Source organism: Thunnus thynnus, chromosome 14 (genome assembly GCF_963924715.1).
Source record: "Thunnus thynnus chromosome 14, fThuThy2.1, whole genome shotgun sequence".
Classification (NCBI taxonomy): Eukaryota; Metazoa; Chordata; class Actinopteri; order Scombriformes; family Scombridae; genus Thunnus; species Thunnus thynnus.
Genome location: NC_089530.1, coordinates 13,804,689 through 13,947,498, shown reverse-complemented (window position 1 = coordinate 13,947,498; position 142,810 = coordinate 13,804,689). Strand labels below are relative to the sequence as shown.

At 39.0% G+C, this 142,810-nt stretch overlaps 11 protein-coding genes and 1 long non-coding RNA gene across 15 annotated transcripts; 6 read left to right on the top strand and 6 right to left on the bottom strand.

Moving 5' to 3' along the window:
• Positions 1–6,448: 6,448 nt before the first annotated feature.
• Positions 6,449–13,934, bottom strand: cxcl12a (chemokine (C-X-C motif) ligand 12a (stromal cell-derived factor 1)). Its single transcript, XM_067610009.1, has 4 exons — positions 13,776–13,934; positions 11,895–12,012; positions 10,709–10,792; positions 6,449–8,865 (listed from the first exon to the last, which is right to left on the bottom strand). The coding sequence occupies exons 1-4, from the start codon at positions 13,840–13,842 to the stop codon at positions 8,838–8,840; spliced, it is 297 nt and encodes a 98-aa protein (XP_067466110.1). The 5' UTR covers positions 13,843–13,934; the 3' UTR covers positions 6,449–8,837.
• A 32,841-nt stretch (positions 13,935–46,775) lies between these two features.
• tmem72 (transmembrane protein 72) lies at positions 46,776–53,358 on the top strand. Its single transcript, XM_067610008.1, has 5 exons — positions 46,776–47,134; positions 49,456–49,522; positions 50,319–50,390; positions 50,720–50,859; positions 51,010–53,358. The coding sequence occupies exons 1-5, from the start codon at positions 47,059–47,061 to the stop codon at positions 51,441–51,443; spliced, it is 789 nt and encodes a 262-aa protein (XP_067466109.1). The 5' UTR covers positions 46,776–47,058; the 3' UTR covers positions 51,444–53,358.
• A 406-nt stretch (positions 53,359–53,764) lies between these two features.
• On the top strand, positions 53,765–76,185 carry rassf4a (Ras association domain family member 4a). Of its 3 annotated transcripts, none has more exons than XM_067610006.1 (11): positions 53,765–53,899; positions 61,480–61,548; positions 61,697–61,772; positions 70,069–70,175; positions 71,138–71,217; positions 72,968–73,137; positions 73,544–73,645; positions 73,734–73,785; positions 73,884–74,005; positions 75,112–75,209; positions 75,662–76,180. In XM_067610006.1, exons 2-11 carry the CDS (start codon positions 61,496–61,498, stop codon positions 75,729–75,731), a joined length of 930 nt encoding a protein of 309 aa, XP_067466107.1. In that variant the 5' UTR covers positions 53,765–53,899; positions 61,480–61,495; the 3' UTR covers positions 75,732–76,180. The 3 variants fall into 3 exon arrangements, with proteins under 3 accessions (XP_067466107.1, XP_067466108.1, XP_067466105.1); XM_067610004.1 differs by lacking the exon at positions 53,765–53,899 and adding an exon at positions 57,448–57,688 and having other exon boundaries at positions 75,662–76,181; XM_067610007.1 differs by lacking the exons at positions 53,765–53,899; positions 75,112–75,209 and adding an exon at positions 57,434–57,688 and having other exon boundaries at positions 75,662–76,185.
• LOC137196976 (C-X-C motif chemokine 11-like) lies at positions 59,016–60,755 on the bottom strand. Its single transcript, XM_067610003.1, has 4 exons — positions 60,616–60,755; positions 60,301–60,430; positions 60,124–60,207; positions 59,016–59,589 (listed from the first exon to the last, which is right to left on the bottom strand). The coding sequence occupies exons 1-4, from the start codon at positions 60,680–60,682 to the stop codon at positions 59,463–59,465; spliced, it is 408 nt and encodes a 135-aa protein (XP_067466104.1). The 5' UTR covers positions 60,683–60,755; the 3' UTR covers positions 59,016–59,462.
• On the bottom strand, positions 67,094–67,878 carry LOC137196978 (uncharacterized). Its single transcript, XR_010931339.1, has 2 exons — positions 67,718–67,878; positions 67,094–67,417 (listed from the first exon to the last, which is right to left on the bottom strand). It is a non-coding gene; the product is annotated as an uncharacterized lncRNA (long non-coding RNA).
• Positions 76,186–84,008: 7,823 nt separating the features above from the next.
• On the top strand, positions 84,009–98,521 carry LOC137196973 (NLR family CARD domain-containing protein 3-like). The gene is made up of 11 exons (XM_067610001.1): positions 84,009–84,145; positions 88,021–88,157; positions 88,255–88,404; positions 88,666–88,797; positions 89,349–89,427; positions 89,579–89,807; positions 89,972–91,769; positions 91,888–92,061; positions 94,906–95,058; positions 95,386–95,432; positions 95,585–98,521. Exons 2-11 carry the CDS (start codon positions 88,069–88,071, stop codon positions 96,139–96,141), a joined length of 3,408 nt encoding a protein of 1,135 aa, XP_067466102.1. The 5' UTR covers positions 84,009–84,145; positions 88,021–88,068; the 3' UTR covers positions 96,142–98,521.
• A 1,545-nt stretch (positions 98,522–100,066) lies between these two features.
• On the bottom strand, positions 100,067–107,789 carry paox (polyamine oxidase). The gene is made up of 10 exons (XM_067610002.1): positions 107,553–107,789; positions 105,543–105,719; positions 104,641–104,771; positions 104,311–104,498; positions 103,422–103,603; positions 102,167–102,336; positions 101,617–101,702; positions 101,396–101,508; positions 101,098–101,252; positions 100,067–101,007 (listed from the first exon to the last, which is right to left on the bottom strand). Exons 1-10 carry the CDS (start codon positions 107,704–107,706, stop codon positions 100,855–100,857), a joined length of 1,509 nt encoding a protein of 502 aa, XP_067466103.1. The 5' UTR covers positions 107,707–107,789; the 3' UTR covers positions 100,067–100,854.
• Positions 107,790–110,109: 2,320 nt separating this feature from the next.
• mtg1 (mitochondrial ribosome-associated GTPase 1) lies at positions 110,110–114,490 on the top strand. Its single transcript, XM_067609999.1, has 11 exons — positions 110,110–110,347; positions 110,468–110,534; positions 111,182–111,284; positions 111,574–111,660; positions 111,758–111,814; positions 112,289–112,379; positions 112,488–112,549; positions 112,625–112,721; positions 112,850–112,931; positions 113,037–113,149; positions 114,225–114,490. Exons 1-11 carry the CDS (start codon positions 110,245–110,247, stop codon positions 114,320–114,322), a joined length of 960 nt encoding a protein of 319 aa, XP_067466100.1. The 5' UTR covers positions 110,110–110,244; the 3' UTR covers positions 114,323–114,490.
• A 340-nt stretch (positions 114,491–114,830) lies between these two features.
• On the bottom strand, positions 114,831–117,146 carry sprn (shadow of prion protein). The gene is made up of 2 exons (XM_067610000.1): positions 117,075–117,146; positions 114,831–116,408 (listed from the first exon to the last, which is right to left on the bottom strand). The coding sequence occupies exon 2, from the start codon at positions 116,397–116,399 to the stop codon at positions 115,941–115,943; it is 459 nt and encodes a 152-aa protein (XP_067466101.1). The 5' UTR covers positions 116,400–116,408; positions 117,075–117,146; the 3' UTR covers positions 114,831–115,940.
• A 1,254-nt stretch (positions 117,147–118,400) lies between these two features.
• On the top strand, positions 118,401–123,322 carry echs1 (enoyl CoA hydratase, short chain, 1, mitochondrial). The gene is made up of 8 exons (XM_067609997.1): positions 118,401–118,580; positions 119,931–120,128; positions 120,247–120,374; positions 121,009–121,108; positions 121,225–121,329; positions 122,487–122,606; positions 122,699–122,766; positions 122,861–123,322. The coding sequence occupies exons 1-8, from the start codon at positions 118,490–118,492 to the stop codon at positions 122,924–122,926; spliced, it is 876 nt and encodes a 291-aa protein (XP_067466098.1). The 5' UTR covers positions 118,401–118,489; the 3' UTR covers positions 122,927–123,322.
• Positions 123,323–130,819: 7,497 nt separating this feature from the next.
• Positions 130,820–133,091, top strand: fuom (fucose mutarotase). Of its 2 annotated transcripts, XM_067609993.1 has the most exons (7): positions 130,820–131,031; positions 131,217–131,261; positions 131,781–131,849; positions 131,942–132,012; positions 132,102–132,200; positions 132,310–132,383; positions 132,671–133,091. In XM_067609993.1, exons 2-7 carry the CDS (start codon positions 131,240–131,242, stop codon positions 132,735–132,737), a joined length of 402 nt encoding a protein of 133 aa, XP_067466094.1. In that variant the 5' UTR covers positions 130,820–131,031; positions 131,217–131,239; the 3' UTR covers positions 132,738–133,091. The 2 variants fall into 2 exon arrangements, with proteins under 2 accessions (XP_067466094.1, XP_067466093.1); XM_067609992.1 differs by lacking the exon at positions 130,820–131,031 and having other exon boundaries at positions 131,076–131,261.
• Positions 133,089–134,593, bottom strand: si:ch211-217g15.3 (uncharacterized protein LOC368914 homolog). Its single transcript, XM_067609991.1, has 4 exons — positions 134,445–134,593; positions 134,235–134,298; positions 134,027–134,064; positions 133,089–133,936 (listed from the first exon to the last, which is right to left on the bottom strand). The coding sequence occupies exons 1-4, from the start codon at positions 134,450–134,452 to the stop codon at positions 133,267–133,269; spliced, it is 780 nt and encodes a 259-aa protein (XP_067466092.1). The 5' UTR covers positions 134,453–134,593; the 3' UTR covers positions 133,089–133,266.
• Between the last annotated feature and the right edge of the window lie 8,217 nt (positions 134,594–142,810).

Genomic DNA, 142,810 nt, shown 5'->3' with positions numbered 1-142,810 from the left:
TAAGTTGGCCAGATGGATGGAAACAAATTCATCAGGCAGACTGCAAGGTGGATGGTGTTTAATATTCCTGTGTGCTCATGTCTTCAGCTTCACAGCTTCGCTTTGGGTTTCCCACGAAGATAAGGTACTCAGGACAGGTTCTTAAAGACCAGAGGGAAGTTGGAACTGGGATCTGAGTGATATGAGCTCATGTTTAGTTTGGATGTTGCACTATTGGTCCTTGTGCCAGAGCGCGCTGGCAAGGCCCTAGATATGAATGGAACTGGAAATACTATTCAGGTTTTTCCTTTTTTTAAAGGTCCAGTGTGTACGATTTAGTGGCATCTGGTGGAATGGTCTTTGCAGAAATGGAATATAATATTAATAATAAGTATATTTTAATTAGTGCCCCACATATCTGGAACAAAATCACAGAAAACTGCTGCAGGTCTGCTGCAACTCTCAGTTCTTTTAAATTAAGGCTCAAGACTTTTCTGTTTGCCATTTGCTGTTTTTTAAATCAACTTTGAGGCTTTTGATTAATATCTTACACTGCACTGTAACTTTTACTCTCCTGTTTTATTCTCTTTTAGCATTTTATTTCCAATTTAACAGTTTTTGATTATATATTAAATGTCTTTTTATATCAATTTGTGTTGCTTTTACATTCTGTATTGATACCTTATGTAAAGCACTTTGAATTGCCTTGTTGTTGAAATGTGCTATACAAATAAACTTGCCTTGCCATGAAAATAAGAATTGTTGTGTTTTTGTTACCTTAGAATGTGCCCTTTATATCTTTGTAGGGAGTGGGTCCCCTTCCACTGAGGCCGTTATGTTGCACCGCCATGTTTCTACAGTAACCCAGAACAGATGAACCAAACACTTTCTCTAGAGAGGGCTTTTCATGTTTTTTGCAAGTTTCGTGGCCACCATAGCTGCTACACACTTGTGAGGGGAAGGGAGGTGTATTCCGATGGTTGCAATCTGCAATCTCATCTCTAGATACCACTAAATCTTGGGCAAGCTTGTCCTTTAAACCTTTGGTTATGTTGCACTGACCTAGGCATAGTGTGAAGACTGACTAGACCACTTTTGAATGATACCTCACCTCACCAGACATCATTCAGCTACCTGCTAGTCACTCCAGTTAACAAGGTTTTTGTTGGATGTAGGAGTTCTTATTGATAAAGTGAAAAAGCTTGCACCAAAACAAAAATAATAAAAACGTGTGTTTAAGGATGAGTAGACTGAGAAGTACGCTTTCATTTGAAGAGCGGCAATATGAAACGCCACTATGATACAAAACATGTCAATTTTAAGAAAACTATTACCAGACCATGGACGTGAGAACCAAAAAACTGAACCAGTTGAAGTTGTCATATCAAGCCTCCAGCAGAATAATTGTAAAATCAAACATTTTCAACTATGAATACAGTGAAGAATTCATACCGCAGCAGACTTAAACATGAATATCATCATGTAATGCAGCCTTACTGGACTTTTGATGTGGTGGAAGTTTGATAAGTGGATCTCTAAGACTCGTATTTGAGTACCCCTGGTTTAGAGCAATCTAGACTAGATCTAGATTATCCATCATTGAGTTCTGTCTTTTGGAAAACTTCCTTTCATGCAGCAAATACTTTTCACATTGTTAAATTATTTTACAATATAACGAACATCAATTAAGCTTTGTCAAATTTGACATTAGGTCAAAGAAATATGACTACTTAATGAAATCAAGACAATCCCAAATAGTTGTGGTGTATAAGTTACATCAAAATGCTGTTCAGATGAATTGTGGGTGAAAGTGAAACTGTTTCTTCGCTTTGTTTCTAGGAAATGTAATTGTTTGGGGAAGAACAATGTCGGTAAATGGTATCAGCCATCAGACCTCCCTCTGTCTTGTTAAGGCAGCGTGTTCAGGCACTGAGTCACACTGCAGCCCAACAGATGGGTCTTTATATTGATTGGCCTTATAGTAAAAAAAACACTCTGTGGTCTTGGAGATGAGGCAATACAGTACTATAGTACGTCACTTACATCTCCAGAAAATGGTGTAATTTCTTCTTTTGGTTAGTCACATCCTTCATGGACTCCTTTTTCCCTCTCTTTAGGTGTCACATGACACTCAGAGCTCTATATGGGAAGACATTCAACACACCATTGATGGAGGCACCACAGAAAGATCAACTCATTAGTATGTGGATGATAATCCTGAAAGGAATGGAGACTGAGGGAAACGCAGTGTGTGATATGTGTCTGAAGTTTAAGGTTGGTGGTGTTTGAGCTTCTGTGGGCCCTGCAGATGGAGGCGTCCTACGGCCCCCCAAGTTCTTGACTCCTTTGTGTCTCATCCTATCATCCAGAGTTTGCTGTGTTTCTTCATGGTTTGAAAACAGAATCACACTGAAGGAATTTGGACCATATCGGTGTTATTGTGTTGAGGAAAGGCCCCATGTCCATGTTTTTCTCTCATTCAAACATCTGTGTGAAGATGGATGGTGTTGGGACTCATAACCTTGGTAATATTAGCACATGAAAGGCAGAGAGACTGCAGGAGGCTATTTTAACCGCTCATTGGGGCCCCTCTATTAGCCTCCCATTCATTCTCAAACAGACACACACATGCCACCGTTATTACACACTGCATGTTGGTCACTTTCAACATCCGTTGCAGTAACTAACTCTTCAGAGACATTGGGCTGAGCCATTTTGTCATAATTGTGATTAATGTTCTGGCGGGTCACTGGCAGTGTTAAGGCAATTAACAACATGCAGTGCCCCCCCCTTTGCACAATCAACAAGTCATTTACAAATCATTACTTGGGATTTTTTCAGAGTAAGAGTGTGCGCTCGTGGAAATGTGCTATGGATCATCTGATACGAGCTATAGCTATGACTTTGCTAATGTTTCCCTTGGGAAGCGTGATTTTGGTGCACACGATGCCCCAGGGCTGTGGCCTGGTCTCGGACAGAGGGGGGTAAATAACAACAGTCACAGAAGGGGGAAGTAGGAGGGCAGCTCTGGTTGAGACAGAGCAGGAGCTGTGGACACATGCACACAGCAACCTTCAACAGTATTCTCAGTATTTTTAAAGAGTCTTAAAGGATAGGTTCACATGTTTTCAATAGTCAGTTTGCCATATGAACATTGAAACGAGTTTTGCTTGCTGTAATCCTTCCTCCTGTTCATACTGACCACTAGAAGATCCCCTCCAATATGCTTACAATGTAAGTAATGGGGGACAAAATCCACAGTCATAGTTTTGAGCAATAATATATTATAAAAGTTTATCTGTAGATTATATGAGGCTTCAGAAAATAAAGTGGATATTTTCCACAGTTACAGTCTTTTTAGTAAAAAAATTCCCTCTTTGTGTTTCCTCGAACAGTTTTTCCTTGTTCAGCTGTAGTCAGTCGAAGGATCACATCATAACAAAAAGAGGGATTTGGGCATTAAACTTTGAAACTTGTAACTTGTAACTTTGAAAGATATTGAGTTGATTTGACTAATTTGTACATCTTAAGCCTCATATTGGCTTCAGATAAACTTTTAGATACATTTTTGCACAGAAGGAGGTCCCCCATTACTTACACTAAAAGTGCATCATGAAGAGATCTCTTAATGGCCAGTATGAACAGGAGGAATGATTACAGCAAGAAAAACATGTTTCATTGTTCATTTGGGTACCTGACTGTTGTTTTAGGACAGACTTGAAAAATTGTGAACCTTTAATTGTCTTAGTTGTGCTGCAGGATTCCCGACATATGCATGTGTACCCTGATGTGAAATGCGATAAAAATGGGTGCAAAAAGTCATCCTATCTGATCAAGGAAGAAGATCTCAGACCGCTCTGTATGTAAGATATGCAAATATGTAATCCATGCGTAATCTGGCATGCAAGCATATGTAATCAAGATCATGTCTACAGAGTGTATATTCAATATAAAAAACATTTTTCTCCACCACATTATCAAAGAGGGTTCGTTGATTGACAGGTTATGGAACAATGTGGCTGTGATATATTACTTCACAGTTCCTGTTATTTCGGCTTCTCTCCCAGGCTTGGCTCATAGCATTGTGGATGTTTAATCTTTGATCTTAAGTTATGCCACTTTGCCCTCTTCCTTTCTTGCCTGTCACATATTGTACTATCAGAGTCTAAAGCCGGGTGCCAAAGAATTTAGAAAGGCACGACCCTTCAACCGGAAAACCCTAATATCAATCCCACATGACAGCCAAGCATCTGCCTTGCAGTAGCTGACTCTGTGCTCTGACCTAATTGTAGTGGGGGTGAAAAGTTTTCCTTTAGGGATCAAATGTGAAAGAAAAACTAGTCCATTACTCATATTATTATAGTCTTTAAAAAACTGAAAGTCAATGTCTGTTGGTTCATGAGAAGAACACACACATCATATTTTAAGAATGTTTCACCTTCTTCATGTGTGGTAATAACAGCGATGGACAAGGACGTTTCTATTGTTCAAGGGCATGCAAACCAGAGAGCATTTTCATGGAAGATTAGCGCTGATAATCCTTTACTGGACCACAAAGTACTGAAGAACACCAGATCTGTGTTCTGACATCCTTAGCTGTTCGGGCCTGATTATTGTTGCATCGCAGCATTTTACTCTTCCGCTCAAACCGCAGTGACGAGGGAGTTTCTGCATTTTGACCACCTAATACACACTACAGAGCAATTTTCACAATCCCTTGACATTGCGGTTGGTGACAAACTATATAGGCTTTTAAAATGCTGTGTTCAGCTGCCAGCATGGCTGGAGGTACGCAGCTAACGCAAAGTTAACGACCTCGGAGTAGAGTTGGGAAGTGACATCACACACGCATGCACATACACTGATATACACAAACATTAAAACTGACCCCGGGTTAACTTTACCACCTTGTAGTTTTTATTAAAAACGGGCCTGACCAGGGAGAGCATGTTCACTGGGACCTTCTTGAAGTGGCTTTCTGTGACCCCCTCTTGCACACGTGTACACACACACACACACACAAACACACCCACACTAAGATTTTATATTTTCATGCTCAGCTTTTCATGATGAATAACCACTAAGTGGAGTTTCATTGGCTGCACATCTGGGAGCCCTTACAGCTAAAGATGGAGGGAACATGTATTGTAAGCTAAATGAGCACATATACTCCACTTGCCCCTTGTTTCTGTGTCATTCTTTGCATTTTATATGACAAATCTTTATTCATCTGTCAAGGTGTCAGTTTTGGGTCTGACATTGTGGCTGAACTCAAAACCCCAATAGAGTTTTGGAGGCAATGCTGAATATGAATTTCATATGTCTTCTCCTGTCTTTGTACATTTCTCAGCCTCTGAGCAAACCAGTACAGTACTGACTGTATCGCTCATACCAAGGTGCTGAGTGGGCTGCTGGTTTCACTTTTTTTCAGAAGATTTATTCTGTTTCACAATACTAGAAAACACAGACTTGCAACACAGACTTTATTTGACTCTTAAAGGGAACATATCAAGCTTTTTGTGATTTTCTGTTATTTTCACACTGTTATGATGTCAGATATCTATGTGAAACATGGTCAAATGTCCAAAATTTGAGGTGAATGTATGTAAAAATGCTCCCTGCAAGTCAAAAGCCAGGGCTTCATCATGATCTGAATGTTTTCATTTCCATAGGCTTTGTTGGTAAGGTTGTTCCACATTTTTTGCGTTGCCCACTTACATATCACCGTTAAAGTTATTTTGAGTCAGAGCTGATTAGATCTATGTTCTTGTCTCTCAAGTTTGAATATGTGAAACGATAATGAAAGTCTGTGGTGTGCTTATTTAGGCTTGGTGCCTTCACCTCAAGTATCAACATGGCAGTGGGGAAGATCACGGATGTAATTCTGCCAATAATTCATTTAACCGTGTTGTTCTGTTACACTCTGTTCCACTGGATGTGTAGATGGATCAGTGCTTTAACATGTCTCATTTACTTTGTAACATCTCCCTGACCTCTGCTTTAATGGAGACCTGCATATACAAACCTCTTTATATGTTTATATTACCTGCTTTGTTTCACAGACACAACACATTTTATATGAATGATCCAGCTTTACGAGCAATGTGTGAATTTTTTGTTGGATATTTCTTGCATTTTCTTTTCCACATTTGCCATTTACAGGTAAATGTTATGCACCATAAAATATGAAGTTAAACCTTTTACACCCCTTTTAACTACACCTCAGTCTTCCTGGCACCAGCCACACCACCTGCATAGTTTAACTGGTGGGTGTTTGGCCGAGATCCCAAGAACACAATAAGTTATGAACTATTACAAACAACTGCTTTTCATTAGAGGACATATCAGATTTAAATATGTTCCTGTGCAAACGATATCCCTCTGTTTAAGGAAGCAAAGATCAGTGATAATGTAGCCACATAAGAGAACAGTGTAGAGCAATGATAGACGGCAAATGAGATGTGAGCGATTGGTCTTAAAAAGTTTAATCAAAGTACAAATGTTTAAAAAATGATCCACTTCAGAATACACATGGTTACATTGTAAGATATGAAAATCTGTCCTCTATAAGATTAAACGTCTCATAGGACAAGCTGCCTAATCTTCACATTACTAGAGAGGAAAATACTTGTTGCTACCTGCAGATTCCTGCAGTGATATCTAAGGTTTAACACAATCAGTTCATAAAATGATGTTATCTGTATGTTGCCACTGTAAAATGGGACACCAGGGCTAAATCAATGGCTCTATCTCTCAAAAGAGTTCTGCTGACATGGCTTTCTGAACATCAAAGCTGATCAGTAAACACAGCCCAAAATGGGTTGTGGACTGCCACTCACAGCCCTTTATCTTGGCCTGATGTTTCAATCAGCGGATCACTCTCATCACTACAGCTACTACTGTGCTCCACCTCACATAATGCCCCTACAGGGAAGTTAAAAGTTCATCCCTTTTAGCTCTAATGTTTTCCTAATGGCTGCTTGTTGAGTTAATGGTTAAATAACAATAATAAGCCTTTTATTTTTTCCCTGTGAGTAAAGCTAAACACATGTTCTCACATCAAAGTCTTTAGATTACCCCTCTGACCCGCAGTGCAGTGGTACATAATTGTAAAGCTGTGAAGTCATAGTGTTTGCATGGTCTTAACAGAGTGTGTGCGTGTGGGTATGAGTCAGTATTTATGATTAAAAGTTTTAAAACAAATACAGTGAGTGAAGTCTACATTAACATAGTAACCGTAACAAAATTTCCCTTTTTACTGACCAACTGTATACATGTCTCTCAATAAAATGTTGGCTGTGAGGCTCAGTTGCAAGAGTTGAGTTCCTTCATTTAAATGTTTGGATTTAATATACAAATGCAAAAAAGAGTACAAAAATAAAACATTTATATAATATTAATCTTACACATGACAAGGAGATTTAAATGAATAGATGACATCTCCCAGATTATAACAGTTAAAGGCAGCTACACATTCATCAATCAAAAGGGACAGAATGGAAATGACATGATAAACATAAAAAATAAAGATAAAAGACAGAATTTAATGATCAGACTTAGTGAGTATAGTGGGGTTTTTTTTTGTTAAAACATGAATACATCAGATATAAAGTGCATTACTATCTGCATGACAGTTGTAGGTAGTTACATCTATGTACATCTCTACTTGTTGTCAATAATGGTATTTTTACTTTCTCTACTACTGCTAGAATTACCTCTCAGTCTAGAACAGTATTCTACCTACTGATGTGATCACTGTTATTCACATTACTGTACATCCTTCTTTCTAATGGTTATTCATCAGATTCCAGCTAACATGACTTTGTCTTTCTGACACTGGTTTCGTAAGACGACTTAACTGTGATTGGTGAGTGTCATGATTTGTTCTTAACCATTGAACTGACACAGCTCTATGATTCCAGTAAATTTCTTCTCATTGGTCGCTAAATTAAAACTGTTTGGGATCCAGATGTTCAGATTTTCTCAAAGAATGGAAAAAAAAAAGAAAAAAGCAGCCATGTTTGGTAACAGGGTCGCATAATCACAGCCGCAGAACTGCTCAGGAAATTCTCAAGCTCTTTTGGCATCCTAATTTCCATCACAAAAACATTGTAATTGCCATTTTTACTAGGATCTTGTATGCATCTTATATTCAGTCTGGGGGTAGCTGGCACCCATTGAAATTCCATGGTGCCAATTAACTTGAAATAGAACTTGGCAAACTCTGTGGCTCTGTCCATTCCTCAGTTTTTAAAAGAGACTATACAACATTGTTCATCATTTTGTACAATTTAAAAACAGGGACAGTCAAGATAAGTAGATGCCATGTTAAAGATCAGTTAGAATGAATCCATATTCTCCTGGCTCAGCAGACCGCAGGACTCTGCTACTTGCAAGTGTGATGTTGACTCATAGTATGTGTTGTGGAGAAAACCCTCTTGCTGACCTACATCTCTCCCCCTTTAAACGCTTTGACCCTGGGGTCGATCCTTTTCTTCTAAACGACAGAGAGGCCAGATGTACAAGACAATCTCCAAAAATAGCTATTTAGTGTTGAAGCCCGTTAACAAAAAATATGTACAGTATAGTGAGAAAAACAAACACTCACAGATATAATTGCACTTTGCATTAATAACATCTCTACAAGCGGTGAGAGTGGCGATGGTGGAGGCGGGGCTGGTGCTGGTGCTGGTGGTGATGATAATGGAGCGTTGTAGATTCATTCCATGCAAGAGGCTGCGGCGTGGCAGTCAAGATAAGTGCTTTACAACATGCCAGATGATTTCATATTACATGTAATATATCTGTGATGATGGTCCAAATCCTCAGAAAGGCTCAGAAAGATCTCTGCAGGCATTTCAGTTGCCCCGTTTGGATCTCTTCATCCTGGAAGACAAAATAATGAGTTTTTATAATTAGTAAATAGATAGTAGTGCCCTAACACATCTGGCGCTTAATATTCACTGGATCAATAAGAACCAATTACAAAAGATAACTTTGGCTGAGTGACAGCCAATAGTGACTTTTAATGCCAATTTGTAACTAGTAAACACCATATTGAGAATAATCAGTATTTGTTCAACCATGCCTGGGTGCCAGGGTTTCAAAGAGAAGGTGCCAAAAGTCAAGATATACTCAGTTCCAGCATTCCAAAATAAAAGCAGCTGCTTTATTTTTACAGGGCCAAAGTGTCTTTTTGAAATGTAATCGAAAACTAAATATTGTAGCCCATTAAAGCTGATTTTCAGTTTTAGCCAATTAATCAGCCTGCTTTTGGCCAATCAGTAAGTTGGCCATGTCTAACTCTTGAGTTTTTAGGCAGCTACTTCTGACATGTTGAGTTTTTACATCCAAGAAAAACTTCCTTTTATAAGTCACAGATCTGAAGTGGTAATTTAGAAGAAAATACATTCGCAGCAGTTGCAGAGTGATTTACACTGCACACGCCTTATAAACACTTGAACATGGGTTTAATTACTGACATTGGAATAATAATAATAAATGTTAGCCACATTTCAACTGATACAAAAAGGTAATCATGGCCTTGTTTACCAGACTAAAGAGCAGCATAATGCATGAGTTACAATTGTGTGCATTTCTACACGTTGTAAATAAGTTTGTCCCTCCCTCCCCTTTGACTGTATGTGTAACTGGAAACACATTAGGTCTGATCCATTGTAAATGACCACCGTCTACTCTCTACGTGGGCCCTATTGTTATGCAGAGGTCTTTCACACCTCAACAAGTCAAGGGCTCCTCAATCATCCTTTGAGACAGATAGTCTGACTACAGGACTATGAGCTTATCAGTCAGAGGGTATTGAGTGTGTACATGTCAGAGGCCGGAGCACAGAGGAGACCGCATGGGTGCATTCAAGTTTCTTTGGTAGAAAGACAGGAAATACTTTAAACACCCCAAAACTCATTATGTCTCCACAACACAGCACAGAGTTTGTTTCATCCGACCGTTAAAGGAGTGCTCTGCTCTTGGAAATATATGATTGCATGGGGTTCAGGATTGCAACTTGATCCCTTCCATAAACTTTCTAGTGCCAACTTTTTTAAGAAAAGTGTCTCCTGCTTTAAAGCAGGAAGGAAACAGTTGATATTGGCAGTGACTTTGAGCTCTAAGACAAACTGTAACGTGACTGCAGAATGCAATTTATTGCATTAATGTTACATTCATTTATCAAATAATAGAAATAAACTTAATAAATTTCTCCCTCTTTGCCCCTATATCATGATGAATCTGTAAATTACAGCAAACTCTTGCAATGTGCTGAAGGTCAAAAACTCTGCAAATAGTTCTGCACTTCAGTTGCAGACCTGTGTGGCATCTTGCATTAATTTTAACAATGGTGGATGGGGATGAACCCATGACCGCAGTCTAGTTGGAGCAAATACTGTTAACAAGCTTGTTCATTATCCCGTATCAAACCCACAGATTGTCTGTGAAACTGGAGTCAGTCTCCACTCCCACTCAGTCATGTACCAGCGTGTTTCGAAACTGGGCTCTGATATAATTTGGACAATTAAGAGCTGTCACTTTCACAATGGTCTGTTGATAGATGTTCAAATGCGCATTTGTGTTTTTGCATCCTTACTTTAAATCTCTATCAGGCGGAAGTGATTTCACAGTGCTCCAGATGAGTCATGTTCAAGTCTGACGACTGACGACAGAACTATGTTTTGCAGACGGTACGTAATCCATAATACAGCCAGTGACTTACTTGTTGATGGCGTTCCTCAGGTACTGCTGCAGCCATGGGATCTCTGGGTTCACACACACCTCTTTGCTTGACTTCAGCTTGGCACTGATAGGAAAAAAAAGAAAATAGTTCAGCATATGCCTCGCTTAAAGATGAAAGAGTAAATTATGCAAAGTCAGTGACATCGGGTATCTTGACACGTTGTTATCAAACAGACCGAATTCACACTACCTTGTCAGTTTGACACACAGAGAACTTTTTCACAGGGGTGCATTAGTTTGATAATGACCAATCACTCTTTTCCCCTGCTTGTGATGCTGCTACAGATATGAATGCAGCTAAAGAATATGTGCTTTCAAGAATATTGTTTTCCTTAAGTTTAATATTTCTTGATTGAGCAATCTAATTAATGTGTTGCAAAATTTGAGCACATGGAGGTTGAGGAGTCAATCCCTCAACATGTGGCTGCAGGCTACTTTCTAAATCCAGCATAGCCCTGTGGTTATTTACAGAATGGGTCAAGACTGGATCATATTTCTCCATGGGGGAGCCTCCATTGGCACACGTGTCTTGTTTTTGGATAACTGTAGAAATTGGTGGATTTGTCCATGAATTTATAAGAGCTGTCAATTCTATTTCCACTATGAAAAATTTAATAGTTCCTGAAGTTTTCCTTTCTATTGTGTCCAGCTGTATTGTTCTTGTGTTGCTACACGCTTTCATCTGTAAATGTACTCCAGACAGGCCGTAACGCTGAATGGGATCACGCCGCAAAGGTTGTAAGCACAGAATGAGGAGGAAATGCTGCGTGACAAGCAAATGAGAAGCAAACTCAATTAGAAAACCCATAATTATTGATTTTCCTGTTGAGAGCAAAACTGCATCAAGTTTCCACCTCCCATTCAGGTTCCCTCATACTCAAATAAAGCACTTCCTGTGGACGCATAAGTGGGCCTGCGGTAAAAAATGCACGCACAAGTCCTGCTCTCTGTGGATGTATGTGAGAGCAAGTGACAGAGGGGCGTGTGAGTACACATGCATGCACAAACTCTTTATCTGTCCTGTCACCTCTAAGAGATTGATGGTGAGAAATGTCGTATAAGGAGGAAACCTGTCGGACTTTTTAAGACCAGGGTAGAAAACATGCACTTCTGTGTGTTTGTGTGGGTTCCACCCACTGAAGCCCACATTCATGAACAATACTCACATCACTTGGAAGGGGCAGTTGGGTGTATGGATGAACCTGAGCTCACGGATGATGCCTCTGGGGAGGCCCTTCACTGTTGAGCTACAGTAGCATCTTTCACCCAGACTGATGGGTTTCGCTGAGGAGGAGAGGAACAGATTATCAGTTACACAACATATTACTCACAGCAAAGCAAGTCTCAAGAGAGAAATTACACATAGATAAGATGAAGTTAAATCTTCTCTGGAAATTGACTAAAATGAGATACTTCTGTGATGATGAATTCTGCTGAAGACAAATAAGATTAAACATTATTACAACAATAAAATGAGCTGAAAATGATACAGCAAACAAATAAATTCGGATACATCATCCTTATTGACAGATCAACAAGCTAAAACATGCCACTACTGTCCAGGCATGAAATCAGCCCATGCACTGTACTGTAGTCTGAATTTTCCATCCATACATTATCTCTACCGGTTTATTCTTTGCAGGGTTGCAGGGGGCTGGAGCAAATCCCAATTAACTTAAAATATATTAAAATACATGATCAAGAAGGATGCACGTAATCGAAATCGCAGATCTAAGTGTTTTTTACGGTTTTCCCATATTTGACATGTTTTTTGCATGCCCACAGAGGTAGAAACACTTATATCGGGACTTATAGACCCCAAAACAGTAAGATCTTTCAGTCATAAACAATGTTGTGCTGTGTGGTCCTTAAACTTCATGATTGATGTGCATACTTTCCATAACGACTGTAGCTTTCAGGTTTGTACATGCTGGGAGGTTTACGGTTGATCAATGTGGAAAAATAAACGGGGCCATGTTTTCGTTTTTCTTTTTTTCTGCTTCTTTTTTCAGAAAACCTACATGAAAAAACTCTGGTTTCTGCAAGTCTTGTATAAAATAATGAGATAATTACGCATCTGTTGCGTGGAAGTCCTTTTAGAATAAGTCTAAAATATTAAAGACAAAACATAAAAGATGCAACAGATAAAAAACAAACAAAAAAATGTCTTTTTCCAGTCAGTAACTGTTTTTAAAGCAAAACTGATGGGAGATGGTGAAGGTTATAAAAACAGATGGTGAGAAGTACCGCCATAGATTAAACTCCATGCTAATTATTTTTACACCTGATCTAACGGTATTACCATGATAAAGAGCGCAACACCCTCAAGTTGGGTGACTGATGACGCCAAGTAGACTGGCTGTGGTTTTGTCTTCTAGCTGCCTCATTTGTGCGTAATTAAATGGAAACAAGGAGCAGAACAAATACACAAGTTGATCAGCGAACCGACGAGGAATTTCTTCCTCTCGAAGAAATGCATGTTCAGCCTGTTGGCACTTTACGCACGGCGGAAAGAAAAATCCCCTCCAGGACAAGTTCATACATACATCAAACTAACATTTACGGAATTCAAATAATATTTCAATTAAAACGGAGAGCACTACCTTTAAAGTCAACACTGGCACTTTAATTGTATGTAATTTGAATTTGGCATCTGAATTTACGTAATTGCCAATTATTTGGATAAACTAAGACTGCGCCGTCGCTACGCGTGAAATTGAGATTAACATAAACATAACACAGTAACTGCACAATTCTATCAGGGTTATGTCTATTTAAACACTAAAAGACAACACATGTGGGATGGAAATGCTATTCTGATTCATCCTTCACAACTGATGCATTTTTAGTAATTTTTTTTCTACAAAAACTTAACTACAAATGATCCATCCTGACATGCTTAAATAATGATTAAACTGTCCTTAACAATGTGCAATAAAATAATTTTACAGCGATGCTACTTAAAAGTCTTTGCTAAATAACCCAAAACCTCATTAAAAACAACAAAAACAAAAAACAAAACAAAGGAGCAGGAGATAAGTTCATACCTTGTGATGGAGGCGCATGTGACAACACCGTAAGCGCAGCCACGACTGCCAACAGCTTCACATCCATTTTGCGTTAATGGGATTTGATCCTGCTCAAAGTCCAGAGGAGCTGTGACAGACCGCTACTGAGTGTGTCTCTTAAATTAAGCATTAGTGTCAAGCTAGCTACAGAGAAGGGTTGTACTTCCGGTTCCAGATAGCAAAAAAAGAAAAAAAAAGGCAACAAAGGTCACATGTTCGTTGTAACAATATAATATAACGTGTCAATTATAACTAATCAATTATAACCTGCCATTTACAGGACAAATTATATTTTTGCAACATGCTAGTGAATGGTGCGTTACGCTTTTATTTTGTATGCAAATAAACTTCCGGTATACACTTGGTGATCTCTGATGAGATCCTGACTTGATTCACTGACTTTATCATGATTGTAACCTCACATTTACATTTCAGTACACCGGCACTGTGTGATGACCAGTGAATATCTTTAGTGAAGATAATTTAATTTTATTTATCTATTTATATTTACATTTTAACTTTTTCTTTATTTTATTTAACCTTTATTTAACCAGGAAAAGTCTCATTGAGATTAAAAATCTCTTTTACCTGCAGCAGCACATTTAACAGGGTTGCAGACATAAAAAAAAAAAAAACATGTGCCGATTTACAATGAAAATAAATAATAAATTACAGAAACCTAAAGCATTAAAAATATTTATGAGTATTTGTTGTAAGTCATCGTCATCAGGGATGAAAGAAGGGCATTATGAGTCAGTCAAAACATCTGCAGCCAGATGTTCTTGCTTACAAGTCATTTAGAATTACTAAATGTTGTCTAGCAAGAAAGAAAAAGATGCCCACCAGACTAGATATGCCTTTTCCTCCATTTAACCAGCTCCTGTTAAACTGTTGCTTGTGAAAAGAAACAGGAGACTTTTTTTTGCACATGTGTTTGTTTTCAGTCATGGCTTGTCTTCTTGGGGACTTCATTGGTCCAAATTAATTAAAAACCAAAAGTGTAACTGGAGAGTACTCACATGAGTGTACAATGTTCTGTTACATCAATAATTCCCATAAATAGACAAGAGGGATGAAGAAAAAACACACACACCTCCCAGTTTGTGTTTAGAGAGGAACAACACTCTTCTCAGTTTAAGTGAATCCCTAAACAATTGCCTTTAGACAGGCTGCTGAACACTTCTAGTGAATGTGTGTGTGTGAGTGTGTGCTCATGCTGTTGAGGGTGTCATTAGTGCATTTAACGGGATGCAGATGTGAAGCCAGTTTCCAGACATTTGGCTTTCATCCTCCAGAAGAAACACCCCAGAGTACTTGTATATATGTGCAATGTGTGTGAATATTCCATACAGAGGGATCTGAGATGAAAATATAAATGAGCCTTGTCTTTTGCACTGACTACACGCTGGGTTACTCCTTAATACCTGAAACACTTTAAAGCCAAACGCACACAACTGAACTAAATACAACGTCAACATCTCTTCATACTCGGAAATCCCTGCAGATAGCAAAAGCTTGTATTTATACAGACTGAGGGTATACAGAGGATGTGTTTTGCTGTGTTTTTTTGTGGATCACTGGGCAACATGAACATATGCATAAATGGTTGGTTTTGTATTTTCTATTCTTTATTTTACATTTATTGGAGACATATCCTCTCATCCCCAGCTGTGGGAAAGCAAACCACCTGCTGACAGCACACTTTATCATGAAAATAAGTGAGGAAAAGGGTATTTTGAGGAGAATAATAGTGTTTTATGCTTGTGATCTACTGCATCTAGTTAGTATCAGAAGTAAAATACAAATCTTTCATTATGGAAGTTATACATGAAACATCTGTCTAAGCAGTTGCCCCACATGGTGCAGGGTGTCTGTGTTTTGGCTTTCAGGCAGTCGTTATATATGATGCCATGGAGACAGACAGGAGAACGGAGGGCAGAGTCAGCTGACAGCTGAAAGGACACATATTGACTTATCTCACAGGCTACAAAAGTTAGCTGTGTGTATGTGTGTGTGTGTGTGTGTGAGAGAGAGAGAGAGAGACTATAAGAGAGAGATAGAACAAGCAAAGTGAGAAAGGGTGCAGTGTTAAAGCCAAAGTTTTTGAGTAAGAGTCTCTCAGCTTGGAGTGAAAGGCGGCTTCAGAGTGTTTCAGATCACAATAGCCCACCTGCTCACTGTCGCACTTTACATTCACTTCACTATTCCTTCCCAAAAACCTGTGTGAGCCTTCACAAACAACAAGCACACACACTCCAACACACACACACACACACACACACACGCACACGCACAAACACACACATACTCATTGTGAATAGGGGCTGTCCTGTGATATGTCATGGGAGAGAAGTCTGAACACATCCAAATATTTCAACATTTCTGCAACAATCAGCCAGATTTACTTTCCTCTGCTGAGGTGAATGGATTGTAGTAGAGTGGTTACATAAGCAAGTTTGGCAGCACATCTACTTGCCCAATTGTTTCCTTCTTTCTTGCATTAACAAGTTTCTCGGGACTGCATCTTCTCAAAATAAAACACTCAGTTCTTTTCCCACTGCCAAGAATTGTTTATATAAATGTTTTACCAATAGTGTCTTCTTGAAAACAGAAAGGACAAAAAAAGTGTTGACACATATTTTGGGTTTTTTTTGGGATCAGTTGGGTTGCACACACACTGAATATATACACTACCTGTTACGTTTTACTCACACCTGTGTCCAGTGTATTTGTCTAAGTAGAGTTGCGGTGTAGAGTTCTGCAGCCCATCTGTCCATCTTCTCTGTTATGGGAGGTCTCACTCCAGGGGGTCCAACTCCTCTCCTGCTCTCTGCATAAGTCATTTCTTTACTGTACTCTCAAAGAACATGGGTGAGTGTAAATCACAAGTCAAGTTTCTCTCTGAAGGTCCGCAGGCTTTGCAGGTGTCCTGAAGATTTTTTTTTTATAACTTTGAAAACCTTAAGGACATCTGCCAACTTTAATCCACTCTCCTCCGCTCTTTTTTTCAATTAAATCTGCTTTATTTGCATTAAATGTAAGTACAATTGTGTTACCAAAGCATGTACAGGAAGGAAATAGTGGATAGAGGACAAAGATAAACTATGCAAATGTATAACATTGTATAACAGCTTGTGCACCATATCCTCCGGCACCCTATTTCCTATCTAATATCTTTCTTGTCTAAATATTTAAAAAGCTCACACTACACTATGCTGTTCAATAACAGAAAAACCCCAGTCTAAACAAATCTGAATGCCGATGATGACGAGATGAAAAAACATGAATGTCACATGCCAATAGATTGTTAAACATTCCTTAACTACTATCCACCTCAAAAGAGAGACCATGCGCCCCAGGGGGGAAGGAGTATGGATGGCTGCACGTATTATGGTGGAGTGGCCAGTTTCTACAGATCAGACTTTGGTTTGAGAACATACAGGCAACTGGTCCCAGCGGGGGATCTGCCACCGCTCCATTGAGGCTCTGTGAGGCTGAGGGCCTGCTGGCTAAAGCCCTTTTGTCTGGTTTCCTCTACATCCTCCAGAGAGTCATGAGACCTCCACCTTCACACCGCCATATGGACCACCTCAATGGCCTGTCAACAAAGTCTTTAGCCATAGATGTTGAATCAAAAGAGAAAACAATGCTGCGGATAATAGCTTTATAATCACTGCTAGGTTTCAATTCCAGCAAATACAGCAGCAAAAAAACAATCCTACCACTAAAATTTAAAGGTCACATAATGTGACCCAATGTCCCTATTTTCAAGGAAGAGTCTCCATATTTGGTGCTTCCTCAGATTTCCTTCGACTCTCTCGCTAATTAGTTCTCTCTCTTTCTTTATTTTAAAAATGTCAAGTTTTCTGTTTTGTCCTCTAAAAAGGGTTTGTGAACCACACAAAAGCCTTGTTACAGAACAACATTGTCATCACATAAATACTTTACACAAATGTTTAATTATTGCAAGAAACCACACATGACTCAGGACCCTGTTTGTTGTGTTTGCTGCACACAAAAACTTAAATGTTGGTACTGTGGACAAGATGCTACAACTTAATGTTAGATTAATATCAAACAGCAGAGTGAGTTTTTGCATTCTGATAATCCTTGAGATACAGTAGATAAAAGATGGGTGGTGACTTTACATCCAGCCATAAATTTCCAGTTTTAAACATCAGTTGTGCTAGTTTTTATGGTTTCAGCTGTGATTTTATGTGAGAGTGGGCCACATGAGCCACAGCTGGTGTTGAGCCGGTGGTGATGGGTACAGTAGTGGATCCATTGAGTTTGACACCTGGCGCTGTCCGACCACGGGAACAAAAAGCCTTCAGCTGCTTCTGTGATGTTGCCCAGGAGGAGCCGAGGAGCAGCCCAGAGACACATTAAGGTTCGCGGTAACAGCGCTGAATTGGCTTTTTGAAGTCCAGACTGATGATATACTGTTGTCATGCAGTTATGGTTTTTGTAAATCGAAGGAATGCTATTGCGGTACATCATCCTGACTCTTTCTGAAGAACTCGTCGCTCCTGCTTAATATTGAAGCGGCTTTCTCAATGGGTCAAAGAGATCTCACAACATTTAGAAAAGTTAGAACATTAATTCGGTTCTGGATTTGATTTAATCTGTACACCAGATAGGCTCGGCTCTGTTTCTTTCTTGCAGTTTCTCAATTCTGTAAATGCTGGAAGCAGTGAACCATAAACCTGTATATATATACACGCTTGTCCACGTGGTTGTGTATTGTAACTGTCTATAAACACACTAAATACCAAGACGGCAACGCATATGCAAACACACTTTTTTTTCTCACAAGCAAAAACTCTTGCAGTTTATTTTGTCACTGAAACTGAAAACCACAATACAAAAAATATGCCTCATGCTTTAGTCCCAACCACATGTTTAATCCTTTACAAAGGAACTGACACACAATCCCTCTCTCCATCTATCCCCTTTTTCTTTTTCCTATTCACTTTTAGCCTCTTTGGCTCTTACATTAGTCAAAGCATCTTCACACAGTTGATGTTTTTGGCTATTCCTTAAACCTGATCCATTTGTGTGATTAAAACCGGCATTAAAGACATATGGAGCCTGTTAATATTTCATTATTCATTCAATCTTGTGTGTCAAACAGCACAAGTCGTATCCACTATGTTGATCCTTTCTGTCATCAAGCTGGAGTATGGCAATGTGATGTTTGAGTGCTGAGAGATGCTGAAACAGGTGAGTAGGTGCCAGAAACAGCTGAAACCTTCACTGCTTAAAGGAAATACCTTTTAATGTGAAATTAATCCAGCCTATTTGGATTTGTTTATGAGCCACAAGAAACTTTCTTTCATATTTCAGTGCTTTCTAATTGGCAATATCAAAAATATGCAGTCTAGAGCTAAACCATTAGTTTCGGTTTGTACACGTGATGACTCAAACCAATACTTTCCCATAATTATACAATAATAATAATAATAACAAAAAAAAGTATCTTGGCTCTTATTTCAGGCAAAAGGGACCAGCACTAAATATTAAATAATACAACAATAACAACACATGAAGTGTCCTGTCACATAAAAACAGTCAGCTGCTTAAATTCAGCTGTGTTCGTGTTTTGCCATGACCGTATGAGGCCTTCACCAGTGATCCTCATCCTCAGACTCCCAGAGAGATGTATTTGAATTTTGGAACTCATATCAAAAGCTCATTAAAAGGCGAACAAGAAGATGGAGAAAAATGATCTTGGCTTTAAAAAAAGCAAACAATATTCTATTTATGTGTGCTGAAAATCCAGCCAAACTCGCAGATTGTAAATAATTACCGTAAAAGCCTAACATGGAGCAATCATTGCAGCATCCACTCTCTGGTGCATGCATGAATTTGCTAAGTGCACCGGACATATCATATTTCCTAGACTGATCAATTATCATGGGATCATTGTATAATTGTAAAGAAAGCACTTTCCCCCAATTTAGCCACATCTTCCCCCTTTCCCTTTGCCACCCCCCATTTTAGGACAACCCCCCAGGTCTTTCTATTCTCAGTCCTCCGCTGAGCCGTAACGCCAACAGCTGCTGTCTCTTCACTGCTTCTCCATGCCCAGGTCACTACATAAAACACTTAAAGAGCATTTAAAAGGAGAGTTAAAGCTACAGCTGTCAATCAGAATGATAGAGCGGCTTAACATGACTGTCGCTTTTATGTGCACTCTTTGTAACTCTGTAAGCTGTAATAGTAGGCAGCTACGTATGGCAGGGCACAGGTCTGTAGCTGCAATCACAGGCCTATTAATCAGCGTGAGGAAACAGCACCAGCAGAGCAGTGAAGACAGAATATCTTGTCCTCTTTCACTTGGACAAATACGAGATATTGTTACATGCTATTCATCCTGCATGGCGCCTTTGAAGTAGTTCCCCAGCTGGGAAACAGAGGGTGATTTTTCATGAAGGCATAAATGAACATGAGGGGGATTATGTGTACAGATCCACTCGCGTGTGCCCAGACTCACGATCACACATACATGCATACAAACACACAAACCCACAGTCTAAAAAACAACCATGGATGTATGTAAAAATCTATTTTATGGCAAAAAAAAAATTATATTATGGAAATTGAGTTGTGGAGTTACAGATGTTACCTGATAATTGTGAACACGACGTGCGTTGACATGTTAGTGAATTAGCCTGGAGTTATTTTCCTGTGTTCCTCTGCTGTTCTTAATGGGCCGTGTGATCCTCGAGGCCTTGTGCAGTTTCGCTATCAGCAACATACATACGTCATCGATGTTCTCTGAGGAGCAGAGTGGATGAGAAATGAATGCAGGACATAAAAGGGACGACTGACAGAAGAGGGACAAAACAGGACGCAGAGTCAATGTCAGGCAAGGATGTGATGTTGGAGAGGAGAAGAGGAAAGGAGAGGAGAGGTACAGATGATGTAGAGGAAAGACAAAGTAGCAAGAGGTGAGGGAGAGAAATGAGCAGGCAGCTAAAGGTCTGTTTCCAGAGCTGGCTTTGATTAGTGACTGTAACCAGGCTCTGGTCCTCATTAACTCACCACAGCGTGGAGGTGTAGCAGCCAGAGAGAGAGGGGGCTGAGTCTTTCTGGGAGGTTAGACCATGCAGAGTGAACCAGAACTCCGTCCTGCTCTAAATTCATCCTCCTACATCCTTCATTCCCCCCTCAAATTAAGGTCACCATAATTCAACAACAGCTTCTGATCTTATTGGTGTTTCCACTCTGGGATTCACGGCCCTTTACTGGTGTAAAATATGTGAGTTAGAATAAAGTGATCTTAACTGGGGGGTTAAAAGGCCTCACCTGCTATAAAATGTGTCGGTGTCTTCATCAATGAGGCAAAACTACAGGAACGAAGCCTAAAGAAATATTTATTTTCTCTGTTTGGTATAATTAAATCTTTGTTTTTCCTTAAGTTTTTTTTCCTTCCAACCTCATGAAAACCCACATTGTAGAAAAGTATTGAGTTGGAAACCTTCCCTTTGCCTCAAATTGCATGCACATTTGATGGCGATGACAGAAAATGGCCATAAAATGTTGTTAGACTAAATACGGAAACAGTTTATGTTTTACATGTTATATAGGCTATGCATCAACAAATGTATATTTCTTTTGCTCACCAAAAAGTTATTTACAGACAAAGAAATGTAAATAGTGCCGTTACTCATCATACTAGGCAGAGATCCAAATTGTTTTTATTTGATGCATAAAAGTACTGTCACCACTGGTATTCTCATAAAATTAGGAAAAGTTATCAAGTATTAAGGTGATAAAACAGTTTTAAGTCTATTTTTTGAGCTGTCAACATAAGAAAGACCATAAGGTAACAGGATTGTGCCTTATTATTTTCACCAGGTGAGATCAGGGTTCATTGTAACTTCACTCAATTAATAAAAAAATATCAATCAGTAATAGCTATCTATTATCTAATCAGCAAAGCAAAATGAAAGATAATATCAACACCCTATCAATAGGGTGTTGATATTATCTGGGTAGTTAGCCGTGGTCCATCATAAACACACACACACATACTCGGACACATGCAGGCTAATTATGGGTGTTCTTTGAAGTGGCCACATAAACAACAGCAAGTGCTCTTTTCAGCTTTTCCTATATGTGGTCTGGACATTTGAGCAAGTCTGACCAGTGTTTTCATGTTTTAAGGTCGTAAACCACTACGTCTCTCTCTCTCTCTCTCTCTCTCTCTCTCTCTCACACACACACACACGCACACACGCACACACACACACACAGTATATATACTGTATATATATTCTCAACACACCTGCCTTGATTGACACACCGAGGAGTCTGTGTTCTGCTCGTAAAGGCTGGTGATGCCAAACACTGCAACAGGATGCAACAGAAACCATTAAACTTTCATTGGGAGTTAATTTGTTTCTGTCACAGCAGGAATAGCTACACGATTAAGTGCATACTTTGAGGATCTTACACAGCTTTTGAATGAAAACAGAGAAAAACAGCTCTAAATGGTAGTGAAACGAGATCTGTTCATCCTGAGGACAAAGTGACAGATGAAAAATAGTCAAATTTCTGTTTCTGACTCTCCAAAACCTCAGTGGGCCAGTTACACGGGACTATAATGTCTTTGGTGTTCTGCTCTTTGTTTCGTCAAATTTCATCAAATTTCAGTGATGGACTATTTTTTCAAGGAAGGAATAAACTGGACCAATATAGTGTTTAGCAGCTCATTCACAGTTTACCTCCTCTCCTCTTCTCTCTCTTCTCATCTCCTCTCCTCTACTCATTCATCCTCTCTTCATTGCTCTCCAGCGACAATGACTTCACACCCCCGTCATGTCGTTCTGACCACACAGAATTGAGGGAGGGTAGTGCTCATTGCAACAGGATTCATGAAATTCACATCTGTAAAATGTACATACACTTTGCATACACTGTGTGTGTTGCTGTATTTTCTATGCTGATGAGGACCATATGAGTATGAAACCTATTTTATTTTAATCTAATTCAGAATAATGATTTGGGTTTGGGGTTAAGGTTAAAAATAGTATTAGGTTCAGACCATGTCAGCATTAATGTTAATCTTACTGTTTTGGCTTTTTATCTACACAAGCAGCCAACTCTCTTTTGCTTCAGGGTCTCTGTGAACACTCATCTTTCTGCTTCTGTTGAACGTCAGCTACACATATATGAAGTAGTGATTTGATCAAGTGTGTCAGTGTAGCATTACCAGTGTTACTGTTAGCCTTGAGGTAATGTTTAGTCAATCTATATTTTATATTGTTCAGACAGAAAGAGAGAGACCTTTTAACCAGGCGAAGTATGCATCTGTTTATGTTTGTCACAATGTCCAATTTATTTAGATGTGGTCTTTACCATTTGGTGATGTCTCAACCACAAATGAACTAAAAGTAGAAGAGACATGAGCATTTTCCCCATGCGTTTGAGTGTATATGGCAAACATTTTGAGAACAATCTAAAAATGCCAGTGTGGACAAAAAACTTCAGCACTTTTTAGCATGGTGCTAGGGATGGCAATGGCTGTCTATCGACCACTTTGGGCAAGACTGAAATATTTCAACAACCATTAGATGGATTTCCTGACATTCATGTTTCTAAGATGATGTACCCTAACAACTGTGGTAATCCCCTGACTTTTCCTCCAGCACCATTGAGTTTCACATTTGTAGTTTACCTTTAACACTAATGACACCCCCATCAGCCTCAACTGTACTTTGTGCTTAGTGCTAATTAGCAAATGTAACAATGCTACCATATTAAACTAAGATAGTGAACATGGTGTACTTTATACCATACCATATACCATTGTCCATTGTGAGCATGATAGCATGCTGATGTCAGCATTTAGCTCAAAGCACCGCTGTGTTTTACAGCCTGTAAATATATCCACATTAACAGAGATGTGGCCTGATCAGTCAAACAGTTTAAGAGACAATACAGATGAGGGTTAAAGTTTCCTGTGGGAGGTAAACATAACTCATCGAGGTTCACATTAATCGAAAAGGAAAAATCTGTTTTGTATTTTTAGTTATAGTTAGCTAGAATGTAATAACTTTAATAAGAACAATGTTTACAATAGTTTATATATTCAACATAAACCTTTCTTTGTGTGTATTTGTATCAGTGAGTGTGTGAAGGCATGGAGATTCCCAGAGGCCTTGCCTCTGGACCCTAACAAGACTCTGTTAACCCCAGACTCCCCAGACAAAAGCAGCTTTGTGTCTGAGAGTTGTATGTGCCGTGAAAAGGTTTCGGGAGGTGAATGTGAAATAAGGCTCTCTCTTTTCTTCTTTTGCAACCATGTCTTTCATTTCCTTGCTTTACAAAAGTATGGATGCCATTAACAGGGAATCAAGACTATTCAAGAGGTGTATAATGGTCAAGAAGCTGTGATAATCCACTGTTCAGATGTTGGCCGGCCGTTGAAATTTGAGCTGGCTTTGCTTGGAACTGTATGTAAGTGTTTGTGGGTCTGTATGGCAGCTATTCAGCTACTGTGGCTTTCACTTGAATTACATTAAATAGCAGGCAGAGAATAAAAGTACTGAGACCAATCAGTACAGCAAACCTCTGCATTTCCCTCCTCCTCTCTGTCTCTCAGAAAACTACCTCTCTGTTTTTTGGCTGTAACACTTAATAATAGTCATGCAGGCAACAACCATTTCTGCATTTATTATGTGATGATGCTGAACTAGAGAGAGGGGTATTTTCTGGATTTACATGATTCACACACACTGAGGTAAAAAAAATAGGAGGTGCAGTGCTGCATGGACATCATTCTAATAGGGTTTCTGTGTAAATTTTAACTGGACTGTAATAGTGTGTGCCAGTGATGATGGTTCAGCTTTACTACAAGGAACCCTGCAGTGAACATACACACATTAAATCCTTCTGCTTTCAAGACTTCCTCATCAATCACAGCAGGCCTCCGTAATGCTGCATTCAACTGTTTAGAAGTATAAGAGCAGTATGTGATTTGTTTCACCGGACAAGCTGGCGGTGACACAGGATGTACTTGCATCGTTATCACCTGCAATTGGTGATTCATGAGATTGTAGGTTAGAATTTAGTACCCAGATAAAATCCTCTGTGTTAATCTCCCTCTTTGATGCGTCTCTTCCTTTCCATATTTTACTGTCCCCTGCAAACGGCCTTTTACACTCTCGCCTCTCTTCCTGGTGCTCGTTCTGAATCAGTGTTATCAGGTGAGGTTGGTTAGCAGGTCTGTGTCGCGCTGTGATTTTGATAAGGGATGTCTTGTTCCCAGGACGGAGTAGGGCAGCACCAAGTGACCTTGTATTGGCTACCTGCTGTCAATCTGCCTGACCAAACCTGAAGAATCACGGGGGGCTTCTGGGAAGCGTCTGACCTTTCAGGCACTATCTAGAACCTTATAAAACCTGATAACACCAGATAAATCAGCAAAGAAAGAGAAACAGCTTTCAATTAGTCACATTTTAACATGTATAGTAGCTATAAAATGATTAAAAGGAGATTAAATGAACTGATTTGGCAATGTGGATCAGGGCTGACTCTGTGACCCTCTTTGTGGGGCGTAATGAGAGGATACAAGGGAACCAGGCCCGCTGCATGACTGAACAGTTTATTGGCTACACTGTTTGTTGTGGATTCTTAGTAAAACAGAGCAACAGACCTCGCTCTAACAGGACAATTAAGGGATCTCTGTTGTTTGCTGAAGTCTGTGAAGATTATGTGTCTTAACTAGAGATCAGACTGGATTTGAAACTGTTTCAGGAGTAAAAATCACAATGTGAAAATGTATTTTTGTCAATGATGCACCAAAAAAAAGGGTCATCCAGTCTTCTTCAGAGATAAAAAAGTTCAGATATCTTTGCATTCAAAATCTCTGAGACGTAAAAGCTTCATTATCATATCTACATATATCTCTCTCATCTCACTCCAAAATAAGCAACATTTTTTTATTCTGATTATATATGAAGGCAAGACAGCTACCTCTGGAAAAGATTATAGAGCTTCCTTTTGACTGGTTCCATGTCTGTGGTTAAGGCTCTGCTTGGCAGTTTCTATTGTCCTGATATATTAGGTGTCCCCCCTACATATTTTATTTCTAAGGTCTGAACTCTCTGCATTGGCTGGTCTGTCGTCGTCTGCTGCAGGGCTCTTGTATGAAATGAAAGTTATACTCCCTGTGGGTAAATCGTTCATATTTTCGCAGCTGGCCCGGGCATGCGTGGAAAGACTTAGAAGTATTTGGACAACTAAACAATTTTAATTTGAAACCTATTAACATTCTGCTTCGGTTCGGGTTGAGGAAGATATTTTCAACGCTTAACAAGCACACAAGAACAGCATTTGTTTCCTGTTGCCTTACGTTTTCATCCGTGAAATCACAACCACCATGCGGGACCCTACCGCATGGTCTTCAAGAAGAAATGTGGGGTGAAAAACAGTGATCGAACTCCAGTTTGTTCTCTTGTGTTGAAAGAGTTGCCCACATGTCAAGCTATGAACAGTTAAGTGTCTGAGACAGTATTGTTTTTTGCTATATTATGTTATTTTTGCAGAGGTAATTATTTTTTTCCTTTAATTGAATCTGTCTGGGGCTTAATGGACTGATCCTGATGGATTAGGCTGGTTTCCTGTCCACCCCCACCCCGCCCACCCTAAACACATACACTAGTAAGCACTCTACTCAAGCAGTTATGACTTGCAAAGACAGCCCGAGGCCATTTTATCCAGCCATAATCTAATGTGGCCTTCAGGACAAACACTAACAAATGCAGCTTTCACACACGTGCAGCAGTTTGAGGCGACTGTGAACACACTCAGGTCTCAGTCTGAGGAGAACAACCATAGCTCAGAGTGTGATGGTGGCCCAAAGGTAAAGTTTGGTTCCCTAATGTATGATTTATGGGGAGCTTTCTGCAAGAAACATAGGAGTCTCCTCATGTAACTATATACTGCCCGTGTTAGTTTATAGCAAACACTCATGTCACCTTGATCCTTCGTGTTGTGTCCTTTTTGTTGAGTTAGCATTTCCGGAAATGAACGTAGCAGCAAGTGTTAGTCTCTTTAAATGTCTTGGGCTAGTAAAATAGCTTCACTCAGATAATCACTGTTATTCATTTATACATTAGATTTTTTTTGCATATACACTCATACACTGTTTAGAAATAAAATGTCTATCAAGCTGACATCTAAAACAAATGCAATACTGCACAAATACAAAAATAGTTTTAATAAATGAAAGAAAGCTACAACTTTAGGTTTTTAATTGAGGAACCAGTGGAGGATTTACTGTCTCTTTAATTTACTTGAAATTCATGATGCCTCTATTATAGAACATTTGATGTGTTTTAATGAATTATATTATCAGTTAGACAGTCAGTAATTGATTAATTACTATCACTTTACTACTATTATTTACTTGTCTTACAGCATATTCCTGTGTTGTGTCTTCTTGCTCAGCCTACAGTATTTATCCATACTGAATGGATAAATACTGCACTGTGCGTCTCAGTGAGAGATGTTCACTGTGGGTTTATCTGTCTGGCATTTGTTTAGACTGTGGTCAGACTTGTTTCAAGGGGTCCTCGGGGGAAAACATGTCAAGCACAGACTCAATTTGTGAAGTAAATCTGCTCTTTTTCACCTAAAAGAGAATTATTTTCCTCTCTGTGTGTTTGGTCTTTGTCAAGTGTGGATGATGGTCTACGTCAGAGGTTCTCAAACTTTTTTGGGCCAGCGCCCACCTATCCATTATCCAGGTCCCTTACCACTCCCCATCAATTAAAATGTAGGCTAATTGTCTCCCCTGAATATTAATGTTGACTATTATTTTGTTTTAGATCATTAAGAAAACATGTCATTGGATGCCAAATAAAAGATCTGATTTAACTGCACAGTTTGAATATCATTATCATCAGTTTCCCATGCAGGGAGCAAAGAAGCCATGTGAATAAAAATTATATTTCTGAGTGTTAAACAAATGCAACAGTTAGAAATTTGACATTCAAACTTTAATTAGGTCACAGTATTGATCGCAAACAGCAGCCAATCAGAAAGCACTAGTTTGGTGCCAAACAAGAAGTAATCTTATTAATTGTTCCAACTGAAAACAAGAGCAGCCTACAAAGGAAAAAGTCTGAGGCTACTGGGGCCATTTTGCTGATATGATATGATTGTTGTTGTTTTATGATGCTATCCAGTTGATTAAATAATTGGACCTTCACCAGTGAAATAAAATAACCAGTTTAAGGGCCCACAGGGGTTTTGGTCAGGGGTTTGGGGTCCTCCCCCAAGAAAATATGATGTTATTGGACTAAAAAACTATGTATTTTCACATAATTTTGGACTATTATCATTACAACATGTGGTAACATTTTATAATAGAGCCCGCGTTTTACGGTGTAACTTCCTCGTATGAATCCGTACACATAAAATACTTTCCGGTTCTTACTGTTACTTAAATGTAGGTTTATCATGTAACTTCCCGGAACTTATGGTGTAATTTTCTCGCATGAATCAGTACATTACATGTGTATATGTGTACTAAAATCAAATGTTTTTGCTCGTGGCAGTTATGACAATCATTTTTTTATGCATGTGTGTTTGACAGACAAGCTTCACCCACACTCAAGAGATTTATTATGCTTATGTCTTCTACTTCACTGTATGAATTTCAATAGAACAAGTCGAGAAATGGGTCTATACTTTTGAAAATTAGCTCCTAGCAGCCATGTTGGTCCAGCACTGCAGCAGTTCATAACAGGCAAACTTACCTCTCCAGTGCACAGCTATGAAAGGCTTGTATTGAGATCCGAGGATGAAAAAATAACAATACAGTAATGTAATAATATACTTAGTATATCTTTAATTACACAATAATAAGGTACGCAGGAAGTTATGAAAAATGATTTTATTCTTTAATTACACATAAACCACAACATATGTGCTGTTCTCCCAGTCTTACTCTGTAAATTCAGATACTTACCCTATAAGTACATGGTAACAACAGGCTGGATTATTTTATTTTATTATTTTAAATATAAGTATTTTATATGTACGGATTCATACGAGGAAGTTACACCATAAGTTCCGGGAAATTACATGGTGAGTGATGGGAAGTTACACTGTAAAACGCGGGCTGTATTATAAAGTGTTACCACACGTTGTAATGTTAATAGTCCAAAATTATGTGAAAATGCATAGTTTTTTAGTCCAATAACATCATATTTTTATGGGGGAGGATCCCCAAACCCCTGACCAAAACCCCTGTGGACCCTTGAACTGGTTATTTTATTTCACTGCTGAAGGTCCAATTATTTAATCAACTGGATAGCATCATAAAACAAATATCAGCTGTCAAGCTGTAGCTACTAGCCAGCTGTAGGGACGGCTATATTTATCTTGTCCACAAAGAATTTATTTGTCCCATTTTGCACATATCACAGAGACACAACAGACTGCATTAATGCCATCTAGTCACTTTTTATCTCCATGTTGGAATAAACGGCACACATCAGACTTTATGATTCACTGATAAAGATTTATACTGTTTATTAATATTGGACTTTTGCTCCAGATTAATCATTCCAAAGCTCATGAATGGAGTCATATTGCTTTGCTGGTTTACTCGGGGTGAGCGCCTCAGAGCCAAAGGTTCATGCTCTAGAGGCTCTGGTGTCTGCACCAGTAGAGTCAGGGACATTCAGGTATTTTATCTGCTGACACTTTAGCCTGAGTTTGTTTAGCCAATTTCTGCCACACAGTGATGATCCAAAGTGGAAAGTCCTCTGTTTGACCCTCATAGACCACCTTGGCTGTGATCATCCCCAAAACCGGAACACGTGGTGATTTTTCCCTTTGCATCAGTAGCAATTCTTAGTTCCCTGTGGCCTCACGTTGTGAACGCTTGCTGCCTCAACGTTTTCACTCTCCATCCCTCTCAACTGACATGTGTCTCTGTCGGCCGTCTTCGTGTTGAGAACAATCTCAAAAGCTTTGGCAAAAGTGAGATCATTTTCAGAGAGTAGCCTCGTCTGAGAGGCTTTGTTTCTTATTCCACTGACAAACCTTTCTTGTAGTGATGAGTCTATGTTTGCACCAAACTCACAATTAGCTGCACATTGCTTCAGCTCAGCTACATACTGTTAGCCCACTGACTGGTTAGCCTAGTGGTTACACTAATTAAAACAGAACCTTTCTGCTACCAATAAACCTTTGGTTTGAAATGTTCCTTGTGAATGGCCACTATTTTGTCAAATGTTTTGTCTTTTGGCTTACTAGGCTGCACTAAATTTCTCAAGAGTCCATAGGTAGCTGCGCCCATTACACTTAGCAACGTGGCTACTTGCTTCTCTACAGCTATGTCGTTAGCTTGGAAGAACTGTTCCAGCCGTTCGATGTACGCTGACTACTGCTCATTTTCTGGCTTGAACTCATCAATTCCTCCAAACTCACTAGTACCAACACCTAGTGGAAAATATTATTTTAATAATCGTCACCAGTTTCTGTTCTGTGATGTATTAACAAGGTGGATGCAGAGGTAGCATTCATTCACTTTACCAGGCCACTGCAGCCCACTTACAACCGTATTCATAGAGGTCCAAAAATATAAGTGAACATATTAATCGTACAACAATTATGTGATCAACATACCACAGTTTTTATCAGCAAAATCACTATATAAATTCAATAATATCTCACCTTGAAAGAAATAAAAAATGTCAGCAAAATAAATAATAATCCTGTCATTAAGATACTGAGAAAAGTTTAGAAAGTAGACAAACAGAACACAGACATCAGTCAGTATCATCATCCGGTCCTCCTCCTCCCCCCTCTGCTGCTGGTTGAGGGGAGGTGCTGTTTCAGCCAGTAGCTAAATTTACAGGGATTTGCCAAATTTAATACATATTACAAACTAAGCTAAACACAAACACTGACAAATAGAGCAGAGGAGAGGACAGAGAAGCTAGCGTGACCATAAATGACAGCAAAATGTGGTAGAGACTCAGCATAGTTTCCCTGTGTGTCTACACAGGAGGCGTACAGGTACAGTGTTGAGCATAGGTCACGTGTTTTAGGTTGCACGTTTCAAAGCACTCAGAGCCCAATACACAAATTTTACTGTAGTTATGCATGTAAAATGGAGGAAGATAGACTTAAAAAACAGGAAAACCCTGAAGTCTACTGATGAAATTGTGAAAATGTGCATTCGACTGTAAGAACTAAACTGACATTAAAAACAGACACACACAAGAACACTTCAACGCCCCCCTTTCAAAAATGACCAGTTTTGAAATCATTTAGGCTCTCTAATAATGTAGTTCAATATCTGATGGCTTGTCCTTGACTTATCAGTCAAAAGCCGTTACCCTCATGCCAGCTGCAGTTAGTACATGAACTATGACGTACACTCAAGAAAAAATAAACATCTATTCTGGCAGACACACTTTACAACTATTATGAACTCATTTTTGTCCAACAGAAAATGTAAACACTGATACAAAACTATTAACAAGCCCAGCCATCATTTATGATTATGATGACGCAAAACAGTGAACCTATTCAATCATTTCCATTCAAACTCCACATCGTTTGTTTATGTTACACTACAAATAGCAAAACAGGTTTATCGCTTAGTACAAAAAAATTGTGCCTGATGTCGCCATAGGACTTTGTTTTTTTTCCTCCACCTATGACGAATGATGAATATGTTTTCACAGGAGAAACCATGACCTCTGCATCAGTTAGCACAGCTCTGTGTGTGTACGAGGACAGGAGGGGTTACGTGTGTGTCTAGGCGTGTGTACTGGGCCATGTGCTTGTGTGTAGATGTTGAAATAATGCAGTGAAACCTGTCACTTGTTTTGATTTCTTCGCTTTCTTTCCAAGTCTGCCTATGATTAACCATACACTATGTCTATACATTGTGCTTATTGTGACATTTATATTACTCCTTGTATCAGTTTGGTGTGTAAAGCATTATTCCAAATTGAAGTCAGGCCTCCTGTAGTGATACATTGAGGAGTGACAGCGATGAGTCAGGGGGAGGAAGCTTGTGACTGTCAGCAGCAAACCTCCTGCAGTAATCCCACATCACCATCGGATTGCTTGTTCACAAGTTGTGTGCGGTCGCCAGAGGCCGCAGTGTTAAAGGTCAGAGAGTACAGATATATCATAGTGTGACCTCCATCAAATAGAGTGACCATGAAATCTGGACAAGGTGCAGTGTCAAGCATCACTGGCCAGCTAATCGTCAAATTATTCTGAGAGTGTGGTATGTGGAGATTGCTGGTTTTCTCTGAGGTCATGGGAAGTATTTTCATGTCAAGGAAATCTCTGCTGTTTAAAGAGGTAAATAATATGCATGTTACAAACCCAAATATGCATGTTGATTCGATTATGTTGTTGCATGTTTGTAGAATAAAATACCAGCTCATTTTTGTCATGTCCTGAAAAATTATTACTGTATACTGCTGCCAATAACCTCCCACTACCAGCATTTTTTATTACTGCAGAAAATACAGATAATGTAGCCATACAGGATTCAACCTGGAGGTCACGTCTCACTGTACTTATGCAGGCAGCTGAAACGAGCTGTAAGTAGAATTTCAGGCTTTATATACCTGTTGGCCTTCAGGCATGTTTATAGCTCTTGGCTTTTAGTCAGTTTGATGTGTAGTGTGTAGCCAAAATAAGGGTTAACAGCTCTGCTGGATCACACAACACCCTCTGAGTCCCTGGGAAGAGCAGGTTGGGACGAGGACAAACAATAAACTCATCAGATGCTTTATGGGAATAAAAGGGGATTTTTGCTTTTAGTCAGGTTGAAATTTGCAATTACAGCAGTGCTTTAGAAGGGAAATCTTAACTGGATAAAAACCAGAGCAGCTGCTGTAATCAGAAACTGACAAGTTCATACTTTAGCTGAGCAAATAACTATTCATTTCATTTCAGTTTTCCTTTCACCTGTAACCACTTTTGCTTTCAGGAAATGTCATCCGCCCCCAGTGAGTAACACAGACCCAATTTCAATTCCTATAGATAAACTGAAACAATTACAGTCATTACTACCAATGTTATTACAGTAAGACAATCGTGTTATTTCATATTTATGTACCCTGTGCATGGAGGACATGTTAAACTCTGTTGTTAAGTATCAATATACAGTTCATACATGACTTATTACTGTGCTGAGTTTCTCCATTTAGACAAATGGCCCTGGATGAAAAGGGACTCGGGGGATCTCGCACTTCAGGGTCACCACTTCCACTAAAACCTAGAAGTGAGAGCTTTGCTTTTTTCATGCCACGCAAGCACTTGGCTTTATGAAATCCCACTGACCTCGCTGTTAACCTTCCACCAATCTCTTAAATTGATCTTCTTCCTTCTTCCTTCTTCCTGTTCCACCTTCGATTGTTTTTTTTTTTTATGCTTTGTCCTTTGCTACCCTATCATTTCCCTAATTTCTGAGCACATTGATATGCAATATTAGGATCATCTTCTAGGTGTTTAAATAATTGCCCCCTCACCTTGTTGCCATAGGAACAAGCCAACACAAGGATGACCCTTGACATCGCATGTCTTACAACATTAAAGCCGGAGCAGCAGCAGAGAGGGTTAAAGTGTGGCCATGACCCTGCTGAGGGAGTGCTTCTGGGTGGTCAAACGGGGTCACGGTTTCACAGAGGAGCAGCCAGAGGTTAGGCAGGAGTGACAGGAGACCAGCATACAGGCAATACATCCATCCAACACCAGAGTGAAACAAGTCACTCCGACAATGGTCAAGCTCTCATCCATCTTGTCTCAATGGTCCACTTACTCCGGTTTGTGTATGTTTCCCTCATTCACCACTTCCTGTACTTCTGTGTGTGACACATTTTCAGCTCATTGGCTGCATCAAGACACATGAAACATCTTTAGAGGCATTTCTGCATTTTTACTTGTGGAATTGGATCTTTGATGTGCATTTAAAAATACACCTTATGTTCACCTCTTTTCTGTTATTTAGATCATAAAGCATGATGTTCTTTCACTTCTAGAGTCCATCTGTTGACACTCATATCTTGTTAGCACAATCAGCTATGGAGACAGAGTAATTAGAGAACTTTGTTCCTGTGTGTCCTCTCATGAGTCTGATGTGATTTATGTATGTGACAGGTGTTTGTACAAATATACACACAATCGGGGCGTGCCGTATCTGTTATCACCATCAAGTCAAAGCCGTATTGTTACCAAAGAGAACTTTTGCTCCCCTCTCATTAGACCAACAAGTTTGCTGATGCCAGAATAAACCATTGCTGAATTAATGTCATCAGATCTGTCGATTCTCATAACATAGCAGAGCATTACTTTTGTTATGAAGTCATTTAAATTCATGTTTCATGGTCAACATTCAGAGTACCCTGAGAGGATTTAGTTGAACTGCTGCCCATTGGATAATGATGTTTATTTAGTTGTTTAATAAAAATAAAACTGGTCTGATAATAAAGTTAACAAATCTGTCTCATCATGATTCTTGACTCCACGCTCGTTGCCTCACAAACTGAACAAAAACATTCAATATATTAATTGCATTCTTTAAAAACTCAACTAATTTCCCCATCATTTACCCATGTGTACATAAATGTGTCCTTTTGCACGCACATAAAAATCATGTGCATGCAAACTTGCGCTCTATCAGCTGAAACTATCTTCCCGGCAAACTGTCCTTGATCAAGGCCTCCTCTCAGTGGCACAGCAGGGCAACCAGCTGTGGTTAGCAAGATTTTGCTGCATGGAAACATTTAAACAGGCTGAAGGATGGCCCTCACCCTGACCACCACACACACTCATAAAACACAGCCATATGTAAAGGATCGAGAGGATGATGGCTTCTCTTTTGATATTCAGCATGAGGGCAGTTGGCATGACTAATGACATGGTGTTTACAATGTGGCGTAAAATAAGACATGATTCCACTCTCTCAACCTGGGTCTTGAACTTAATCATCCAATTTATAAGATGTCTTTCTACAGTTGTAAAAGTCAGCTGTGGGTTAGGGGTCGTGTTTTTGGAAAAGACCATACTCAGAACTGCAGGGTGTGTTTTTTTACTGCCTGAAGGACAAAGAAGCTGCTTAGACTAAGGCCAATCTTCCAATCATAATTTTCCAAACTTTGCATCCATGCAAATCCAAGACCACCAGTCAAACAGAAGCTGCACTTTCTCCTGTCTGGATTCCAGTGGCTCAAAATGATATAAACACAAAGCTGCTCACCATCTGTTTGGGCCTCTGAGGATACTAAATTCACTCCTGGTTTGCAGCCTTGACAAACTCACAGGAGATAGAAAAACTTACATGAATACTTAATTATAATGGACTATAAAGTACAGTAACAGTCACACTGTATACATCTGTTCTTCAAGTCATGACTGCTTTTCCTCGTTGCTGGAGCAGTTTGTCTGTGTTTTGAATTTTGCTGTCATAATTTTTCAAGGTTCATACCTGATGCACCTGCAACGTGGGCATAGACAGTTTGATCCCTTTGAGCTGTGGTGTCCTTTTGTTGCACTGAGGAGACTTCTCTTTATAATACAAATGTTGTTAATTGTTATGTAACCTAGTAAGATCCAAATTTGTAGTCGATTTGTAATTTTGATAAAGTAATGTAAAAGTTTAAGTCCCTCTTCATGAGGTAATTGGGTTAAGGTATCTGTATGTTTCAAACAAACTTGTTTGTACGAAGTGTCATTGAACATGTCTAAAGGCAAGGCAAGTTTATTTTTATAGCACATGTCATATACATGGTGTTCAAGGTGCTTTACATAATAAATTAAACCATTAAAAACAGCATAAAAACTATAAAATGCAAATTTAAAAGAATAGAAACTATTTAAAGGAAATACCAAAAGTTAAGAACAAAGGCAAAAGTGTTTTTGTCCGTTCCAAAGTAGCCACACTTAAAGCCCAGATCTGGCCACACCCGACACTTTTGGCGCTTTCATCCGGGTCACATACCATGTGGAATGATGGCACTTGGGCGGTCCGCCGCTGTTTCCCAGATCTGGGCCACAAGCAAGCCATATGTCAACCAAGAACAAACCAGATAAACCAGAAGTAGCCCACATCCAGAATACACTGAAGAGAATATACTGAGAGAACCGTATCTTTACCAAAAAAAGGCCCACATTTGATTTGGGATATCTGGGCCATATTTGCTGTTTTACATGTGGGCCATTTCAGATTCACATCCATTTTTTCCAGGCCAGAAGAAGGCCAGCAGTGCCGCATCATTGCCTGAAGTGGCCCACATCGGTATGCTATCTGGCTACTGACGCCTTTGGTGGTACATTATTTGTACAATCCCCTGAAAATCTGTACTGTATCTGTTTTTTCTCATGTTTGTATTCTTACACACATGCGGGTGAGAAGTGTGTGTCCAGGATATTTGTGCTTTAGCTGTAAGCTTTTTTTTTTGCTTTGGCAATATCTCTAAAACTAGTCTGTCTGCAAATAGTAGTGTAGACAGGATGGTCTGTTTCTCAGACACAGATATGTCTGTTTAGCTTTTGCCTTTATTACTTCACTAAATTTATCTAATTTGGAAGTGATTTATGTAAACCATAACTGTATTTTACTGCTCCCTAATGAACAATACATTAACAATATTTTTCAACCACAGACCCACCCTGCTCTGTAATGGGAGGTCACCCAAAACCTGCAAGTTAGCTTTGTCCATTAGCCTGCATGCACACGCTATACCGGGATGTAAAACACCATTTCCTCAGGAAGGAAAAACCCCTTCATCCTCCCATATCCCCTGCCAAGCTCTGACAGTCTATTGTATTCAATAGTGTATTAAGGATGGTTGATATCTGCCTCAACTCCTCTTCTCTCCTTTCCTCTCGTGAGATCTCAACTTCCTCAACCTCCTCAGAAAATCTTTACAACCAGGCCAGATTACCGTGAAAGCTTTCCCTCAACTCCTGAGTTGGAACAAGGAAGAAATGGGGAGCATATTTCCAAAGTTTGGATGTCATTAAAGGAATGTTATGAAACGCTTCTTCTGTTTACGATGAAATACTACACCATCTCAAGATATTATCATGGGGGAGATGATGCTACACAGCTATATGTTTTGAAGGAAGAATACTGTGGGTTTTTGTTGAAGTCCCCTAAGAATCTTTTATTCATATTTTAAATCATTTTAGATCCACTTCCTTCTGTCACATTTGACTTGCTGAAGAAGGCATGTGTAGCAAAGCCAACGTGGGCCAACCGGGCCATATGGGAAGCTGCCATCAGTCTGGAGGGAACAGTGGGGTCTGGGTTTGCGCTGCAACCCCTTGGTTACAGGGCAAATATTCCATCTTTTAAGAATTTGCACTCTAACCACAGAATAACTGCTCATGGGACAGACATGTCATTTCATACAGAAAGAAATTGAAGAAAAAAACATCTGAACCCCTCAGTACCAAGGCCAAACTCTGAATTGCTTGCAGTTCTCTTCTCTGTTCACTATCGGTGTGTGAATCTAATTGTGTGTGCACATGCGTGTGTGTGTGTTGATGTGAGCACTCCAGACGCATTGCCCTCTCACTTGAATTCCTTAACCTTCCCCCTGTAAGACAATGTGTAAGGACAGTTTGGCGCTGTTACTGCTCAAGATAATGACCTGTTATAAAAACAACAGACCAGTCTGACCTCATTGGCTCCTCTCATTGGCTGAAGTGAATTCTTCACTCATCTGGACAGCTCATCTGATGGCATTTGTCAGAATCAAAAGTTGTTTCTGTTAATTAGGTCTGTCTGTGAGCTGAAAAATGCTTTAGTTCATCATAAAATGCTGTCAATTAAAGTGAAAAGACAATCACCACAAAAGCCATGGATGACCTCCACGGTATGTGCTGAATACACGCAACACATCAAAGTCATAGTCTCTTATTGCAGAGGATGTCAACTTCCTGACTCAGCTCTGCCTAAATCAAAACCTGAAGCAGAGAAGACAGCTCAACATTAGCTTTGGAAAAGAAAATTGGAATTGTTTGGGATAATTATTGATCTGACTTTTCTTATGTGAAGTTGATCTCAAATTTGCAATTTAGAAGTCAAAGAGTAACACTCAGTAGTGCATGCACATACTGTACAGTGTGCCGGTATGTGAGAATCGGGTTTGATGGATGTAGACTAGACATTTCCTTGTTTTCTTAAGCCAGCTCATTTGCATCCTGTGTGAACGGGAATCAAGACTTCTCTCACCTCTGAGCTAAGTCACGCTCTGCCAATAAAAATTAAACACGTGAGCACATTTTAGATGAACTAGTCGTTAAAACTTTACCATATTTACAGCTCTTCACCTTCTCTTCACTCTCTACACTTGCAGTCAGAGGAACACCCTGTGGATAAGCATTGTTTAAATTTATTGATCTTGATATGCGTTTTGTGTCAAACCTTGTATTTGTAATGGGTTGGAAATGCTACCTGTTAAGTTTTTTATGTAAACAGACACCCCCTAATTTTTTTTTTATTATTTGAACTAATCTAACTCTGTTTATACAGTTTTGACATCAGGTCAGTACTCAAAGATGTCAGTAGACAGCACTCTAATGCCACTGTGGATACCTGAGGGAGATGACTCATACCTGCTCTGCTCATGCGCAGCTCAATATTAAATAAGCATTGGCTAAAGCAAGACGCTAACTTTGGCTCTCTCCCTTATTAATCCACATGTATGTTAAAACTTGCTTTTCTATGATTAGTTCTGTTTACTAGCTAATGTAAATGCATTGCAAAGCGTTCTGTGAAGTTGTGACATGGTTAAGAGATGTGTTTGGAACGTATTTTTGCTGCTGTGTGTTTTCATGGGCGCCGCCATTGAGAATATTTACCTCCGTGAATTTTGGTTTTCTACTGTTTTGTCAGTGAAAGTTACAGACCTTTGCATGTGGTAACATATAAAAATGTGTTTAAAAGATTATTTCAGAGTATAAGCCAGTCAGTCACGAGTTAATGATAAATAGAGATGCTATATTCAAACAGTTTCACTTCCGGTCGCTCGTTCGCAGCGCAGAGTCGCGCCATTTTGTTAAGAGGTTAAGTGCAAGTGAGTGTTATGCTAATGTTGCAGAAAGGTTCTGTGTAGGTCATATCAGTGTAGGATGAGTGTAACTGTGGTGTATGTGTTAAAATAGGAGTGATTGTAGTAATGTGAGTAAAGTAAATGTGTGTTTTGGGTAATATAACTTTTGTACTGTTATATTATATTTTATACATATATTTTATATATATATATATCTTAGATTATATTTTATACATATATTACATTATATTGTAGTTAAGCCTATTCTTATTTATTTAGAAATGTAAGTCATATTTTAAATTTGTGTGAAGTTATTTTTCTTTAGACAGACTGTTTTATATTGTTTATTGTGAATTTGGTTTCAACATTTATTTTATTTCTGTAACATGTTTTGGTGTGAATGTGAAATATGAACTTTGAAGCAGCAGGTTTTAGGAAACTGACGTAACTGAGAAATATGTACAGTTTTATACTGTTGTGTTAAATATTAAATGAGCATCGGCTAGAGCAAGACGCTAACTTTGGCTCTCTCCCTTATTAATCCACAGACTATGTTTTTATCGGCTACACAGTGCACCCTTGCCTGTGTAACCTTTGCTGCTGGTCCAGATTTCCCCTAGGTCTGGCACCAGTAACATATTCACTGATATTTACATATTGAACAAGGATCACACTTCCTCTTTTTCATGTGATGTTATCTGAGTCTATTTTTATCGTGAGTTCTTCCTAAAAACATTTTATCAATTGTTCGTTCCCAAGATTAAATGATCTAGTGCTTATTTTGTAATATTTCTACATGTCAGACAACAAACACCTGTCTCCATCTTGTTGACTGACTGTGTAGACATCAGGGACAATGATTGAAATAAGTCCATGACTATATCGTTCCATCCCTGATAAAGCCTTAGCTAGGGTCATCAGGTGATCACCCTCCGTCCTTGGTGTTTCGTTGATAGGCCTACGCAGCAACAGAACTTCAAGAGGATCAGTCAAGTTCAGGTTTCTTCTGTAAATGATTCTGTCCTGTTTGTGCAGACTGTAAATTATAACCAGCAGCAACAGAAATTCAGGAGGATCAGTTGAGTCCAGGTTTCCTCTGTCAATGATTCAGTCCTGTTTATGCGGACTGTAAATCATAACCAGCAGCAACAGAAATTCAGGAGGATCAGTCGAGTCCAGGTTTCTTCTGACAATGATTCAGTCCTGTTTATGTGGACTGTAAATCATAACCAGCAGTGGGGGGTAGGGGTAGAAGCTTCATTGGGGTTATCAGGTCGGCACCTTCCTTCCTTGGTGTTTCGCTGATAGGCCCACGACACCTCCAGAGGGTGCAATGGTGACACCTCATTTCTTTTCAGCCAGAACCAGAACCAGAACCTGCTTCAGTCGGCAGCAAAGCAGCAACACTACCTCAAAACTGAGGGGGGGTCTGAACGATGTGAAATACATATCACCACCTTGTAATGATGTATAAAATCTGTGTTCACTATAAGATATATGATAGACAGACATTTCTTGTCCTCCTTGTCTTCACAAAACCTTCTCATGTTAAGTCAAGTCAATTTTATTAGTATAGCCCAATATCACAAATTTGCCTCAGGGGGCTTTACAGTCTGTACATAAATACAACATCCTCTGTCCTTAGACCCTCAATCCGAATAAGGAAAAACTCCCTAAAAGACCCTTTAATGGGAGGAAAAAAGGAAGAAACCACGTGAAGAGCAACAGAGGAGGGATCACTCTTCCAAGACGGACAGACATGCAATAGATGTTGTGTGTACAGAATAGAACACAAATTACAGAAATACAGCATTGAACAGGATAACTAAATCATAATGGATGTATAATATATATGAAGAGTGTGATAAAGAGCTCACCAAGCAGCTTGCAGGTGCCACCAGAACAATATAGGACCTGAGCCACACGACCTCTATCAGCATGGAGACCTGGCAGGAGGACAGACTACACATGCACACAGAAGTGACTCACATCACACCAGTCATGGGAGACATGAAAAGACATTATTCACACAGGAGAGAGAGAAGAATAAAGACATCATTCAGAGAGAGAGATATGAGGTGAGGCTAAACTCCTGCAGGATGGAGAACCAGATCCAAAACCCCAGGAAATGGTGATGATAGCCAGGGAAGCAGAGCAATTAAAGGATGGGTACTGGTCCAGTAAGAGATGCCTGAGAGACAAGAGAGGACTGGAGGAGAAAACAGGGAGAGAGGGGGAGAGAAGAGAGAGGGGCACACAGCTCAGATGCTCATATGCTTGTGGTAAAAACACACAGAGGGTTAGAGAGATGCAATGGTTATCAGATCAGTTGCAATAATCAATAATCTCATCAGCAGGACAGCACTTATAGGAAGGATAGGAAGCCAGTGAAGGGAGGCTAGAATTGGTGCAATATGGTAAAATGTTCTTGTTTTTGTTGAGATTCTGGCTGCAGCATTTTGAACCATCTAAAGACTTTTAGTACTAGCATATGGCAGACCAGAAAACAGGACATCACAGTAATCAAGTTTGGATTAAACAAATGCATGTATTTGAGTCTCTGCGTCAGCCATGGACTGGGAAGACCAAATTTTAGCTATGTTACGTAAGTGGAAAAAGGCAGTCTTGGTGATTATTTTTAATGTGCTTTTAAGAGGAGAGGCTGGGATCAAATGTAACACCAAGATTCTTGGCTGCCACACTTTGTGAAATCCCACAGTTGTCAAGCATTACTGTTACTTGATCAAACTGGTGTCTGTGTCTAGCAGGGCCAACGACCAGCATATCAGTTTAATCTAAATTTAGAAGCAGGAAATTTAGTGACATCCATTTTTTCACAGCAGCCAAGAAGGCCTCTAATTTAGTAATTTTAGTATGAACATCACCCCTTAAAGGCACATACAGCTGAGTATCATCCAGTATCATCATGGAAATTTATTCCATGACTACGTATAATTTGGCCAAGAGGCAAAATATAAGGAGAGAAAAGCAGAGGGCCAAGAACCGAGCCCTGAGGTACTCCATATTTAAAATAAGAGAAATTAGATGTAATATTATTACAGCAGATACACTGTGTTCTTTCAGAGTAGGTCTTAAGCCAAGAGAGGGCTAGGCCAGAGACACCATAATTACAATTTAGTCTGTCTAGTACTATATAGTGATCAAAGGCACTGAGATCCAGAAATAGAAGCACAGAGGTGGAATCTGAATCCATAGCAAGTAAAAGATCATTTCCCACTCTGGTTAGAGTAGTTTCAGTGGAGTGACAGGCCCTGAAAGCCAATTGAAAAGGTTCATGTAGACAATTTTCTTTTATATGAGTCGAAAGTTGTTGAGACACAACTCTCTCTAGTAATTTAGGAAAGAATGGAAGATTAGATACTGTTTGGTAGTTATTGAGAGACCCTGGATTGAGGTGCAGTTTCTTAAGTACAGGTTTAACCGCAGCTGTCTTAAAACTTCTGGGGACAATGTCAGCAGTAAATGATAAATTAACAATATCTAGCATTGTAGGTCCCAGAAAAGGCCAGAGGTCTTCAAAAAGCTTTGCTGGTAAGGGGTCAAGGTGGCAAGTAGTTGGTTTAGAAGCTGACATGAGTTTAGTCAAAGTTTCAAGAGAGATAGTAGAATGAGAGGCAGGGCTTTCAGCTAACAGGCTCCTCTTCCATGAAACCATCTTTCAGTTTAGATAGATAGGCTTAAAACTTTCGTTTTCAATAAAGCTTACAGTTAGGACCGGCCGAGGCTTGCCTTGGACCAGCACATTTTTATGCTGCTATAGGCCTAAATGTTGGGGGACTTCCCATGATACACTGAGCTCCTCTCTCTTTCTCCTCCTCTCCATCTGTACGCATTCATGTACCATTAATGCATGTAACAAACTTGGCATCTTCCCTGGAGTTTTTGTGCTTTCTTGTCTAACAGGTGGATCATGGTTGCAGGCCGCCTGGTCATGGATCACAGGCTTCCACGGAACTTGGCTGCAGACTCCATGGTGCCATGATCCTGCTTGATGCCCATGCCTGCTATTATTATTATTAGTCACATTTCAAAGAATTTTGATTTGCCACTGTTGCCAAGCGCTTGCTTATGAGGGAATGTTTGGTGTCTGTAAATTAAAGAGTACAGTCTAGACCTGCTCTATGTGAAAAGTGCCCTGAGATAACTTCTATCATGATTTGGCACTATATAAATAAAATAGACTTGACCTGATAGTCTCAAAAATTGTAATGGGGGAGACTATCTGTGTCTCTTTGAATATGATTTGGTAAGTAAGGATCTGCAGGAGTAGCTGGAGTTGAAGAACTAATTTTATTTCTAATCTCATCAACCTTATTGCAGAAAAAGTCTTGGAAGTCATGAGCTGTGATAGGTGAGCAGCTAATAGACAGATGCTTTTTAGTATTTTCAACAGAGCCTGTCTCTGTAGTGAAAGGAGCCAAGTTTTCATTCAACTTCTGGCCAAATGCAGCTATAGTAGATGGACCGTGAAGAATGGTTAATACATCTGTGCCGACAGACCAATGATGCTTCAAATTTAATGAGAAAATGATCTGTCTCAGCGGATGTGGCTGGGAAGACAGTTAGGTTAGAAACAACTCTTTTTTTTAATCTATCCCTTTAGATAAAAGCAAATCAAGGGTGTTACTGTTGCACTGAGTCGACTTATGAACAAAGTGAGCGGACCCAAAAGTATCAACAAGTGCCAGAAAGGCTTTACTTAGAGGTTCTCTGTGATTCATGTCTGTTTCACAACCGCACATTTTTATGCTCTTCCCATGTCTGAGCTTCATCTCTCTGAGTGAGGTTCCTGACCTCTTGGTATTGTAATATATGGGATCAGAGAGAACAGAGAAACAAGAGACATTTTTCCTGGTCAGCGTCAGCATGTAAATATGACAGTGACTTCATAAATCAACTGTATTATAACCATGGAGGGCTGCAATGTGCTAACACCTCTAAACCACCACTAGGTGGCTCCCTGCATTTGTAAATCTGATAATTAGGCTCTACTACAGCAGGGTAACATTATACAGTAACAACATGTAACATTCATATTGTATTAGGTAAGGTTTATATCTTCATGTTTTAAGAAATATTAATGTCTTCTGTTGAAATTAGTTCAGTCTTTCAGGGAGCTTTCCGAGTCCTCCACTGACCTTTAGATAAAACATCCCGTAGGAGGTGATTATGGAGAGATTCTGTGCAAAGCAACAAAACAGAGTAATAAAGCTGCTGGTGTAATTAAGATTAGAGCTGTTTTCACTGGTTCTGACAGGCACCAGACACCCACACCAATGGGAGAGGCTGGATGGTGGGGTGAGGGGGGGTTGTGAAGCCGTGATGATGAAAAGACTGAGGAGGTCTAATTCAGGGATGCAGGGTGAGACGACGTGTGAGCAGGCAAGTTTGAGAAGAGGGTAAGAGGTCAAAGGTTAGGCTGGGTGAAGCTGTGCGTTGAAAGGATTCGTGTCTGTGTAGCTGCACAGACCAAATGAAAACATGAAACTGTATTTGCACTGTAACATTAGATTTACAGACTCAGTAGATGGCAATCAGTCACAATTACCTACACTACTCCACCCTCTGGCATATACTGACAACTGCAATAAAACTCACAATATACAGTAAATGTCAACAATGATCTTCTTACAATGTACAAGGACTTGTTATCATAAATTATGCTTTTAAAGGGCTGTTTTTTCTGCCATCATGAGAGCCAGCCATGTCAAATAAACACAAACAAAGAGCCTGCTATGGCCATGGCAGCAAGGCTCAGTTTATATGCACAGCACGCATTCCTACCTCATGTATGTCTGTTCATGTGCAACTATACACTGCAGTATACATGGGATTTAATCAAGATTTCTTCAAATGTATTTTTCTTTCTTATCAGTTAAATCACATGAGGTAGAAGTGGGCGGTCAAACGATTGTCCTGGCATGTACTCTGAGTCTTTTACAGCATTTAAGTGTAAAGGCAGCTGTGGCTCATTAAATGGTTTGTGGTTTGTGGCTTCTCCTGTCCACATGTCAGAGTGACCAGCATCTTGATGATTAGGTTATCAAAAGCAATTGCCTGGTAACTCTGCTGCCATTGGCGTGTGAGCCAATAAGAGACATGTTATAAAGTACTTAAAAAAGCACTGCATATGCAGTCCATTACACAATCAAAAAACTAATAAGCTTATTATTATTACTGATGAATGAGAGAGCTAGATAAAACAACAAAACAAGTTGTGCAAGAGGGGGATAGATTTTCTAAGCTGGAAATACAAAAGATGTTCTTAAAAATAACTATTACTGATATATTAGGCATGAATTCATTGTTTTATAAATAAAACCAGTGGTTACAACTTATAAAGTAAGTACCTCTTAATAAGAGTAAGAGTCTATAGCCACACTAGCAAAACTAACTGAACACAAAGCAAAGCTAAGGCTAATGGGATTGTCTTATGTTGGTATTTCGTCAAAACTAACGTTGGACAAATTAATTTTGACCCAATGATGATACTACATAAAAGGCTGAGGGATCACCAAAGTTATTACAATTCATCCTAAATTGTCAATTGTTGTCAAGAGGTTTTATCAAAACAACAAAAAATGTCAACTTTATGCTGGCATTGGAGGAAAGATCAGGGGACCATCAAAGTCAGTACAAATGTTGGTGCTAATCCATTAAGTGCATTTTGAGATATTTCACTGGATAAGTGCAAAATTTGACCTGGTGGTGGCGTTGGAGGAAAATTCATGGAATTATGAAAGTCAGTAGGCCCACTTATCTAGGGACAAGAAATGTCTATAATGAATTTCATGCCAATCTATCCGATAGTTGTTGGACAGTCTGGACTAAGGTGGCGTACAGACATTGCCATCCCTAGAAAAGGAGCACAAATTATATTGTTACATTTGTTGCTGCACTTCTAGTATCAGTAGTCTTTGCTGCAGAACAGCTCAAACACACTCACGTACACTCTATACCATAAACGCCACAAATATACTGGATGCTAAGCTGGAAACAAGCGGAACTGGTACAAAAACACAAAGTGTCTTTGTTAGAGACTTTAAGGAGATTTACGTAGCTTACTTTGGCCCCTAACAGGAGTCAGGGTGTGTGTGTATGTGTGTGTGTGAGAGCTCTGTGACTCTTACTGCTCGTTCCAAAAAGGCCTCTGCTGTGCCTGAACAAGCTTACACCTCAGCCAAACCTGCGTCAACCGATTATGCAGGCTTGTAGTTTTGCCTGTTTAAGTGTGTCAAAGGGTCTCTGCTGGTTCTTGTGGCATTATTACACTAGTCACAACATACAGAGAGTCAAGGTTGCATCAAAGCAAACTGCACACTAAGTGGAACTTGTTTATAATATTTCCAAGCAGTAAAACATTGGTGTTTGCTCCCTGACGCAGGCTGCAGCCTATTATGCCAAAGCTTCCTCTCCTGAAACAGTGTTCCAACCAACAGATGCCAAAGTACAAGCTCCATGTATGACTGTGGCCTTGACAAAATAAAAAATGTTTCTGATTTATTTGATTACACTGAAGCACCTGAATCCTCCCAAGACTGTGAAATCACACCAAGGAGGAAAACAAGACGAAATTGTACAGACGGGGCAAGAAATTCTTTGAAAGGACACTGGTCTCTGCAGTTCAAGGGGGCATGCAAATGACTGTTAATTCTGAATATGTGTGTACATGTGTACGTGTGTGTGTGTGTGTGTGTGTGTGTTAGTTTTATATTAATTCTTCACAGATAATTTTTAACCAGATCTAATGACATTAGTGATACAGTGCACAAATGACCCTGAGTTGAACAGTTTCACCTTGACACACAGGGTGGAATGCAAAACCAGCTGAAGGTGGTATTATTATTGTGTGTGTGTGTGTGTGTGTGTGTGTGTGTGTGTGTGTGTGTGTGTGTATGTGTGCACGTTTGTGTGTGTATGTGTGAGGCTGATTAGCAACAGAGGCATTGAGTCACAAACCTTTCTGAGGTGAACACAAACAGTCTAAGAGCTTCCAACATCATGGCACTCATGGATTACTGGACTTTGGCTTTTCTTTACCCACATCTATTCACCAAGTTAACAGTCAACTATGTGTCTAGAATGCTACTTTAGTTACTGCTTCATCACCAACTATCTCAGAGAGCATTAGAGAAGTGAGAAGGTTACATTTCCCCCCCCCCCCCAAAAAAGTATTTACGGTCATGGGGAACTCAGAGAGCATGTGGTGGATTTTGGTCGAGTGCATCTGCAGGATCCTTGGTGTTTCTACGGCAACAGGTAAGATATGAATATGAAATCAAACAGGAAAATATAATAGGATTAAATTTACAGTCATGTGTATCACTGATTGTTCCAGTATAGGCCTGATTTGGCTCTTTGGATACTCTAGTAGATGCACAACAAACTCTGTGATAAGTTGGTCAGTCAGAGCTTACATACTGTTGTAAAAATATAAATAAGGACTTGAAATGCAACATAAAATAGGAGTAGTAGTAGTAGCAGTAGTGGTAATAGTAGTTTTATTTTACATAATGTTGCAATCTATTGTTTAAAGATGATATCTGACTCTCTATCTGTGCTGAAACAAAAAAAGCATCTCAAAAGTCATCTTTTCAGGAAGTTTGAACAACCTTAAGCTCTCATGGGGACAGCGTTACCCAACTGTTTTTCATAAACTCTAAATGTTAGAAGGCTAAAGCGTGATGTTGGCCAAGTGTATTCTTGACCTCCAAGAACACCAAACCATCTCTTAGCTGATATATATAGAGCATATAAAACTGTGCTTGGTCATACGCAGCTTTACTATTATTGTCCCTACTCCTCTATTGTTGCTCAGGCAAACAGGGACAGATTGCATGCAGCTCTCTTAGCCACATTAAATCATCACAGGGGAAATAGCTCTCTGCTTGCTGCCTCCTTCAAAAAATATGGGACCTCCCTCCACATAAATTCAAACAGCTGCAGACACTGAACATTTACTGAGAGCCATGTGCCTCACATCACACCAAAACCAAGTCTCTGTATCCAGCTGGGTTACTGGGCACACGTGTATCACAAGTCGTTATACATTCTCACCTTCATGAGCTTTCTATGCATTGTTTCTATACGCGTGTGTGCGCTTGTACGTTTATGGAGTATTTAACTCCCTGCCTGTGTCTGTCTGCCTCTGTGTGTGTTCTACAGACAGACATACATGTAGGGAGATAATATATGTTAATAACCGGCTGGTCTATATGCAGCGTTAATTCCTCTCACACTCTATAAACTACCAGAGAGCACTTAGCTGCATTCCCATGATTTCCCTCTGGTGTAGATTCTATCTCAGGGTTTCTGGTAAGTAGCTCATAGAAACTGCTTCCATGTGTTTGGAGGTGATCACCACTTAACCATGCTTACCTCTTCCATACCTCGAAGGAAGAATTCTTATTCGTCTCCCTCATCAATACAGCAGTGTTCGGTTTTTATTCCATCAAATGTGTTTGACCGTTTTGGGAATCTTCACATCTAAACAAAATGATTGTCACGATAGCAGAAGTGTATCTCAATTTACTTAAAGTATTTTATAGATCCTTTGAGAGAAATTATCTATTGGCCTTTTCCTGTACTATTACGTCAGAGGTTAAGGGCACACACAAAGAGGAATAAATCAGCAACTTCAAGCTTTGGCCCAGCATCACTTTTTATGATCTCCAAAGTTTGCTTTCATCCAGAGTAATTATAGATACAAGAATAGAAGAAATACTTTTCTGTATCATGTATTTCTCATGAGATGAAGATATCAGATAAGCGGAAGGATTGTCAGAAAAAGCTGTGATCTACCATTTCACAAGTGGTGAGACTGTTTAAGATTAGAAGGCAACACGCACACCACTTGTTTAGTCTCTGCTGTGGTGCAGAGAATCAATTTGCCTGAATATCCAATTCCAAAGAAAAAAGTGATTAAAAATCTTTCTCAAGTAATCTTGAGAAAGGTCCTTGTGGGCGAAATGTTGAGACTGTTTAAGATGTCATGGTTCACTGGCAGAAGATCTGTGATGTGTTAAATGTCCACTCAGATAAAATGACCTATAGCCTGCTGGCAGTGACATGGTAATTACAAGCATGAGCAAGCTATTACCACAATTTTGTGACCATGACGGAAACAATTACAACAATTACTGATATAAAGTGCTCTTTAAGTATCTTTATGTTACTTATATCATCAGTTCAGTACAGATGTACACTATGAATTCAGCGTGACTTCAGGTCATCTTTATTGTCCCATGAGGAGAGAAAAATGGTTTGCATCAAGGACTAAAATCAATTTGCTGCTGTAAGAATGAAATTAAAGACTACGAATGAAAACAATCAAGACACAAGTGGGGAAAAAATAAACAGTAAAACAGTAAAAGTGAAAGCAAGACAGAAAGCATGTTTATGCATGTTGTCATATTTGATCATCTCAGTTTAAGATGCTTTATCCTCCACTGCACGCTTGCCCGTCGCTAAAGAAGAAAAATCATGAACAAAGTCTGACATCTGGTGGACAGAATTTGCTCACCAGTAAGTCACAGGATGGAAAAAAAGAAAAAAAAATCTATATTTTGCTTCCTTTTTAGTGTTATGTGCTGTAGGAGTGGAAACCCTACAACTGGGAGAATTCAACAGCCTCGGCATCTACCTACTGTAAGTGCTTAGGTTTTTTATTCTACTTCTGTAATATACTATATCAAACCTCACAAAGCAATCCTGACTACTTCAGACTAACTAGTGCCAGACCGCCTGGATTTTAATATGGCAAAGAATGTGTGGCCCAAGGGCTCTTGGAAAACAATTACAATACAATACCTGCCTTCATAATCACTCATACACAAATATACTTGCGAGGAGATGCTGGGAGGGAGTCAGAGGTGCATAGAGAAGGAGCAGAAAAGCGACCTCTCTGCCACTTCTTATTATCTCTGTGGCTCACAGCCAAACTCCCACAGAGCCACAGGAAAGCTTCTCCCAGAGGAGAGCAGAAATTCAGCAGCTGTTTACTCAGTCTGTACACACAAATACATATGCACTCTGAACACACACACGCATACGTTTACAGAAACACACAACAGAGCGTTAACTCCTCTGAGAGAGGGGAGCGTACTTATGATAGTTAACCTCAAGGCATTTTTCTGGTTCACAAGTGAAGATGGTTATCAGACTATTTAAACACAATATAGAGAAGAAAAACCACAACTCCTTTGTACCTCATGTAAGTGATATCTCTTCTTTTTATTGTTTGTCACAGGATACTTGAAGCCTTTCCTTGCAACCCACATTTTGCTCCTTCGTCAAACAATCTTCGCTATCAGCCCTAGATAAAATACACAGAAACAAGAAAAGTCGTCCATATTTGGATCTAGTTTACATAGTTTAAGAACTGATTTTTATCACAGACACTGTATCAGTTTCATCTGGTGCCAAACATATTTTTTCCCACCAGAGTGTCATCTGTTGGCATCATGATGTTTGAGTTGGCCTACTTCCTGGATACACTCCTGGTCATGTGTCTGCCGTGAGTAAACAACACTTATCTGCACGGGTACTATAGCACAAAGCAAGAAGAAACTCACTCATCATCCACTGAATGGTGTTCAGGGGTGAACCTTGTCAGTGTAAAGCAGATCCAAACACCTAAATATAAATTTTATCTTTATTTTTCTTAGTCTTCCATGATATTTGTCATATCAGCATTCATATAACTAGCTGTCTTTCTTGTCAAAAGTCACAAAAATTATAAATTTTCAGTCCTAATATTGAGATGTTGGTATAGTGGCTGACTGTCTGTATGAGAGAAAGCCTGTTTTACAGATTCAGCCCTCCTCCTCTCTCGTCTCTCTGTAGCTGTCCTCCAGACTGGCAACTGTTTGTGTTGTGGGGGAAGATGGCGCGCATCGGAGGCTTCCATAAGTTCCTCTATTACTCTATAATGTCAGTGGTCTGTTTCTTGCATCCTGTGTTGGTGTGGCACGCCATTATCCCAGGTAACATGATGCCAGCGGCTACCACACTTACACTAATAATTACAACACTGTTTACTGCACTGCTGGTGTCATAATTGGCCTTTTTTTACGTCAAACATATTGACTTAAAGTGCTTTTCTTACAGTGACATGTCAACATTTGTGATTGCAGGGACAATGCTGCTAGTGACTGCCTTTTTCAACTTCATATTGAGCAAGAAAACAAAGACCAAGTCTCCCAAGAGGCCACAGGAGAGCTACAACGACCAAGGCCTGACCACAGTGTGTGTGACAGAGCGCCCGGACGACACTTTCTCACTCTTCCACATAGTAACAGGAAGGAGAGGGGCGCGACTGGCTCTCGCAACCAGAGACCACAGCCTCGGCCTGGGTGAGAGAGGAGAGAGCGACCAGGCCATGCTGGAGCTGGAGCAGACAACAGCAGCTAAAGAAATTGACAGGGAGAGGAGGAGGCGGAAAGAGAGGAGGCCAATATGCTTAAGAGGCAGGGAGGAGCCTGTGGAGAGAGAGATGGAGGAGATGGAGGGGCACTATGAGCCCGAGCCAGACACCACCTCAGACACTGCACCTATGATTACAGACTGACTGTCTCCCTGCACTCAGACTGAGCTCCTTACTGATAACACACAATGAAAGCTTGAGTAATGTGTTCATACTGACTGAGTGCTTTTATAAAATATCCGGTCTGGTATTGAGTGTATGTGATTACAGAACCAAAATATGAAGATTATTAGATTTTTTTTATTACTAAGGTGTTTATTTTTTACTTCAAAAAGATCAATCTATTTGCGCAAAATGAACATTTTATGTGCTAAATCAATTTTGTTTGCTTCAAATGTATACATTCAAACAAATTAAACCATTTGTACCTACATACACATGAACATGGGTGGCTTTTAGCCTGATAGTCTGTTTTTGCAAAGCCAGCATTGATTGAAAAGAAGACATTAATGCAGAGCAATCCAATCCAGTTAGCGCAGCATACATTATTCATAAGGCAATAAATTAGATCAACTGTTTCGTTCATTCAACATCAGAGGAAATAGGTGCAAATGTGAATGAGAAAAGCAGCTGCCGGAGCTTGTGCAGATGCGTGTGTTAGTCACGTTCAAGTCTCCTCATTGTGTGTTTGTCATGTAAGGCGCGGTGACCATGGTGACGGAGCTTTGGGAGGAGTGCTCATGTTATTATGGTGATGAGAGGGAACATCAGATTACCCACCACAGCGCCACCATAGGCCCGCATTTCAGCAAAACATATCTAATGTGCCAAATTACAGATATTATTCATGCATTAATAGAATGTCATACACTGTGCATTGATGATATTAACAGGCTGAGTGAATCAGACCCTCTACGCTCTATCAATCACCTTGAAAATGGCATATTTGTGATACAAAAAATGCCCATTTACAGTATGAAAAGCCTGTATTAATGTTACATTTCATTGGTTTTTCTTTTGTTTTTACCACGCTACAGAGGATACAACTCCCCATACAGACATTCTTCTTTTGTTCAGGCCATAAATCAATACTGTTTTGTTCTGTCAAACACACACAGATACTGGATATACACTCTGTACACACATTGTATTCCCCAGTCCTTTGTTCACTGAACTGTAGGTATATAACTGTATGTAGCCCTAAGAGGCAATCTCTCCACAGCATCAAAGCTATGGAGAGAATCAATAAAAGCAGGGAACCTCATTCATCAGAAAGCTCCTCACTGGGATCTGGGATCAGACAGCAGACAACACGCATGCACAAACAGCCTGCAGGTTAAACAGCTGGGTTATTCTTCCCCAGCAGCTATATGGTGTCACACACTCTTTCAACCTTTTAAACATGATTTTTTTTTTTTTTTTTTGCACAATGTGGCAAAGCCATAACATGTGAATCAAGTCAGGAGGGATGAGACAGTCTGGTGTTTTATGGAGAGAACAGGGAGTCTTTGTCCAGAGTTTGCTGAGGCCGCTCATCGGCCTATATTCAGGGCTGTATTGTCTTCCTCACAATGATATCTGGTCAATTAGCAGCTGAGCAAACCAGTCATAAACAGTAGAAGGGAAATGAACGTCAGTATTTCCAGTCCGCTTCCTTAAATGTTCCACCAACTTGAGGATGTTCTTTGTCATGCCCGTATCCTTTAGAGTGAGCTGTTCTCTTAGAGGGAAGTTATTCAGCTGCTGGAACAACTAACTTCCTCTGTATAGGTTAAATCATAACTCCCCTTCAGACACACAGAGAGAGAGAGAGGGAGAGGGAGAGAGAGAGAGAGAGCAAGAGACTTCCTACAGTTTGTGTTTCCACCCTGCAATAGTTTCCTAGATGGCAGAACCAGGTTCAAAAACAGGATGGGGGAAATAAATCTTAACAGGTCACAGTGACGTCTTCTTTTATTGCTCAGTTTGAAAAAAAAAACAGGATAGATGTTTGGGTTGCGGCTGTGTTAAGGTGATCTGACTTTGTTATCACTGCAAATAAAAAGGTAGAAAAAGAAAAGTGTAAAACTTTTTATTTGTTCTGTCATACGTATAACACCTTACATACAAGATTTCTATCCTTCAAATATTTGTCAATAATGAACCAAACAGATTTACTTTTGTATCCATTTGCTAGAAATGTTTCAAAACACAAAATTACAAAATTGAGGTAAAAATTACAAATTCTACATTATATCTATAATATATTTTAGCATAAAAATGATCAATGAACATCTTCCAAATAAACTGATCTAATTGGTCTTCTGACTGATTTTTGCGCGATAAAAACCAGAATTGAAGCCTCTGTTATGACTGATGAGAGGCAAAACACCCAGAGGCACCTTGATCAAGAATTACCACCCTGACTGTTCGCCCCGCCCACGCTCAACGCTGATTGGCTAACGCTTATCAGCGCGGCCTTCTGTTGGATCACTCCGCTGTCAGTTTTATCTCACAGCTCTGAATACCGCACGGCCAGGGAGGCATGAAGACTGATAACGGAAAGCGGGATACATCGCCGGTGGATATACGGAAGAAAACGGGGGACGTGATCTGCTATGGTAAGACCCGCACTGATCCAGATTTGATTGTTTTATACGGAAACACCGACAGAGGCTGTAGTTTCTTTTCTAATACAGATGATGCTGTGTTTAAACCCTGAAAACGTCATAGTGTCTTCATGATAAGATGTTGTGAAGTTGGATGCAGGATATTTACAGTGTAAATTCAGTTTTGTGCATTTAGGAACATTAATTTAATGGTGGCTGCTATGAAAAACTTCCTCTTTGTGCGCTCTCATCTGTTGTGCTCCTTTACGCGTTCACTACAGTAATATAGTAATATATGTTAAATGATGATTACCTCTCTCTGCAGTCAGTATAAGTCTCGGAATTCATACTGTAAAGGTTTCCTGCGTTATTTGGAGCTCTCCTGGACATTTTTACGCATGGGAATAGATTGTCTTCGGGCGCAGCTGCCAGTGTAGGTGTGATAATTGGATATGAATCTCGCGATGATGAAATCAATTAACTTGCAATGAAGGTTCTTTGTCCACCGAGGGAGCCTGAACACAGAGATAGTGCGTGATCCAGTCACAAGACGAGAGGAGAGGAGAGGAGAGGAGAGGAGAGGAGAGGAGAGAAGAGACACACATTCAAATGTAAATTCAGCTAAATCTGAGCATCAAGCAAAAAGAGTGACCCCTACTTTCTTTGCACTGCTCTTAGCCCTTTGGTCTCCTGTGCAGCCATGTGTGGTGGTTGAATTATTCATAATAGGGACAGACTGGAATCCTTTAAGTTATGGAATATTTATACTCCCATTATTATGTATAAATATGTATGAGAGATAGACTGACCATCCCATTATATACGTACTTTGTCAGCAGTTTCCTTGGATGTAAGTGGAGGTCAGTAGGAAGGTGGACTGATGGACATTGCTTTTATCTCAGTAATTAACATAAACACTGAATCCATGATGTCTTTTTAGTCTCACTCATGAAAGAAGAGTTTGGATCTGTGTTTTTGTCCTTTAGCTGTATGAGGAGAAGAAGAGGAACTGCAGTAAAACACAGTTAAATCAGATTCTCATATCATTGTGTCTCCACACTTTGTGCTTGGCATTCATTGTTTCGCTGAAGTTTCACCTCATTTCCCAGAGATCACTTCCCAGTCAGACAGTGGTGTGGTCAGTACTGGGCAGTCTGCTTCCTGGTATTTGTGGTGGCTGTCACTGCTCATGCAAGCATTTTTTTTCTTCTATTTTTTTCTTCTCCTTAGAAACGTCTGTAACAGCTGCAGGAAATGCAAAGGCATCACTTCCTGTGTACCAGTATTTTCTTGGGGAAGTGCTACTTCATTTGGTTTTAAGAAGAACAACTATAAGTTCCATGCAACTGTTGTGATAGATCAAAATGCTAATGAAATGAAAATATATGAAAATGTCACAAACCATAACTTTAACCAATTAAACATCCCTTTTTAACATGTGGCTGAATGTGCTGTGATGCTGAAACTAAGTGGGTCATCTGAAAAGGGAGTGAGACTTCCAACCAGTAAAGTTTATATGAAAGCTTCAAAACACAACTATCTAGTATGTTGTTAGTAGTATCTTGGTTCTGTCCCTGCAGGTGGAGTCAGAGTCAGGAGAGATCACAATCAAAGTGAAATGAAAGTGAAACTGTGTCTCAAGAGCTGCAACAATTAATCAGTCAATCAACAGAAATTCAATCTGCAACTATTTTGATAATTAAATAATTGTTTTAGTCATTTCTTAGTCATTAGTCTTCTCAAATGTGATAATTTAATGATTTTATTTTTCATACAACTGGGTATCTTTGGGTTCTAGACTTTTGGCTGGACAAATCAAGACATATGAAGATGTCAACTTCGACTATTTGGCATTTTTCACTTTATTTTTTGACACTTTATAGACAAAACGATTAACCAAGCAAATACTTAGCTGATTATAATTGTTAGTCTCCTCTCTTCTAGTCTCTTCCACTTAACTTTATGAATCATTCAAGCAATGCTACCCCACTTTGCAAATCTGGAGAAGTTTTGATGCACTTCATACTTTTGCCACTAGGTGGCAGCATTGTAGCATCAACATCATGGCTATGTCCAAAGTGCATTTCAGGCATATAACAAACAAGTGTCGAAGTGCCAATGTCAGTTAAAATTTTACACTATCAGTTTTTTGTTTTTTTTTTCGTTTTTTTCGTTTTTTCAAGAGTGTCCTGGCCAAGGTAAACAGCAGCAAGGATGAGTACAGACAACATAACATAATACATTATGTTTCAAGAATACATATCAAAGAGAAAAAACATTGCTGCGTAAATCATGAATGGAATTTTCATACAGTCGTACAAAATATTGCATCCTGAAGACAATGTGAGATTCCTTAAAACAACCCAATGACTATCTGGATACAATAAATTAATTAAAACGACAAAGATCATCTAAATCAGTGACTCAACGAAACACTGGAAGACAATGAAACACACGAGCTTCTAAAATACCCCTAAAAACATCATCAGCCAGTTGAGAGGATGATTTCAGTTCACAAAGAGGAGATAGAAGAAGAAATAGTTAAAAATAGAAGATAAGATGTTCTTGCATTTTAATGAGACATTTCTCTTTCCTTTATATTCTTGTACTCTGCAGGTTTTTTCCATCAGTTATTAATGTTTTTGTTTTTATAAATCTGTCACACTGGTCTCACCAATAGCTCAGATTTATACTGTAAAAAATAGAATAAAAAAAAGTACACTGCTGTAAAAGTTGATAATGAATCAGGAGCCCTTACATATTGAAAAGGAAACACATTTGGTAAAAAGTCTTTCTTAGCTGGGATCTAAAACGATGGTTTGGAATATGTTGTGTATAAGTATTAGTTTGTAATGATGAAAAAAACTAATATAAATCTTAAAATGTGATTTTAACAACAGCAGCAGAAGTATTCAGATCCTTTACTTACAATAAGTAAAAGTAGAAATACCACAATTTAACTGTCATGAGTAGCGGGGCACGTTGACCCAAAAGCAGGAGACAGCAGGCAGTTGGAACTGAATCAATCAATATTTATTTCCTCAACTCAGGAACAGGAACTCCAGAGTGTAAGCAAGGCAAAACTGAGCCAAACAGAAAATAACAGAAGACTAGGACTTAAATACAAACTGAACTAATGAAACAACAAGGAACGGGTGGCAAGACACAAGGGCAGGCTGGGAGCTGATTGTCTGGGGGAGATACAGGGAGCAGGACAGGGCTAACGAGGATAATGCAGGCAGGTGTGGAGGGAAAAGCAGGACAGAGACACAGGAGGAAAACCCAGAGCAGCAGAAAACCAAGAAGAAAACACAATCCTCAACCAACGTACATAAACCAGTCCAAGAACACACGTGAATACAACTTAAACACATGCACACAAACACCACAACCTGCAAACTCTTATCTACAATCTCATGATGATGCAGCTACTCAAATACGATGCATAGAGGCTGCAAACAAAAATCACTCAAAGCTACAGATGCCAAACAAATTCCTTTTTATTAATATGTTGAGTGTTTAGTAAAAGAGTCCAGCCATTGAACAAAACACCTGTCAGTCTCTGGATAAGAACGTCTGATAAATGGCCTAAATGTGAATGCAGAAGACATGTGAAATGAACTGCCTGGTGCATGAATGGCTGCATCCTTGACTAGGTGTGTCAAACTCCTCCGTCAAGGGCCTACCACCACTCAGTCCAGTTCAACAAACGGAGAAAGTCCAAGGGCATCTGGTGGACTGACGCAGGGACATAGAGCCAGACTAGGAAAGAACCATGACATTAACAAAACTCCAGTACAGGTAAAAGTCTTCCATGCAAATTTTGACTTAAGTAAAAGTAGAGATGTTAGGAGAATACACTCAATATTCATTTGGCAGCAGCTCCTGTCAGTGTTTAGTGTATTTTAGTATAATGGTTATTGTATTATTATTACTAATACATTAAGCAGCATTTTAATGTTGTATTTGGTCGAGATGAAGCACATTTTTAATTGCTTATCAGCTGTTAGGTAAATTATTATAGAACAATGCAGTAAATTTAATAAGTTGATCATTTGCCTTGATTTATTATTAACATCTCTGTCTGCAAAGTAACTAATAAATGTAGTGGTGTAAAAAGTGCACATTCTTTATGAATTTTTAAGTACTTGAGTAAATGGACTTAGGTACATTTCTGCATTTGATTTTAAGTGGATCCTGTTTGTTTAAAGGCATGCAGTAACAAGGCAGTTATCTTGAGCTGTAAATAAGTATCTTGTTTAACTTTGTCACTGCAAAAACAATATTTTACCTCAAAGTACCAAACTGCTTTCATTGACATCAAAAACACACTAGATATGAAAAACATAGATATGAAATATATGAAAAGTCCGTGAAATGACTCAGACAAAGGGGACTTTGTTTAACAAGTCACTTTCACTTTCCATTTTACCACCATGTTGTTTCAGTCACTGAGCAAAAATGGGATCATGTTGCAGTTCTGCAACAACCCATATCAAATACCAACAGGCTTTTTGGTAGCACATAAGACAAGTTAACACATGCCGTGGTTCTTCACTTTCCATTATTCAGATTGATGTTGGTGCAGGGCAAAAGTAAGCACAAGTGTTCAGTGTGTGTGTGTGGCTAAATCCTGTCACATGACTTACAAGAAATCTCAGGGGTGATGTGAAGCAAGTTTACAACCCATTATATAACAGTCACTTTACCGCCCTGATCACCTGGATGTGCCAGTGTCAATCGTGCAACACAACGATATTCTAAAAAAGTGTAAAACATTAAGACCTGTGATATGCTAGAAATGCTCTTACATCAAGTTATAATATACTTGTAATTTTTTACAGTGGAATGTCATGGTGGGTGCTTTTCTACTTAAGGATATTTGTAAATTCACTTTAGAATACTAAACAAAGATATCTCCTGTTATAGCTTAGAGATATTTATGCAGATGTTTTGACTGAGACATGTTTGCTTTGTGCCTTCCACTGACTCACATCCTGTAGTTTATTAACTAAAGGTTTTTGGTGAGGTGACCCCTCATATCCTGTCAAGGAAGTAATCATCTATCACATCCTTCAGTTTTCAAGAAAATCAGGAGCTTAAACATTAAATAACACACACAGTGACATTATTGTTCTGATATATTTATTTTAAAAAAAACAGTGTCTATAAATGCCCATATGAAAATAAATAACTAACAAAGCTTTTCCAGCTGCATACACATAATTACATATAAACAATACATTGACCGTTTAACAGTGTTTTAAAGCTCTAACTGTTTATGTTAACATTTATGACAAGCCTCCAGGGCTTAGTTTTCAACATCACATCAGTCATTTGCACACAAAAAAATAAAGTCCTCCACTGCTGGCCTAGAAGGAGTTTGATATTCAGGCCAGACAACGTCTGAGCTGCCTGACATTTATAGAGAGAGTAAAAAACTTAGAGGCATGCTGTTCTTTTTAACGGTCACTGATGACCTGGGTCTGCAGTTAAAGACTGCAATGGGGCAAGAATTACCATGAACACACTTTCCTTCACACAGTAGGTCTCTATCATTTGTCAGGCAGCTTGACTATTGGGAGTTAGAGGAGGAGGCCCTCCTGCTGTGACCTTGGCTCCTCTGCTGAGGGCGCTGGCCTCTGCCTCTCCTCCTACTCTTCTTCAGGCACAGCTTCACATCACGACCCAGTTTATGAGCCCTAGAAAACACAATCAGAAGTAAAAAAAATTTAGCCTAGAGATGTGGAAGGATGTTACTGCAGTGAGTGACCATGTTTTTTCTTGTCAAAATATTTGGATACACTGCCTGTGAGGTAGCATGAAGAGTTTACATTGAAATGAAAGGAAAGCATGAGAAAAATGTGCTGATTTATGTTGGCGACTCTAACTGACACTCTTTACTGTTTCGCAAGTGGCAAAATGTGGGTAGGAAGAAGAACTGGCTTAGCGACAAATACTTTTGGCCGTGATTTACAGGAAATATGAAGACGGTTGGGAAAATGTCTGTAACCAATTAAGGTGCTGGGCTGAAAAAGCCAATCCTGTAATAAGAACATTGTATATCGCTGTTGTTGTGTGCAGCCGTCATTGCCAATTTTCACTTTTAATGTAAATTGAAAGATGATCCCCTGGTGGTTTACAAAGGCTTACAGATGCAAAATTTTCAGGTAACGGTAACTGTGCATGCACGTATGAGTGTGTGTGAGTGTGTGCTGAAGGATCAAATATCTCACCTATTCCAGCAGCGAATCAGCTGTTTGCCCATCCGTTGGTCTGGATTCAGACACACTGGCTCATTGTTGCTCTTCAGCGTCACTCTGAAAAACACATGCAAACCCACACATTTAGTCACCCTCCTGCGGACATGAATGTGGGTGAATGTGTGTGTATCTGCAGGTTTTGGTACTCACATGACTGTGAATTTGTTACAGCTTGGGCTTTTGGGGTAGACCGCGAGCTCCACAAGTTGCCCTCTGACACCCGGCTGTGTCTGTGGACACAAACATCTTCCCGGGACAAACGCGCTGTCTGACTCTCTCACTGCACAGACACAGTAAAAGGATTACAGGTTAATTCAATACAGCGCAACAGAGATTAAGTTACACTGCAAGATCACGTGCACGGACAGTTTTGCCTAAATAAAACAACAACACACACTTTTATCCAGATGTTACTAAATTAAAATAGACAGATGTAGTATATCAGATCAATCCGTAGATTCTTACCTGTGATCATTACACAGCAGAGCACCAGGAGGGCGATCTGACAGACTGACTGAAAATAAAGCTTCATACTGGAGACAAGCTGAGCATTGACACTGAGCCTCTGAACCACATGTTGCTGTTTTATACTCGTGCTCCTCCCCCCTCACCCGCACTTCGAGCTGGGCTTTCCAATCCAGGAAATTCCCCACGGCACTTTCCTTCTTAAGTCTCAGGGCACAGGAATCAGGATGCTGGGATCAAGGACAGTAGTCCTCTGGGCTTGTCAGGAATGATTCAACACCCTGAAGGAAACAGTGACAAATAGCATTGACCCTTTTCTCTTTATTTTAACTACGCACTGATTTTCAGAGAACCTGATGTTGCAGATGTAAACTCTGCAGAACTGTTTATTCTTCAGAAACTACACCACAGAGATGACTTGTGAGTTGTGTGTCTATTGATGAGTAGTTTTTATGATTAAAGAGTACAAACCGGTCACATATCAGGATTCATCCTTGAATGAGATATGCCGTTTTCCGGCCTTTGTTCGACACTGTCAAGGCATGTTTTAGTCCACTGGCTGTGTGTCAATAATACCATGTGATTTCTCCTAATTTCCCACGTCTTGGTTTCAGCACAGAAACCCTTAGTTAAACAATGTGTCATTAAAAACTTCTTTAGTCCTCTCAAATTGAATCAAAAACAAAACATGACATATTAAACTAATGTGCATAGTTTATATTTATTCATAGTTTTTTTTTAATGATACAGTATATATTTTTATGTGTTTGAAAGCATAAGGTCAAAGGAATTTTCCCTCTTGGAATGATAAAGTTTACCTGTATGTTATTGTTAATGTTTCTCTTTCATGTTTTTCTGCCACAGCTGGGCTCTAGTCAGAATGGGTGAGTGTCAGACCTACGTGAAGCTCAGTGAAGAGAAACTCATACCAAAGTGAGTCCTTTTAAGTTCACATTGCATAGTAATTACAATGCAGTGAAAGCACAGTGGTGATTACATGTGTTAAATGTCATCATCACTTGCACTGAATGGCATGTACAGGAGCTAATCTACCCATTTGTGGTCTTGTGTTTATATTCAGGTCTGATATCTTGTCACTGCTCAGGACCTACAATTGTTACCACGAAGGGAAAAACTTCCAGTTGAGGACTCGCGAGGTAAGAGAAGCTCAGCCACAGTCATGTCACCTGGCAGCAGACTGTGCTGGCAAAAATAAAAAGGTAAAGGTTGTTATGAGTTGGTGTATGTGGGTGTGCCGGATTGCAGGACAAACAGTATTGTAAAATGGGTCATGTGCATACCAAAACTGGAACCAGTTTAACCAGCACTTTGATTATTAGGCAGATAATTAGGACATAAAACCTGGGACTCAAACAGGCGTCAAATACGGTGTTTGTTCTGAGCACAAGACTTCCAGGTTCTTTTCCAACATGCCAAATGCCTGAAAAACCTCAAAAATCCCCTTTTCCCTCCATATGAAATATTATGTTTCAGCCATATACACTAACCGCTTAGCAAAGCATTTCCACAGAATTGCTGTTGTGGTGGTCTGTAAAGCTGTTGTAAGAGTGTGGCTATTTGTTTGATAACTATTCTGTGGTTTTTACGGTCCGGACTTCCCCTTTGTGGTCACCAGTAGATTGCTGAGAGAGAGACCGTGTGTGTGTGTTTGTGTGTGTGTGTGTGTGTGGGCAGGGCAGGATGGTCATGATTTGTCCATCTGTTTTGTCCCCCTTCAGCCAGACTCACTAAATTGTCTCATTCTGGGAAAATCCCCCACAGTCACAGACCTAATATGGCAGAGAACATGTAACATATATATATATATATATATACACAGTATATTGACAATACTAACCTAATATTAACAATCAAAATGATACAATAGCTTGAAACTCTGCAGAGGAACTGAAGACTGAAGATATCTGCTCATTATAATCCCACATTATAGACCAAAGAGTGACTCAACACTTTGCAATTTGGTGCAAAAACACTGTAACTTTGTAACAGGTCATCTGGGATGGGTAGCATAAACTGGACTTTAGTAAGCCTGGTACTAACCACTAAGTCGGTCTTTAAGACCAAACTTAATCTTGAACAATCTCCTGCTGTTTTGCTAATTTGTAGATAATCATCTCTAATTCTTTAATGTGGACTTTAAACAGAAGCTGTAGGCAAGTTTATGTTATTCAACCAAAACCTACTTCACTAATGACTAAACAGACTTAGTGTACTTAATTAGTAACTTAATATGCGTCGCAAGTCTCATAGCTGTAAAAGGAGACAAGTGGTCCAAAGTTTCAGTTTCGTATGAAATGTGGAAAACTGACAAAAAAGGAGTTGAGGGTCCCACCCAGAATAGGACAATGACTCACTTTGAAGTGACAATGACTCATTACAGTATCTGATCTACAGTATTTTGTCAAGAACAATATACTCCCAAGAGAGCTGTATACCAACATCATGGCAGCCTTTTAGCCAGATTGTTTTGATAGTGTTGCCAAAATTTAACAAATTCCACATATATCTCTTGGAAAATACACCTTAATCTCAATGAGACTGCCTGATTAAATAAAGATTAAATAATTGTCTTAATTTAATGTCTAGCAAACATTGTTCATCAAAATGTTCTGGTAAGCATAAAGAAGCATAAATTCGGCCTGATGAAGACCCAGTGAGGTCAAAATGTTGCCTTTTCAGTCAGTATTAAAAGGAGCTACAATCCAGTGTGCACACACTTTCCTTCATTTTATTTGTTCTGTGCCTGACCTAAAACATGGTATTTGCAAGCATAAATGAATCACTGTGATTACAGACAAAACTGTGTAAAGACAGCATTGCTAGCTCAATTTAGTGTAACTGAAATGCTGCATTTGTTGGGAAAACATCTATTTTCACTGCACCTGTGAACCCAACACCATCAGATCATTTGAGTGATATGACTCTTGTTGAGTATACCTACTGCTGAGGAGAAGAGCAGGTCTTTTCTTGTTCCATTGTTCAGTTCTTACTGTGGAAGTTCTGCATCAAAACGATACAGAAACAACTTAACTTGTTATGAGGGGTTCTTCTCACAGGCATTACTGCTGTTAGAAGCTTTAATGAACCACTTATCAGTCTTATATTTGTCTGTCGTAGTACTTAGACTACATGTATCACATTTTGTCTGACACATTTTTGGTCCTGGACCAGCATCTAAACCAAATATGTCACTGCTGAGTAATACTTTGCCCACATCTCCACAAAATATCTGGTGAGTCAGATATTTTGTAAAATCTTTTGGCCCAGTATTTGTATTTGTATCTCTTTTTGTTGAGGCAGCAAAATTATTTGTATTTGCATTCAAATAAAAGTGGAAAGAGGCTTAAAAATCCTGTTTTGTTTTTATTACGCTTTTAATTTTAGAAAATTAAAGTGTTAGTGTTTGTGAAAAAACTACCTTACGAAGGAGGTCCCCACGCCAAGTCTTGAACTAGAGTCTCCCAGATCATAGACGACTGAACTAACTACTGAGCTAAAACTTTACTCAACGCCTTAATGCAGACAGACCTCTACCTATTTATACACTCATAACAGAGACAACACACCGTGTAACGTGTAGGGAAGAACTGCAAAGGCGATTCTTGCTTTGCACTTTTCAATTATTGCCTATTTGCCTACTACAACCTAACTTTGTGGAAAGGAGAAGGGGAACAACAGGTTATGGATAGTCCCTTGGGAGCACTTCGCATGTGCCCCCACGTGACAGACTGACAGACAGAGAGAGACTGAGATATGAGATACGATGTAACCGACCTGCACTCTGGTATTTGACAAGTTTTTTTTTCTTCCTGAAAACAAAAATTTGTATGAAACAAATATTCATAAAACCCCACTATTTGTGCTTTGCCGAATAATGTATTTGTATTCGGGCACATCCCTAGTAAGTACAAAAGTATTAGCAGAGAAATGTATCAATAGTAAAATGACTTATTAGGCAGCAGAATGTTCCTGTCACTGTACTGTTATATATAAATAATGTTTTATTATATAGGATTTGAGGTGGTGAAAAGAGCTTTTCTACAAAACCATTAGTGACTAATTAAAAGGTGTGCTGTAAAGTAATTAAATACATTTACTCAAGTTTAAATGTGAGGTACTTGTACTTTACTTTAGTATTTCCATTTCATGCTATTTTATACTTACACTTCACTAGATTTTGTGACAAATGTACTTTTAACTCCACTACATCTATTAAGATTACATTTAAATACAACACACGTGGCCATCTGAGGCTGTAAGATGTGATGTGTTGAATTCAACAGTATAAAGTAGACCAGGTCAGCCTACACTGTGCTGTATGACTAATAATAATCTAACAATTTAACATTTTCACAGGTGGCATTCTGCTGCGTAATAAGTCATTTTACTATTGATACATTTCTCTGCTAATACTTTTGTACTTACATAAGTAAAATTATGAATACATGACAGTACAGTACTTGTTATGTAGTATTTTTATAATGTGGATTTGTGACTTCTTCCACCATTACATGATTATATATGATTAGGTTGAAAGTGAAGAAAGTGTTTCTGAACAAAACACTTTTCTCCTGCTGTAATAATTTATGTTTGAAATGATATAGTGACATTGTTAGAAATTACACCAAAAGATTTTACAAAATATCTGACTCACCAGATATTTTGTGGACATGTGGGCAAAGTATTACTCAGCAGTGACATATTTGGTTTAGATGCTGGTCCAAGACCCAAAATGTGGAAACTCCTAATGTGAATTTCTGGATAATACGATGACTTGCACCAGACTGAGCTTCACTGTGATGATATATATTTGACATGTGAGTATTTGTTTTTATTGCTAGACGATTATCCAGACAAATGCAAAACAGGTTTTGTGTGGGAAAATAAAGGTGAGAGGAGGTGAGGTGGTAGAGGGTATGTAGTATAAATGTTGTTTTAAGATTACATCATGATCATGCTCTACAGGTGCAGTCAGGCGATGTGTGTTAGTAATGTTGTGGGAGTTGATGTCAGCACAAGAAGTTTTGATTACAGAACAAGCTCTAGCCTGTATGCCTACTGACTGACAGCAGAAATGTATTAGCTGTAATAATGTTTTTGATTGTTGGAGGCATTTTCCCCTTTCACTGCTCAGACTGCAAAGCAACCGCCTCGCTAAGACGAGGCTAAACGTATATTTGCTGCTGTAATACCCCAAATATCAGTATCTGTGCATGCAACTCCCTCTAGTGGCTCAATTTAAATTGTAAGGGACCCATCAGCTGTAGCACCATTTCAAACCACTAGATGGCAGTAGGATGTTTTCAGAGGCTTAATGACACATTGATTCAGACCCATTAGTAGTGATGGCAATACTACACTATAAAAGCACCCCAGTCACTGTGTGTTATACAGTATTATTAATCAATATATTATTGGATTATTATTACTGATGCTTTAATATGTAAGTAGCATTTTAATGTTGTGGTTTGTATGTAAAATATGATCTGAAAATTAAGTAACTCAAAAAGTCAAATGAATGTAGTGAAGTAAAAAGTATTAGTGATAGTAATATTTTTCTTTGAACTGTAGAGGAGTTGAAGCATAGTAGTATACACTCAGTTACACTCCACCACTGGCCTGCAGACACAACCTATCACAGTCTCCTAATACATCCATGGAGGCCACCCTGACAGTAGCATTACAATTAAGCCATTATCCACTTTTTCCTCATTTATCGTTCAGTTGATTAAATGTCAGAAAGTATTAAGAATGTCTATCACAAGCTCCCGGAGCTAAAGGTGATGTCTTGTTTTTTCTGACCAACAGTCTAAAGACAAAGAAATTTGGTTTATAGAGCTGAAAAATGCAGCTAATCCTCACATTTGAGAAGCTGGAACCAGGAAATTGTTGCTTGATAAATTACTATTACTATTATTAGTGCTAGTACTATTACTACTAATTTGTTGTCAAAAGCTTTCTTTTGATCAACTAACTGATTAATCAACAAATCATTTCAGATCTAATTTCAACTGGATTTGAGATGCAATGAGTTCATGTGTAGAATAACAAACAGCAAATAATAAACATTTTCATGATTATTTTAGTATTTTATTAGAAACAATAAACTATACATTCTTAGAAAATATTAAACAATGTAAACATAGACTTGAGTCCTCAGTGCATAGAAATAAATAGATCTTCACTTTCCTCAAAGCCATGTGGTGTTTTTCTCTTTGTTCATCCATCATAATTAGTCCCATCATTCATCGCATTGTTGTAACGTTCATAAACAGATTCTTCCGACCTTTTTTGTTTATGAGACATTCCACCAAAGTGCCTGCAGGGCTCCTCTCAACAACGTATCTCATCAAGTCCGTATCTGTCTGTATCTCTTTAAGTCCGAATCTGTCCAAACAGCCAGTCTACGGGGTCTTTGCCCCTGCAGTCTCGTTCTCTGCCCATTTTGAGAGAAAAATCCTCTGTGCTGTTCAGACTCAGACTGGAAGCTCTGGAAGTCCTTAGAGCGCGGGGAGACCCGCGAGGAAGAGAGGCCGACACAGAGAGCTTCATCTGAGCCTTTGAGAACTGCCGTAGCCTGGGGGACCTCTGGAGCCTGACGGGGCCGCAGCTCGGGGGTTCCACGGGGCGGGCAAGAGCCTGTATACTGGTCATGTAGTCCTCTAGAGACTGGGAGCTCTGGGTAGACTGGCAGGGTGAGAGATGGACGGGTGAGTCCTCCAGCGTCTCAGTAATGGTGGGTAAGAGAGGCAGGGAGAGAAGCAACTGCCTGCGTTTCATCCTGCACCGGGAGAAAAAAAAAAAGTTAGATTGTGAATATTTGTCCAAATACTTCAGTTACACATAATAAACTACTGATTATTGAAACTGATAATTGTACCTTTTTTTTCTTTATTTGATAGTGTGACTTACAAATAAGAAACAATATTAAACATTTAAGATGAAATGTCTGTCAAAACACTGAGTTCTGGTTCAAAATTTGTATTTTTATCCTTTTAAATCTGTGTGAAATTGTAGAAATGATTTCCATAATAAAGTGTAGAATATAATGAGGAAGAAAAATAACACAAAGCATTGTTACCTTTGATGGCCGATTTGTAGGTCTGACACGCAGAGTGTAACAGTGTGATGTCTAGTCCGCTCAGTTGAGTATTAGTGGACTGGAGCGTGTAGCCAGGCTTTATAGAGGCACTGCAGCACAGCGATTAACGGCTAACTGCTAAATATAGCTCTGCTGACCTTACTCACATGTGTGTGAATGTGTGTGTGCGTGTGTGTGTGAGGGTGTGTTCATGCCTGTTCAGGAAACTCAGGAGAGGCGGGTTAGGGAGGTCCAGTGGTGCAGCTGCTCTGAATGTTTATATTCCTGAAACAATGAAGCCCTTGGAAGCCTCTCCTCCCCAAATACCCACTTTCTGCCTCTTCTCTCCTTTCTCTTTCCTTTCACAATTAAAATGACTGTTATCCATCATAAATGCGTCATAGTGGCACCAAAATGTATTATTACTCTTTCAGTAATACACAGATTTCTCACTGACAAGTTTCCTTTTGATCCCATTACTGTGAAACATTGACACAACCAATAACAGTATAAAGTAGGAAATACAATATGTCAGACACTAATTATCCACATAAATTAAACCATTAAGTCTGAAAATATATGCACATACATAAACAGCATGAGGAATTTGTTAAACTCGCTGTTTATACATAAATACCAACAATCATGTGAGTGTTTGTGTGATCTGAGTTGCTCATTTCAACTGTTTTCATCCGGAGTGTTTGTGAGCGTCAGTGGTCACATGCTCCCTGATGATGTCAATACTTTTCACTGCAGTGTTTTGTAGTTTAACCAACAACCAAATCCCTTTTGATCTTTTATGTCAAATATGTGTTTGGCAGTTTCTCTGTCAGACAAATTGTTCAAAAAGTAACATTTTTGTACTTTTTAGAATCTGATTGTGGAGACATGAACCCTAAGCTCTCTTTTTTTGTCTTTAGTGGAGTGCAGTGATTTGTTCTTCTACCTTCAAACTAATTGTTCACTAATAATTTACCTTTTATCTGCCATGAGCTGACATTTGCCTTCTATGATACAATGTTTCCTATTTAAGGACTTCCTAATCAGTAAGGTCTCATGTACTAATGGGTCTCTTTCTGTTTTAATGAAGGCCTGGTGCAAGTGTAAGATCAACCATTTACACCAATTATATCCTAAATACAGTATATTTTCTACTACAGGGGTCAAATTTAAGTATTTGGTTTAAGTATTTGGGCAGTTACACTTTGTTTCTTCTTCAGGTTGTGTGCTTCAGCACATTCAATTTCAAATAAAATAAAGGATACTACATTAAAATACGAAGTCTCAGCTTTAATTTGAGTAGTTTAACATTCATATAGAAAGAACTGTGTAGGAGATATACTGTAGCCCTGGACTGTAGATAATTTCCTGTGAAATCTAAATAATTCCCCTTAAGTTAACAGTCAACACAGTAATAGTACTTTTCCCTAACTTACAGTATATTTCTGTGTATTTACAATTCATTTTTACATCAAACTGTTACATTACTTGGGATTCAACCCAAAACGTTACAGGGTGACCACAAACTTTAGTCAGTGTATCAGCTGCTTAGACCGACTTCAGAGAATTGGAATACTAAAATTTAGCTCTTTTAGTCCTTGTTTGCGTCACTTTGGCTTTTCAATCTCTGTGAAAAAATGATTCATATACTTTTCCATCTGTGGGATCTGGCTTAAAAGATCCGCACTGTACTCTGGTGTATCGAATTAGATATAGTGATGATATAACAAGCTATTTACGACAGAAGAGTATCTGATAGTGTCTGTGATTTTAACAGTCATAGATGTGGTGTAATATGTGATTTATTATTGGTTCGGTTGTAAAATACATACAAAAAACTTGATTGGCTCTCCTAGCTTTAAGACGACATGCTAAAGCCTTTGTTTTTTTATGTTCTTACATTTAAAATTCAGCTGTAACAATCTTAGTATTCAAGCAGAGTGGCAGTTTTTATTTCCTTTACAGTACAGCAAATTCGAAACAGAAAATTCTTCTTCTAAATTTAGAGTTTCACTTTTGAGGAACCAAAATGCCTCCTCCAGCGTGTACGTGACCCAAAGCAGCCATGTCTTTGTTCTCATTATTGCTGCCTTCTCAGACGTGACTTCACCCTTGCTCTGTATAAAAAGGGTGGGTAAGACCTGATGGGGTTTCTTCCAAGATGAGAGGGTTCACCCTGGAGCTGCGAGCGACTGTTCTTGCACGTACACCTGATATTGAGCCACTGTGGCTGGGGGCCAGCAGGATATCCCCTCTGAGCAGGAGGAATGATAATTATTGTTATACTTTGTGTGTGTGTGTGTGTGTGTGTGTGTGTGTGTGTGTGTGTGTGTGTGTGTGTGTGTGTGTAGGAAGATGGAGAGCTCATTCTCGAGGGGTTGCTGAACATCTACTGGGGTCTGCGCCGACCAATCAGACTTCAAATGCACGACGACAACGAAAGATTCCGTCTCAACCGGTATGACATACCGATCCGAACTTACACACAGATGCCTGCATGTGCTGAACAAACAGATGTGGGCCTTCTGAATACACACTGACCTCTCACACAATAACACAGAAACTCTAAAACCTCACCTCATTGTGCACCAGTATCCCCACCCTGTATTATGTTGCTGAGCAAACTGGGGAAACTCCTTTTACCTTAGTAATACAAGATGTGGCTGTAATAAAGATTTGGTAAAACTTTTGTTTTTTGCTAATATTTTTGGAATTAAGATGAGAAAATATCAAACATATATTTTTTCTGTTTACATTGGCAATGAAACTTTTTAAATGTCTAAAATATTTGCTAGTTCCAACTTCTAAAATGTGAACATTTGATGTTTTACTTTGTTATATATGATAGTAAATCAAATATATTTGGGTTTTGGATTGTTGGTAAAAAAAAAAAAAAACAAGCAATAAGAATATATCACTTTGGGATTTGCAATATTATCAAAGCCATTGTCAATATTTTCAGACATATTATGACCAACATACATTATCAATTGATTATGAAAATAATTGGCAATAATCTACAAATGTCAAAATTTACAATATCTGCCTTTACCAAACAAACGAGATATAGTGTGTTAATAGTGAGCTAACAGTTTCCCCCTGCTTCTAGTCTTTATGCCAAGCTAAGCTAAATCGCTCCTGGTTGTAGCTTCAAATTTAACAGACGGACATCTTTTCAACTGATTCTCGGCAAGGAAGTGAACAAAGTGATTGTTTAACTATCCTTTTAACTCAAGGTCCTCCTACTGCAGTTGTTTTTTTCCAGGCTTTCAACAGTATCTCTCAGTCTTCATCAAGATGCAGTTGAAATTCAGTTAATATCTGAATATGAATGTAAGACATAGATTTTAAATAGTGTGTACTGTGAAGAGTGTTGGGAATGTTAAACAGGGAACACATTTTTTTTGTTTCTTTCTACAGAAACGATAGATCTGCTGTGGCAAAGCAGCTGTCAGCAGAGTCCAACAATAATTCACTGGACAGAGCAAACGGAACTGCTAGTGAGTCACAAACACGTGCAGTCATCCTCTCACACACACACACACACACAGACACACACCTGATGGATTAATGTAGATTACACACATGCTCAGACAACTTGCAGCTTGACAAATGCTCCCTTCAGCGTTTCCAGCGGAAAGGTTGGCTCACGTGTAGGCTCATAGCTTATCATGAGATGGCATCCAGGTCGGATCACCAACACTATAAATAAACAGGGTTTGGACTCCTTACTTACAGGTGTGTCATTGGCCTCGTCTGGCAGCTCCTTCCACTGTTCACAAGTCACAGGGCTCCTTCTTGACAGATAAACAACTTAGTGAATTTGTATTTTATTTCCTCCCTCTGCAGATCACTGGTTTCACTATAAAGTTTTGTGATGTAGTGATTTTAATGCTGCCTCTCCTTAAAATTCAGATGGAAACACTGAACCATCACAACTAGTCACTTTAAGTCAAGTCACTTTATTTATAGAGCACATTTAAGAACAACATGACCAAAGTGCTTCATAGAGAGATGACAATTACACTCAAATAAAGTCACAGATATAAGTATGAAAATCAAAAGAAAATGAATAAAATGTAGTATTCTACATTTGAATAAATAAAATGTAGATAAAATCACAAAAAAATAAAGTTTAACCAGTCATATCTTCATGATGAGAGAGATGGTCTGAAGAAGGTTTTAAAGATCTCAACGGAGGAGGAAGATCTAATAATGTAACAGTTTGGGACTCATTACTGGAATGAAAAGCAGTGATTGGTTGAAATCGCTAGGTATTTTTATTTAACTTAGCTTAAATTAATTTATAGATTTAAATTTAAATGATTTTACTTTTTATTTGATTTGGTTTAATTCATAATTTAATATAACGTTTAATGTAATTTAATTAAAATTTCATGTAATCTAATCGTTCCTTTTCACACTCCTGTGTATTGATGAATATTGACCGGTCTGTAATTTTTATGGATCGATCACCTGTCAACCAGTCACTGTGGACATATTGAGTAAATTAATTATTAGTAAGTAAGTCATTCAGAAAAAACAATGTCATCCACAGCCATGAGGTCAACCCTGCCTCTTCTCTTAGTTTAGGAGTTCTCTCAGTTCCCCAGTAAAAGTTGCTCTTAGCAGCTTTGTGAAAAGGAAAACTTTTAAGTGTCTGAGTTAAAAAATATGGTGAATTGGATGGGATTGGGGGGGAAAGATAACATATACTTTATTTGTGAGGCAACCACAGTGTTTATATCTGGATTATTTATTCTGGAAACCATTTAACCATTATTTAAGATATGGTGATGTTTAATCTTATGAATGAAATACTGGGCCCTGCTTTAATGTAAATGTAATGTTATACCATGCAAGTGGTATATTACCATGCAAGGCTGCTTATTTATTTTATTTAATTTAATTTATATGGAGTTAGCCTATTTCTGTTGCTATATGATGTTCAAATCAACCAATTTGGACTAACTGATTTACATTGTTCAGTTTGGACTGAATCAAACTATTATTGATTCAGGTTCATTTTGTAAACTCAACACATTTTCCTCCAAACGTAGGTAATTGTAAAAATAATGGGTCACAAATTCAGGCCAAAGAAAACCTCACGTGTTGAACACCACATGTTGTTCCATCTTAACATAAAACTATCTGCAGATGTCTTGTAACGCAGACTTTCTCAGTCACACAATTGCTGACGTGTAGTAAAAACGCCCTCTGATGTGTTGTCTGTTTACGTGCATCCCTGAGGTGGTGACATGGGTGGTCAAGAGGAAGAGGAGTCTCCTCAGCTGCTGAGGACCAGGAGTGACGCTTCCTTCATGCAAGTTCAGAGGAGGTCAAAGACACACTCTCCCAGGGACTTGCAGCGCTTGCGCACACACAGGTTCTCAATCAACGGACACTTCTACAACCACAAGGTACAATGAACAGCACACGCTTACACGTGCACACATTAATGTATCCCGTCGATGACACATGTGCAGGTGCAGAGGGTTAGTGGTTTCCTGTCCGGGCGTGCCTGTACTTATACTGCTGTGTGCTGAATTCATTAGAGTGTCACAGAGTACAAGACTGCACTTGTTCCTTCATCAGTTTCTCCTGATTGTATCATGTGTGTGTGTGTGTGTGTGTGTGTGTGTGTGTGTGTGTGTTGTTATTGAACAGGTTCCAGCTGCAGACTCAGGGATTTCCTCTCTGTTTTAGATTTCCTGTCCAAAATGTTCAAGCTGTCCAAGTGTTGATGAAGCAAAGTTCCTAATACTTTGTGTCCTTTCCTTAGAAATTTGCAGTTATAGATGCATGTTTCATTTCTCTTTCCCTCAGACATCTGTATTTACTCCAGCCTATGGTTCAGTCACTAACGTAAGAGTAAACAGCTCCATGACGACCATACAAGTCCTCAACCTGCTGCTACACAAGTTTAGGGTAAGCAGTAAGACGCTGGTGACATCTCAAATGGGGTTTAAGTAAAACTTCAAACCCAAGAAAGTAATCACTATTTGTGTCTTTTAAGGTGGAGAATAAATCTGAGGAGTTTGTTCTTTACATGGTGCACGAGTCTGGTGGTAAGTCGTAGCTTTCATTGTGCTTTTGTCACTAGAAATGTTGTGTTTTTGTGTTATTTGTGTGTGTTTGTGGTGAGCTGTTACCTTTGACCTTGTAGAGAGGGCCCAGCTGAGGGACGGTGAGTACCCGCTGGTGACTCGTGTGCTTTACGGACCCTGTGAGAAAATTTCCAAGATCTTCATCATGGAGGCCGACCTGGGAGAGGAAGTCACACATGATGTGAGTCTGGGCCTCTCTCTCTCTGTTTTCATATCTTTCCACGATACGTGACACAGACACACACGGATACAATGGACCAAAGATAGACAGTTGGGTTAAATTTAGCAAGCTGAGGACAGATATCCTCCTTTGGGACTGATGTAACAATGGGCTGAAATGACCAACTGTATGTTGTGACTGCACTGAGTAATATAAATAAAACAGCATTGTTGCTGCAGACATTTTGCAGATTTTTTATGGTTGCATTCACTCTCACACATAGTAATACAAGTTAAAGGGTAAGTTCATTCAAATAACAACAAAAAAAAATCGGGATTTGAAATTTCTGCCTCCACCTCAACACAACGGAGGTCAAAGAAATTTAGTTTGTATCTCTCAGAGCATTTAAAGAATATGTTTGAAATATTCAACAGTAATGTTTCTGTCCAGAAATTCACAATCATCCTTTAAACAATGTTGCTATTAAATGCAATTTAGTGTTAATTAACGTGTCATTCAGTTATAGTTTTAGATACTGATGGGGGCTGGTTTGATCATAAGCATAGAAGTAGATAATTTCTAGTAACATCTTGGTTTGGTGGGAACATTTACATGAAGCATTGTGACTCTATGGACCCTCAAAAAAACTGACTGCATGATGCCCCTGCTAACAGGGACACTGTGTCTGGAAACAGATGTTCCTGTTGAATATTGTTTGTGTTCTCTTAAATTTAATTTAATTTCTAAACATGTGTTTTAGTTTTTGTTTGTTTTGGTGTGACATGACCCTTTAAGATAGTAATAGAGCTATTCTATTGTGTTTGACCTTCTATTGGATCATTTTGTGTTGGACAGAGAGTAGAGTCCACTATAGTCCATATCCACAAACTGAACTATTTACTCACCACTACGTCACTTTATACAACACGTTGTATCACTGTACATGTATATCAACAGTATATTTTTGTAAATAAACTGCACATAGTAATTTATATCCTGGACGTCTGCATTTTATGCCTAAATTGCAATTCTGGAGAGAAAATGAGTATGAAAGTTGATCTGGATGCCTGTGTATCTACAGTATGTGTAGAGGACATGCTGATATGTTTGAATCTTTTTCTCCACAGGTTGCCCAGTACATAAAGTTTGAGATCCCTGTTTTAGACAGCTTTGTAGTGAAACTTAAAGAGGAGGAGGAACGTGAGATAAACAAACTGACTAAAAAGTAAGTCAAGAGTCTCTCTAATGAGCAAACAGATTCAAACTAGCTCTATTACATATTAAGTCTATTACATATGTGAGGCCAATATCTGTGTCTCCTGCCAGCATTACACAATCAAAACATGGCTACCCTTCAGTCAGGATGGTGTTTGTGTGACATATTCATCACTCACTGTTGACAGGATTGGTTAATCATTTCACTCATATAACTGAGATTGCAGCCCTGTAACCCTGACGGTGTGTGTTTGTCATGATGTCATGATGTTACATCCACACTACACTGTAATTGCCAGTGTTAAAGTAACAGATTCAACAGGTGTTTGGGAAAATTGTATTAGCTGTTCTTTTATCACTCAGTTTATGTTTTTTTTTACATGAATGTATTGAATTGTGGGTTTGAGTGCCTGTGTGTGTGAGATAGAGTTTCTAATCATGTGTGTTTTCTCACCTCTGCAGGTACAGCGCTCTAAAGTCTATGATCCTACACCAGCTTGAAGGCAGAGGGAACACCAGCGACAGAGTATGAGTGTGTCTGTATACATGACTGATGTAACCTTTGTGTGTGTGTGTTTGCGTGTGTGAGTGTGCGAAAGGGTAAGGGGCGGGTGCAACACTGATGATTGTTGATTTACTATGGGAACATTTCCAAGTACAGGAATTCAGTAGTGAATGTAGGGCTGATGGTAAAAGGGTAAAAGCAAAGGCTGCAATAGAACGATATCAAACACCGATGTGCTTCTACTTTTAGAATTACACATCTCAACAGTTTGTAGGACCTGTTTTGTTAATGTTATTGCTATGAAGTGTATCACTGCTTTGATATTTCTTCTATTAATATATTTGCATTTTCTATGAACATTTTTACTGCAACTACGGATATTTATACCGGCTGTTTTTTGTAAAGTTTTCTCTGACCTGAACCTTTTTACATAATAAATCAGTTTTAGTGTGGCCTTTATAAATGTTGTTGAATCTCTGCTGACACCAAACATAATACCTAGCTCGGACTTCCCACAAAGAAAACAGCCATCTTTATTATTTCCTGTACCTCCACAGAGACTGGAGCACATATTAGCATTGTTCTTGTGAGTGACCTGCTTTGCCGGCTAGTTCCCATGAGCGTTATGTGTGTGTGTATGTGTGTGTGTGTGCGGTGAGAGAGAGAACACATCAACATTACACAATGGGATTATCCTGAGAGAGGAGGGCTGTGCCTTTTTCCCACAGTTTCACAAACAGCCAGATTGTTGTAATTTTGGTGGGCCAACCTTGACCTTAAACAGTCAGCTGACCCTTATTATTATGATTTGATTAATCTAATTACAGTTTTTAAAAAAGGAACAAAAAGTCCAGTTGCTATCTGACTTGCTGGTGCATCAGTCACAGAGGCTGCAAACTCTAACTTCTTATTAGTATTCAGCTTAACTTGCTAATGTAGGTTTCTTTGTTATGATTTAAAGCAGTTGGTGCTGCTATCAGTCACAACCTGTGCATAAGTATTTAATGTGGCAATGGGACATATGTAAAAAATAATGGAACAAATGCATTTGCAACATTCGTCATAAGGAATGTCACTTAAAAGGGAATATTTCCTCACCAATCTTATTTTTATTTTGTGCAAGCAAAGAAGGCAGACACATTAACAGTGTATGGTGAAGAATGCTACACAGCATTAACTGTATCATACTGATTAGATGTGGCATTTTTACAGTTAAGAATTACATAACCAGGTATAACCTGTTTCAAAATGCAAGCCGATGTGCGTACTGATAATACCTAGACAGGCTGTTCCAGCACTGAGACACTTCTGTGTTTTTTCTTTCATTCTAATATCATTTTATTATTCTATTTTATTTTTCTGTTAACTTTATAAAGGCTATATATTTGTTTTCCAAAACCTTAATTGAAATAATATAGAACAGAAGAATATCAAACAAAAATATGATAGCAGCTATAAACTTCTAACCTAAAGCAGAGAGAGAATAAGAAAATAAAATGGCAAATTATTTTCTGCTATATAGATTATTTGGGAATGGTGGTGGAAAGTAACTATGTACATTTACTCAAGTACTGTACTTTAGTACAATTGAGGTACTTGTACTTCACTTGGGTATTTCCATTTGATGCTACTTTATACTTCCATTCCACTACATTTCAGAGGGAAACATTGTACTTTCTACTTTCTATATCAGTCAGACTGACCAAACCACTACATCAAGCTGATAATACTTACGTACTTTTACTTAAGTAGGATTTTTCATGCAGGACTTTTACTTATAATGGAGTATTTTTACATTGCTGTATTGATACTTTTACTTAAGTAAAGGATCTGAATACTTCTTCCACCACTGTACGTGGGCTTATTGAAATAACATGTGCAGAACTGGTAGTGGTGGAATGATTGTAAAGTTCGGCTGGAACAACACAAAGGGCGGTCAAAGTGGATATAAAACGTTTATATTTTTTTGCTTTTGACGACGATTTTCTGGACTCTGGACTTGGCAGTTGGCATAAACTGGTTTGTGACTGGATCAGGATGGCGGCTCAGGTAGTAGATGAAGATGATGACATGGATTTTGATGACTGGACTCCAGTCTCTAGAGGGAGTCAGTAAAAGAAGCTTGGAAGAGAACCGTTCAGATGAAGGCAGTAGAGTTGTTCGCAAAACGGTTGTAAGAGAGGAATTTAAAGGTTCTATATGTAGGAATCAAAAATTCCTCCTCATTAGTGACATCTGTGGCTGTTAAATGAGTACTTCCTGGTGCTCACGCTCCTGTAGCTTCTGAAAGGTCAGCAACATACAGTTTGACCTGAACTGTGACGGTTGCTCATTCATCCGAAATCTAGAGTGCAGGACTTTTGTCTCCCTTCTGGCAGTGAGAGTAATAACAAAAACACTGTCAACACATGCTTATGTCATAGGCTACCCCATAGCCTACTCTGTCACTACTGTTACGGTGGTGGATAAAATGCCTTGAGTGTCACACAACCCCCGCGAAATGACATGTTTCACTATCAAAATTTGATCCATTTGGAAAGTCTAGAAGAGCTGCATGATTAAATTATTTTATCCCCATTCAAGTTAGCAGAGGGCTAACCAAAAGTTAGCTGGCTCGGCCGGCAGAAGTGTCTGGATGCGCATTGAAATGGCCAGCGCAGGAATGTCCTTCCGTATACTGTGAAATAGAGATTTATCTGCCCATGATAGACTTAATCAACATTGTGTGAACTCCTTTGGTAATGGCTTGAATGCAACAGACATTCATTTATATGTAAAAGTTCCACACTGCAGTGAATAATGCACCCATGAGCCTCCTTTTCCTAATTATGGTTCAACTGTCAGGTGTAGCCATGTTCTCTGTGGCTGGATTGCTGGGCATGAGTCAGAATATATGGAGACCCTTTCTGAGCAAGAGGTCACACACACCATCACATCAACCTGTAGAATAATAATCCTTTATTGTTTTACTATTTTATTAAATTAGAATTTCAAACTGCCTTACAAAGGGAAGACAATCAAATAAAAGACAGGAAATGCAGCACAAAAATTTGGTTAAATGGTGACTGAAACACCTTGAGAAAAAACACACATTGCCACCCAGGTAAATATGTGGATTTCTTCAGAAATCTATAAAACATCTTAATATTAAACTAAAAAAAGATTAGAAATAAGAGTTACTTATACTTATACCACTAATACTAACTAAATGGTGTAGTTTACACCACTATGAGTGAATAGTTATCTAGCATTCTTTTACTGCTGTGATAGACAGAGATGGCCGTGCAGGTTAAAAGTAGTGGGCATTAAATAATTTAACAGTAAATTATCATATAATTACCTTAATATCTTTTCAATTCAGTCAGATTTTTCTGATTAATACAAGATTGCCAGTTGTAATTAATCATAAGAATGATGACGCAAATGTCATTCACAAGTTGAAAACTGCTAAAACTGTAACTTACCTGTAACATGAAAGTGGCAGAGAGGACCCCTTTTATATTTAGTAAACAACATGGCCCAAATCTGGTGCCACCTTCTGGCCAAACTGTACATGTTTTGACTCACCAATTGTAAGAATAGCAGGGTTGTTTCTCCATCTGTCCAGCACTGTATGCAATGAGCATTTCAGCCTTGAGAGACAGTATGGCTTAAGGACAGGTTCACAATTTTTCAACTCTGTCTTAAACAACAGTATGGTGCTCATATGAACACTGAAAGGAGTTTTCCTCGCTGTAACTATTCCTCCTGTTCATACTGGCTATTAAAAAATCCCCTTCAAATGTGCTTTCAATGTAAGTGATGGGGGACACTGTGTCCACACAGTCATTTTGTGCAGAAATGCATTTAAACATTTACCTGAGGCTTATGAGGCTTCAGCATTCTGATTTAGTCATAGCAAGTGGACATCTGCCACATTTATAGTTTTTTTTAGCATAAAATTCCCTCTATGTGTTTCCTCGGACAGTGTTTCCCCATTGAGCTGCGGTGGAAGTACAGTAACAAAAAGAGAAAGAGTGGTTGCAGATTTAGCTTTTTTTTGCCTGTTTGTGTTTGTGTTTTGTGTTAGTGAAATTCATAGCTTTCTACTATATGTATTATTGGATAAAGCAATTACTGTTTCAGTATGCTTTCTAAAAATGTTTCTAAGCCTTGGTCAATTTCGGATGGTCTCTGTCCGCATAACTGTGTGTGTTTAGGAAACCTGACCATCATACCAAGGAATGCTCCCAGTGATTTCATGACCCCTAAACGTGTGGATCTTACAGTCACCCAGCAATAAGCTGTTCAGCGCAGGACCTGGAGAACATGATGGAGTCCTTGCCTACAGAGGGATCACAGTCATGAATATACAGATGATTGTGTTTTGTTCACACACAAACACATATGCATAAACAGCAAGCATAACTCACCAAATATGACCTAGACCAATATTTCTCTTCGTTCTCTGTTGACAATGTATTTTCCATCTAATCCAAGGGTACAATAAACTATTTAATAAACTACCACTATTAAAAAATATTTTATTCAGCAAAAGAAGTAGGAGAATTTTCTCAACCCATAAAGGATTCGTTAGGCAGCAGTGACGACTCTTCACCTGCACAAAAGACAGCCATACACGAATAGTAGCTGCTGCTTTTCCTGCAAGAAAGTGGACTTCAGGCCCTGACAGGCTGGAATTTGTGCAGCCTGCACAAACACAATTATTCACAATGATGAAAATTAAAATGCAAAACAAAACTATCAAAAAACAACAACAAAAACAAAACAAACAAACAAACAAACAAAAAACTAAATTCACTAAATGACCACTGCTCAGACTCATTAGTACTTGGAACCGCTCAGTGTACTGAAGCTGGGACGGGGAGAGCGACTCCTTTCTGACATGACGCATTGTTGAAAAAAAATAAGAAGCTCGTTTTAAGGGCGCTGCTCACAATGCTAACTTTTCTGTCTTAGTTTCTGCCTTTATGTCTCGTTAAACCAATAAAATCATCCATGAACTAATCATTCACAGGATTGAATGTCATAAGAAACTCCACATGTTTTATTAGTCTGTTGTGATGAATGCCATCTTCTTTGCTGTGGTGTGCTGGGGAGGTGGCATCAAGGCGAAGGACGCCAACAAACTGAACAAACTTGTGTGAGAGAATGTGGATAGAGCTATGGGTGTGGCAGCAATCACTCCAGGGTGTGTTATCAGAACACTAATTTGTGGTGTTCAGGTGAGAGTGTAGAAAAAAGGAGATGCAGCGTCCAGGTCTAAGGTTTAGGCTGTTTATCTAAAGAGTGTGTGGTTCTATAACAATAAACACACAGTACAGACTGATTAGCAATCGAGAATCTAACATATCAACCTAAGCTAGACATAGACATCTACCCAGATGACAGGTCACATACAGAGCCATAGGCTAGTAAATATAAATAAAATATTAGCTAATATAAAATATTGGCAAATAGTGAATAAGCAAACTGCACAACATATGAATGACAGTCACTGTAACAGTTACTAATAAACAAGCATTCAGTGTACAAGGATATAAAAATAGAAAAATAATGACAGAAATGCACTGAAACGGTAGTTTGAATACAGTAGCACAACTCTCTCAGATTATTACAAGCTAGCAGCTAACTCTGAATCACGTCATGTAAACAGACAGAAAACCACAACTAACTCTACAAAATACACTTGTGGGTAAATATACACACTAACGGCGTGTAACATAAACATGAGAAAATATTAAACTCACATTTTTATGGGCGCACACACTCGTTCGTTGACGTCACCGTGATCCGAGGTAGCTCTGCTGTCATCTGCAGGTCTCACTCACTCACTGCTGCGTTTGCATGCACGCACAGTGTGGGCACACAGAGCTCACATGCATAGAACATAATCAGACACAGGAGATATCAGGGGAAAATATGAACAGGTCCATGGCCTTTTTTACAAAACTCATAGAAAAGCCGGGAATGTCGTTGGCTCGAAGCTGACCACACCGGAGGAAGTGGTGGAGGAAAGACTGTTGGCAAAACTGCGGGTGATCATGGCCAACACCTCCCACGCCCTATATGAGGTGACAGCCAGGCTAAGGAGACTTCAGACTTCACAATTCATCTGACTTTGCCAGGCCCACTGATATCACCCTGTTTGTTGATTAACTTTAACCTGACTCTTAATTTGACGAGTATTTATTTATTTATTAACTCAGTCACCTGCTATTTAATCTCCATAACATCTGTGTCTGTATCTGTTGTGTTTTTATTGTGTTTTAATGTCTTACTGTGTTTTAATACTGGTGTTTTCATGTATTTTTGTCAACCTTCATGGCTGCTTAATGCAAATTTCCCTCGGGATTAATACCGTTTTCGATCTATCTATCTATCTATCTATCTATCTATCTATCTATCTATCTATCTATCTATCTATCTATCTGTAAGGCAAATAAACTTGCCTTGCCTTGCCTATCTATCTGCAAGTTGCTATTTAATCCCATATTTTATCGCAAACATTCAAAATCACATTGTTTTCACGTGTGACTTCACTGTGTGCAGTGTGGTGGGCTCTCAGGCATTTTCTGAAGTTTGTTGTGATGTGCTCTTATCCCTGATGTGTGTTGCATCTCTGGATGGTGGTGTGTATTTTTATAGTGTGGCCAGCCCTGACTCCCCCTCAAGTGGCATAACGATCTTATCTAGTGAAACTCCAAAGACCCTTTTCTTATTGGTGTTAACTTAATAAAGATTGTCATTTTGACTGATACTTTTGTGGTCTGGTGTCGGTTATTCTGAGATCTCTGACATTTATCCCATATAAATTCTGGTCTCTGTTTAAACTCAGATTTATTACAATACTTTCCGGTTCTTACTCGTACTTAAATGTAGGTACAGCGGAAGAAAACAAAACAACGAGAAACAAGGGAGTAACAATTGGGGTTTTAAAGTGTAACTTTCCAACATTTACCATGTAACTTCCCGGAATTTATGGTGTAATTTCCTCGTATGAATCAGTATGTTACATGTGTATATCTGCACTAAAATCGAATGTTTTTGCTCGTGGCAGTTATGACAATCATTTTTTTATGCATGTGTGTTTGACAGGCAAGCTTCACCCACACTCAAGAGATTTATTATGCTTATGTCTTCTACTTCATTGTATGAATTTGAATAGAACAAGTCGAGAAATGGGTCTATACTTTTGAAAATTAGCTCCTAGCAGCCATGTTGGTCCAGCACTGCAGCAGCTCATAACAGGCAATCTTACCTCTGTCCAGTGCACAGCTATCAAAGGCTTGTATTGTCATCCAAGAATGAAAAAATAACAATACAGTAATGTAATAATATACATAGTATATCTTTAATTACACAATAACAAGGTACGCAGGAAGTTATGAAAAATGATTTTATTCTTTAATTACACACAAACCACAATGTATGTGCTGTTCTCCCAGTCTTACTCTGTAGATATAGACTAGTTACCCTATAAGTACATGGTAACAACAGGGAGCAGGCTGAATTATTAAATTCACACTGTTCCCCAGTCCTTACTCTGTAGGTACACGCTAATTACCCTATAAATACATGGTAACAACAGGGAGCAGGCTGGATTATGTTCTCCCATCCTTACTTACTACATGTCACAATCTAACAACATGCAACGTGTCATTAACAACACATAGGACCAACATTTTGAACAGACCATGAGAAAACATTATTGAACATGATTAAATAGAATATGTTTCATTTATAACTTCTTAACTATATAAACTACTATTATACAATATAAATATTCTATATAAATTGTACTATATAAAACTTAACAAAAACTATATATAAAACTTGAACAACAAAATAACTCTTAACTAATCTATTTTAACTAATCTATCAAAATGTAGTTATAAAATGCCTAATTTTAGTAAAAAAAAAAAATAAAAAAAAAAACAAGAACAAAACAGGAAACTATGTTTAAATTGTAAATGTAACAGACCAACAACAACAACAAAAACAATTTTCAGGTACTTTGTTCTTATGTTCTACATTTTCACTTTAGTGGGAGGAGTTCACATTTCTTTGCAGTCTTTTTTATTTTGTTCTTCAGCTCAGGGCAGGAATCCACAAATCCTTTAAACTGTAATGTGAAATCTTTTAAGGTTGTCCCTTCAGTGCGGGTGGAGACACTTAAGTTTTCCCCTCCTGAAGCTATATCCACCTGTAATCACAGGTTCAGTTGATAAAGATTTATACTGTCTGTTAATATTTGACTATCTGTTTTTCTTGTGGTTGGGTTCCTGGCTGTATTATAAAGTGTTACCTGTTGTTCATACAACAACGAACCTTGTTGGCTCAACGTTGAACCCCGCCCCGTTCTGCAGGCTGCAGCCAGGTTTACTTCATGCATTTACCTGAAGCCAGCCCGTGACGCAGACTCATTTCTTCATCCAAAGGTAATGTAACCGACCGTTTCCAGTGTTTTACACTTTAATGGCTCTTTGTTCATGTTGTTAGCGCTAACTGCTGTGATTAGCCCTTCTAGAAACAGCAGAAATCTGCCGTTGGGTTGTTAAAAAAGTCGCTCGGAACTAAAAGTTAACTAACAGCTGGAATGTTGTCTGCCATTTTGTTGTGTGGAGTAGCAGTTGGAATGAGTTCATTCTCAGTAGTTGAACACAGTATTGTTAGTAGTGTTTCACCACTTACTGATGACCACCTGAAGATCTTTATTGAATTTCACCATGAAAATGTACAGGATTAGGAAATATATTAAGTAGTAAAATGCAGCAAGTGTTGAAGTGAAAACATTTCTAAGGTGATAGTCCGTGTACACCAAAGCTGTTTTGTTTGATAACAGGATAAACAAAGATACAGTGCATTACTTTGGTTTTCTGTCTTTCGTGTGAATTTAAAAATGGAAATCCATGTGCTTTTCCTGAAATGGCAACTGAAATAGAAATTAAACCCAAACCAGAAAATTTGTTTCTCGCTTTTATTGTTATATCTATATTATCTGCACCCACTGCATCCCTTCAAAAAAAACTGTCATTGACTATGCTTGTTATAGGATAGATAGATAGATAGATAGATAGATATACAACTGGACAGTTTGAATATCAATATCGTCAGTTTCCCGTGCAGGGAGCAAAAAAGTAATGTGAAAAGAAATTATATTTATGTGTTAAACAAATGCAACAGTTAGAAATTTGAAATTCAAATTCTCATTAGGTCTCGTTATTGATCACGAACAGCAGCCAATCAGAAAGAGCCAATTTGGTGCCAGTGCCAAACAGGAAGCATTCTTATTAATTGTTCCTGAACTGAAAACGAGCAGTCTACCAAGGAAAAAGTCTGAGGCTACTGGAAAAAAAGCAGAAGGATATGTATCCATAGCTAAGGTGTTCAATAGAATACTGGCAGCATTTTTTCTTGGTCTATGCCATTTTGCTGATGTGATATGATTGTTCTTATGCTGTCTTATGTATTGTTTTTATTTGACTGAAAACTATGCTTATCCACACAATTTTGGACTATTATCATTACAATATTTATTAACCTCTTCCACTCCCGCCCCCTACCATTTTTTTGGAGGGGGGGGGGGGGGGGGGGGGGGATGTTTATTTGGAGATAGCAGGTCAACAGTATATGCTACATAGAAGTGGTATACACTATCTGAAAGCCATCAGCACTAGCACTATATGTCAAGTTTTTCTAATAATAAATCTGTAATGAACATTGTGTTTTGATTAGGCGCCTATTCAAATTGTCTTTATCTCGTCCACAAACAATTTTTTTGTCCTGTTTTGCACATATCACAGAGATACAACAGACTGCAGTAATGACATTGCAGCACTTTTTATTTCCTTGTAGAAATAAAAGGTACACATCAGACTTTATGATTCAGTTGATAAAGATCTATACTGTCTGTTAATATTTGACTATCTGTTTTTCTTGTGGTTGGGTTCCTGGTTGAAGTTGCTGATTAATTTTACCTTCACTCATCAGCCTAATTCAGATTATTTCAAGCATCTAAAGATAACATAACCAACAGTTTTCACCATGTTCGTGTCTCCTAGTGTTAAAATGATCTGATAACAGTAGAGATGGTAGTTACAGTGATGTGATATGTGGTTTTGTTGACTGCATTGATGGAATAAATGAAATGCCAGAAGAAAGAAATAAGAGTATTTATTAATACTCATTGGTTCTTTTTCATTACTAAAGAACTGGGGATTTTTGATTATTTTTTTTAATTCAAAACAGGATTAGAATAGATTTATATTTTAAATATGACAAAATATCTTTTCTTACAGCAGTTACAGTAATGTGTTTATTAGCGAAGTCACTACATAAATTCAATAATATCTCACTTGAAAAAAAAGAAGTAAAATGAATAATATTCCTGACATTAAAATGCTGAGTAAAGTTTAGAAAGAATGAAGAACATAGACATCAGGCCAAATTAAAAAATCAACTAAAGACGAATCAGCTGTGTGACCACTGAGCCTAGTTTACATTATTCATTTTTAATTGACATTGTGTGTGTATATGATGTGCTGTTGTGTGTAGCTTTACATTTTGTATGGTGTGTTCTTCGTGGGGGGTTTTTTGGTTGTTGTTTTTTTTCTTTGTACTGTTTGTTGTTGTGCTGTTGTATGTTTTGATTGTAATGGACTACAGATTCAAATTAGCTTCAAGCTAACTCTGGTGCAGGGCATCATTTATGCTTAATACTGCACACTGTCCTGTTCAATAAATCAAATCAATCAGTCAGTATTTCATCCTGTCCTTTGTACTCCTCCCTTTGCTGCTGGTTGAGAAGAGGGGCTCTTTCAGCTAGTAGCTAAGTTTACAGGAATTTAACAAATTTTAATACACATTACATACTCAGCTAAACACAAACACCGACAAATAGAGCAGAGGAGAGGACAGAGAAGCTAGAACAACCATAAATGACAGTGAAACGTGGTAGAGACTCAGCATAGTTTCCCTGTGTGTCTACACAGGAGGCATTCAAGTACAGTGTTGAGCAAAGGTCACCTGTGATTTCAAAGCGCTCAGAGCCCGATACACAAATTTGTATGTAGTTATGTGCGTAAAACAGAAGAAAATAGACTTGATAGTGCTGTGAAAAAACATGGGAAAACCCTGAAGTCTAATGAAATTGTGAAAATGTTTATTCAAATGTAGGACTAAAGTGGCATTAAAAACAGACACAAAAACGCCCCCCAAGAACACCTCAACGCCCCCCTTTTGACTTATCAGTCATAAGCCGTTACCCTCATGCCAGCTGCAGTTAGTACATGAACTATGACGTACACTTAAGAAAAAATAAACATCTATTCTGGCAGAAACACATTACAACTATGAAGAACCAATTATTTTTATTTGTCCAACAGATTTGTCCAACAGTATGGCCCCCTGGGGGGGGGGGGCATATTGCCTTTTAAGTTATGTCGAGCAGCGCAAGCTGGTGGTCAATAGGCAGCACCCTCTCGCCCCCAACTGAAATCATGTTCTCATGGCTATCTATCTATCTATCTATCTATCTATCTATCTATCTATCTATCTATCTATCTGTCTATCTATCTATCTATCTATCTATCTATCTGTCCTATAAAAAGCATAGCCAATGACTATGTTTTTGTATAGATGCAGTAGGGGCAGATAATACAGTTATAACAATAAAAGCGAGAAGCAAGTTGTTTTCTGCTTTTGGTTCGATTTCTATTCCAATTGCCAATTTGAAGACGAAAACTGTAAAAGCATGTGAATTTCCATTTTTAATTCACATGAAAACAGAAAAACTAAATAATGCATTGTATATTAGTTCATCCTGTTATCAAACAAGTTGAACACAGCTTTGAACAGACCAGTGCCAATTTTTGTATTCAGTTTGTATTCACTGTAAAAGAAATCCCATGAAAAGTAAAATATAATAATCTGGATGACAATATGGAACAGCTGATCTGCTTTTGTATCATGCACACACTGACTAATTTGTTAATATGGAGGATCATTCATAATCATACACATTTGAAACTTTTTAAATGTTGTTTAGTGTAGTTGAATGTACTGAATATTAATGAAGCATCCTTTCAAGTTCAGTCAGTGTGTGCCAGTGAATGTAAATCACTGCATCATGTGTGCTGCTCTTCACTTCATGACGCCATTCTAGTGGACTGATGAAGTACAGCTGCTGATGGCAGTTCTCTAAGCCTCAAACTGATACATAATAGAAAATAACAGCCAATCACAGGAGGAGCAGCTGATATTTATGATTTCACAGGAGAAATTATGTAAAGGATGATTTGTGTTTCCTCCCCAGATGAAAGCAGAAAGTGTGTGTGACTGATTTGGATGTGACTCCAGCAGCATGAATCAGTATGAGGACAGAGAGGAGGGAGTCCTTCCCTCTAAAAGCTCTCTGTGTGGGAAACATGACAGCCAGACCAAAGCTCAGAGGTGAGAAAAGGATCTCTAACTGTCCATGACTGTTCTTCAATCAAATCACTACACTATCATTATTCACACTCAAAGCTGTGTGTGTGTTTTGTTGAAGAAAAAGGAAGCACAGTCCAGACTTTGCTGAACCTGAACCTGAACCTGAACCTGAACCTGAACCTGAACCCAGCTGTGTATCCCTCAAGAGCGACCGGTCAAAGGGTTTTTTTATTGATTTTAAACGACAACATTTGACAACTGATGAAAAGTAAGTTGTTCGGGCAATTGGACAATTTGAGCTTAAATCTAAATCAGGATAAATAGTTCTCATTGAATTATTTGAGAGTCAGACAATTGATATTTCCGGTATGAGTAAATTAATCCATAATGTCTGTAATTAGATAATTTTAGTTTGTTGTTGTTTATATTAAAACAGTTAAAATTACATATTTTGGAAATGTTTTTATCCAGGAAGAATTTTACTAAATACATGACCTGTAAGAAAACTTAAGCATTTCTTTTCTATCAGGGTCCATCAGAAACCTGACTCTCCTGGACTTGAACCTGAACCTGAACCTGAACTGAGCTGTGTGTCCCTCAAGAGTGACCGGTCAAAGGGTTTTTTTATTGATTTTAAACAACAACATTCATCTGATAAAAAGTAAGTTGTTCGGGCGGGTTCGGATAAATAGTTCTCATTGAATTATTTGAGAGTCAGACAATTCATTGATATTTCTGATATGAGTAAGTTGATCCATAATGTCTGTAATTAGATCATTTCAGTTTGTTGTTTTTATATTAAAACAGTCAAACTGAGTCAGATGACATTCTCTGAGCAACGCACTTTCAGCAGCACTCTGCCTCACAGTCACTCAGGCCCAGTACAACCAGTCTGATAAAACCACACATTGGCTCTAGCTGCCTTGCTCCATGTCACTTGCATGTGAGGGAGGGAGAGCTTTATGTAGTGTTGGTGACAGTTGTTGGGACTAAACCAAACTGACTGATGAAGCAAAACACTAAGCTGAAAGCTACCAACAGACTGAGCTGATAATTCTCAGTTGGATCAGCAGGACTAGTAAAGCTTTACCACTACAGGGAGTCATCTAATTCTCTGTTCACACCCAAATGTCACTTGATGGACCTTTAGCTTGTGTTTGACTCTTTGTGGACAGATTAAATGTGAGCTCATTCTTCATGATTCCTTCACAGAGTGGACCAGAAGAGCTTAGAGATTCTCAGTGGTCAGTCTGCCCAGCAGCATCAAACACACCTGGACCACATATTTATGGTCTGTACATGTACAACAACTACTTAAACATATATTCTGTTCACAATCATCTCCATGCTGCTCTTTGTAGACCAGTGGATTGTCAGTCTGTCCAACATAGATCTGATGTTTGCTTCATGATTTTAGTTTGATTGTTTCATTTATGTTCCAGCTGCTGGAGGAGAACATTGTCACTTTTGTGAAGAACGAGCTGAAGAAGATGCAGACGTTTCTGAGTTCAGTTTACCAAGAATGCTTAGAGAGTCAGAGGAAGGATGAGGAGGTGTTGGATAGTGAGGAGGAAGAGCAGAGGAGGAGCACAAGAGAGGCATTTCTGAATATCACAATGCACTTCCTGAGGAGAATGAAGGAGGAGGAGCTGGCTGACCGTCTGCAGAGCAGTAAAAGGACTTCTATAAAGATTTAACATGATGGATAAATGAGACATTTATTGATGTCTTAAAAGATGACAGGAAATATGTTCACATATGCATTCTTTAAATTGTCATATTTTATTTATTAATTATCAATAATTATTGATCATATTTCTTGTGTGGTCATTCAGAAACTCCTGCTCCAGTTTGTCAACGTAAACTCAAGTCTAACCTGAAGAAGAAGTTCCAGTGTGTGTTTGAGGGGATGGCCAAAGCAGGAAACCAAACCCTACTAAATCAGATCTACACAGAGCTCTACATCACAGAGGGAGGCAATGGAGAGGTCAATGATGAACATGAGGTCAGACAGATTGAAACAGCATCCAGGAATCCTGTCGGACCAGAAACAATAATCAGACAAGAAGACATCTTTAAAGTCTCACCTGGAAGAGATGAACCAATCAGAACAGTGATGACAAAGGGAGTGGCTGGCATGGGGAAAACAGTCTTAACACAGAAGTTCACTCTGGACTGGGCTGAAGAGAAAGCCAACCAAGACATACAGTTCTTATTTCCATTCACTTTCAGAGAGCTGAATATGCTGAAAGATAAAACCTACAACTTGGTGGAACTTGTTCATCTCTTCTTTACTGAAACAAAAGAAGCAGGAATCTGCAGATTTGAAGACTTCCAGGTTGTGTTCATCTTTGACGGTCTGGATGAGTGTCGACTTCCTCTGGACTTCCACAACAATGAGATCCTGACTGATGTTACAGAGTCCACCTCAGTGGATGTGCTGCTGACAAACCTCATCATGGGAAAACTGCTTCCCTCTGCTCGCCTCTGGATAACCACACGACCTGCAGCAGCCAGTCAGATCCCTCTTGAGTGGGTCGGCATGATGACAGAGATCAGAGGGTTCAATGACCCACAGAAGGAGGAATACTTCAGGAAGAGATTCAGTAACAAGAAGCAGGCCAGCACCATCATCTCCCACATCAAGACATCACGAAGCCTCCACATCATGTGCCACATCCCAGTCTTCTGCTTGATCACTGCTGCAGTTCTGGAGGATGTGTTGAAAAGCAGAGAGAGAGGACAGCTACCCAAGACCCTGACTGAGATCTACATCCACTTCCTGGTGGTTCAGTCCAAACGGAAGAACGTCAAGTATGATGGAGGAGCTGAGACTGATCCACACTGGAATAACGAAAACAGGAAGATGATTGAGTCTCTGGGAAAACTGGCTTTTGTGCAGCTGCAGAAAGGCAACATGATCTTCTATGAATCAGACCTGACAGAGTGTGGGATGGATATCAGAGCAGCCTCAGTGTACTCAGGAATGTTCACACAGATCTTTAAAGAGGAAAGAGGGCTGTACCAGGAGAAAGTGTTCTGCTTTGTCCATCTGAGTGTTCAGGAGTTTCTGGCTGCTCTTTATGTCCATCTGATGTTCATCAACTCTGGAGTCAATCTGCTAGCAGAAGAGCAAACATCCCAGAAGTCTGGAACTATAAAAGAATCTGCAAGAACACATCTGTACCAGAGTGCTGTGGATGAGGCCTTACAGAGTCCAAATGGACACCTGGACTTGTTCCTCCGCTTCCTCCTCGGTCTTTCACTGCAGACCAATCAGATTCTCCTACGAGGCCTGCTGACACAGACAGGAAGTAGCTCACAGACCAATCAGGAAACAGTCAAGTACATTAAGAAGAAAATCGAGGGGAATCCTACTCCAGAGAGAAGCATCAATCTATTTCACTGTCTGAATGAACTGAATGATCATTCTCTAGTAGAGGAGATCAAACAGTACCTGATAACAGGAACAATCTCCAGAAAGAAACTGTCTCCTGCTCAGTGGTCAGCTCTGGTCTTCATCTTACTGTCATCAGACAAAGATCTGGATGTGTTTGACCTGAAGAAATACTCTGCTTCAGAGGAGACTCTTCTGAGGCTACTGCCAGTGGTCAGCGCCTCCAAGAAAGCTCTGTAAGTACACAGATAGTTGCATTAATTCATCATTATTTAAATACTCTGCTGTCTTTTCAACAGGAGAGAAAAATAAATAACTTCTTGCTATTTTTTCCCCTTTATATTTCCTCTCCAGGCTGAGTGGCTGTGACCTCTCAGAGAGAAGTTGTGCAGCTCTGTCCTCAGTTCTCAGCTCCCAGTCCTCCAGTCTGAGAGAGCTCGATCTAAGTAACAACAGCCTTAAGGATTCAGGAGTGAAGCAGCTGTGTGTTGGACTGGAGAGTCCACACTGTACACTGGAAACTCTCAGGTCAGGATTCATCAAACTGTTCAACAGATGAACATGTAGGATTGTCTCTGCTGATATGATTTGTCAAACCAGTTTTTACTAAAGCAGTAGAGAATTACTTTCCATGCAGGTTTTTCAGCATTTTCTTTTGTTTTTCCTTTTGTTGTTGAATTGTAACAGTTGATGAAACCAGACAGTTAATTGGGGTTTTAAACTATTCTTTATGGTCAGAACATGACAAACACTTGCCAAGCAGCAGAACATTTCACAAATCTATAAATAGAATATTCAAAACAATTATAATGATAAAATCTTTTTTCAACCTCGAAATATGCATGAGTAAAATTAAGTAAAATCCTTTTTCCTGAACAAAATAAATATCTTAATAGAAAAATTAAGCGCTGCAGTGTGATACAGCACACAAGTAAGATGGCTGCAAGTTAGTTACATATGTTATGACCTGGCTCTTAAGCCATGACAAATAAAGGGAAATAAAATGGTTGTACTCAAAATTAATCAATTATATTTATTTTTTAAGAAATTGCAACAAAATATTAATCAAATGTGTGAAATGGTCAGTCAGTAGATCAGTGGTGTTGGTGAGTGGATGCTTGAATGTGTAGTGTGGTATGGTGTAAATTAAAGAGAAGCGTAACACAACCAAACAAAAGAAAACATTTGGAGCAAGGAGGAGAGCCAGCAATGAAGTGTGAGAGAGAAAAGAATGGGGATGGCTGATCCTAGATGCATTCTGGATGGACAGGCCAGGTGCACCCAGTTGCACTAATACAGTCTAAGCCTACCTGGACCTGAAGGGAGAAACACGCTAAGGGTGCTTTTCAATACACTAATTCTGTGCTTCCTCGCGTCCTCTCTCCTCTGTGACCCGGAAACCGATCTCCCTCCGCCATCATGGAGGATCTTCCAATCCCTTAAATGTACCTGGAGGAGACAAGGAGCGAGGAGGAGTATCCTATGCGGAAGTGTTTTAACGGACTGCAACACCCCTTTAACCCAAAGTGTGTATTGATTGGTCAGCTGATCTGATGGAAGAGTAAACAGTGGGGCTGTTATTGTAATACAGCAGATCAGGAAAACTACCTGTGGAGAAGTAATGAAAGCACAACAGCAGCTGATCATAGCCTATTTACTCATAAAATAAAGATTACTGAATCATGAATCAGTCATAAAAACACTCTACTATCAGGTGTTTTTCAGGTGTTTTCCTTCCAGCTATCAATATGTGGAAATTATTAAGTAAAAGTGAAAAGTCTTCATTAATTGTACATGAATTTTTAATGCAAATTTTAGAGTTTAAACTATTACTTAGTAATTTCTACTACTGACTTATTCATATTTGACATTTAGGGTGAAGTGTGTCATGACAACTTGTTGTCTCCTCAAAATGACGCTGGTGTGAGCGAGGACGTCCCGTTTGATAAATAAAATTCCTCCGTCCTAGCATCTCTTCCTCGCATTTCTCTCTCATATCCTCGCTGGGAGGAGCTAAGGCGCAAGGAAGAATCACGAGTGATGGAAACGAGGAGACATGTTAGCGTAATGAAAAGCACCCTAACAGTGCAGCCAAGGGCAAGACACAAATCTAAGGGCCATTGCAAAACCAGAGGGTTGTCAGACATATCCAGTAACACATGATAATGTAAGCATTTAAATTCCAATCAAATTATGCAAATGAAAACAACCACAATACGTAGCGTACAGAAATCACTTCTGTCCAGATGAAGTTGTCACCTGACATGCTGAGGTAAGCGTATTGTCTTATCTCCAGTTGCTAGCGTTTCTGTGTTACTGATGATGTTTTTTCTGCTCTATATCTACCCAGCTAATTTTGCTATATTCTTCATTACAGCAGCTAATTACCAGCTGTACATTTATACTTACACAAGTTCTGCTCAAGCACTCATAGCTCTCTCATTTTAGAGACTTTTTTGCAGTTGTTTACATGCTATTCAGATCTGCTAGCTACTTTAGCCTAGCAGCTAGTGATGGCTTCCCTTTCTCCCTCCCACTCTCCTGCTCCCCCGTTTGGTGTGTCTTATGTTTAGCTATAGCTCTGCCACATTTAAAGATTATGGTACATGTAATAAATGTAGTTTATTTGCCATGATGGAGGCGAGATTCAGTGAACTGGAAGCAGTAGCCAGTGCGAGCTGACCCAGCCAGCTCAGTTTCATTATATTGAATATTTATCGAACATTTGTTATATATTTCTATTGAAGAAAATTATATCAAGATAATTGCTATCATGTTATCACCCAGCCTTAGTTGATCATAAGTGATGTCACAGCCAAAGGTTTCTTGTCAGCATTTCCCTTTTGCCACCCATGTTCATGTTATGATCAAACTGGGTCCGAACAGAAGTCGAGTTGGATGCTGACCGCTTGATCCGTCTTGTCTCGTACTGGTCTGGCTTGGTGCTGGCAGCAAATGGATGGCCCATTAAGAGGTTCTGGGCACTATGAGCACTCCAGGCCCTACTTTTGTGTCTGACCAGGGTTAGCCCTTGTGTGCAGGGCTGCCTCTGCTATTGACTAGAACTTCATTCCAGATTGATGGATCTTGAGACCCCTTTGATTCTTGCACACCTTTCCACAAGGGCATTGATGGTTGTTAGTCATTTCTCCATTACTTAGATCTGATGTTGCTAAATCCGTCCAGTCAAGGAGCTCTTCCGCCACCCCCGTCCCCTCTGAGGGCTCAACTTTCTGGAATTCCCTGATTCAGTTCATTTCAGTTCATCTTTTTGTTAGTTACTTTGTTTGGAGACAGTGTGTTGTTGTATCTGACTGCACACAGCAGTACTCTGTGACTATTTGACATGTGTGTTGTTTTGTGTGTTTGCAGTCTTGCAGGATGTCTGATCACAGAGGAAGGCTGTGCTTCTCTGGCCTCAGCTCTGAGTTCCAACCCCTCCCATCTGAGAGAGCTGGATCTGAGCTACAATCATCCAGGAGACTCAGGAGAGAAGCGACTGTCTGCTGGACTGTACGGTCTCAGGTATGGAGAGATAAAATTTCTTATAGAGGAGGATGGGCTGGAAATATTTTCTCTGTCAGAGCTGATCACATATCTCAACTTTGACACTTTGAGTTATTGTCATTTCTAACTGAAGTTTCCTGTAAATGTTGAAAACTAAACCTGATTAGATTCAATCAGGGTTTCAGAAGAAATGGGATACTGGATTCAGATGGGATAAAAGTCTTATCAAAGCTCAACCCCACATTTGAACAGAAATATAAAACAGTAGACAGTAGAGAGCAATGTAACGTCCATGTTTGCATGCTGAAAGAGAACGTGCTGCTCTGATCCCCCTCCTCCTTTCAGGATGCAACCTGCTGGAGTCCAATGGTTGACACCAGGGCTGAGGAAGTGTAAGTGTATTTTTCATTTGATTCATAAAAACAAAGCAAACTTCAAACTGTCATCACTTATTCACTACCTATTGAGGATTAAGATGGTGTCATCACCAAACAGATGATAGACCAATAACTGCAGCTGTATTGTGTCTTGTTCTCTCGATCAGATTTCTGTGAACTCACACTGGATCTAAGCACAGTAAACACAAAACTCAAACTGTCTGACAACAACAGGAAGGTGACACTTGTGAAGGAGGATCAGTCATATCCTGATCATCCAGACAGATTTGAATACTGGCCTCAGCTGCTGTGTAGAAATGTTCTGACTGGTCGCTGTTACTGGGAGGTCGAGTGGAAAGGAGGGGTTCATGTATCAGTGTCTTACAGAGGAATCAGAAGGAGAGGAGACAAAGATGAATGCAGGTTTGGAATGAATAATCAGTCCTGGGCTCTGAGGTGCTCTGAGGGTAGTTTCTGTATCTGGCACAATAACAGTGGAACATCCATTCCCTCCTCCTCCTCCTCTTCCCCCTCCTCCTCGGTCTCTAACAGAGTAGCAGTGTATGTGGACTGTCCTGCTGGCACTCTGTCTTTCTACAGAGTCTCCTCTGACACACTGATCCATATCCACACCTTCAACATAACATTCACTCAGGATCTGTATGCTGGGTTTGGGTTCTGGTCTGAATCCCCTGATTCCTATCTGTCTCTGTGTTCACTGTAAGAGGGGGAGTCTCAGTGGTGTAAACAGGCAGTGCAGCCAATGCAGCTGCCCTGGGGCCTGTGCTGGCACTGCTCTGACACAACTGGTGCGGGTCTGTCTCATTTAGAAGAAATAAGTAATAAGTAATATGAGATCAATTTACACTAGCGCTGTTGCTTTTTATTTGACATTTGAACCCTTGTAAATATTTGAACTGCAATGATCTGCTCAAATCCTAAATTTACAATCTATAAATACAACGGACCATTTGAAGTAGCTTGCTTTGTGATCTAGCAGAGGGCATTCTGAAAATTCACTGACAATTTGACCTATTTCATACTTTTTGACCTCTTCAACTTCTCCTCCCTCTTCTTTTGTTCTTTTGTTTGCTGAACTTATTTTCTCTGAGCTATGCACTCTTTTAAATGTTTTAACTAGCATGTCTGCCTTAGCTTTGTTGTCAACTGCCTCCTGTCCTTCATATTGTAAAATTGGTACTGTAGATGTCCTGTACACCCCTGCCAAACTTTCTCTGTGCCCATCTTAAATCTGAATTAAATGCGTGAAACTTTATGAGCATGATTTGTGACATTACAACTAGTTTGGAGCCGATAATGGTCCAGTATGCTACTTACACAAGTGTTATGTGGAAACTTGTAGCCTCCAGTACATATTAAGCGTGGGACAAGGCAGAAAAGATTATCAAAAGAAAAGATGATCAAAATGTATCCTAAGGTATCTGATATTTGTGACAGATATAACTTCTCAAAAGGTACTCTAGGTCATATTTTCTGGTTTTGTCCTAATATTGTCCCTTTTTGGCAGGATATCGTTACTTGGTATAAAATTATGATTTACAGATTGAACCTGATGCACTAGTTGCCTTATTTGGTTGTTCCAAAGCTTCTCGTGCACTGCCACATACTGTACAGTAGACCCTTATGTTTTGTATGTAAATAGCAAAGAGGATAATTCTCAAGGAATTCAGGGCTACCAGCACTCCTTGTTTCTCCAGATGGTTTGAGAAACTGGTCTCAGGGATACAACTTTTCATACTTTTATTGTAATAAACAGTTCATAAATAGATACACCCACAAAATGCGTTGTTTTTTGTATTTTATACACCTGGTGATAAAAACCAGAAGAAAAAAAATCATTATAGTAATTTCATCACGTATTCATCAAGTATTTATTTGTTAATACATACATTTTATACATACATACAATGTGTGTGTATGTGTGTCTTCTGCTCCTCTAAATGTATGCATTAAGTATGTCTATATGTTTATTTGTTTTCCCAAGATCTGCCTCTGTCCTTTTGTAAATTCTTTTGTTATTCTGAGTATAAGTTAATTGGTGGCCTCATATCTCATCCACTTAAACCAATGTCTTTTATACGTCTTTTATGTCTCTTTATTTACAATGCGATATGTTATTCTCTCCATTTCTGAGATTTCCTGTATTGTTACTTTTCATCTTTGAACTGATGGACTTCATGGTTTTAGCCAATCCCTAGTTATTTCCTTCAGGGCTGCGATTCTGAGTATTCTATATAGGTACTGATCTGTTTTCTGCATTAGCTCTGGTGGTGATTTTACAAGAATAATATGTATTGGGTTAATTGTTTTTTTCATATTGAGCCAATACACGATACCCGCTATGACTCAATGCCAAAATAATTTTAAAATAGGACAGAAAAAGAAAATGTGTGAGTGGTTTGCCTTTGTCTCACCCCATTTTCTCCAGCAATCTGATTTCATTGATGTGTTAATTTTAGAAAGTATATTTGGAGTAATAAAAAATCTTGTATATAATTTTCCCTTTTTTCCATTCCCTTCAATATTTAGAATTTGTTGTTTTATGAATATATCTGCACACTTGCTTTCATTCTTCATTCAGCTGATCTATTTCAGAAATCCATTTTTGTTGAATGCTATTATTGGTGTCTATATCATTCTCAAAAGTTTTAGATATTTTCTTATGTGTTTTTGATTACCTTGTTATGCTTTTTAATCAGAAAGGTAATTAAAGGGTATATTTCTTTAATAGTTTGTTTTTTAAAAAATGTTGTGAAATGGAAGCTTATACTTTTTGTTTATTGTCTTCAAATTATGTTATATTGTTTTATGTTATACTGTCTTACAGCTAAGTGAACATGTTCCATTTTCCAATAAGTTAACAAAAGCAAACTGTATGATTCAGCCTTCAACTTCTACTTCTCAGTAAACAGAGGCAGAGAAGAAAACTCCCTAAGGAAGAAACATAGATAAGGCTATGAATGAATAGGACATTGTGCATTAATTAAAAGACACCTGTTAGGATGACAGATATGTCTAGCAAATTGTACTAGTGCTAACTGTGCTGTGTACTCTGGATATTGCAATAAAACTCTGAACGACAACTTGCTATCTGTGAATTCATCTTAAATTTACACCACATTTTGACAGGTCCTTGCAGATATTTATAAAAATGATTTTGTACTAATCCATACCTAAAGACTAATGACTGAAATGAGTTTACGGTATTGTTTGTCAGCATTTGTGAATATGTTTTTAATCCTTTTGATGCCTATACTTGCAGTATGTTATCTATCCTGTTTGGTTCAAATTGGGGATCCCATGCCATTTCTCTGAAGTATACCAAGTCGTTATTTTTTTAGTGGGCTTTACATATATTTTTCCAGCTTTTTAGTGTGTTATCTACCCATCTTTTTAGTCCTTTGATTTATGAATAATCCTTTTTTCTATATACAGTAGTGTTTTTATGGATATTGGTATGGATTCTTTCTCAGTCATTAACCACTTTGCTTGTTGTTCAGCCATGTCATTATTGTATTTATTTGTGTTGTGTTAAAATAGCTCTGCAGGTTAGGAACGGCTAAATCACTACATTCTTTTGCTTTGGTTAATTTATTACATTTTATTCTTTTCCTTTTGGATACAAATTGAGAGGCTTCGAAGCAACGTACATGGTTTTCATGAGAGTACTTGGGGCCCAAAGTCCGTTCTGTGTGATATCTAATATCGTTATTCTTCACCATATGCTTTTCTTTAACAATAGGCTGATATAGGCGGAAACATTGATGTATATATCTCCATCTAGTCAGGCTTTTTTAAATTCTTGTTCTGTTTTTGAATGTGGGGTGTGTTTGTTTATAAGTCTTGTTTACAGATGTTTTTTTTGTGTGTGAGAGGAAAATTAGATATAATAATTTTAAAAAGACAAATAATTATTCAAAGCAAAGTATTTTTATGTGTTTTAAATCATGTGGAGGCTACATCAGGGATTTGCTTTCGCCGGTCTCATAAGAGTACAATAAAAACAAGGACAGTAAAAATCACAAAAAAATATATATAGTATCTCTTAATTAGTACTTTTAAAAAGCTACATTATATTTATAAGTATTGTTTCTTTTGAGTAACCTCTGACCCTGATTAAATAAAATTTTTACTGATTTTTTTCCAATCCATACTTTGTGTCTCTTTCTGTATGTGCAGGGTATTGTTGACATACTCATATCACATGTTCTACTGACTTCTCTGTTTGACAATGATCACATAACCCAGATGTATGTATGTATGTCTAATAAGTGTGAAAACGTATTCGGCCTGGTGTGTCCCAACATCAACCTTGTTTCTGTTCTTAGTTGCCACAAACATCAACAAGTATAAGTCATATGAAGTTTTACATGAATGTATTTTCTTCCTTTGCTCAACCCTTTTTCATCTTTTATTATTAAATATCATTTTAGGAAGTTTGAGTCAGGGACACTCACTTAACAGCTATTTGTCTGCATTTTTAAGAATATATTAATTCAAAGACTAATTATTTTATTTCTCTCCAGTCCAGTACCCCTTCTTCATGGCCAAATATTTCAACATATTATTGTTTTTATTTAAAAAAAAAAAAAAAAAAAAAAAAGATTAAACAGAATGTGACACTCAAGTTTATGCAAATGCAAAAGGAAAGGCGTTTATTGTGAGATACAAAGTGAAAAATGAAATAAGTAATTGAACTGAAAATTTTATAAAATTCATTTACTCATTGACTAAAGATAGAACTGTTTATAAAACCATATATGTATTTCAATTTTTAAATTTACACACATATAAAAGCGTATAAAATCCAGATGATAGAAATAAAACATGTGATAGGAGAGGTCAGGAAGCCACAGACTTCTATAACAGACCTCCCTCAACTTCAAGAATAAAACATTTATTAATATATTTATAATTTATTAATGGTATCTGACAATTACAACCATAAACATTTATAAACAATTGATAAACCATTTAATTGGTGAAAAGTTGATAATTTATGAAGTTCTTCAAGTCTTAAATATGAGACAATGCCATTATATGTATAATGGCATTGTTATTAGGCTGATTTGTAAACAGCTACATGTGTAAATCAAAGTTTATTCCTTCATTAAAATATACATAGAGGCCCTTCAACAATTGATATTTAAAGTCTGATCCTCAATTCATTCAATTAAAATATTGTTACTGTGCTGATCAGTTGGTTGAGTGCATATCTTAGATGACAATACCAGCAAATGCAATTTGTATTTTAATGCCATGAAATCAACAGAGTAATGTTAGCATTATTACACGTCATTGAGACACTTTCCAAATTTTTTAAGTGACTGATTTGAATAAACAGCTGCATGATCATCAAAATCCACTCTACCATCAAAGTTCAATCACCATCTTTAATTCTGCTAAATTTCTTCTTTTAAAGCTTTGACTTGGACAGTTCAGACAAACTGTTGGAGGAGTAGTGAGAGATGAGTCTATCAGCTTCTCTCCACCCAGTGAGAATGGCTCCATGGACAGTGGAGAAGTAGTAGGGATGAGTAGCCTCTCCGGCAAACAACACCTGCAGGGGCTGGAGCAGATCACAGTTTAAACAAAGAGTCCAAAAAACTGTGTTTGAAAAATCTGAAAAATGTGTGTTTAAAAGTAAACATGTAGGTACTTGTGACTGTGATCTCTTCGCAGGCAGGGGCTCCATCATGTTGTGCAGGTCCTGCACTGAACAGCTCTTTCCAGGGTGACTGTAGGATCCACATGTCCAGGGGTCATGAAACCACTGAGAGCACAGGATTCTCCTCGGAGTGATAGTAGGGTTCCCTAAACACACACAGTTAGTCCACCAGTGCTGACAGAGATTATCCTGAAATGACCAAGGCTCAAAAACAACTTAGAAAAATGAAGATCATGTTGAGGAAATAGTGTGCTCTTTATATAGGAGTATTGTTGTTGTTCAGACTCACCTGTAAACCTGCGGATGAGTTGTGTGACGGCGTTTGTGACCTCCTGTTCAGACAGTGTCTCCATATACTCTGACTCATGCCCAGCAATCCAGCCACACAGAACGTGGCCATACCTGAGAGTTAAAACACAAACTGGTTTTTAATCAATGCATTTTCCATGAAATAGAACATAAACAAGCTAGGCGAGTATAAGAAACTTTGGGCCTAATGCCTTTGTTGACCTTTCAGTGGGTTTAAGCACCGTGAAGCCAAACAACTTCTTGATCCAGGATCTCTGAACATCTGGGACCTGGTCCACCATGGCATCCTGAATCATGACAAGAAATAAAACAGACAGTCCAAGTGTTTGTAAGGGTTTTACTAGCACCATAAATATCAAACACTGATTTCTGGAATACATATGGACGGAAAATAAGACAAAATGGTCACACATCTTCCATTTACATTCAGCTAATTATTCTTCCCTCATGTGTGTCCTGTTCTTTATTAATAAACACATTTCAGGAGGAGATAAAAGAGATGTGACTGAGAGAAATGAAAAGCACCCCATGTTTGTACTAAGCCAGTACAAGAGAAGGTCAGGAGGGAAAAGGGAGAAAATGAGAAGCAGAGGAAATAATGTGAGCAGGAGTCTCTGTTTTAGATATAGACAGCAGTGACAGCAAATATAATCCTACTAAATTATATGTAAACATAGCTGCAGCACAGAGTATGTTAACTTAAGTACTGCACAGTAAACGTGCAGCTTTTTTCAATGAACACACAACTCACCTCATCTTCCCACAGCAGGTGGATGACCTCACAGTCAGTATCCCACCACGGTGAGTCAAACTCCACAAATATTTTATTGTTTGTTCCAAATCCAAGTCTCTGGATGGAGTGCAGCTTGTGTAGAGGGAGAGGAGGATGGAAAAGGGTTGAATGGTGCTTCTTTAGGTATCCTGATGAAAACAGAGCAAACCAGAACAAGTTCCGTTATGCTCAATACTGAACAGCTTGAATTTATGTTGCTAAAGAATCAAAGCAAAAAGCCACGTGTGATGAAGTTTGACACAAGATTTCAACAATCATCATGTTTTTGCATCATTTTGAACCTGTGTTTTCACTCACGCTGCTGATTTGTCTCAGGCAGTACTGATTAATTAGTCAGATGTAGTTTAATGACACAGCTTTGGCAACAGCAACTGGTTCAAAATGTTATAAGTGGGTGTACAGGACCCTTCTCTTATTTTAAGTGATTAAACCTTGTATGAGGACTGTGTGGGAGTAATTGACATCAGACTGACTGTCCTATCTGTTTTCTATTGGGTGGGAGAGGTTTCATTTTTATAATTATGATTGGTTCATATAGTTTGACCTCATGTATTTACAGTCCCGCCCACCTTCAACCTGAGGTCTAATTAGCCAGAATAAATGAACACGTGTGTGTGTGTGTGTGTGTGTGTGTGTGTGTGTGTGTGTGTGTGTGTGTACAAAAGTGCCGTTCACAAAATTCAGGGTAACTGAATGCAGATACAGAAACTGCAATCTGAATCATGTCTATGGAGTTCTTCAATCTTTCTGAAGAGATTTGAGAAGAGTTTTGTAAAACAAAATTAAATTGACGAGAAGTTAAAAGGGAAATATCGTGCTTTTTGTGATTTTCTGTTATTTACATACTGTTATGATGTCAGATATCTATGCTAAACATAGTTAAAATTCCAAAACTTGAGGTTAACGCATGTAGAAGTTGACAGTGGAAGTCTCCAGACGGGCAGCCTCACTGAGCTGGCCAATCAGAACAGAGTGGGCTCCTCTGGAGGGGGGCCTTAATGAGACAGGAGCTGCCTGTTTCACACACATGCTGAACTGATGGGCTGTGTAACGCGCCAGTGTGAGTTAAGTTAGTAGTTTTTGTGAACTGTAAATCATGCAAAGATATTCCAGTAGAGCCCCAGATTAAAAATATAGACCTGTAAATGTGCATAATATGTCCCCTTTAAGCAAATAGCAAACTGTGCTTATGTGTGTATGCATCTGATACTACCTAGAGGTACTGTGACGATAACATGATCAGCAGCAATCTTCTCCCCATCATCACACTCGACTGTCACAGGGTTTTCTCTCTTCTCTGTGTTGTTCCAGTAGATGTGGCGCACAGGCTGATTGTAGGTCACCAAACCACCGGGAAGCACCGACATCATGTTTTTGACTAGACCTTCATATCCACTGCAAAATAAATAAAATAATGTTTCAGTGACAGCACATGTGTGCTAAAACAATCAGTTAATTAACAGACTGGTTAATGTATTTAGATATGTGTGTAAAACTACAAACACCTGCAGGTTACACAAATACTGACCCATCACGAATCACAAATACTACTATTTGCTTGTTCTTCTCAATTTCATGTCACTCTGAGATAAATACTTGGAGTTTCCTTTGGTTGCTGGTCAGATAAGCTATTGCAAGTTTTACTACTATATTATTAATATACACTGAGTTGCCAGTTTATTAGATTCACCTAGATAAAACTAATGCAGTATAATATAACAGCCCTGCTATAAATGCTAACTTCATGAGGGTTATAATGTTCATTTTAGAGGCTGTTGTTTGTGGTGCAGTTGAACTGTACTGGGTTATACTGTGAGAATAAATATTAAATGCACACAAATAGCAACAATACAAGAAATTATCTTAATTTAAAATCTTTAAAAAGTATGCATAAACCAAATATTAAGTACAAAACATAATATTTATGTACAGATGTCAATATGCAGTGTATTCAAATTGAGACCAAGTTGTATTATACTCCATTAGTTACGTATAAACTGGTAAGCGAGTGTATAAATGTAGGAAATAATGATCCAATGAAGTTAATTATTGAAATAACTGTTAGTTGCTACACTGTATGTATTCAGTGTTGGAGTACAAACCCTGGGAATGTGCAGTCGAGTCCAGGTAGAGTCTTGTATAGGCCAAAGGCTCCCAGGCCGACCTCATCCATGCTGTGAGCTCCATTAACACTGCACTCCACCTTCAACATGTTACTTATCACACACAGTCGCAAAGATCTGGTTGTCGCATCAACATCTTTCCACTTCTCTGCTGCTCTTTGTTGCACCTGTGCCAGACAACAAGCAATAGAACTAATTGTTTATTTGTTTTATTAAAAGTTTCAGTTTATTACCCAGAACATCTCAAATATCGACAGCTGAGAAACACACTTCCAGGAACATTATTATAGTCACTGAAAGGAAATGCACCTCTGACCGTATGAAATCCCCCACATTGGTCCAGGGCTCTCCTCCTCGACTGACAAATTCTGCACTTTCATTCAGCAGCTCAGTAAACATCTCAATAGCAGGATACAACTCCCCAGCATTCAGCTTCCGACCTGCAGAAGTTACAATAACCACAAAATGCTGATTAGGAAAATATCACCAGGTGTACTTCAATTCAGTCAACTTCAGTTCAGTCAGTGCACTCACACACTGACACTGCAGTAAGTAATCAATAACCAGGCTATATCAAATACACTAGCTATATGCCTGTCTATTTGTCTATTCTGGTCAAATGCTGGTTTCATACTTTCATCCTTGTACCTTGTCCTTACAGTTTTGCAATTATCTACTGAAGTTCTGCCCTCTGTGCAGCCACCAGGGTAGCATAAGATGGCAAAAACATCTGTTTCTCCTCTGTGTTATATCAAACTTTCAATTCTTGTTAGACAATTATTGAGGTTGACTGCTTCAGATAAATAATACACAATGAATGAGAGTAGAACCAGAATCCAGAAACAAAAATCACCAATTTCTTTTGGATATATAATAATCCAAACTTCATGCATATCATTTTTAAGTCCAGAACAGTGAGCAAAAGGGCCTTGGTAAAATAGGACAAGACTAAACTACAGCATAACTACTAATAATAGTTTATAAACTAAAATAATGAATTATGTCATGCCATTAAATTTCACCTTAACACCCTTTCACCACATATAGTTCTCTAGAATTGCTACTGAATGAAACAAATCCCACTACTGTGAATAAGTTGTTTGTTTATTGTGTCAGAAAGGTTGACTCAAACATATGGTACATTTCATTTTGTTCATATTATTTTGAACTATTTGAGAGGTCAGTCTTAAAATAAGCTATGATTTTTAAACCTGAACTGCTGAAGATGTTGGGAACCCAGGGGGGATGTCCTCCAACGTCCATGGCCTGGTTCTCTGGGGTGAGGGCCTCTGGATCCAGGAGCCCATACTGACGGGCCAGACAAAACACTGGGTTCTCCTCGGATGGTCCATGGATCCAGTTTGCTCCTATCTCAACAATATTATCACCTACAGATAAAAAAAAAAATATGGTGTGGTTGCAGATAAGAGAAGGATTATTATTAATCTGGGTTGTTTTTCTGCTCCTTCACAGCAATTTTATTGCAGTCTGTTTATGATTATATAATGATCCCTTGCATTATTATCTCAGTCACATGATTTATAGCAGGCATAAAATAAGTAGGTATAGTCATAGTTAAAAAAGAACAATACATTTAAAACAACTGATGAGACAATACTTGGATCTTTAAGGTCTGTTTTAGTGTGGGAAAGTGAATCATGATAAAAAGACTCATTATAAGTCAGTCAAAATAGTAAGTAGTAAGTAACTTTTTAAGACAAATATGAGATAGTAAGGTCAGTGTCTAAAATTTTGACTTACAACTGCAGAAATCTGGTTTAAAAAAAACATAATTTTGACAAAAATGTTTACTTACGATGAGTATTTTAATTTCAGTCCTAACATTTCAGTCTTTTTTTCTGACTGTGGGTCAGGCTATGGTTGAAACTGGCTAGGGCTGTGACTGTGGATGTACTTATTGTTTCTATTGATATGGATGACGCTACAGCTGTAGCTGTATTGTGGTTCTTTACAGGTCCTAATGTATTAAAATTACTGTACTTCGTACAGATATCACAGATGTTGCCAAAATACACCACACGAGTTCAAGAGAAGCTTTACATCTTCTGCCAACACAGCCGTATCAATTCACTGCATACACACTACTAGGTCTGAAACTAATGATTAGCCTATTTTCATTATGAATTAATCTGTTGATTATTTTCTTGATTCATCAGTTAGTTGTTTGGTCGATAAAATGTCCAAAATTGGTCAAAAATATCGATCACTGATGTTTCCAAATGTCTTGTTTTGACCGCAACAGTCCAAAGATATTCAGTTTATAGTCATAGATGACTAAAGAAACCAGAAAATATTTACACTTTTGAGAAACTGGAATCTGAGAATTTGGACATTTTTTTCTTAAAAAAAAAAAAAAGGCTCAAAACGATTAATCAATTATCAAAATAGTTGGCGATTCATTTGACAGTTGGAAACTAATTGATTAATCGTCAGAGCTCTACACAAAACGCCTTGGTAACCATAACAACCAAAGCAATAGTCATACAGCCATGATGACTGTTAGTATGATTTTTATCTGACCCTATATACTTTACTGATTTTGGGTGTTGGACATGTGACATAAACATTCCAGAGTCTGCATGTCACCTTAGGTAATATGGTATAGTCTTTCGGGGGGGGGGGGGGGGGGGGGGGGCTTAGAGATACAAACAATGGGTCCCTGGTCAAGTTTGGAACTGTTCCAGATGTGGTATGTTGTGACACATAATATGTTGTGAGGTAGCTGTCAATCACTTGATGGACGGCTCCAAACTGAAGTAGTGCCCATGGAAGACATGTTATTCATGTGATAAGATAGAGATGTGTAACCCCATATAAGCTATGCATCGATAGTGGTACGTTGCCCAGACCATCTTTGTACATGGAATGGCCATCGTCTAATAAACGTCTTCAAAATAAGAACTTCGCCAGCTCTTCCTTTGAACGATATCATCACACATCCTTCCTTTCAATGACAGTACAGCTATGGCCAAAGCTAAAACCAGTCCCATAGCTGTTGTCATAATCAAGGCCAGTTGATGTGAAGAGCTAGCTTCACTATCTTCTACAGTCGTGAGCAAAACTTGATAAGAGGGCCGCACGTAGTTCAGCAAAAAACCTACACGACTTTACGAGGGTTACATCAGGAAGTGAGTTTTTTGTGATGTGCTAACCGACTGAGATAGAAACTAACGTTGCAGTTAAAGTTGTAAGTCGCTCACCCAGTCTGCCTGTTTTTATTCTTCCTCCGCTTCTTGCCGTCGCTTCAACTATCCGGACATTATGAAAACCAGCTTTGACGAGTTTCTGTGCCGCTGCTACACCAGATATCCCGCATCCTATTATAACTATTTTAGCGTTTACATTGACTGCCATTGCTGGTTCCGCACTCAAACACCACTGAATCTGGTGAACGTAGGGTGAACCTGGGGTCAACGTCCTGCAACTTTTTTTCCCAGGATGGCGGAGTCATGACCCGCGCTACTCTGCCTCTGATTGGCTACTACTCGTTGCCTGCGTTTGTTAGGTTTAGGAATGAGGGGTCGGATTGGTTAGAATAAGGGTTAGAATATCAGGGTAAACCAATCAGAGGCAGAGTAGGGCGGGTCGTGACTTCGCCGTTCTAGGAAAAAAATATCGCTAATGAACGATCCCTCTTCTTCTTCTTTGATGTTTAATAGCAGTTGGCATCCATATAGTAGCCTTACTGCCATCTTCTGGAGTCAGTTAACTCATACGGTGTCCTGATTGTCGCGCTTTTCCTATCAGCACTGTTCTCCTCGGTATTCAGCATCTTCTGCCCAGTCTACTACCACCACACTCCAATATGTTCTTTAATTCTGTTCATGTTATCCCTCATTTTTTCTTTTCCTCCATCATGTCCTTCCTTTCTGACACATATTCACTGCAGCTGATGACATGTTCCACAGTTTCTGATACCTGACAATGTTCACAAAGACCGGTGGGTTGCATGCTTGATGCTTACCTATAACATGAAGTGTGCTGTGCATGGCTGTATAAAGTGAAGTTCTCTTTATACATCCATGGTGCTGTGTAGATTGCTGTGTCCTTTTCTTAATCGCTTCCTGTCTGTTTGTGGGTAACGTGACATTTGTGACTTCCCTCCTGTTTGTTTGTGGGTTTTTGTCCAATTTGTACTGCAGTAGATATGTTGAAAAAAAATTCACAAATATGAGGTGCAAAAATTTGGATTTTTTTTATTTTATTGGATTTTAATAGTTGTAATCCACAGCATACAATCCACACATGTGTACCGTTTCACATGTACAAATGGATCCACAAATGGGTAAATATGACTTTACATGTATTTTTGTGGTGAAACTAGTTAACATTTGTAAAATCTATTATAATTTTTATTTGAAATTAAAATACATGTTTACAGAGTAAGTAATTTTTGTGAATATGACTTTACACAATACAAATAAAAAATACATGTTTGTGGATAGTGAAATATTTGTGGATCATGGTGCACAATTGTGGATTGTCTTCTGTGCGTTACAACTATTAAAGTCCAATAAAAACTCCCATAGACCTTTTGATATGTTGCAGGGCTTTTAGAACAACACCTATTAATGCTGAAATGAAATAAATGAAATGGGGGAAACCACATTAGAGCTGAGAAGGAGCAAATTCTCTCTGAACTATTAGTCTAAGCTACAGAGTTATAGGATTTTAATACTTGCTTAGGGTTTGTTGGGGGAGCACTGGAAACATCAAGAAGTCTAGTAAACTCCATGGGTTAGAAAGTACAGAAAGTGGGAGTTAAAGACTTGTCAATGGGTCAGGCAGTGTACTGGCCACCCGCTCCACTATGGCTTTTGCCAGAACACGATGTAGATTTTTCAGTATTACACAGAATCAAGAAGAAGGATGCAGATGATCCTGTGACTTTAGTTAATGGTTGGCTAAAAGAAAAATGGGCAGATTACATACAGATTTACACTGATGGCTGCAAGAATCTGAACAATGGAAAAGCTGCAATAGGAATAAGCATTCCGCAGTCACAGATACATCATGGAAAACAGATATCAAATCATGTGTCAGTCTCCACTACAGAGCTTGTGGCAATCTTGTGGGCACTTGAGTTAGTGGAGGAAGTTAGACCAGGAAAGATAATTGTATACTCAGATTCTACTGCAGCACTAATGGCAATAATTTCTAATAGTAGACATTTTTACTGTGTTAAATCGAGAATCTAAGTTGAAGAACACTGTTGGGTTTTTCTGAGTCCCAGCTCACGTAGTACAGGGGGATGAAGGAGCTGATAGAACAGAAAAAAGAGCCGTCAAAAGGAAGGAATTAGATCTGGAAGTACTGTGTGGAAGAGTTGAGTGTAAGAGCTTAATATAACAAGGAATATCAAAGTTATGGCGAAAAGAATGGGAGGAGGGAATCAAAGGCAAGTTTTACTTTTCAATAGAAACTATAGAGACTGAATAGAGACTGAAACACACGTCAAGTAGAAGAATGGGCAGGAAGGGTAATGTGTAGGTTGAGGCTGGGTCATTGTGCACTCAAACATGGGCTGGCACTGGTTGGTGAGCACCCAGATGGAAAATGCATCTGTGAAGAGGCAGAAATTGGAGCTCCAGATCATTCATTCAAATCAATACTCAATGTGAAACAACAAAAACTGTAATTAATTTTCTCCATCGCACTGGACTCTACACAACTCATTCAATGGAGTTCCGCAAATGACCTGTGGAGGGGAGCAACACGCCTTTGCTGCGTCTAGTCTGCCGCAAATTTCATCATCAGAAAAAGAAAGTTGACGGCATGTAAACAGTGTTACACCGCCAATATGTTCAGGAGGTTTGGTAGCCTGTAGGTCAGAGTAAGTCTGTCATTAACACGTGAGAGAAAGATACAGTCTCATTTAGCTTCACTGTAGCCATGAGACTGTGCCAGGCGCTCCGTAATGTCGGCAAGTTTAGGACCGTTTTCGACTTTGGTGAACGGGAAGTGGCTCATTGGTTCCCCGGACACATGGCTAAAGGTGACAGCTTTGCTTCAACTCATCTCCAGAACATGTAAAATGTGTGTAATTTGAATATGGATGTGTTTTCCCTTGTGTAACGCAAGCGGTCACATAATCGATTCATCTGACTGTGTGCAGGACTGAAGCAGATGAGAGCCAACATGAAGAACGTGGACTGTATCATAGAGATCCATGATGCCAGAATATCCTTTTGTTTGTTTGTTTGTTTTACTGCATTATCGTTATAATATAGCAGGACTACAGTTTTATTTTAATTACAGATTTAACATGGAAATTAATCCAATAATCATCATAACATTAGTCTTGGGTCTCAACCCTGCAGAGCCAGCAGATGTTTGCTGTTCATTAATGAGAAGAAGAAGAAACTTTATAGCACTTTCCAAAAAAGAGATTACATATTGCTTTACATATCACAAGCCGATTATAGCTGTGACAATTAATCGATCAATCGTTTCAATAATTTTTCAAGCAGAAATGCAAAACGTTCTTTGGTTCAACCTTCTCAAATGAGACGATTTTCTGTCATATATGACAGAACATTTAAAGATCCCCTCCAGACATGTATTGTTTTTAATAAAGTTGAATACATTTTAAAAGCAATCGGAAGCCATTGTAGGGACACATATGTGTGAAATATAGTGATCTTTTCTTTGTTCCAGTTAAAATCTTAGCAGCAGAATTTTGCTGCAGACATGACAAAAACTTTTCATAAATGTCAGTAAACATGGCATCACAGTCGTCAAAACAAGAGGTAATAAATGATCTGATCTGAGAGATGTTCTTGAGCTAAAAAGTGAGAACTTTTAGATTTTTCTTTAACATTAAGCAAATCCCCTTCTCTGGAAGAAACCCTGTTTTTCAGGAGACTCTAGACGTCAGACCACACCTGCTAATTCTTAACAAGATGGACCTTGCTGATCTGTCCAACAAGCAGGTGATGTTTTCCTGCAACCAGAAGTCTTTCTGCTCTTTTAGCAGAGTCAAAACAAAAACCAGCTCCTGCACAATGAAATGGCTGATGAAGGTCACTTTATCAAAATGTTGCTGTTGAATAAATGTATCATAATTGTTGACAGTATATGGGATCTTTTTGTTTTGAACCATCCCCTGTATGTATACAGGTGTGCAGAAAAACACTTTTTCAGCACATTTTAGCAGAGTCGCCCATCATCAGCATTTTAAAATGACTAACATAAAATCCTCTCTTTACATTTTTGCTGCAGAGAATCTTAAAGAAGCTAGAAAAAAATGGAGTGAGGAACGTTCTCTTCACTGACTGTCTCAAGCAGAGAGATGACAATGTCAAAAAGGTAAAAGTCACCTTCAACATTTGACTGTTTGTCCTTGGTTGATATAAAATAAATATTATGAACTTGAATGTGCACATTCTTCCTCCTTTTTCTGTAGTTGGTGCCTATGGTGATGGAGATTATTAAGAGCAACCCACGCTTTAACAGAGATGAGGTATGTTCACTCCAAGCAGTGCAATGATTTATTTAAGTTCACTTCAGCTTTGAGAAAAACTGTCCTCACTGTCCTCAAACACACAGCATGTTTCACATTTCTGCTGATACTAATATATCTGCAATAAGCTAAGTAACATAAATTTATGAATACCACAACATTTTAGAAATAACAAGTGATACCCTCACAGAGTTATGAACAATGCTGATCCCCCAATCCTCAAATAAAAATGACTTTACACTCTGATATCCCATTTCTTCACACTTTGTAATGATCCCTCCCCACATCATGACCTAGAATACTGTTTCATCCAGAAATATAAAAGCAAGATGCTCCCAAAATCCACATAGAATAATTTTTTCTTCACTTCTGTATTTATTATATTTTTTACTGAACGGATTCTTAGTGCAATAGAGGATTCTTGACACTTTCTGACTCTGCTCTAACCATGTCGTGCATAAATAAATCTTTCAGAATACAGATTATTGCCTGATGGTGATTGGAGTGCCCAATGTGGGGAAATCATCTCTAATTAACTCATTAAGAAGAACAAATTTGAAAAAAGGTTTGTGTTATAAAGTCATTGGAAATTGTTTCAATATGATACCTGTCAAGATCATTTGGACTATTCACCTCCTCTATAATAAATAATCTAATCAAACAATCATTTCAGGTCGTGCATCTCGAGTAGGTGGGGAGCCAGGTATAACTAAAGCAGTCCTTACTAAAATTCAGGTAGGCGTAATGTTTGTCTCCATGTATGTGTGTGTATGCATGTGTACAGTATTTATAGCTGTCTTTTGTCCTCAGGTGTGTGAACGACCCATAATGCACCTGTTGGACACACCGGGAGTCTTGCCTCCTAAGATTGAGAGTGTTGAAACGGGCATGAAGCTGGCTTTATGTGGTGAGTGGAAGCACATGATGTGTTCACTTTGTGGAAACTATGTTGCACTATATCTAGTTGAATTGCCATCATATTTATGTGTATCTGAGGTTTTTCCAACAAATATATTTTTTCTCTTCTCTCTCCAGGAACTATACTGGACCATTTAGTGGGTGAAGACATAATCGCTGACTACTTACTCTATTCTCTGAACCGGCTAGAAAAGTTCAGGTGTGAATTTTCTCTCTAACTTATGACTGAGTGAACTTTCATATGGTCATTTTTCTTCACATTATTGTGACTGCATACTGGATGTGTGTGTGTGTTTTTGTGCAGTTATGTGGAGAAATACGACCTCCAAGAGCCTAGTGATGACATCCAGCATGTCCTCAAACGCATTGCTGTAAAACTTGGAAAGACTCAACGGGTCAAAGCCATTACTGGAGTTGGTAAGAAAGTCCTAATCTTACAAAGGAATAATTTGACATTTTGATAATTTGACATCCCATCTACCTCTTGCTAAGAGGTAGATGGGAAGATTGATGCCACTCTCGTATTTGTACATTAAATATGAATATGTCGATAGGGGGAAAAGCTAGCCTGGCTAATTACAATAAACCTAGTTGTAATTAACTTAAATAACATTTGAGTATTACTATGTGTTGAGCCTAATGAAATCTCAAGAGAAGGGCCGTTCACTCAACTTTATCAATGATTTTTTGTTGGAGAAAGCTGCTCAGTTAGTAGAAAAAGTACAAAAAATTATCACAAGCTGCCCCAAACAAATTAAAACCGCCCCATAAAATAAAAAGAAGCCCACCTGGGCAGATAACTGCCCAATCTGGCAACAGTGGCTGGGTGTAGTGACTTCTTTTTGTTTACCTGAGGTTGCCAGGCAACCAGTCCAGACTCCAGGAAGTCACTGAACCTGGCCAAGAAATAGTCCTGTGCATAAACCTCTGTTTTCTTTACAGATTAAACAAACACAAATTAATGCATTAATTAGTGAGCTCCAGAGGTGTTGGTAGGCAGATTTTGGTCAACTTTTCCCCCTTGTTTCTAGTCTCTGTGTTAAGCTAAGCTAACCAGCTAAACAGCTCTGCCATTAATTCTCCATTTATGAGGCTTACACATATTCAATTTTAGTTGACATTGCCAGAAAGGTGATAATTCAATTTTATGTTTATTATTGAGGTCGTAGTGGTGTGGTAGTGTACTGGAGTACATTATATGTTCCTAAATAAAGTGCTTGGCGAGTGTATTTACTGTACAGACATGAGAGTGGTATTGATCTTCTCATCTTACTGTCTGAACTACATACTAATGTAGTAACCAGATGGACTTTGAAAACATAGGAACTGAAATTGTAAAATGGTAGCCTGTCAAGCTATTTTATAGTGCTCATAGAATACTGAATGCTTCTCAATCTGCAGTTTCACTTAAGCTTGATGATGTGATCACCATCATATGAGCATCTTAAAGGTTAGTCCCGTAATGAAAATATTTGTTCCTCATCTTCCTCAGGGAACATTACCATCATCGTCCCAAACTACACAGCAGCAGCTTACGATTTCATAAGAGCCTTCAGGAAAGGAGAGCTGGGACGAGTCATGCTGGACTGAATCGAGACATTTTATTGAAGATAACCAAAGACTGTTTCTGGATTTTGCCAGTTTGCCCTCAACCTGCTTGTGACATTTTGGGGACATGTTGGAGTCTGTTTTGTTCGTGGGTGGCAAAAAAAGGCACCAGAACACTGTATCCTTTGTAAATAAAAGATTTTAATGTAATTCGGGTATTTAAATATTTTCTTAGTCTGTTTTTAGAATAGAAGACATGGTGTAAACAGGATATTTATCAGCATAAAGACAGCGATAACAAACTCTGTATTTATTATGTACACAAGTGTTGTAGCATATGATTGAGTGCACTTATAGATGTGGAACAGTCTGTTGCTCCTGAGTGTCTACTGCAAGTAAAAAGCTCTTCTGGGATGATTGACAGATCATCACAACCTTCAGAGACATGAACAGTGAATAACAGAGCAGCAATTTGTTGTCTAGTTGTCCCTCCCGACCATGACACACTTCGTACACAAGTGTGACGAATATATTATTTCAGGTTTTGGAAAAGGGTATGAAGTGCACTGACATTTGAGATGATTATGGAAAATGCAGCTTAGCTTTCCCAAAACACATATCACCACTGTTATTTGCCTTGTTTGACTGTAATTGTAAATCATTCAAATAACTAACCAACATCTTGAAATCAAGTTTTGCGAAAGAAGTGAGTCAAAACCTTCATGTTGGTTGAGGTCACAAGTTGCAAAATACACTTATTTTCCTTTCTAAAAGCAAAAAGTTCAATCAAGAATAAAACAAAATAACATGTAGTGGTTTTGTTTTCAGCTGCAGCATAATACTGGTGCCAACTTCGTGCTTCTACTCTGTTATTTAGAGGAAACTTTACAGAAATGGATATTCAGCTGCACTTAACTGTTCTATCTAAACTGCAGTAAGTCCAGGCTTTATATTTAGACATCTACTAAAGCCTGCAAATGATTTACATCGGTTGTAATGAGCAGTAATACTAACGATTCTTTTCATTATCTATTCATATATTCGTTGTTTGGTCCATAAAATGTCAGAAAATTGTGAAAAATGTCAGATCATTGTTTCCCAAAGCCCAAGATGCAACCTCAAATGTCTTCTTCTGTCCCGACCAACAGTCCACAATCCAAAAATATTCAGTTTACTGTCATAGAGGACTGAAGAAACTAGAAAATATTCATGTTTCAGAAGCTGGAATCAGAGTTTTTGGACTTTTAAAAAATGTCTAAAAATGATTAATCGATCATCAAAATAGTTGCCGAATAATTTAATAGTTGGCAATTAATGGACTAATCATTATTTTCTTCAATTAAATACAAGAATCAAGCTTTAAAAAAGGAAACTAATCCAAATTGTTCTTGAGTTTGGCCCCAGTTTCTGTCACACAGACTGAAGTAGAAATGAATACAGTGCTGGTAATGTACAGTTATAGTTGGTATAGATTATTATATGTGAAAAAATATACAGTACAGTGATGTGTTGGCGTCTTTGTTATTATTGTGTTCTTCCACCACTGCTTTGCACCTCTAACTGGTCTTCCCAGTGCAGATTCCAGCCAGTCCTGCACATTATAGTCAGGTCCACGGCAGAAGTCATACCAATAATTTATCCTTAAAAAAAACAACATCTTCTACAGGATATTGTCAAGTAAGAGTCCATATTTTGGGGAGAATGTTGCAATAATGATAGAAACCAGTTGGGAGAGAGAGGATCCATTTTGAGTGGAGCCTGACATTTGTGCATCAAAGTAATTGGTCCTGTTGTAATAATCAAGATCTTCCTCTGAGCTGTCGGTGTTGCTGCGGCGGTAGGCAGAGGCGTACCATTTATCCGCAGTTAGCGCCACCGCTGCGCCTGCCGCCGCTGCAGCGGCGACCCGCACCGGGGACGTCCGCCCCGCCACCCTGAAGCGAGAGCGGGTCCCACCGTAGGCGCCTCCTCCCCGGTAACTGCCCGCTGTGGAGCTCCGGGAGGAGGAGCCGCGGGACGAGCCCCGGGACCCTCCACGGCCGCCTTTAGACAGCACAGGCTCGCACAGGAAGGCGGAGAGCAGGAGGCAAGTCCAGCAGGTTGCAACTACCAGGTTCATGGCTGAGATCTGTGCAGGAAGAAGAAGATGGAGCGAAGATGTACATTTTAGGCCTGCAGGTGGTTTCTGTGCACCTTTGAATGTGTGAAATGGAAAAATAATCCACCTATCTTGAGCATGTAATAGAAAAACATAAAGCTGTTCACAATTCTTTCTATTTACTTATCAATTCTGGATAGAGGGGAATAATGTTTATTATGTTTTTATTGAATTTGGTCTTCATAAACACAAACTGCAGGTTGCCCTCATCTGTTAAAGTAGGTCAGTGTAAAAATAAAGATGCTCACCAGAGAAATGTGCTGTTGGCTTTGAGCCCTGATACACATGAAATAATATTCCGCCTATGGATGAGTATGAATAAAAGGCAGAAGATGGCATGTTTGTTAGTAACAATAGGCCATCATTGGAAATGCATTATTGAGTTGTAGCGGGTTAACGGGGCCATGAATTACAAAATACAGTGTGTGGGATTCATTTTCATCATTGCACTTACGCATTTTTCAATCTCACATTGTACAAATGCAAATTCAGTGGTGATCTCAGTGTAAATTAGCCTGAACGCGACTGTATTGTAGCCTGAATGATAATCACACCGTTCATAAAGAAATGAATTGTAGACTGGACACACACACACACACTCATGATAACCAGCATATCATAATGGTTGGTGCTTACCTTGTCTCCGTGTGTTTTATGTCCTTTGGCACTCAGGGGGAAAGATGAAAGGGGATTGTCACGGAGGATGCAGGCTCGTTCACGCAGATGTCTGCGGGAACGCGCGGTGCGCTCACGAGGATGCATCCGAAGGGTCTTGGAGGAGCGTCATTATAAATACTGAGATGCTGTCAGACTAGGATATGAGTCCTGTCAAAAACGTTTTATAATCTTATTGGATTAAGTGCATTTGATATCAAATTACTGAAAAATGTTGACTTGATTTATTTCTCCATCTTATTTATGTATAAACAGGTTAACTTGACTAATTATAATATGTTGACAGGGTTATGTTTTCTCTGCAACTGGCCTCCTGTTGATCAACATAAATGTAATTGTACATCTTCTCTGCATATAGTTATTTTGTGAAAATGTTCATAGTGGGGTTATGTGGTTGAGATGATCTCATGTGCTCCAATAATTTAGCCCAGCAATTAAAATTGTGAGGATTTCAAGAAGCACATTAAAAAGAATAGACACAATTATATTTATTTTCTAAGTCAAATTAATGCTAAATATTTTATTTTAAATTGCTTAATAATTTTCCAAATACATTTTTAAACCTTTCTGTTAAACGTGTAGTCTCCAAACCCAAGATAACCTAACACTTCAGACAGCTCCTTCAAGAGCCACAGAAAAAATAAACCTGTTTTTAAAGCTGAATAGTAGCGTCATGATGAGTAAACTGAATTTCATTTGTAGAGTGTCCCTGTAATACTTGAGAATTATATATTTTTAAAGAAAAAACAGGATTATTTTCTTGTAAAAAAAAACAACAAAACTAAAATGCATGTAATAAATATGTATATAATTTCAAAGTGAGCACTTTACCAGATATCACAACATATCTGAGATCATAATGTTGATTTTAAATTGAATTTCTTTTCCATTAAAAATTTAAACCTGTAGCAACTCACCTTGAATATAATTTGACATATTTTTTAATGTAAATTTCTTTCTTTCTCATTTTATGTTATTTAGGATTATTTTTTTGTGTGTGTATTTTTGACTGTTATGCAACACAACACCAAGACAAATTCCTTGCATATACAAACCTACTTGGCAATAAACCTGATTCTGATTGCAATATAAATTTTAGTAATATTAATTTTAATGATGTCCTTTTTCATATTCCAAAATGTATTTATTTTACATATATTTATGTATTTAATTATTTATTTCTGCATTTATATATTGATTTATACTTGAGTCACCCTTGGTGCTCCATACTGAAGTCCTCCGCAGACACCAGGGGCGGTAGTGAGACTTTAACTGCGGGAAACCAGCAGGAAAGAAGAAACCGCAGGAAGGAGTTCTTGAAGCAAGTTCATAGCTTCGTAGACCTCAGTAGTCTGTCCTGGTCCGTCGTCGCTGTCATGGCTTTCCTGTGCAGAAGTGCTGCTGTGCTCCTGAAGCCCCTCAGAGCCGCTCCGGCCGTCCAGTCTGCTGCCCGCCTGTACAGCTCAGGTGCGTCTATATCAAACAGTCCTCTTGTGTTCAGCTGTGTCAACAGCTGGCCTGCCTGCCTCAATGTCAAGAAACCTGCGTCACCCTGTGTGCGCCGCATTTACAGTTATTTTTTTCAAGTATTATAATGCATGTTTTATCAGAGATGTTTGTTATGGACGCAAAGGCCTGAAAGAGGATCTAATTTATTTATTTAAATAGGTTTTCTTTGCCTTTTTGGACTCTGCAATACTGTTTGAAATGTGTAAGCAGCACTCTGGATCTGGCTGATAGTCATTCGTGGTGTCTTGTAACACCATGCTATTGGCTGGACAATGTTGAATGCATGAGAGAATAGTTGAAAAAAAAACCCAAAACATTCATTTATTCATATAAAACTCAGCTGGATGTCAGAAACTACGAGCCACCAGAGCTGTTCGCTTAGTTGTTGTCAAAGCTCCAAACTAAGTGTTTTTTAATTCACACCTGTAGACAGGTGCATAGGGAAACTAAATTTAGCAGAGGTTGAACTTCTGCACAGTGAGATACCTCGTTAGTCAAGGATGTGGAAAAGGTCTGGAATTCAGCGGTTTCTCATGGACCAGCTCCAAAAAGTCTCACCTGATAACATCTACACGTCAAGTCTTCACGCTCTGATTTCCAGTTTAGAGGGACAGATGTCTGTATAGAGAAGGGAAAACATAAATATTGATATATAAATAGCGGCGGATTCTCTGTTTTTTCACCACTTAACACTTGTGAAAAAGTGTTAGGCCTAAGTCATTGTAGCAAAAGCCTTAATGCTGTTTAAATCCACTTCCAGATTTGTGAAACCTTTTTGCTTATTACAAAGGGCAATTTCACTGATATTTCTCCATCCAGAACACATTAGACCAGGTCCAAATCAAAAACCACTATATTTAGTCTTGTCAAATCTGGACTAGATTAATAAGGAGACTCCAGAGACTCAAACCCAAACAGAGTTTCAGATTTGTGAAATCTTTATTCTAATTAATTTGTGTTGGGAATTTGAATTTCTCGAACGCCTAACATTCATACCAGCTGTATACTATATTTTATAAGCATCAAACATGAGTCTTGGTTCAGTAACTTTGCTCCGCAAGGCGTATCATCAGGGGCCTCAAAGGTCTCTGTAAGACCTTGACACAAGGCTGTTAGTGTTGATTCTTCACTTCTCCTTGAATGATTAACCAGGACTTCATCTTGCCATATGACGACATAAGTCATTTCATCTCAGACCACTTTGGTGACCCGTTACCTAGTTAAAAGGAACTCACTGCTCCTTGTTAACAGAACAAGTTGTGCAGTTCATAATAAGAAATAATCTGTGTTGGTTTCCTTCTCATGCAGGTGGTCAGTATGAGTATATTGTGGTGGAAAAGCGAGGAGAGAAGAATAATGTGGGTTTCATCCAGTTGAACCGGCCTAAGGCTCTCAACGCTCTGTGTGACGGGCTGATGAGGGAGGTGGGACAGGCCCTTGACGCCTTTGAGGGTGACAGCGACATCGGAGCTATTGTCATCACCGGCAGCGACAGAGCATTTGCTGGTGAGGGAATTTACTCTGTTTTCTATGCTTGTGTTTGCATTTTTCTTCTCTGAGCTCACAGGAAGCTGTTCACAACAATACATCAGTATCAAATAAGCTCAAATTCTGTTGTTTTCAGCGGGAGCGGACATTAAAGAGATGCAGAATCGAACCTTTCAGGAGTGTTATGGTGGCAACTTCTTGGCTCACTGGAACAGAGTGTCCACAGTGAAGAAGCCTGTGATCGCAGCCGTCAATGGATTTGCTGTGAGTGTCTCATTTTAAGTAACTGTTGTTAAACCTGTCCTTTAATGGATCATTTATGTGTATAATGTCCAGATGTGATTTAACCACCTTCCATTTACTTTCGGCCACACTGGTACACCTTTGCTTAGGAAAAAGTGAGAGGGCAGTTACACTCTTTTAAAGGTTGTAATTTTGTGGTTGAAGAAGGTCACTTGAGAAGAACACAGCAGTGACATTTATTTGAATATTTCTTCCCAAAACCTTTGATGCTGCTACAGCATTTATATTCTGCTGTAACAGACTCCACTCTTCTTAAAAGGCTTATTACAAGATCATAAATGCAGTTGGACACTGATTTCTGGCAATGAGGTCTGGCTTGTAGTCCAGTTCACCCCAAAGGTGTTTGATCAGGCTGGGGCCAGGGTCTTCCACACCAAACTCAGAAACTCATTTTTTTATGGACTTCACTTTGTGCACAAGGACATTCTCATGTTGAAACAAGAGAGCACCTTTCCCAAACTGTTTAAAATATCATCATATATTGTAGCATTAAAACCATAATGGGTATGAAATAAGAGAGAGGCGAGACACTGTAAGTCTTATGCACTTCCTTGTTCTGTTTCTCTGCTTCACACTGTACGTTCTGCTGTTTCAGCTTGGTGGAGGCTGCGAGTTTGCAATGATGTGTGACATCATCTATGCTGGAGAGAAGGCACAGTTTGGCCAACCAGAGATCCTGTTAGGGACCATTCCTGGTAAAGACTCCTCTGTATCTACTTTCCTTCCTGTTCACTCTTCACTTCCTCATACAGAGGTTACAAGATTCTTGCTTTTGAGAGGAGCTGTTGCCATGACATCTGTCTACCTGCAGGGGCGGGTGGCACCCAGCGGCTGACCCGCGCAGTGGGCAAGTCCCTGGCTATGGAGTTGGTACTAACAGGAGACAAGATTAACGCTCAAGAAGCCAAGCAGTCAGGTAACAGATGCAAAACATTTCACAGCATGAATATTGCATTAGATTTTACAGCTGCACCTGACAAACCGAACTTGGTAAACACCCCACTAGAGCTGCAACTAACGATCACTTTCAATTGATTAAGCTGCTGATAGTTGTCTTGATGTATGGATTAGTTGTGAATAAAGTGAAGTGGTGAATAAATCATCATAAAACACTGAAAATGCCAGTGAAAAAATTTCAAGAGCTCAATGTGAAGTCATCAGATGCCTTGTTTTTTCTAAATCTAAAACCCCAAAATCATTTACTATAATGTCAAGCCAATTTTTCATCAAATCCAGCATTTTTTACTTAAATGATTAATTAAATATCAAAATAGTCACTAATTATTTTTTTCTAATCATTGCAGCTCTACACTCCACCTTCCAGACTTAAAATATTAATATACAATCACCAAATATGTTTTCGGAGGCCGATTATATGGAATTAACATTTCAGGAGGGAGTGAAACTCCTGTCAGTGCATAATGTGCACAAAGTTATCTGAGGAAATAACAAGGTTACATCTAAAACTTGTTTCTATTATTAATGACTATATAAAGCAATCCGGCCATTTCCAGTAATAATCCTGCAGACATGTCAGACTTTATTTTGATTATCCACAGGGGTTTGGAGATTTGCCTAGTAAGTAAAAAAAAAAAGAGAAAAAAAAGTGTTCATTATACAAATGATCTCAGTGTATCAACTTAGAGTATGTCTGGAACAACTCAAGTGTGTAGAAAAAGACCCTGGTGGTGCTGGAAGATAAAAATATTAAATGAATGCTTATGAAATTACTGTGTGCATCCACAAAATGACTGCACATTAAATGCACATATTGCTGCTGCTGATGGTTACAGGTATTTAACTGAAAAATAACCATACAGTCTTACAACTGGAGTGAGTGACATTCAGTTTCAGTAATTTTGGAGAGGTCGGAGTGTGTGCTTCAGCCAACAAGACATGAAAATTGCTTGCTAGGTTGTATGTGAGCAGATGGAAATACTAGTAGGCCACACATAATCTACTGACAACATGTAGGTCACTCTTGTCTCTGCAATTAGCTCGTTCTCTGTCTCTCTCCTAGAATTTTGTGCTGCTTATGCCACTCTTGATTCAGTAGATTTTTGTGTTTCTCAGGTTTGGTGAGTAAAATTTATCCAGTGGACCAGCTGGTGTCCGAAGCCGTGAAATGTGGGGAGAAAATTGCTGCCAATTCCAAATTGGTGTCTGCTATGGCTAAAGAAGCTGTTAATGCAGGTGTGTACAGCTCATTATTAAAACAAACTTTAAACCTGTTTTAATTGAATAAGGTTCATTGTTGTGTAACTTGATCCTCTGTGTGGTTGCAGCCTTCGAACTGACTTTGGCTGAAGGCAATCGTTTCGAAAAGCGGTTATTCCACGCCACCTTTGCTACGGTGAGTAGAAGAGCTCATCTGAGAGCGAGTGAGGGGGGGTTTGCTCTGATTTGGAGTGCCAAATCATGATGTTTGTTTCTGTTTTCCTTTTTAGGATGATCGTAAAGAAGGCATGACAGCATTTGTGGAGAAGAGAAAGGCCAGTTTCCAGGACAAGTAAAACCGAGCTGATCAAGAGCTCAGCCACAAACACAACTATCAGCAGATCATTTCTTTATCTGCAAACAGTTGAATGATGCAAAAGTCCTGATGGTAGTAGAACACACAAGCTGTAGGATTTGGCACAGAGTGAAGTGCACAAGTGTCTTATCACAGTGAAGCCCTGCCTGCTGAGGCTCAGTATCAAAATCAAAGGCAGTCTGGGTGCAGGAGTGCAGTGGGTTTATATGTGAATACCATTTGATAACCGTGTCATAGTCAGTGTGTAATAGGAGGAGTCGGTCCTGATGACTTTGCCTTTTCATTTTCACTGTCAAATATTGCATTATGTCTGCATTTTGTAGACAACTTTTTTTCCGGGGTACATTTTACAAATAAAGCTCTTGAGTGGATTTGAGTACTAAGAAAAATATTGCTGTTGATTTAAAAAAAAAAAAAAAAAAAAAAACCCAAAAGGGATGATATGTCTGCTGTATTTATTCACATGCTGTTGCTCCTTACTACATGATTATAATGTGAAAGGTCCCTTCCAGACATGTCTTAAAGAATATCAAAAATATTATATATGCAGAGTCAGCAAATGCCTTTTTTTGAATCTTTAAAGTGACTGTTCTGAGCAGTTAAAAGGGCTTGGATTATGCTATTTGAGGAGGTTTTCCTTATATTGCCACTTTCCAGGATAAAAGATAACAGAGGACTGGTGAGCACGGATGTGTCATAATTATTTTGCATTTTCTGCCCAGGATGCTGGATATTAATCAACTCAACTTCTGAAGCAGATAATGTGTCTATGTTGGCAATTCATTGCCACATAATATTTTTTCATTTTCATTTTCATTTTGTTTTATTTGTAGTTCTGAACAGTAATTTCTATTCACTTATATACTTTCTTAGCTTAATATAATTTTTACTAAGTGTGAAATGCTGGGCTCAATTTAATTATAACTTTTTGCTTAGTGAAAAGATTATAACATAACATGGGTCCTGAAAATTATTGAAGTTACATACTGTGAGCATATTGGTGGTGGTATCTTACATTTATTGGAAAGTATAGGAGTTGCCTGGGGTAAGCTACGCTGGATGAAGGGTCTATTTGGATACTCATAGTTACTTGACTACACCAGTGGCCTCCTCTGATTTTGGTGAGTCTCCTGCAGTGAAGAATCTCCCATCAGCCTCTCTTCCCCAGTGAAGGCATAGCTGGGGGCAGCTGTGTTCACCACCCCAGAATGTGAAGACCGGTTGTCACCTGCACTGTCCTGCATCTCTTGAGCAGAATTTTCCACCTCCCCCTACAATCCTGGCCTGGGGCAGGGTAGCATCTGTGATTGTCAACTGATTCGGTTGCTGGTACCCTGCTCTCGTCACCGGCACCACCACCTCTCTCTCTTAGCCTTCCTGTAGAGCGTGGGACTCGCTGATGGACCCAGTCAGCACTTCCACTTGCTTCAGGTTGTGTGGAATCTGTCAGCGGTCTCTCTGTACCCTCTTGATTGATGGCTTCTGGTGAAGGGGAAAGAAAAGGTTTCGGTCTTTTGAAATGCACAACCACCTCTCCCCTTTACCAAGTCTTAGCATAATGTCTACTGGAAGAACTATCTCCTGCCCAAAAACAACTTTATATGGTGTAAACCCAGTGCTCGAGTGAATACTACTCCTGTAGGCCACTGTCAAGGCAAAGAGGGGCAACATAGACAACAATGTTCTGTTAACCTTTCAATAATTCCACCAGACTGGGGATTGTAGGATGATGTCTGGGTAGTATGAATATTTAACAACTGGCACAACTCTTTAAACAAGCTTGATTGAACATTTCAACCTTGATCAGTGTGGATAGTGCAGGGAACCCCAAATTGACAGACCAGTAATTTTGCTTCTGTTTGAGCTTCCTGATTAGGAAGAGGAAATGCCTCAGTCCACTTAGAAAAGTAATCCCCAATGACTAAAATGTATTTATTTCACCCTGGGGTTTCAGGCAGCAGCCCATGAATAGCTAAAGCCACGCACTCATATGGCCTAGATGTTACAGTTGGTTGAAGTGGAGCACACAACTGCACTCCAGCTGTTTTTCAGGAGCCACAATCCACACACTCCTGGCACCAACGCTTCACATCTACAAACCACCTTGGCCAGTAGAAACTGGCCTCTAGGCCTACCCTGGCCTAAATTTTTCAGCACCAGAGATTTGGGGAGAACAACCTGAACCTGACTTGCTGCATCAGAATTGGCTGGTGGATGTCTTATCAACCTAGAGCCCTCTAATTGCACCTTGGCCCACACCGGTGCATGCTGCTGCAAATCATTGGGTGGTTGCAGACATGCATTCCCCTCCCTCTTTAAAGCTATCATTTTCTGCAACTCAACATCATTTCTCTGAGCCTGAGCCAAGTCATCTCCCTTTTCTTGACTTGACAATGTTTTGGGACTAGTGTGTTGTACAGTACATATCACCGGACCAACTTTCTTTGTACTTCCTCTCCTGCTTGGTCAAAGCCCTACTAGCATATGCCGTTACATGTTCCAGTCTCCCTTCTTGCTGGGACAACACTGCCCTGTTACCTGCATCACTGGCATCAGTGTCTAAATGAATGTTTTGTTGGGGTCTGGATATGCAAGAATTCAGGCCGACATTAATCTAAGTTTGAGTCCATTTAAATCATCTGCCTTTCTCTGTAACCTGGTGGAGAGGACGAACAATCTCAGACAAAGCTTTCATGAACCTCCTGTAATAGGAGGCTAGTCCAACGAAATTCTTTACTTCAGTCAGATTTTTTGGCACCGGCCGCTGACATACTGCTTCTGCCTTAGCAGGATCCACTTTTACACTCCTTTCTGAGATTATATGGCCCAAGTAATACACTTGGTTAGCAAACAACTTGCACTTGGCTGGCTTTACTTTGAGATTAGCCTGACCTAATTTGGTTAAAACCTCATCCAGTCGAGACAGATGTTCTTGAAAAGTGTGCCCAAAGATGATTATGTTATCCAGTTACACCAGACAAGTGGTCCGCTGAAGATCTGCAAGCACCAGATTCATCAGTCTCTGAAATATACTTGGACTATTACACAGGCCAAAACTCAGGACATTGAATTCAAAAAGGCCTTGACGTCTTGCAATAACTACTGGCAAAGTCCAGAGTTGAAAACCAACAGGCTTTACTCAAGCTGTCGAGTGTATCGTCAATTCATGGTAATGGATAAGCATACTTCTGGGTTAAATCATTCAGTTTGAGAGTAAAAATCACTCTGACTCCAGGGTTACCAGGGGCACAAAAAAGCAGATTGGTTTCCAGGGGCAGGAAAAAAAAGAGGGAGTACCAGGGGCACAGGGGCAGCCGTGGCTGTTAGTGTGTAGACCAAGGAGGGGTGCTTAAGAGTGGGTCCAATGGTTCGACTGGTGGGCAGGGTTCCTGGGAGCTTGGGCTTAAGACCCGGGCCTGAACCCCTCCACTGGGATTAGGGTCAGGGCATGGCATAGGGGGTGGCAATAGGGTAAGGGGGCCCTGTCCAAGGGTGTGTGGAGGCCTCCACAAGGGCTTTGAGGGTAGTCTTAGGGTTAGATATAGGAGATAGCGACTACTTTTTGAGTGCCACATCCTAAAATAACTCCAGACAGGAAGTAGCTAGAGACTTGAAAACTGGCGTGCAGGATCCCCTTGGGGATGTGCTTCGATGAGAGTGGAATGGAGCTTCTACGCTATTCCTATCTAGGGATCACCATAGACCCCCATTGTGAAATTTGGAAGCCAAATTTCACAAAATACCAAGGACAAAATCGTTCTCCTAGAAAGTGTCACCTTTCTCGCCCAAGATATGAACTTACAATGGAGGACAGAGTGGCAGGGCTCGCCTTGGTCAGGGTGGAATGCATGTTAAGTTCATAACTCCTGAATGGAAACAGCAAGAGACTTAAAATTTTTGAGGACATGATTGAGACCAGTCCGACTCATTCTGCATTGAGTCCGACATCAGATTTCATTTGTAACTACTACGATGGCACCTTAATGCATGGGTTTACTGGGGCTCAAGCACCAGGCCCCAGAGAACCAGGGGCCTCACAAGACATGAGTTAAAAAACAAACAAACACAGTGAACGTGATGTAGGAGAGTAAGCTACCTGTGATACTGGGCAATACCCCCCAGCCCCCTTACCCATTTTTCAGATAATCCTCGCCTCACTCATTTTACCCATTTTTCGGGTAATCCATTTACTCCGGTACAATGGTCTGAAATGTTCAAGGGGGTTTTCACCAAATGCACTTCTATTAGTATGCATAAGAAAAATTTCATATTGTTTCATAGAACATATCTTACTCCTTAAACCTTTGTTACAAATGTAAGTCCTACAGGAGAAATTTAATTCATCTGTTTTGGTCCTGTGACCTTCTCCGAAAAAAGAGACATACATTCTGTTATTCAAGATGTTAATGGAAAACAGTTTTTAATTACTCCAACGCTGTATTTGTTCTAGTTCTACCTCTGAAACTATGCTTATCAGACTTAATAGGTTTGTTAATATTTTTTTCATTTGTGGCTGAGAAATGTATTTTACTTTTATGGTCTATGCCACACGTTCTCTCTAATGAAATGTGGCTTGAACGGATTGCCACCCTGATGCAGCTGGAGAAGTTGACTTGAATCAAAAACCGTTGAAGTTCCGGAGGATCTGGGAATCATTACGCATATTTTTGCAAACACTCTGAACTGAACCCTCTAATTTTTATTTTGTGTGTGTTTTTGTTATTATTATCAATTGTTGTGGTTGTGCAGTGCTGGTGGGCCCAACCCACCCACCCACCGGCACTGCACAATTATGTATGTACTATGTATTATGTTCTGTATAATGTTTGTGTTTCTTTAAGCTTGAATTATAAATCAGAATAAAATATATATATATATATTTTATATATGCACAGAATAATTTGTGTCCAATATGGTTTTTCACATAAATGTTTATATAGTTTTTATAGTAGCCAGTTTCAGAAGTTTCATTTTTGGACACAAGATGTCTCCTACTTCACTGTAAAGTCTGTTCTCAGTGTTTGTGCACTGGAGGCTTCAAGTTTCCACATCAGTGATGTTATGCATAGTGTGACACACAAGTGATGTGTCACACTATGCATAATGATGTGACATCACACTTGTGTAAATTGAATACTGGACCATGATTGGCTCCAAACCAGTTGTGATGTCACAAATCGTGCTTGCAGGTACAGGCCTTAGACAGTGTGTACAGAGAAACTTTCCACATCCAACATATGATTTTTATGACAGTATTCTAGTGTCAAACTCTGCACATACATCATTCTGCAACAACAGAACAGTCAAGCTCAACAGTGAAGCTCAAACATACAACTGAAGGAACAAGAAGAAAAACACTATTTTCAGTAGATGGGAACTTTATGTGATACACAATGATTTTATATAAATGGTGTTTTATTGCTATTTGTAACTGTTTAAATAGCCTAGTTTCAAATTGTGATTTCTAACTTTTTAACTGGTGCTTTATAATCCAAAATAAATCTGTAAATTGGTTTATTTGATGAGATTTTGAGCCTGTAAAATGTTATCATAACTCAAATCAAGTAACAGTACACTCAACCCCCTTCTTGCATTCAACCAATGTGTACTTTACACCGCTAGATGGTACTATAGTGCTGTTACATACAGGTACAGAAACTGGACTTTAACAATAAATTCAATGGGCCTGCTGCACACGCACCGGGTTATATATAGCCTACAGTAGCCTACAGATGAGCGCCTATTTGCTGCAACTGAGTGAAACTGCCACTTGTTAGGCTAAGTAATGAAAATACTGTGGAAAATCCATCATTCACTGGAGGTACAGAGCCGATTATTAATGCTTCTTCTTGTCAGCATCGAGTTTGGTAATAGTGATCTTTTTTCAGCCAACAGATGGAAAACATTTAGGATACTTGCAGTAAGTGTCTCATATATTTTCACAAAACGATTGTTTTACACACAGGCAGTAATAGTCTAAAAGCTCAATTTTAAGGTATAACAGCTGCCTTTTGACAAAATGCCAGTGAACCTGATGATAATCCGTATGTGAGATTTTGATGATGATGTTAATATGGGCCTAAATGATACTATCCCAGAGAGATCGTATCTCCGGGATAATATAATTTGTAGTAATTTCAGCAATGTTGTACGCCAGTTTAAGTCCACTAAAGTTAACGTAGGCTAGATTGGCGGAAAAGTGTAGCCTTCCACATTGGTCTTATGTTAAGGCATGCGCATCATATATTTGCTAAAAATATTCAGGAGCACATAAAACCATAATTTTGACTTCAAAGACAACACCAGAACAAATTTGCTTAGACTGCTTTTCTTTTGCCTCCAATCATCGCAAGGCACCTTTTTTTCTCTGTGATCTTCACACGGCGGCGGCCCATATCTTCACAAGGCCATGGCCTAATTGATTTTTATTTTCATTCAATATTCCCCCGGAGCTTGCTTTCTTGTCAGCCCCCCTGGAACAAAACTTTTAAAAAGGAGGAGAGAGAGAAAAAAACTGGTCTCCTCACTCCAGGGGAAGCACAAAAGTCTGCAGAGAGAGCTCGAAAAGAAGCTCCTCTTTGAGGCTACCGAAAGGTCAAAATAATAAATGTAGACTCAATTGAGGCTCTCCACACAGACAAAAGGGGCAAAACGTTACATTTTGGCAGCGCAGACCCTCATAGCGTGATAAACTCATTTAAAGAAGCCGGAATAAAGAGAGAGCAGCATGGGTCCAGAGAGGGAGAAAGGGGCTTTCAGTGCGGCAGACAGGCCTGGCTCCTGCGAGGCCTTTTCTCCTGCACAGCAGCCTCCAGCCTTCACCAAAACTCTCTCTTATAGTCCTCAACTTTACTGCCTCTCACTCATGTCAGGAACTTTCTCTATAGTTTTATGTCCACACACCGAGATGGACTCAGTTTTCCAACTATAGGTATTGTAATTTGATGTGCAGCAAACCTCAAATAGTCTTCATATCACATTATATCTAATACAGGTAAATAATGCAAGGATAAAGAAAAATATATTGAATGTCTGAAGGCAAAAAGATTGTTAATGTTTGTAATATTCAGAAATAAAAATATGCTATAAAGTACCAACATATTATTCTCCTGGAATATTGCAGTCATTTTTCTTAATGCTCATTATTAATAGCAGCTGCCTGACAGTACATTCAGTACATGGGTCCACAAGCCAAAGCTCATTTGTGACTTGACATTTATAAAAAGCCTTTTTATGTAGAGCTCACTACTTTTTTTGTATTACAGAACCAGGATCTGTGGTCATGAAAAAGGATTCCTCAGCATTTTTGCCATCCAGCTGAGAGTTTCTTTGACTCAGATGAAACCAGCCGGGTGGAGTATTTTTTCTCTGACAAATATTTTCATTATCTCACATTCTTGGCACCATGAGACTGTGTCGTAACACCACATTCACCGGTCTCTGCTCTGAATTATGCCCACCCAAGGGTGTCAGGAACAACACAGACCTAAGATTAACTGACTGCAGTCTATTGGATTAATGACACTAACCTATTTTAAAAAGACAGGCCCCCTGCATGTCATGAGATAACTTTTACTTAGTGGATTAACAAAAGTGACTATACATGTTTGAAAATAATTTATTAACACGTAACATGAATATTTTACATTATTTAACGCATGACATTTTTGTGGTGCTTTTTCACATATATTGTTTTTTTTCACTGTTGTTCAACCCCACAACGCTATCTTCACGTTATATACAAAATTGAAATACATAATAATCATTTGATTTATTTATATTAGAAACAGGACTTACTGGCAGACAATTAAATGTTTTTGAAGCTGCAATATTTAAATTGTAAGTTTGTTGCAGAAACTCTGATGTGGCAGTCCCTCTGCTGCAATTAACCAATCAGATTACACTCCGTGATCACATGACGCTGTTCCTTGTTGCCTGGTTGCCAACAAAGACGTTAAATATCAAGATAGCTAACCTCGGCCTACGATAACCTCTGTTTGGCAGACCAAACATATAAAACAGTTTGACGTTTGGCCTGACGACCAACCGGAGATATAACTGTACACGTGTGAGACTCCAGTGTCTGTAAACAGCTTTTATCTTTTTTGTTTACATGCTATTTTAGGGGCTAGCATGTCAGGCGGCTTAAACGAAAACGGAAGTAGTCTGGAGTGATTCCTCTCGCTTCGCTTCTCTATTCTCTGGTTCTCTTCTCTGTGTAACTGCTACTATGGTCGTACTTAAAGGAATCCCCTCTGTTTTATCCCCAGAACTGCTATATGCTCTTGCAAAAATGGGCCACGGGGACGAGCTTGGTATGATATTCAACTATAGGTTGTCTTTCTTGTCAGCAGCGCTAGCGATGATAGCTTGATGTTTGCTCAGATACTGCTTGGCAGTAGGCGGATCCAAATTAAAGTCACTACAAAGAGTGACAGAGCTGGACTGATCTCACAAGATCATTAAAGCAGAGGTTAAAAATTGTTCATGTCTGTCTTAAAACAACAGCCAGGTGCCCACTGACAGAGGGTTTTCTTGCTATAATCATTCCTCCTGTTCATACTGGCCATTAGAAGATCCCTTCATACAGGAGGTCAAAATCCACAAGCCTCCTTCTGTGCAAACATTTATTTAAAAGTTTATCTGAAGCTAATATGAAGCTTCATCTGTCCAAATTAGTCAAATCAAGTAGATATCTTTCAACGTTACAGTGGAAAAGAGGAAAACCTCTCTCAGTGTTCATATGGACACCTGAATGTTGTTTTTAGACAGACTTGATCCTGTTAGATCAGTCCCTTCAATAATGCACTGACTCTCTGTTTTTCTCTTTTCAGTTCTTGCTGATGCAAATTTTCCAGCTTCTTCCATTTGTGCTTGTGGCCCAAAAGAGATAAGAGCTGACGGTATGTTGATGATCTGTCTGTAAATGTTGGGCAAGTGTATGTACTGGAACAGATTTTTTCCAGCTGTCTGAGTGTGATCTTTACCTTTCCAGGCTTGGGAATCCCACAGCTTCTGGAGGCCATTTTGAAGCTGTTGCCCCTGGATACCTATGTCCCCTCTCCGGTACAACACTCATAAATCTGCTGCTACTTTTGTTATCACTTTTTTAAAAAAAATTCCTTTGTTACATCTGTGCTGATGTGTCTCCACAGGCCGCAGTCATGGATCTGGTGGACAGTGACAAACAGAGATGTTTAGCTGTACCTGTGTGGGACACCTACACACACCTCCTGGGACAGGCTGGGCCTCAGGTAAACAACTTTTCACTCTAAAGGTTTAAAAAAAAAAATGAGTTCAAGAACACACTTTAAACACTTTTAATGTTGGACTATTTCTGTGTTGATTTCTGTTTGCATACAGACTCCTCTTGAGAAGGTGGAAAGGTTTGCTTTCTATGAACGAGCCAAGAAAGCCTACGCTGTTGTGGCAACAGGGTGTGTTATTTTCTCTGTCTTCGTTTTTGTAGCTGCATTTTTGCTTCAGCACAATAAGTACACTCGCTTTGTTAAAGAAAAAGGCAGACATTCATCACTAGTAGAGCCTTTAGCAGTGGAGTCTCAAACTTTCTTTACTTGAAATGTGTTCATGGTCTGTGGGATTTTAATTACTGGAGATTAACATTTGTACATCAGAAGACTATAAAATCTCCACCAATATTTGACACATTTTCTAAAAATGCAGCTGATAAGTAAAAATAGTTTCCTCTGCTCTGTCTACACAGGGAAACTGCTCTATATGGTAACCTGATACTGAAGAAGGGGGTCATTCCTGCCGAGCTGCTACAGTGATACACACACACACACACACACACACATTTAACATAATGATAATCTAAGATATGTGAGTATTGGCTCATTTTTTTTCTTTTCGTTTATGAGTTGTTGTTTTTTTCTGTGATTCCAGTTGCAAATGTCATTCCAATTAAATCAAGAGAAATTGCTCATTTTTTCATAATTATTTTCAATCTTGTTCAGTCGGCCCTCTCCACTAAAAGCTGTGAATACATAAAAACATGATTTATTCCTGTTAATTTGTGATTAACACTGTAAATATTGTCTTGAGTGTGCGTGAGGTGGAAATGATTTTGTACCCCTGTAAATAACTTTAAAAGCATTTCAATAAATAAAACACACAAAGTCTTTGTTGAGTGTGTTAAAGTATCTTTATTAACAGGATACATACAAGTGATATTAGGATTTATATGTATTTATTCTTGTTGTGGTTTAATAGAGTCAAATGAAACTCCTGCTGCAGCCACATTATATCAGCTGATTATAAATGATAAGAGTCTACACATGTTGAGTTGTTGCTGAGCGATCAGAGGTGGTGCAGATCATCCAGATCTTCCTCTGGCTCGCTGTACTTCCTCTGAGACGGCTGATCAACAGGAGCGGCAGCTTTGGCATCATCGTGGCGAGGGATGGGTTGTTGGAGGTCTGGATGGTACAAGTCGTCCATGTCCTCCTCTGGCTGAAGGTGAACTCTGACCTCACGTCTCAGCAGCTCATAGTGATGATACTGTGCAAGGTCCGGAGCTCGGAACTCGGCGCCGGATTTGTGTTCAGCGACTAGCGGGGCCAGATACGCATCCAGCTCCTTGTTCGCTTTGCGGTAGATTTCATCCCAGTCCTGCTCAGGTTCTTCGAAGGCCACGTTACTGAAAACAGGGTGATCAATGTCATCTCTATCTTCCTCTGGCACGTGATTGTACTCTGAGTTGGCATTTTTCTGCGAGGGCTCTGACTGGATGTCGGCAGCAGGGAGGGCGTCAAGGTTGTGTGTTTGAACTTTGAGCAGATCAGCCACAGACGGATGGTACAGCTCATCCAGGTCTTCTTCTGGCTGCAGGGGCTGTTTTTCCTGGCCAGTGCCTGTCATCTTCTTCCAGATCATCATGCTGGGGTCAATGTCATGCTGAGTCTCATCCATGTCCTCCGGAGGCTCCACTTCCACTCTCCAGGACATCTTCCCTGTGGCGTCTACTGACCTGAAATAAATATTACGCAATCTCAATCTGCGTTTCCTCGGTCCAAGAGAAGATTATTCACATTCATAGTTTAAGGAAATTACAACTTACATAACCGTATCCAGGAATGCTTCATGTGTGAGTTGATTCTGAGAAAAAAAGCCACAGATATTACATAACTGCTGCCCCAATACAAGTTATTGACCATACACACAGAACTTTCAATTTACATTCATCAGGAATAATGTATCATGTGATTTGAAGCTGTTGATTCTATACAGTGTAATATTCTAGAAAGCTGAGAGGAATATATACATACCCAGGGTTTATACGGTTTTGCTGTGACGCCACATATCAGAAAGATACACACGATTAGAGAAATCCTACAAAGAAAGAGACTTAGGGTTAATGTTCAGATTCAAAGATGACACACAGTCTTTAGTCTCAGGTTGAAAAAAGCAATCTATACATATTGAAGCATTAAAACCAGGTTAATAGACATTATAGGAAAAGACAGGCAGCTGCTTACCTGGACATGTTGTCTCTGTTTCAGCTCAGCGTTGTGGGTCTACAAAAGAAATGTTCCCCTCAGTTCACCTCCCGTGGAAACGAGCGACCAAAGTTCCACCAATAAACCGGTTATGTTTTCTTGACCTTTGTATCTTCCGAATGTGGGAACATCAGTGCTCAGTTGTTATATCACTAGATAAGGAATCTAGTCTATGTTGCACATAACAAAGTGGCTCATTGTTTCTTTAAAAAAGTGCCTTTAGCAACATTTTGTCAAAATAACTATCTCTGTGCCAACATTTATTGCAAATTCAAATTCTGTCATCAAGTCTAATAAGAGTGAATGTACTGTACATATATCTGGTCAGAATAAGATAAGGGCCTTTTTTATTATTTTACTATGCCGTGATTCTTGTCTGATGATTTTGACATGCAGAGACAGTCAATAGATCAAAAATACTGTATTCTATACTAAACTAATACAGTTATCAGTATTATAACTACATATTATGTGATTAATCTTCCTTATCAGCAGTCAGTGACAACAAGGTAATAATGCCGTATGGCCTTAAAGCTGAGGCTGACATATCTTTATCATGGTGTAATCTTTTCTTCAACTGCTTGGGCTTTATGTCACTACAGTGCAATATAAATAGTTTATTATTATGTATTACAATATAATAAATGAGAATGTCTTTCTGACTTCTTATCAGCACTTTATCATCAAATAATAAAATAAGAAGTTACTATTCAACACTCAGTTTTATCACTGTTGATAAGTTTGCTATTCGTGCCTGTGCGCCCCATACACAAGAAAACACTGACACAAATTTATATACAAAACACTTTTCAATAAACTACAAGCAAACATTTAATCTCTGTTAGGTTGGAATACAAAAACCTACCAAACCTGCTCCTAAGACTTCCTGTCCCACATCCGCATCCGCTGCCTGTTCCCCGAGCTCGATCCTGAGCTATGAAAAGTTTAGTTTCGCTTGGGGCATTTTAGGAACATGTTTTTATATCTCTATGTTTTTAAGTGTCCTTCTTTTAACTGAGTGACTTGTATTTTTACAAACTTTAAGTTATAATTTAACTTAACTAATTTATCAGTGATTTCTTTCCTGCTTTGTATCATGTTTTTTATATTCTAACGTGTATTATTGTTCTTTTTTGCCATGATAATGGCACAACCCCTCGTGCTTGGCTTACGTTCACAGGAACCTTCTCAGACGCAGACAGACTCCCTCCTACTGTACAGCTTCAATCAATTAAAACAACTAATTACCGTCCACACACACATCCACTGCAGGAGGACAGATTGGAGGCAGATGATCGGTCTGTGATCTTAGTGCCAGGCTCAACGCTCATTAAAGTAACTGTTGAGTATGTCAGCTCTGATCTATGTCTGTGCCAAGATCCTATCACACTGTAAAACCCACAGTTTCGACTAAAACAGATTCATGTTTGATGTACAGAAGTTGTTTGAATTATAACTGAGTTTATTGAGTACATTTTTCTGATATGCGGCCAAGACAGAAAACTTTTAACTAAGACTATGTTAAACATATCTAAGTTAAAATACACAGCCATAAAGTAATTTAAACTAATCTAACATAACATATACACCACACAGGGACGTAATTTAATTTCAGCTCAATGTTTCAGCGTCAAGAGATCCTTCCATCAAGCTGTGTGAGAGTTTGCAGAGTTTTCTCCCTTTAAGTCATGAGAACACTTCACTTCACCTCTTTCACTCTTCATACAACAGTAGGAGTCATTAAGTTAACATATGGGTTAATAATGTCTCATGACAACAGGACTGAGCACACACAACACACAACACACACACACACACACACAATGTAAGTACAACAGGAGCAGACAGACACGCCACACACTTCCTGCCTGTTCAAGGGATGGCTCCACCGCGTCTGCTGGTTATCTACCTTCACTATCAGATCCATATGTGTCTGTATAAGTCCAATGTTACCCCTCGACTAGCCCAACCCCCAGGTCACTGAGTGGTCTACTGTCTTCCGCCCAAAAAGGCTCCTCGTGCAAACACCCATCATCTATATAAGATCGTCTGTGATATACTAATAAGGAAATGGCTACCGTTTCTACTTTTATTACTGTATTCGGACTCCACATTGAAAGGGATGTTTCAACATTTTGGGAAGTACGCTTTTCTTGCCGAGAGAGTGTACAAAGTGTACGCTAAATATGAAGCTACAGCCAACAGCTGGTTAGCTTAGCTTAGTAGACTGGAAGCAGGGGGAAACAGCTAGTGTAGTTCTGTCCAAAGGCAGATAAAAATCTGCCCGCTAACTTACTAATTAACGCTAAATATCTCATTTGTTCCTATATAAAAACCAAAGTCAAAAAATGGCAAGTTGCGGTTTTATGGGGGTGTTATGTGTTGGACTATTTCTTGACTGTGCAATATATTTTTATGGATTAAACTAACAAGATATAACATGTTAATTAGTGAGCTTTAGAGGTGCTGGAAGACAGATTTTGTCACTTGTGGACGGCGCCAGGCTAGCTGTATCCCCTTGTTTCCAGTATTTGTGCTAAGCTAAGCTAACTGGCTACCATACTGGTTTGAAAGCGGTATCAATCTTCTTGTCTAACTCGCAGCAAGAAAGCTAATAATTATTTTTCAAAAAATGTCAAACTATTCCTTTAAATGAGACTTCTTGAAGACAATAATAAAAACAATGTTACAGTTATACAGGGGACAAACTGGCTGTTAAACTGACATTGAGGCCATTATGGAAATGCTCTGTCGGTCTCCCAGAAACCACAACCCTGTGAGCAGACATCCCGCAGCCTCAAGCCTTGAAAGTGAGGTTTGATGGATAAAGTGTGCTGAAGCTTCCACCAATCCACCCCCTGTGTCCTGCACACATCAGTGGAACAGCTTTCATGTGAAGCCTGGAGGCCCAACAGCTACCATCACAGATTTACCACAGGACTGTGCTCCCCTGAACTGCCAATGGTCCTGCAGAATTACATGAAAAACAAGCTCCTCTGAGGTCTAACCAGCCTCTGGTTGGCAGAGTGCTGCGGCTCAGAAAAATGAGTCCAGCTTTCTCCATTGGAAAGAAAGGTGCGTCAGTCACTACAGTGAAAGATGGATCAGATGTAGGAGCAAGATGATGAAGTGTCAGAAAAAAAAGAAAAGTCTGCAAAGGTAGTTTGTCTGTGTGATGCAGACGAGGTATGTGTGTGTAATCTGTGGAACTATTTAATCTTTTGAAGTTTGCATTTTGTAGTCACTTAAATGTGTCTCTATAATCATAAAAAATATACCTTCAATAAAAACACAATCTATAAAAAAAATTTTAATATCAACATGCACTTTTACCGCTTTGATGGGTTCATAGATTAAAAACCAAACACATATTTACATGTTATTGTATCTGACAGGGATGATGTATGGCCCATGTGTCACTAGGAATTTGTATCCACAGCACCTATCTTTGGTGGTGAAGAAGTTTATGTAGTGTAATTATCGAGCCTGGAAGCAAAACAAGTAAAAGAGATGGAATATTTCTTAATGAGCCCCCCCCCCCGCTTCTCCCCTTTCGTACTGGCTGCAGGTGATATGAGGATAATTGAATCTTTATATGTGGTGTGTACAGATTGTGCCCTGACACCTCTAGAAGCCATCAGAGGCTCTATTTGATCTGCCAAGTGCATGAGAAAATATGTTTTCCTGCCTTTCACACTGCATACTTGCACTTGGTGAGGTGTGTGTGTGTGTGTGTGTGTTTGTGGTGGTACGATGTATGAATGTGCATGTATCATGTGAATGACAAGCCTTTTAGAAAATGTAAGGGCAACAGTAAAGAGCAGAACGAATGGGAGTTGTCAGCAAGTAATGATTGCCTGCCAATAAACTGTGAAACACACACATATGCGCTCACACACACACACATACAGAGTTATTGCACAAAATGCGAAGAAGGAGCCAAGAATAAATTGCCTGTCTGTAACTATTTAAATGCAGCAGTAAGTCATGATTTACGCCCGTAATTCTGGGATGGTGAACATGCTCCAAATGTTGCAGCTTGCAGCAATTTATGGGGGAAACCACCAAAATGAATATTTGACTGAATTCCCATTTAAAATGAACCTGGCTTTATTTTGCATAATGTCTCTGTTTTGTTGCGTTAGGTGTAAGAGTGTGCCATGTGCAGCATACACGCGTGCACAATGTGCAGTCAGATACAGTAGATTAATATGTCATTGCCACTGATGACAGCACTTTCTTCAAATTGTAACTTTAAGTGCAGAATCCCATGTCCTGGCTCTGCCCCAAAACCACAAACAGCTTATTACTGCTAAGACTGAGAGGAATGCAGTCATCGTGTTTCTACTTGACTTTAAGTGGCATCTTTATCAAGACTTCTCCACTGGTAGAGAAACAAATAGAAAACAGAATATTCAACAGGCGGCGATCAGCCGGAGACATCAGACTCCACACTAAACCTCAACACATACTGTATTTGAAATGTAATAATTGACATGTTGTCGGATGAAAACAGAGAAGTCCCTCCTCCACACTAACACAATCATCAGCACCAAATCCTCATCACCACCGTCATTACTATCAGTAAATCCTGTAAAGGTCGTCTCTAGGCTCAGGGCTGTATTTGAGGCTAACCACCTCCTCTGTTTTTACTCACAGTCTTCCGTCATATCCCCCCACACTCACAACGTTTAGGAAAGCTGGGGTTTTCTAAATAACTAAAATTAACTCAATGATCTACAATTAACTTAATTGATGCTCCACCAACACCCATTAAACACACATTAGACAGCTCACGGTGGAGTTTAACCGCACGAATTACAGGGCTTGGGGGAGGACCTCCATGGAAGAGCGGAGGCAAACATGAGATGTTGTGACGACGATTTGAGCTGTCAGACTTGCGAAGCTGACACACAAAAGAATTAGTGAGCCATCTGCTCAACAGTTGCATGCAGGCGTTTTAGCTTTGACACTGACTTTAACATGTTTTAATGTTCTGGTCTTGAGAAAAGTGTAGTATAAATAAAATGTCTCCTCAATGAAGAGGTGGGATTTTAGAGGGGTTAAAATGAGGGGAGTGATGAGCCAGTCAGTCTGGGGCCCCGGAGCCACCTGACTAACCGGCTCCACAGGTAATGCCTTTCCCAGCTACAATAGCGCTGATGACAGCTGAAGGAGACGAGGGGAGATGAACCAGGAGCTGCAGGAGACAAACAGAAATAGGAACTTTCTCCTCTGTCTGTTATGTAACAGATGACAGAAGACTGGGATGCTCTTTGTCTGTCTGAGAGGGGAACGCAGGGGAATATGGTTGACCTTTTTATCCAGGGCAGCTATTCTGAGTATATGTGTGAAAGATGGCCATTAGCAATGCTAGCTGCTTGAAGCTACAGAGCCATTACTCTGCCTTGTCAGTGTGTATCGACCATGGAAATATTTTATTAGAGACACAATAATGAGAGGGAAAGCTCAGGTGGTCCTCCTCCCTCTCTCTCTCTCTCTCTCACACACACATACCGTACACCCTTATCCTCCCTCAATCACACCCCTCATAAACTCAGTAAACATGTGGGAGCTGTTAAAGTAAGTTTAATGGCTATTTACTGTGTTTTGTATGCTTCTCATTAAACACATTTTCCACTCTAGGAGAACTAATGTTTTGGAAAACTCTGTTAAATGAATCACACATCATGCCAACACTTGCCACATGTGGTGTTATAATTAAGAGATGCGCCCTCTACAGGATAAACCAGGGAACTACAGAAACGTGACTCACAGCACTTCACAGCTTTGGCTTCATAATATTTTTTTCTTTCCTGAATTTTTAACCTGCAATATCAGATTTTTTGGCTACTTGGGGCCAGTTAGAATACGAACTTGTTAGCAAACAGTTGCGTATTTACCAATCGAGCACATATGGAGCAGCATTAGTGTTCATTAGAGTCATGTTTCTGCATCTGATGAGTGTAAGTCCAATATTCCCTCTCCTTCTTGGTCTCTGTAATTCCTGAGGGAAATATCTCATTCGTTAGCTGCTAAACTATGTTTTCCAGCTACTCACTACCTTTGATTGTCTGACGTTTAGTACTGGGCAAGAAGCGTACAGTATGAGAGCGGACAGAGTGAAACAAAACAGTTGGAAAACCAAAACAATGAGCCGAAAATTGCCAAAAGGAACGTAATGGTGAGGGGGGCTGCAGAGTCGGGTGATAATTATCTGTGGGTTCATCACTTCGAGTGAGCCTTTTCACATACAAGTGTGATCCATTGTTAACATAAAAATACTTATTATAGCTTCTCGAACTTTTAGAGATAAAGGCCTATAAAATGCTATGTTTTTTCAGCTTTATTTAATATTTCAGCATATCTATGGTTCATGCCATCACTAAAAGGAAAAGAAAGCCTTGAGGGTGGAGTACATCAAACAAAATAGAGAGAGAAACACATTCAGCCTCCTCCCCTCCTGCTCCAGCCACTGAATGCTTCCTCACTGGAGTCCACTGCAGCCCTGGCTGCCAGCTGGAGTACCCCTAACCTTTAACCTCTGACCCCCAGCATCACAGAATTCATCACAGAGCTGTCAGCTCAATGCACTCGGCAGGGGGGCGCATCCTGTGAAACAGTGTCATGACGACAGAGAGGAGCGCAGGTGTGAGCAATGAGTACAGGTGTTACAGATGTTCTTTATGCCACCTTATTTGCTGCTCCTTCCCTTGAAATTCATAACCCAATGCATCCGTGAGATCACAGAAATCCTCTCAATGTCTGTCACGCTCTGAATTAAGGTCTGTGCGTGTTTGGCTTCGCGTGTCATGGTCCCATCTGTCCTGATGCTCCTGGGTTAAAGAGAGGATCCTGCTGTTCCTTGATGGAAAGCTGCTTGCTACAGAGAGATCCGGTTACAAGAGCGCCGCGCTTTCATCCTTATTAAAGAAACATGTGCCCGCTCTGTGCAGTTATGTCGGCGGATGAAACTTTTTGTGCTCTCTGCTTTTGTTTTTTCCTCAATACAGATAAGTTTATTCCACATATAAGATCAGTTGACAAAATAAGTCTTTGGCTCTCACATTTTTCTCAAGATTATAGATACTTTTATGATAAGAAATAACCAGCTCGGCCTTTTGGAATATGTGAAGATTAATAAAAGACAGTTATTTGTATCCAAATTAATTTATGCCTCTGTTTTGCGCAGCTTCATATCTCAAATACCAATGGTTTCTTTGTTACGCAGTTAAGAGGATAATTACAGACTCCCTGGAGACAAAGAATGTAGAACCCAGATGATTCAGTTAAAATGATTACTTAATCTTTGTTCTTCATCATTTATCCACAACTAATTTGAGCACTATTCCTACAGCTGTTCTCATGTGCGGGTTTGGCATCGCAGCTATGCCATTCCCACCATGGAGGGACCAATTTGTCCTAAAATCTTAATCTTCCAAAAGAATCTGAGAATGTAATTTAGGTTTTGTTGCATCTTTCAATTAAAAATCTGGGCTGTCACCGTAGGAAGAAACTTCCCAACATCAACACACTGTCCAAAAGTTTTCCTAACAATGATTTTCCTAACAAAGTAGCACTGCACAGAATGTAACTATGATAAAAAACCAATCATCTGTTTTGAGTCTCAGACATAAAACAGATTATTAAGGCTGTCCTGATGTCAGGATGAGGACAGGAAGTGGAGTCTGTGGGAGATTTCTAACATTTTGAATGTTTAACCCTTCATGTGTGTATCAATCCTTAGAGATCATTAGAAGAAAAGTTATTTTAAATTCAAGAAAACTGTGTCATGCTGAATTAATGGTAAATGTGTATACAGTGATAAATAATACAATCTGAAACTTGTATTTATTGCAGTTAATTATTGGATTTAAAAATATCTAATGTGTGATCAAAGCATGTTTTTGTGGATAACTTTTCTTCCAAAAATCTAGAAATATGAACAGATTTCCGTTGTTAAATTGTTATTAAATTCAAATATTAAAAATACAATATATGTTTATCATCTCTCAGTTTTTTTTTTTTTTTTTTCAGAAATCTTTTCTATTGTTCAGTGTCATTTTTATTATGTTCTTATGTTCAGTAACCGCAGTGCGTCACAGTGACAAATTGTAATCGGATTTGAGGAATCCTGTTACATGTAATACATCGTTCATCAACTGCAGCTAATATAAGAACCTTCATTCATGCCAAATTACTCATTACACATCATTCAATGCCACGTAAACTATCCTCAGCACAGTCAGAGGATGTGAGTCAGGCCTCTGACTCCTCTAACAGACTTTCATTTGACGATGATGACTGTTAGATGTGTATCTCTGTAGTTTTGTAGCCGCCGTGCA

Bases quoted from the DNA above. Each gene is read 5' to 3' on its own strand.
- cxcl12a (XM_067610009.1), bottom strand. From the start codon at position 13,842: ATGGATGTGAAGCTGTTGGCAGTCGTGGCTGCGCTTACGGTGTTGTCA. The intron at 12,013-13,775 runs GTATGAACTTAT...TCTCCTCCTCAG, and splicing joins ACATGCGCCTCCATCACAAG to CGAAACCCATCAGTCTGGGT. The intron at 8,866-10,708 runs GTAAGTCACTGG...TTTGTCTTCCAG, and splicing joins CTGAGGAACGCCATCAACAA to GATGAAGAGATCCAAACGGG.
- tmem72 (XM_067610008.1), top strand. From the start codon at position 47,059: ATGGGGAACTCAGAGAGCATGTGGTGGATTTTGGTCGAGTGCATCTGC. The intron at 47,135-49,455 runs GTAAGATATGAA...CTTCCTTTTTAG, and splicing joins TGGTGTTTCTACGGCAACAG to TGTTATGTGCTGTAGGAGTG. The intron at 49,523-50,318 runs GTAAGTGCTTAG...TTTTCCCACCAG, and splicing joins AGCCTCGGCATCTACCTACT to AGTGTCATCTGTTGGCATCA.
- rassf4a (XM_067610004.1), top strand. From the start codon at position 57,663: ATGACATTAACAAAACTCCAGTACAG. The intron at 61,773-70,068 runs GTAAGAGAAGCT...GTGTGTGTGTAG, and splicing joins TCCAGTTGAGGACTCGCGAG to GAAGATGGAGAGCTCATTCT. The intron at 73,786-73,883 runs GTAAGTCGTAGC...TTGACCTTGTAG, and splicing joins CATGGTGCACGAGTCTGGTG to AGAGGGCCCAGCTGAGGGAC.
- LOC137196976 (XM_067610003.1), bottom strand. From the start codon at position 60,682: ATGAAGCTTTATTTTCAGTCAGTCTGTCAGATCGCCCTCCTGGTGCTC. The intron at 60,208-60,300 runs GTGAGTACCAAA...TGTGTTTTTCAG, and splicing joins TGTAACAAATTCACAGTCAT to AGTGACGCTGAAGAGCAACA. The intron at 59,590-60,123 runs GTGAGATATTTG...TGTGTTTTCTAG, and splicing joins CTGATTCGCTGCTGGAATAG to GGCTCATAAACTGGGTCGTG.
- LOC137196973 (XM_067610001.1), top strand. From the start codon at position 88,069: ATGAATCAGTATGAGGACAGAGAGGAGGGAGTCCTTCCCTCTAAAAGC. The intron at 89,808-89,971 runs GTAAAAGGACTT...GTGGTCATTCAG, and splicing joins GGCTGACCGTCTGCAGAGCA to AAACTCCTGCTCCAGTTTGT. The intron at 92,062-94,905 runs GTCAGGATTCAT...GTGTGTTTGCAG, and splicing joins TGTACACTGGAAACTCTCAG to TCTTGCAGGATGTCTGATCA.
- paox (XM_067610002.1), bottom strand. From the start codon at position 107,706: ATGGCAGTCAATGTAAACGCTAAAATAGTTATAATAGGATGCGGGATA. The intron at 101,703-102,166 runs GTGAGTTGTGTG...GTCATGATTCAG, and splicing joins ACCTGCTGTGGGAAGATGAG to GATGCCATGGTGGACCAGGT. The intron at 101,008-101,097 runs GTACCTACATGT...GATCTGCTCCAG, and splicing joins CGAAGAGATCACAGTCACAA to CCCCTGCAGGTGTTGTTTGC.
- mtg1 (XM_067609999.1), top strand. From the start codon at position 110,245: ATGAGACTGTGCCAGGCGCTCCGTAATGTCGGCAAGTTTAGGACCGTT. The intron at 111,285-111,573 runs GTGATGTTTTCC...TTTTTGCTGCAG, and splicing joins CTGATCTGTCCAACAAGCAG to AGAATCTTAAAGAAGCTAGA. The intron at 112,550-112,624 runs GTAGGCGTAATG...TTTTGTCCTCAG, and splicing joins CAGTCCTTACTAAAATTCAG to GTGTGTGAACGACCCATAAT.
- sprn (XM_067610000.1), bottom strand. From the start codon at position 116,399: ATGAACCTGGTAGTTGCAACCTGCTGGACTTGCCTCCTGCTCTCCGCC.
- echs1 (XM_067609997.1), top strand. From the start codon at position 118,490: ATGGCTTTCCTGTGCAGAAGTGCTGCTGTGCTCCTGAAGCCCCTCAGA. The intron at 121,330-122,486 runs GTAACAGATGCA...TGTGTTTCTCAG, and splicing joins TCAAGAAGCCAAGCAGTCAG to GTTTGGTGAGTAAAATTTAT. The intron at 122,767-122,860 runs GTGAGTAGAAGA...TTTCCTTTTTAG, and splicing joins TCCACGCCACCTTTGCTACG to GATGATCGTAAAGAAGGCAT.
- fuom (XM_067609992.1), top strand. From the start codon at position 131,177: ATGGTCGTACTTAAAGGAATCCCCTCTGTTTTATCCCCAGAACTGCTA. The intron at 131,262-131,780 runs GTATGATATTCA...TTCTCTTTTCAG, and splicing joins GGGCCACGGGGACGAGCTTG to TTCTTGCTGATGCAAATTTT. The intron at 131,850-131,941 runs GTATGTTGATGA...TTACCTTTCCAG, and splicing joins AAAAGAGATAAGAGCTGACG to GCTTGGGAATCCCACAGCTT.
- si:ch211-217g15.3 (XM_067609991.1), bottom strand. The intron at 134,065-134,234 runs GTATGTATATAT...TTTTTTTCTCAG, and splicing joins CAAAACCGTATAAACCCTGG to AATCAACTCACACATGAAGC. The intron at 133,937-134,026 runs GTAAGTTGTAAT...TATTTATTTCAG, and splicing joins GCATTCCTGGATACGGTTAT to GTCAGTAGACGCCACAGGGA.